At 43.3% G+C, this 144,179-nt stretch overlaps 1 protein-coding gene across 1 annotated transcript; it reads left to right on the forward strand.

Moving 5' to 3' along the window:
• The first annotated feature begins 8,633 nt into the window (after window positions 1–8,633).
• On the forward strand, window positions 8,634–59,748 carry cct7 (chaperonin containing TCP1, subunit 7 (eta)). Its single transcript, XM_072497750.1, has 12 exons — window positions 8,634–8,776; window positions 20,949–21,102; window positions 22,380–22,486; window positions 23,908–24,033; window positions 26,192–26,244; window positions 27,391–27,562; window positions 33,620–33,784; window positions 35,526–35,714; window positions 38,142–38,239; window positions 42,759–42,891; window positions 51,619–51,825; window positions 59,223–59,748. Exons 1-12 carry the CDS (start codon window positions 8,771–8,773, stop codon window positions 59,445–59,447), a joined length of 1,635 nt encoding a protein of 544 aa, XP_072353851.1. The 5' UTR covers window positions 8,634–8,770; the 3' UTR covers window positions 59,448–59,748.
• The last annotated feature ends 84,431 nt before the right edge of the window (window positions 59,749–144,179 follow it).

The raw sequence follows: 144,179 nt of genomic DNA on the forward strand, positions 1-144,179 counted from the left end.
CGATCTCGCGTTTGCCGTGTGTGATGATAGTACCCAAATATATCACCTTTTCTTCCAATATTTGGGCCTTTTTTGGGTTGACTTTACAGCCAATGGAATGTAGTAACTCCAGGAGTTCGGACAGAAGCTCAATGTGCTCTTCCTTTGTGCCTGTCTGCAGTAGTAGATCGTCTACATACTGTACCAGACATTCGGGGCGAGAAAATTTTGCTCGTCCATTTGCCAGCTGTCGATGGAAAATGGAGGGGGAGTTGTGGAAGCCTTGTGGCAGGCATGTCCACGTGTACTGCTGAGCTCGGAAAGTGAAGGCAAATTTATACTGGCACGTCTTTGCCAATGGAATGGACCAGAACACATTACTGACGTCCAAAACCGTGAAATATCGGGCATGGAGTCCCTGTTTGAGCATGGTCTCGGGACTTGTTGCAACGGTGGGGGTTGCTGCGGGGGTGACTTTATTGAGTTCCCGATAATCAATGGTTAAACGCCATGATCCGTCGGGTTTCCTTACTGGCCAAATCGGGGCATTGTTAGTCGAGGCTACCGGTCTTAGGACGCCCTGTTCTAACAAGCTTTCTATGACCTTTAGGATTTCTCCCTCTGCTTCTGGGGGAAATCCGTACTGTTTCTGGGGTCTAGGGTCCGGTCCGGTTATCTGTACGGAGCCGGTCATCCGTCCACAGTCGTGTTTATGGGTTGCAAATGCTGCCCTGTTTTTCTGCAGGACTGCCCTAGCCTGTCGGTCCGTGCTGAGTGTGCTGGGGTTAAACCAAAACTCGCCTACGGCGCTGATTTTGTTCATGTAGTCCCCTATAGTGAGCGTTGCGGGGGCTCTAGCGGATTTCGCCACCTTCCAGACACACTGGTTGACTGGATCGAAGGAGAGGTGGTGTGAGTTCATAAAATCGATCCTTAAAATGTGCTCTGCTGTTGGGGGCAGGTCGACTAACACTACGGGGTGCTTTGTATTAATATTTCCGATCTGGATGGGTACAGGGGTCGTGATATGTCCCTGTTGTGAGTGGCCTGTGAAGCCGCTGAGGGTGATCGTGGCTGTGGTGGGCCACGTGTTCTTACCAAGGGTGGAGGAATTTAAGGTTGTGCGGGACCCTCCTGTGTCCCAGAGAAGCTCGATCGGCTGTCCCCTAACCTTTGCTGCGACTACGGGTCGTCCTGACCTATCCCAAAGGGTATCGCAGACCCAACTGGGGGAGCCTATACACCGTCAGTCCGTTCCGGTCAAGTCTGTCTGATCGGGCTGGGCGTTAACGCTATGTATGGGCTCTGCCTCTTTCTTATTGGGAGTGCCGGTTTGAGGGGCTCTCTGTGGTTTTTTAGGGCCATTGCATTCTCTAGCAAAATGTCCCAAGTGTCCGCAATTGTAGCATTCTTGTGGTTTTGCTGGGGGGCTGCTCTTTCCCTCGTTTACCCAGGCGGGGTTGTGAAGAGTGGTTCTTACTGCCTGCACGTCTGCGGCGGCTTGGTTTTCCTCAGGGGTTCTAGCTGCGGGTTTGCCGTGAGCCGCTTGTTCCCAAACGCGGGACAATCTCTTGACCACCCACTTCTCATTCTGAACCTCCTCCGAGGGGTCATAATTGCTACAGGCATTCTGTCCTGCTTCCGTGGCATGGGAGATAAGGGTGCGGGTCCATTTGGCCATATTGTCTGCGGACAAATGGGCACGGTCTACGTTGCCGAAAACGGCTTCAAAATGAATCCACAAGCGTCCTGCGAACGCTGTGGGGTGTTCAGACTTTTTCTGTCTGCATTTATTCAGACCGTCTACGGGGTCGCCCCGGTTGTACCCGATCGCATCCAGGATCGCGGTGTGCATTTCTGCAAGGGTGCCTCCTCCTACATTCTGTGGGTCAGGAAGGGCTGCTGCGACCGATGGGTCTAAGCTGAGGACCATGAGCTTTACCTGCTCTTTCTCATCCAGGCCGTACCTGGTCGCCTGGTGTTTGACGGTGGCAAAGAAATGGTGTGGGTCTGAAGCGGGGAGGAACGGTGTGATTTTAGCACACGCGTCCCGTAATTGGGTCACTGTGGGGGGGGGGGGGGGTGGAATATAGGAATTCCGCCTCGTCTGCTGTGGCTGTGCGGTGGGTTGTTACAGGGTTCATGGGAGCCTGTATTATCTGTTGTGTGGGGGGTGGGGGTGCTCTCCTCCTTTGGGATTTTCCCTGCGCACATGCTCCCTGAAGATATCTCTGCGCTGTCTCTTGCAATTCTTCCCAATCAGGGCCGTCTTCCTGGTCTAAACTTTCCCCAGAGGTTTCTTGAAATCCCTTTTGGACAGAAAGCAGTGCTTTCAAGTCTGCAACCTGCTTTCGGCACTTAGCATGGTCCAAAGTACTCTGCCTTTGTTCCGTGGTTGTGGCGTGGAGCGCTCTCAAGGCTGCCTTGAGATCACTGCATTGTTTCTGGAGCGTCTCTACCTGGTTTTCTGTTTCTTTCTTTACCAGGACTGCACGCTGCAGGTCCTGATAAGCCTTTTCATATTGTGACTGGAAACTACTCAAGTGCGCCAGACAAGATTGGTGACCCCGTTTGGCGTCAGCCACCTCTTCGTCCTTTGTTGCTAATTTCCCTTTTAACTCCAGGTTCTCTTTCTCAACTTCGCATATATCGATTTTACTCATCCGATGTATGCCTTCTATTTCCTTGCGGAGCGTCCTGACGACCTCCTCTGTGCCTCGCAATTGTGCCATGCAGGACACGATTGCCATCGGCTTGCGCGCTTTTGCTAAGCTTTTCTTATGGATTTCACTCATGTTCTCCCACCAAGTATGCCCTATACTTCCGGGACCTGAGTCGTCATTATTACAGAAACCGCTCCACACGGGCCATCCTTTGCCCTGCAGAAATTTGCGAATTTCCACTTCCCAAATGGGACACTGTCCCACTTTAATGCAGGCGTTGCATTGCCTACATTGCCTGCATGGCCATCTGTCTTATCTGCTCGCTACGTTCAAATTTGGAACAGGGGGCTAAGGTGGTGTAGTAGATGCGGGTACGGCTTGCACTAATTTCCGAAAATACCGACTTCCGACAGTTTTGATGCAACAAAATCTATCAGTTTTACCTTATAACCCTGTTAGTTACGCATGCATACACACACTTCCGAATTGTGAATTATTAACCAGAACCGCTTGAACACTTGTGTTTTTTTGTTTTTGTTTCCGATTGGATTCTATTCAAATTGTTGGGGTTCTCCCGGAGTGGTTTTCCACTTCTATGTCGGGTCCCGGCGGAGTCGCCAATTATGTTGCTCATTTTAGCCTTAGTTTTATTACCTCTGATTATGTCACCTTTGCTCACGAGTCGCCAGGTATCTTTCTGATACCGCCACATGGTTCAAGCTCGAGTTATGATTAATAAGTCAGCACACCACTTAGTAAGATTGAAATCAACGGTCATTTATTATATACAACAAGTAATGCTTACACAATAATCCTACTATCTATATAGAAACCTACCACTACTGACCAATACTTAACTTTAGGAAGGGCCCACCAGGTCAGGGAAATGAATGGCTTATCGAATCGGATCTGGCCCGCGGGATTCAAAAGGGCTGATACAGGTCGATGGCTAGGAGTCTTTATCGGGTAGCGATCGCTGGAGTCAAACTTACTGTTTCTGGTCGATGTTCTTGCGAAGGTCTCGAGCAGGAGAAGAAGGGAGAGAGAGAGAGATCTGAACTTGGCCCCTCACTTTATAGGGGCTTCCCGCCTCTCGGGGCGGCCCTTGACCCTGAGTCCCAAGTGATTGGACTTGTTCCCAATCACTGGGTCCGATATGTCCAATAACGGGGCGATTCCTCGATCGGTGGGTGGTCGCTCACCTGTCTTTGTTTCGGCCACTGCAGGCGCCGACAGGTCTGGCCCGGCATTCAATTGCTAATATGTTGCAATTGTTCCCGGGGATAGCCGATTAAACTGCAGATGTCTGGGTTGATGTGCTGCTAATAGTCTTGAGTATCGATCTGGGCCGACTTCCCCAGAGCCGAATACGCTATTCTGTCTGCAGCTATCCGTTTGTGTCCTGTTGGCTGCTTTTCCCATCAGCCTTTTCGGTTAGCTATTTTAAATCGGGTTTTGGCCAAATTAATAGGGAATCAGCCATTTTAGGTGGCTACAAGATCCCTATTTCCCCAGTGTACAGATGCAATGAAAATAAAAATAGATTATTGTCACAAGTAGGCTTCAAATGAAGTTAATGTGAAAAGCCCATAGTCACCACATTCAGGCGCCTGTTTGGGGAGGCTGGTACAGGAATTGAACAGTGCTGCTGGCCTGCCTGGGTCTGCTTTCAAAGCCAGCGATTTAGCCCAGTGTGCTAAACCAATCCCTATCTCTCCAGTGTACAGATCCCTGTTTCTCCAGTGTACAGATCCCCATTTCCCCAGTGTACAGATCCTATTTCTCCAGTGTACAGATCCTATTTCTCCAGTGTACAGATCCCCATTTCTCCAGTGTACAGATCCCCATTTCTCCAGTGTACAGATCCCTTTTTCTCCAGTGTACAGATCCCTATTTCTCCAGTGTACAGATCCCTATTTCTCCAGTGTACAGATCCCTATTTCTCCAGTGTACAGATCCTATCTCTCCAGGGTACATGTCCATATTTCCCCAGTGTACAGATCCTATTTCTCCAGTGTACAGATCCATTTTTCTCCAGTGTACAGATCCTATCTCTCCAGTGTACAGATCCATATTTCTCCAGTGTACAGATCCCTATTTCCCCAGTGTACAGATCCTATTTCTCCAGTGTACAGATCCCTATTTCTCCAGTGTACAGATCCATATTTCTCCAGTGTACAGATCCCATTTCTCCAGTGTACCGATCCCTATTTCTCCAGTGTACAGATCCCTATTTCCCCAGTGTACAGATCTCTATTTCCCCAGTGTACATATCCCCATTTCCCCAGTGTACAGTTCCCTATTTCTCCAGTGTACATCTCTATTTCCCCAGTGTACATATCCCTATTTCCCCAGTGTACAGATCTCTATTTCCCCAGTGTACATATCCCTATTTCCCCAGTGTACAGATCCTATTTCTCCAGTGTACAGATCCCTATTTCTCCAGTGTACAGATCCCTATTTCTCCAGTGTACAGAGCCCTATTTCCCCAGTGTACAGATCCCTATTTCTCCAGTGTTTAGATCCCCATTTCTCCAGTGTATAGATCCCTATCTCTCCAGTGTACCGATCCCTATTTCTCCAGTGTACAGATCCCTATTTCTCCAGTGTTTAGATCCCCATTTCTCCAGTGTATAGATCCCTATTTCCCCAGTGTACAGATCCCTATTTCCCCAGTGTACATATCCCTATTTCCCCACTGTACAGATCCCCATTTCTCCAGTGTACAGATCCCTATTTCTTCAGTGTACAGATCCCTATTTCTCCAGTGTACAGATCCTATTTCTCCAGTGTACAGATCCCTATTTCCCGTGTCTAGATCCCTATTTCCCCAGTGTACAGATCCCCATTTCCCCAGTATACGCACCCCTATTTCTCCAGTGCACAGATCCCTATTTCCCCAGTGTACAGATCCCTATTTCCCCAGTGTACAGTTCCCTATTTCTCCAGTGTACAGATCCCTATTTCCCCAGTGTACAGTTCCCTATTTCTCCAGTGTACAGTTCCCTATTTCTCCAGTGTACAGATCCCTATTTCTCCAGTGTACAGTTCCCTATTTCTCCAGTGTATAGATCCCTATTTCTCCAGTGTACAGTTCCCTATTTCTCCAGTGTACAGATCCCTATTTCTCCAGTGTACAGTTCCCTATTTCTCCAGTGTACAGATCCCTATTTCTCCAGTGTACAGTTCCCTATGTCCCCAGTGTACAGTTCCCTATTTCTCCAGTGTACAGATCCCTATTTCCCCAGTGTACAGATCCCCATTTCCCCAGTGTACAGATCCCTATTTCTCCAGTGTACAGATCCCCATTTCTCCAGTGTACAGATCCCCATTTCTCCAGTGCACAGATCCCTAATTCTCCAGTGTACAGTTCCCTATTTCTCCAGTGTACAGATCCCTATTTCCCCAGTGTACAGTTCCCTATTACCCCAGTGTATAGATCCCTATTTCCCCAGTGTATAGATCCCTATTTCCCCAGTGTACAGATCCCTATTTCCCCAGTGTACAGTTCCCTATTTCCCCAGTATACAGATCCCCATTTCTCCAGTGTATAGATCCCAATTTCCCCAGTGTATAGATCCCAATTTCCACAGTGTATAGATCCCTATTTCCCAAGTGTACAGATCCCTATTTCCCCAGCGTACAGATCCCTATTTCCCCATTGTACAGATCCCCATTTCTCCAGTGTATAGATCCCTATTTCCCCAGTGTATAGATTCCTATTTACCAAGTATACAGATCCCTATTTCCCAAGTGTACAGATCCCTATTTCCCCAGCGTACAGATCCCTATTTCCCCAGTGTATAGATCCCTATTTCCCCAGTGTACAGATCCCCATTTCCCCAGTGTACAGATCCCCATTTCTCCAGTGCGCAGATCCCCATTTCCCCAGTGTACAGATCCCTATTTCTCCAGTGCGCAGATCCCTATTTCCCCAGTGTATAGATCCCTATTTCCCCAGTGTACAGATCCCTATTTCCCCAGTGTACAGATCCCTATTTCCCCAGTGCGCAGATCCCTATTTCCCCAGTGTACAGATCCCTATTTCTCCAAAGTACATACAGATCCCTATTTCCCCAGTGTACAGATCCTATTTCTCCAGTGCGCAGATCCCTATTTCCCCAGTGTACAGATCCCCATTTCCCCAGTGTATAGATCCCTATTTCTCTAGTGCGCAGATCCCTATTTCCCCAGTGTACAGATCCCCATTTCCCCAGTATACGCACCCCTAGTTCCCCAGCGTATTGATCCCCATTTCCACAGTGTATAGATCCATATTTCTCCAGTGTACAGATCCCTCTTTCCCCAGTGTACAGATCCCCATTTCTCCAGTGTACAGAGCCCTATTTCTCCAGTATATTGATCCCCATTTCCCCAGTGTACAGATCCCTATTTCCCCAGTGTACAGATCCCTATTTCTCCAGTGTACAGATCCCTATTTCTCCAGTGTATTGATCCCCATTTCCACAGTGTATAGATCCATATTTCTCCAGTGTACAGATCCCTATTTCCCCAGTGTACAGATCTCTATTTCTCCAGTGTATAGATCCCTATTTCCCCAGTGTACAGATCCCTATTTCCCGTGTATAGATCCCTATTTCCCCAGTGTCCAGATCCCCATTTCTCCAGTGTACAGATCCCTATTTCTCCAGTGCACAGATCCCTATTTCCCCAGTGTACAGTTCCCTATTTCCCCAGTGTATAGATCCCTATTTCCCCAGTGTACAGATCCCTATTTCCCCAGTGCACAGTTCCCTATTTCCCCAGTGTACAGATCCCCATTTCTCCAGTGTACAGATCCTCATTTCTCCAGTGTACAGATCCCTAATTCCCCAGTGTACAGATCCCTATTTCCCCAGTGTATAGATCCCTAATTCTCCAGCATATTGATCCCTATTTCTCCAGTGAACAGATCCCTAATTCTCCAGTGGCCAGATCCCTATTTCCCAAGTGTATTGATCCCTATTTCTCCAGTGTACAGATCCCTCTTTCCCCAGCATATAGATCCATATTTCTCCAGTGACCATATCCCTATTTCTCCAGCATATAGATCCATATTTCCCCAGTGTACAGATCCCTATTTCTCCAGCATATAGATCCATATTTCTCCAGTGAACAGATCCCTATTTCTCCAGCATATAGATCCATATTTCTCCAGTGTATATATCCCTAATTCTCCAGTGTATATATCCCTATTTCTCCAGTGTACATATAGATCCATATTTCTCCAGTGAACAGATCCCTATTTCCCCAGTGTATAGATCCCTATTTCTCCAGTGTATATGTCCCTAATTCTCCAGTGTATATATCCCTATTTCTCCAGTGTACAGATCCCTATTTCTCCAGCATATAGATCCATATTTCTCCAGTGTATATATCCCTAATTCTCCAGCATATAGATCCATATTTCTCCAGTGTATATATCCCTAATTCTCCAGCATATAGATCCATATTTCTCCAGTGTATATATCCCTAATTCTCCAGCATATAGATCCATATTTCTCCAGTGTATATATCCCTAATTCTCCAGCATATAGATCCATATTTCTCCAGTGTATATATCCCTAATTCTCCAGCATATAGATCCATATTTCTCCAGTGTATATATCCCTAATTCTCCAGCATATAGATCCATATTTCTCCAGTGTATATGTCCCTAATTCTCCAGTGTATATATCCCTATTTCTCCAGTGTACAGATCCCTATTTCTCCAGCATATAGATCCATATTTCTCCAGTGTATATATCCCTAATTCTCCAGCATATAGATCCATATTTCTCCAGTGTATATATCCCTAATTCTCCAGCATATAGATCCATATTTCTCCAGTGTATATATCCCTAATTCTCCAGCATATAGATCCATATTTCTCCAGTGTATATATCCCTAATTCTCCAGCATATAGATCTATATTTCTCCAGTGTATATATCCCTAATTCTCCAGTGGCCAGATCCCTATGTGAAGGTCCCCTGCAGTGTGTGGTCGCCATCTTTGATACTGGCACCAAGGCGTCTGTCGTTCCCCGGGCAGCCGGGGCAGGGCGCCGGGTGACGTCAGGACGTGTTGTGTGCGCGCGCGCGTGGCGGTTGCTGGAAGGTTCGGCCGGAGCCGGGAGAGAAGCGGAGAGATGATGGTGGGTGAAGGCCTGAGGCCGAGCGGGGCAATCAGCTGCCATCCGCCGGCCCGGGGCGGGTTGGTGGGGGAGCTGGGGCGCCGGATGGTCCGCCGGCCTTGCGGGCGGAGCGGGGGAAGGGCCACCTTGGCGCGGGATTTGCCGCTGGCCGGGTGGGGTTGATGGCGCGGGTTGGGCCCGGGCCCGGGGCAGGCGGAGGGGGTTTCGGAGGCTGTGTGGAGGGAGGCTGGGGGGGTAAACGCTGAGGGGGTAAACGCTGGGGGGGGGGGGGTAATTGCTCCGGGGCTGTTTAACCGGCAGGGGATTGACACACCTCACGAGGCGGGGTATAGGGCCTGAGGACAGAGGGACTCTCTGCTGAGTGAGGGGGTCAGGCAGCCTCCTCCATCTGCCTCTGTGCAAACTTCCACAACAACCCAGCAACGTGCTTTGACCATTGGATATTATTGAAACCAGAGCTACGTTGCCGAAGCGTGAGGGTTAATGGGCGTTTCTCTGGTGGGCAATCAGTAGCTAGTGGTGTCCCTCAGGGATCAGTGTTGGGCCCACAACTGTTCACAATTTACAGAGATGATTTGGAGTTGGGGACCAAGGGCAATGTGTCCAAGTTTGCAGACGACACTAAGATAATTCGTAGAATTTACAGTGCAGAAGGAGGCCATTCGGCCCATCGAGTCTGCACCGGCTCCTGGAAAGAGCACCCGACCCAAGGTCCACACCTCCACCCTCTCCCCATAACCCAGTAACCCCACCCAACACCAAGGGCAATTTTGGACACTTAAGGGGCAATTTATCACAGCCAATCCACCTAACCTGCGCATCTTTGGACTGTGGGAGGAAACCGGAGCACCCGGAGGAAGCCCACGCGCACACGGGGAGGATGTGCAGACTCCGCACAGACAGTGACCCAAGCCGGAATCGAACCTGGGACCCTGGAGCTGTGAACCAATTATGCTATCCACAATGCTACCGTGCTAAAGCAAAGTGGTAAAGCAAAAAGTGCAGAGGATGCTGGAAGTCTGCAGAGGGATTTGGATAGGTTAGGTGAATGGGCTAGGGTCTGGCAGATGGAATACAATGTTGGCATATGTGAGGTTATCCATTTTGGTAGGAATAACAGCAAAAGGGATTATTATTTAAATGATAAAATATTAAAACATGCCGCTGTGCAGAGGGACCTGGGCGTGCTAGTGCACGAGTCGCGAAAAGTTGGTTCACAGGCGATTAAGAAGGCAAATGGAGTTTTGTCCTTCATTGCGCGAGGGGTGGAGTTTAAGACTTGGGGAGGTTACGCTGCAATTGTGTAAGGTGTTAGTGAGGCCACACCTGGAGTAGTGTGTTCAGTTTTGGTCTCCTTACCTGAGAAAGGACGTGTTGGCGCTGGACGGGGTGCAGAGGAGATTCACTAGGCTAATCCCAGAGTTGAGGGAGCTGGATTACGTGGAATGGTTGTGTAGACTGGGACTGTGCTCGTTGGAATTTAGAAGGATGAGGGGGAATCTTATAGAAACATAAAATATGAAGGGAACGGATAGGATAGATGCGGGCAGGTTGTTTCCACCGGCGGGAGAAAGCAGAACTAGGGGGCATAGCCTCAAAATAAGGGGAAGTAGATTTAGGACTGAGTTTAGGAGGAACTTCTTCACCCAAGGGGTTGTGAATCTATGGAATTCCTTGCCCAGTGAAGCAGTTGAGGCTCCTTCATTAAATGTTTTTAAGATAAAGATAGATAGTTTTTTGACGAATAAAGGGATTAAGTGTTTGGGCCAGAAAGTGGAGCTGAGTCCACAAAAGATCAGCCATGATCTCATTGAATGGTGGAGCAGGCTCGAGGGGCCGGATGGCCGACTCCTGCTCTATGTTCTTATGAAGCCTTTCGTCTTGCACCCTGCCAGCGATTGTGGGCCGCAACGTGAAATGGGAGCAGGAGCTAGCCATTCGGCCCCACGAGCCTGCTGCCGCGATCCCGTAAGATCGTAGCCCACCTGATTGCGGCATCAACTCCACAATTCTGCCAATCTCCGACAACCTTTGACTCCCTTGTTGGTCAAGAATCTATCCCATCTCAAGGCAGCATGGTGGCTCAGTGGTTAGCACTGCTGTCTCACGGCGCTGAGGTCCCAGGTTCAATCCCGGCCCTGGGTCACTGTCCGTGTGGGGTTTGCACATTCTCCCCGTGTTTGTTTGGGTTTTGCCCCCACAACCCAAAGATGTGCATGGTAGGTGGATTAGCCAAGCGAAATTGCCCCTTAATTGGAAAAAATTAATTGGGTACTCTTAAATTTATATAAAAAAAGAAACTATCACATCTCTGCATTAAAACGTTTAGTGACCCTGCCTCCATCCCTTTCCAAGGAAGAGTGTGTGTACGTACTGAGTACGTTTCCTTGGCCACAGAAAAATAATTTTCTCTGTACTTCGGTGCATGTGACAATAAATCAAATGACGGCGCTCTGTGGGAGAACATGTCTTCTCATCGCCGTCTTAAATGGGAGATCCCTTATCTTTAATCTGTGTCCCCCAGTTCTCGTCTCTCTCCACAACACGTCACCTCTCATTCTTCCAAACTCCAGCGGATACAAGCTGAACCTGTCCAGTCTTTACTCATAAGGCAATCCACCCATTCCAGGTATTAAGTCTAGTAAACCTCTGTGAACTGTTTCCAATGCATTTACATCCTTCCTGAGTGACAATGTAATCCAGACTGATACATCCAGTGTGGGGATTGCTCCATGTCAGGTGTGCTTTCAGATGAGACTTTAGACCAAGGCCCCATCTACTCTCAGGTGAATGTAAATATCCAAAGGCCAGCATTCAAGAAACATCAGGGAGTTTCCCAGTGTCCTGAACAACATTTATCCCTCAAATGCCATCTTTAAAACAGGTTCACAGGCTATTGCATCACCGTTTGTGGGATCTTCCTCTGAGTTGCCTTACTCATGAAAGTGACTACTGTTGGCTGTAAAATGCTTTGTGATCTGGGCGACGTGGTGGCGCAGTGGTTGGCGCTGCTGCCTACGGCACTGAGGACCCGGGTTCGATCCCGGCCCCGGGTCTCTGTCCGTGTGGGGTTTGCACATTCTTCCCGTGTCTGCGTGGGTTTCACCCCCACAGCCCAAAAGGTGTGCAGGGTAGGTGGATTGGCCACTCAAAATTGCCCCTTAATTGGAAAAAAATGATTGGGTACTGTTTCCTCATTCAGGGGATCTGAACTTTGTTGACTAGCATCCCGAATTGCCATTGAGAAGGCAGTGGTGGAGGGCTGCACGGTGGCACAGTGGTTAGCACTGCTGCATCACGGTGCTGAGAATCCAGGTTCGATCCCTGGTCACTGTCCCTATGGAGTTTGCACATCCTCCCCGTTTCTGCATGGGTCTGACCCCCACAACCCATAAAGATGATCAGAGTGGGTGGATCGGCCTCACTAAACAAGCACTTAATTGTAAAAAAAAGAATTGGGCACTCTTAAATTTTTTAAAAAGAGAAGGTGGTGGTGGGCTGCCTTCTTGAACCACTTGTGTTAGAGGTAAAGCCACAGTGCTGGTAGGGAATATTACTTGCCACTTAATCATCTCAGCCTGAATATTGTCCTGGTTTTGCTGCATATGGGCATGGGCTGCTTCACTCTCTCAGGAGTTGTGAATGGTGCTGAAATGGGCAATCATCATCACCGAACATCCCCACTTCTGACCTTATGATGGAAGAAAGGTCATTGATGAAGCAGCTGAAGATGAATCTAGGACACTATAGGAGCATAAAACTACCCTGAGAAACTCCTGCAGCGATGTTGGAATCGTCCAGCTCCAGGGCAACAACTACTTTTTTGCGCCAGATAAGACTCCACCTAGTGGAGCGTTTTTCTCCGATTCCCAATACTTGGGCTGGATTCTCCGATTCTGGGGCTATGTCCCCACGCTGGCGTGGGAACGGTGCCGTTTTACGCCAGATAAACCGGTGCAAAACGGCCACCGATTCCCCGTTTTGCTGGGGGCTAGCAGGACAGCAGCGTAGAGCACCCGGCTCTAGCTGCCGTGACACTCTGGAGAATTGCTGGGTCCATGGCCGGTGGAGAGGCGGTGGCGTAGTGGTATTGCCACTGGACTAGTAAGCCAGACACCCAGAGTAATGCTCTGGGGACCCAAGTTCAAATCCCAACACTGCAGATGGTGAAATTTGAATTCAATCAAAATCTGGAATTAAAAATTTGTCAATGACCATGAAACCATTGTTGATTATCGTAAAACTCCATCTGGTTCACTATTGTCCTTTAGGGAAGGAAATCTGCCATCCTTACCTGGTCTGGCCTACATGTGACTCCAGACCCACAGCAATGTGGTTGACTCTGAACTGCCCCCCTCAAGGGCCATTAGGGATGGGCAATAAATGCTGGCACAGCCGGCGCCGCCCACATCCCATGAACAAAAAAAAAATGTAGTACTCCAGATAGGGTTTGAACAAAATAAAAGCAAATTACTGCGGATGCTGGAATCTGAAACAAAAACAGTAAATGCTGGACAATCTCAGCAGCTCTGACAGCATCTGTGGAGAGAGAAGTGAGCTAACGTTTTGAGTCTGGATGACTCAAAGCTCAGCTCCCTTCTTAAATTAAAAGCGAACGTTCTAATCCCTTTGCCCTTCCACAGTTCCTAGTTTTTCACATTTGTGACTCTTGAATCTAAAATGGATGTGACACTATTTGACGTTCAACTCCCATCTGCTATAGTCTCGATCTGTGGCTTTGCAACTTCCTGTTGCCGTCCACACAATTTCCACACAGTCTCCTATTTGTGCCTTCATCCAAGTCACTGAAATTTATGGTGGAAGCTGAGGCCCCAGTAGATCCTTGTGGAACATCAGTCGTCACATCCTACCACTCAGCATTTATCTTATCCTTGCTCTCTCACAGAATCACAGAAAAATACAGTGCAGAAAAGGCCCTTCGGCCCATCAAGTCTGCACCGTCGCATGAAAGGCACCTGATCTGCCAATCCCAATCCCCTTTGCCAGCACTTGGCCCATAGCCTCGAATGTTAAGACGTGCCAAGTGCTCTCTGCCTTTTGATGCCTGGCCATTTACCAATCCTTGGCACAAAGTTACCAAGCAAACTTATTTTTGTCAATCGCTTGAGTAGAAACTTATAAATGGACAATATCAATAGACGCGTCCTTATCCATTATGTTGGTGACCTCAGCTGGAATAACCATGTAACTCACCCATTGCAAATCAGCACTAACACCAATCAGTTTATACTTGTACAAGTGCCATATTGAAATACCTTTTGCACACAGCAAGATCCCAGAAAGGGGATGACGGACTCTGGTTAATCTGTTTTGATGATGCTGGTTGGGGGAAGAATGATGTGGGTTCGAGGTAGCCCCGTTTCTGAACGATAAAGAACCAAGCCGTGAAATGGATTTGTCTTTTGATTCTGTTTCCAACACCATTACAGGCATAACAAAAACGGTTTACTCATGTTGCCTCCGGATCTTTTGTCAATTACCGTAAATCTGTGATAAAATAGAAACTCTGGGAAAAAATCGGGTCTGGCAGCAGTTGTGGAGCGAGAAACACAGTTAGTAGAACAAGTTTTCATGAAGGGTCATCAACCTGAAACATTAACTCTTCTCTCTCCGCAGATGTCAGACCAGTTGAATATTTTGTGTTTTAATTGTAGATTTCTATTATCTGCGGTATTTTACATTATTTTTTTAAAACCTTAAATTTATTACTGACTGTTCTGCCACTTTATTTATCCATCATGGGATGTGGGTAACATTGGTAAAATTGGCACTTACTGCATATTCCAAATTGCCCATTAAAGTGGTGGCAAACTACCTTCATGCACCATTGCAGTCTATGTTAGTGTAGCTGCTCCGATTTGGCCCAGTGATGCTGAAGGAACAGTCAGGGTAATTAATGTGTGACTTGGAGGGGAATGTAGGAGGTGGTGTCGTCAAGCTAACCATGTCCTTTTAGTCAGTGGTTTGAGAAAGTTTGACAAGTTGCATGTAGGTGGTATAAACTCCAGTTGTGGTGTGCTGGTCTGGAGGGAGTGAATGTTTAAGGCTGCTTTATCCTGGCTGGTGCTATACTTCTCGAGTGTTACACAATTTTCCTTATTTACTTTATAAAAAATATCCATGAACTTTAACATCACTAAGAAATCTTCCCTTAATCTTATCTACTCCAAAGAGATCAACTTCAGCTTCTCCAGCCTCATGTGGGAGAAAGTTGTTCCTTCTCCTTCTTGTTATTCTAATAAATCTCTTCTGCATCCTCTCTAAGGTCTTGACATCGTCCTAATGCAGTGTCCAGAATTGAACACCGTTCTACAGATGAAGCCTAACCAGTGTTTTAAAGTTCAGCACAGCTTCCTTGCTTTTGCATTCTTTTCCTCTAAAGCCCAGGGTCCCACATGTTTTTTTAACAGTCTACTCAACTTGTCCACCCACCTTCAAATATTTATACACATATACCTGCCCTTCTTTATTTCTGTACCCCATTAAAAATTACAACATTTAGTTTACATTGCCCCACCTCAATGCTACCAAAATGCATTGTGTGTCTACCTGTTTTACACGTTTTATCAATGTCTTGAAATCTGCGACGATCCCCCTCATTATTAACTATATTTTTGAGTTTTGTATCACCTGCAAATTTTGAAATCACATTCTGCATCCCCTTCAAGTACCTTGAACCTGAGTAGATGGACTAAATGGTATCCTATGGCCTGAAGTGGGTAACTTCAGGACCATTGCAATGTTTGAGTTCCTCCACTTGTTACAACCTTTTCTTTCTTTCCACTGGGGTCAGGTATAGCACAGCCAGGAAGAGAATGAGTTAATACACAATATTTAAACCAACTACAAGAAGGTACGTTAATGCAGTGCCTTTAAGATAGTGACTCGTTCCAAATTACTGGATAGGGACATGAGAAACACCGTAGACGTCAAGATATAAATCAGTGCAGAAAAGGCCCTTCGGCCCATCAAGTCTGCACCGCTGCATGAAAGACACCTTATCTGCCAATCCTAATCACCTTTGCCAGCACTTGGCCCATAGTCTCCATGTCAAGACTTTTGCTAAAGCTTGATCAGATGTGGGGTTTAAGGAAGATGTTAAGAGGTCAACAGAGGTTGAGATTTAGGGAGGAAATTGGAGATGAGAAAGGATGCAAAATTACTGAAAATAAAGAGTAATGGCAAACGGTTGTTTTTCAGGCAGGGTGGCTATGTTTTCCACAGTTCAATATTCGGGTCATTGCTATTATTAGTCTCTTTAAAAATAAATAAATTTAGAGAACCCAATTATTTTTTTTTCCAATTGAGGGGCAATTTAGCGTGGCCAATCCACCTAATCTGCACCTCTTTGGGTTGTGGGGGTGAAACCCACGCAGACAGGGGGAGAATGTGCAAACTCCACACGGACGGTGACCCAGGGCCGGGATTCGAACCGGGTCCTCAGCGCCGCAGGCAGCAGTGCTAACCACTGTGCCACATGCCGCCCCTTGATGTAGATTAGTAACCTGGATTTAGTATCCAGGGCTTATTTTTAAAGTTTGCAGATGATTTGAAACTTGAAATGTAATCATAGAGGTATTTCCAGTAGAGAAAGAGAATAAAATAACCATGCTGGCTCTCCATAGAGCAATCCAGTCAGTCCCCCCCCCAATCTCCATAGCACTGCAGGTCTATCTTCGTCCAGCAGTCATCCAGTTTACTTTTGGAATCATTGACTGTTTCTGCTTCCACCACCCTCCTGAGCAGTGGTTTCCCGATCATTGCCATTTGCTGCAATAAAAAGTTCTTCCTCACATTCCCCCTGCATCTCTTGACTATAGATCAATTAATGGTGACAACTATTCCTTGTCTACCTCTAAACTTGTCGTAATCCTGTACACCTCTATTAAATCTCCCCTCAAATTCCTTTGCTCCAAGAACAACAACCCCAGCTTCAACTTCACCCAGTAGCTAAGTATGTAAGCAATGAGGAGGCTATGATAGGCTTCGGGGAAACATAGACAGACTGGCGGAATGGGCAAACGCATGGCAGATGAAATGTAATGCTGTGAAGTAGTACATTTTGAGAGGAAAGCTGAGGGGTCATGTGAACCAAATGATAGTTTTACAGTAGGTGTGAACAGATTTGGGGATGTTCATACATAAATCTTGTCCAATATTTTTCCCTCAATAGAGCTTTTATGTACAGAAATTGGCTGCTGCATTTCCCACATGACAAAGGTCTAAAAGTACACACACTTTAAAAGTACTTCATTGGCCTGAAGCCACTTTGGGGCCTCCCTGAGGTCCTGAAAGGTGCTCTGGAAATGGCAAGCTTTTTCTTTCTCTTTGAAAGTCAAGAAGGGCAGCATGGCACAGTGGTTGGCACTGCTGCCTCACACCGCCAGGGACCCGGGTTCAATTCTGGCTTTGGGTGATCGTCTGTGGAGTTTGCACGTTCTCCCCGTGTCTGCGTGGGTTTCCTCCGGGAGCTCCAGTTTCCTCCCGCGGACCAAAGATGTGCAGGTTTGGTTGATTGGCCGTGATAAATTGACCATTAATCAACTAACCAAAAAGGTTAGTTGGGGTTACGGGGGGGGGGGGGGCGGGGGGGGGAGGCTCCTCTAGAGGGTTGGTCCTGACTCGATGGACTGAATGCCCCCCTTCTACTCTGGCAATTCTATGACTTCCAATGCTGTTAATCATACAGTATCTTTGGCTTTATTAGAGGGATACAAAAGCAAGAATTATGATTAGGCCTCAGCTGGAGTATTGTGTCCAGTTCTGAGCATCACACTTTAGGGAGGATTTTAAGGCATGAGAGAGAGAGTGCAGAAAGAATGAATGGAATAATTTTTTCCGGGGACCCGCTTTTACCAACCGGCCGACCTTTACGACCCATGCCTGCCGACCATCATTATTTTTTGCCTTTAATGCAACAGATAAGCCTGCATGGTTCTCACAATCTCACTTGCTTTGTTATTCAATGTTATGTTTCTGCTAAGGACTTCAGCTGGCGATTTAGGTTATCGCTGCATCCTTTGAAAAAAAATCAAGAGTTTTGTTCTCTAACTCCCCATGCTTAGTCTTCAAATGCCTTTGAAGTTTTGAGGGTTCTAAACTTTCATTTGCCAGTACTTCCCTGCATATAACGCACATGGGCTTTGCATCCTGATTTGCATTGACACAATTAAAGCCACACCCCAAGTAAACATCTTTCTCCTGCTATGTTCCCGATTTCAGTTGTTTCTCAATGGGTTGTTTACCAGAGGCCCTGGAGCTCTGTACCAAGCTTATTGATGTCAATGTGTCACTGAAACGACTACACGAAGACATCAATAAGTTCCATCCCGCCATCAGACTCACCATGGACTATCCAAAATCGGTTGCATTCTTGGACACACTCGTCTCCATCAAGGACGGTCACCTCAGCACTTCGCTTTACTGCAAACCCACGGATAACCTCACGATGCTCCACTTCTCCAGCTTCCACCCTAAACACATTAAAGAAGCCATCCCCTATGGACAAGCCCTCCGTATACACAGGATCTGCTCAGACAAGGAGGAGCGCAACAGACATTTACAGACGCTGAAAGATGCCCTCGTACGAACAGATAATGGCGCTCAACTCATCGATCGACAGTTCCAACGCACCACAGCAAAAAAACGCACGGACCTCCTCAAGGCAAACACTGGGGAGAGTATCCTTCGTCGTCCAGTACTTCCCCGGAGCAGAGAAACTACGACATCATCTTCGCAGCCTTCAACATGTCACCGATGAAGATGAACATCTTGCCAAGGTCATCCCCACACCCCCACTACTTGCCTTCAAACAACCTCAAACAAACCATTGTTTGCAGCAAACTACCCAGTCTTCAGAACAGTGACCACGACACCACACAACCCTGTCATGGCAATCTCTGCAAGACGTGCCAGATCATCGACATGGGTACCACCATTGCACGTGAGAACACCACCCACCAGGTACGCGGTACATACTCGTGCAACCCGGCCAACCTCATTGTCTACCTCATACGCTGCAAGAAAGGCTGTCCCGAAGCGTGGTACATTGGCGAGACCATGCAGACGCTGTGACAATGGATGAACAGACATTGCGCGACAATCGCCAGGCAGGAATGTTCCCTTCCAGTCAGGGAACACTTCAGCAGTCAAGGGCATTCAGCCTCTGATCTCCAGGTAAGCGTTCTCCAAGGCGGCCTTCAGGACGCGCAACAACGTAGAACTGCCGAGCAGAAACTTATAGCCAAGTTCTGCACACATGAGTACGGTCTCAACCGGTACCTTGGATTCATGTCACATTACATTCATCCCCCACCATCTGGCCTGGGTTTGTGAAATCCCACCAACTGTCCTGGCTTGAGACAATTCACACCTCTTTAACCTGGGATTAGCCCTCTCTCTGGATCTGTGAAGACTTAATTACCTGCAAATGCTCACATTCTAAGCATTGTTTGGCATCTTTGAATTTGTTTATATATATATATATATGTTTCTGGAACATACCTCTTCATTCACCCGAGGAAGGAGCAGCGCTCCGAAAGCTTGTGATTTGAAACAAACCTGTTGGACTTTAACCTGGCGTTGTAAGACTTCTTACTGATTTTTCCAAGTTTATGACTATTTACTGCTGAAAATTAAACAATTTCAGTTGAACATGCGCACCCTTATATTTACACACAAACTTTGTTTTAAATATATACCCATTTCTTTAGAAATGTAAACTAGTATAGAAAAAAGTCCAATCTTGTTTTTTACTTCAGAAACTATGACTTTAGACAAGATAAAGTAACTTGTCAAGAGTGCTCAATATCTTAATATTTCTTACTGGTTCCACTGCATTGCACTATCTGAACATCCAAGCCACCTCCTTCTCCATTCCCACCAAAAGGACTTGCGTCTTGGTTTCCAGAGAGTGGTGATACAAATTGATGTCACTAGCATTCGGAGCGCTGCTCCTTCCTCAGGTGACAGGATTCACCTGAGGAAGGAGCAGCGCTCCGAAAGCTAGTGACATCGAAACAAACCTGTTGGACTTTAACCTGGTGTTGTAAGACTTCGTACTGTGCTCACCCCAGTCCAACGCCGGCATCTCCACATCATACAAATTGATGGCTGTGTAGGTTTCTTCCAGTGTTGACATATGTCAGCCACATTGACTGGCCACATTTGATCGGTATTCCTGGCTGACAAACCTGGCTTGGCTTCCCTCTCGCTGTCTAGTAACAGTTACTGTCGTCCGATGCATCCACTCTGGTCACAGACTGCTGACCACTTCCCGATCCGTACTTCACCTCATGGGAGTGCAAGCGGACGTTGTGCCGGCCTTTGAACAGCTTGCCCACTGAGCTGCAGGTCACATACTGCCGATCGGTGGTGGGGGATCGAACAGCGCACAAATAGCGAGCGCCAGGATGGAGCTCCAAGCTGGGGACACAACCATTAGCATCTCGCGCCCACCTGGCCACCTGTCAGCCCCTCATCTCCTCCCCCACCCTGCCCGCCCGTGCGGTAACCAGCACGCAGCCCAGCCTCGTGCTGCTCTGCCCCTCCAACACTGCAGCCAATCTGGCCTGCCTGTGGCCGGCATTCTTAAAAAGCCGGCTGCGGCCGCTGGGCACTTCTTGCCGCGATTGAGAACACTGCGACCGATTGCTCCGTGACCCGCCTGGCGTCCACCGACCCCGAGTTTGAAAAACCCTGAAATAAGACAATTAATTTCTGTCACCATATGTTGGCAACTTGTGGACATAAATTTTAAATTATTGAAGGACCAGAGACATAAGAAACTGTTTTACACAGTGGGTTGTCAGGGCAGCATGAAATATGTGTGAAGTAGAATCCAGAATAGTTTTTAAAAACAGGAATGGATCAACATTTCAAACAAAATTTAAAAGAATTGGACAGAAGAATGGGGAAAGGTAGACAGCACTTTTTAAAATCCAGCAGAAGCGCAATGCTCTCCTTCTCTGCTAAACGATTCTATGATTGTAATACAAATTACATGAAATTTACAGTTTACGCTGTTGACTTCTACCCGTCTCAAAATTGGTGACATTTAGTATTCTGCACTTTAATTTTCAAACGGTGACTCATTAAGTCCATGTTATCTAATTATTAATTAATTTAATCTAAATGTGTTTTTCTTTCCCAGTCCACACCGGTTATCCTCCTCAAGGAGGGGACAGACACTTCCCAGGGAACTCCACAGCTGGTCAGTAACATTAATGCCTGCCAGGTTATCGCTGAGGCAGTTCGCACCACGCTGGGGCCACGTGGGATGGACAAGCTCATCGTGGACGACAGAGGTAGGGGTAATGGACACATTTGCCCAATGTTTCTATCTTCTCCATGAATTGGAAGATCAGTCCTAATTTACATGGATGGTGGAACAGACTCGAGAGGCTTAGTGACCTCTTCCGACGTTCCTAAATGTGCGCAACATCAGAATGATTTTGGGATGTGGGCATTGCTGGCTGGGCCAGCATTTATTGTCCATCCCTGAGGGCATTTAAGAGTCAACTAAATTGCTGTGGATCTGGAGTCACGTGTAGGCCAGACGGGTGGATCTCGAGTCACACGTAGGCCAGACGGGTAAGGACAGCAGATAATCTTCTTCCCTGAAAGGACATTAGTGAGCCAGATAGTTTTTTATGACTACCGACAATTAGACTTTTAATTCCAGATTTTTAAAAAAAATCATTCAAATTTCACCATCGGCCGCAATGGGATTCGAATCCAGGTTCTCGAGCATAATCCTGGGCCTCTTGATTGCTAGTCCAGTGACAATACCACTATTCCACTGCCTCCCTACATTATGAATATTATTAAAGGTGTTGAGTTCCTCACTGCTACTGTAGAGTGGCTTGCTTTATTATATTTCATAGTGATGTCTGGGTATTTTCAGGTGGTTGAATTAACTGTGGCATGTTATGCTGTGCCACACAATGTGTGGAATGGTAACTGATTTCAAATAACTGTCCCCACTAGCACCGTGCTAATTTTAATTTTGAAGATTTAAACCTTCATGTAGTAATGTTGTTCATCTTGCCACTGATCTAACTGCTTTCTGACACCCCTTTCTACTGTAACCGTGCTCATGGAAATTGGGTGTTGCAAGTCCATGAGAGTTAATGCTGGACAAGGAGCCATTTCCAAATGAATTCTGCACACAAGTCATCAGATTCAATGAGAAGTGCAACCTGATTCACCCTATCTTCATTATAAAGCAGGGTGCTGATATCAATTGTGCCTCCAGTACTGTCCAGCTAATCAAACAAACCTTTTGCCCTGTCTGGCAGTACGAGACAGTTGGAAGAGTCTCTCGTGCATTAAATGTGATGTTTTTAAGGGCAACACGGTGGCGCAAGTGGTTAGCACAGTTGCCTCACGGCGCCAAGGTCCCAGGTACGATCCCGGCTCTGGGTCACTGTCTGTGTGGTTTGCACATTTTCCCCGTGTTTGCGTGGGTTTCGCCCCCACAACCCAAAAGATGTGCAGTGTAGGTGGATTAGCCACGCAAAATTGCCCCCAAATTGGATACTCTAAAATTTAACATTTTTTAAAAAGTGTTTTTATTTTGTAGGGAAAGCGACTGTCTCAAATGATGGAGCCACCATCTTGAAGCTTCTCGATGTTGTTCACCCAGCCGCAAAAACCCTTGTGGACATCGCAAAATCACAAGATGCTGAGGTAAAATGAAAGAGTGCATTTTGATTTCCTCTCTCCCAAAAAAGATCCAAGTACTACCCCTGGTCAGACACATTCCTCTCACACCCTAGAAATGTGAATCACTGTCCTTTCGCACTCTGGAACAGTGGGTCACACACTGTCCATTCACACTCTGGGACAGTGGGTCACACACTGTCCTCTCACACTCTGGGACACTGGGCCACACACTGTCCTTTCACACTCTGGGACAGTGGGTCACACACTGTCCTTTCACACTCTGGGACAGTGGGTCACACACTGCCCTTTCACACTCTGGGACAGTGGGTCACACACTGACCTTTCACACTCTGGGACAGTGGGTCACACACTGTCCTTTCACACTCTGGGACAGTGGGTCACACACTGTCCTTTCACACTGGAACAGTGGGTCACGTACTGTCCTTTCACACTCTGGAACAGTGGGTCACGTACTGTCCTTTCACACTCTGGGACAGTGGGTCACACACTGTCCTTTCACACTGGGACAGTGGGTCACACACTGTCCTTTCACACTCTGGGACAGTGGGGCACACACTGTCCTTTCAAACTCTGGGACAGTGGGTCACACACTGTCCTTTCACACTCTGGGATAGTGGGTCACACACTCCTTTCACACTCTGGAACAGTGGGTCACACACTGTCCTTTCACACTCTGGGACAGTGGGTCACACGCTGTCCTTTCACACTCTGGGACAGTGGGTCACACACTGTCCTTTCACACTCTGGGACAGTGGGTCATGTACTGTCCTTTCACACTCTGGAACAGTGGGTCACACACTGTCCTTTCACACTCTGGGACAGTGGGTCACACACTGCCCTTTCACACTCTGGGACAGTGGGTCACACACTGTCCTTTCACACTCTGGGACAGTGGGTCACACACTGTCCTTTCACACTCTGGGACAGTGGGTCACACCCTGTCCTTTCACACTCTGGGACAGTGGGTCACACACTGTCCTTTCACACTCTGGGACAGTGGGTCACACACTGTCCTTTCACACTCTGGGACAGTGGGTCACACACTGTCCTTTCACACTCTGGGACAGTGGGTCACACACTGTCCTTTCACACTCTGGGACAGTGGGTCACACACTGTCCTTTCACACTCTGGAACAGTGGGCCACACACTGTCCTTTCACACTCTGGGACAGTGGGTCACACACTGTCCTTTCACACTCTGGGACAGTGGGCCACACACTGTCCTTTCACACTCTGGGACAGTGGGTCACACACTGTCCTTTCACACTCTGGAACAGTGGGTCACACACTGTCCTTTCACACTCTGGGAGTGGTGAGATGGTAGGTCAGACACTCCCTTTTAAATAAACTTGTGTGTTTATTTGTTGTAAGGTTTCGATAAACATAATGTTTAATGTATTGACTTTTCTTGTGTGTCTTTCCAGGTGGGTGATGGAACCACTTCTGTCACCCTACTTGCTGCAGAATTCCTCCGACAGATCAAATCGTACGTGGAAGAGGGACTTCATCCCCAGATTATCATCCGATCCTTCCGTAGGGCCACACAGCTGGTAATAATGGGGTTTATTTTATTTTACAATGAGCTGGCTTGTGATTTGAATGATGCCTCTGGATTTTCATTCCCTCTGGGGGGAAAAAATTGAGAAGCTGGGAATTGAGAATTCTCTCATGTCACAGTCAAAGCTATTTTTTCATTTATTTTTATGGTTTCCTGAAAAGTAAACCCAGTAGGCATTCATTTTGTTGATTTATGATCCTTTTGTCTCTCTTTATTCTGACCCATTGGGTTGATATTTTGTGACATATGAACTAGCCAGTGAGCAGTATTCCCCCAGATATACAGTTTGAACCAGCCTTAGCATATAATTGGTGGTATGTTCTGAATATCTCCATTGTGTCTTTACGAGTTGGATGATTTGATAACTGTGCATTCTGCACTCTGCCACAGATGACATCCGGTCTGACTGAGACTGATAACTGATCCTTCCGAGCTCTCGAGCTCCCTGCAGCCTTTGACACGGTTGACCTCTTCTCTTGTCCAGTCCAGTGGGCTGTCCCTGTCTGCTTTCACTCCAAAAAATATATCAGGTTGCACATATACGTCTGCAGCATCCAGCTCTGCATCACCCCCGTGTCTTTCAACTCTTCCACTGCCTATATTGGTGGACTGTTTCTTCAACATTTAGCTCTTGCATGGATAGGATACCTTTGTGCTTATGTTACTCTATCTAAGTAACCCAGAGGCCTGGATTACTAATCCAGTGACATGAGTTCAGATCCCAGCCATGGCAGTTTGCAAATCGAAGTCATGTTCTGGAATAAAAAATTGCTATCAGTAATGGTGACCATGGAATTATTGGATCATTGTAATAAATCCACCTCGTTCACTAGTGTCCTTGAGGGAAGGAAATCGGCCAGCCTTTACATGCTGCGGCCTGAATGTGATTCGAGTCACCCACCAGTGTTTACTCTTAGCTACCATGTGAAATGATCCAGTACTTGGGCAGCTCGCCATCACCCAGTGATGGGCAATAAATACAGCCAGCAATGTCAACATTCTGTGACTGAATTGAAAAAGTGGAATTTATTCCAATACACATTGGGGAAGGGATCTAAAATCATTGTCTGCAGCCCCCAATACAAACTTTGATTACTTGTCACTGCTTCCACCATAGCCTCTGTTTCAGGTCGAACCCAACTGTTTTCAACATTGACATCCAGTTTGACACACAACCAGGATCCCAGTTCTGATCCCCAAGATTACCGAGTTCGACCTTTGTAACATGGTCCATCTCTACCAGTGTCTTAGCCCATCTGGCAAAATCTCAGCCATGCCTTTGTGAGTTGCTCCAAGGTTCTCTTGGCCAACCTTCTATTTTCCGCCTTCTGCAAATTTCAGCATGTCCAAAACCCTGCTGTTTTAACTTGCGGCAAGGACCGCTCGCCCATGATTATTGACTTGTATTGGCTTCTGGTCCAGTAACATCAAGTTTAAAATGTTTATCCCTCACTGTTTCTTCCAACTCTTGTCTCTTATGCACTTTCCGTTCTCGACTTCCGTTGCTCCATAATTGGTGGTCTTGTTTTCAGCTGCTTAGGTCCGAAGCTCTGGAATTCCATCCGTATATCTCGCTCTCTCGCCACCTCACCTTTAAGACCTTCCTTAAAACTTCATTTTTCCACTGAGATTTCTCTTTTTCTCTTGAGCGTCCCAGTGTCTCTTGCTGAATTTGTATCTGATTACACTCTGGAATGTTTTACTACTTCAACTTGGATTTATATAAGCACCTTTATTTTTGTGCTTTCTAGGTTTAATTTAAAAAAAAAAAAAAATTTAGAGTACACAATTAATTTTTTCCAATTAAGGGGCAATTTAGCGCGGCCAATCCACCTAGCCTGCACATCTTTGGGTTGTGGGGGCGAAACCCACGCAAACACGGGGAGAATGTGCAAATTGCACACAGACAGTGACCCAGAGCCGGGAGTTTCTCGATGTATTGATGATAGTATTGAAGGAGATTGACCTTTTGTTGGTCTATTCACTGCCACAAATATTTTCTCCATTTCCCGTATGTTATCAACACACAGTAACCAAAAGGTTGATTGACTCTGCTGACATCATTGGATATAACCTAGTGTGTAATGGAGTGTATGGATTGAAAGAGTTCTTATTTTGTATCTGATTCTGATTTTTCATCTCTGGTATAGGCCTTGGAAAGAATCAAAGCCATTGCTGTAACTGTGAAGAAAGACAACAAGGAGTAAGTATAAAATCTACTGTAAGCTCACTGAATCACGCCGCGACCTGGATTAAACATTCTGTAAGGACTTAAGGATCCTGTACAGGACGACACGGTGACACAGTGGTTAGCACTGCTGCCTCACTGTGCCAGGGACACGGGACCGATCCCCCACCTTGGGTGACTGTCTGCGTGCAGCTTGCACTTTCTCCCTGTGTCTGCCTGGGTTTCTCCTGGGAGCTCCGGTTTCCTCCCAAAGTCCAAAGATATACAGGTTAGGTGGATTAGCCATGCTAAATTGCCCCTTGAGTGGGGTTGCGGAGGAGTGGCTGAGGTAGAGTGCTCTTTCAGAGGGTCGGTGCAGATGTGACGGGCCGAATGGCTTCCTCCTGCACTGTCCGTCCTCCCAGTTTCTGACTCCATTGCATATGTTCTGGCAAAGCCACCTTCCATCCCAGTCCTTCTCAGTCAAGGATTCCCTGTCACTGTTGTTGTGACAGGATCCTCAACCTCATCCATCTCATTTTGTGCACTTTTGCTATCACCCTTTTCCTTCCCTTCTAGATCATGTTAGGGGTCACCTTGTCCTCATCTTCCACCCCACAACGTTCAAGGGATTATCCTCTCTCATTTCCGTCACCTCCAGCATGATGCCTCCACCCCCATTTTTGCATTCTGAAGGGAATGTTCCGTCCATGACATCATGACCTACTCCTCAGTTGCTCCCTTCCCACAGTACTTCCCAAGTGCAAGTGCAGGAGATGCCACTGCCTTGAACTGCTGCATCAGTAAAGGTGCTTCCACATTGGTGTTAGGTAGGGATTCTAGGATTTTAACCAAGTGCCTTTGTACGCTTCAAGTCAGGATGGTATATGGCTTTGAGGTAATTATGTTCCTGTGCATCCTCTGGCCTTGTCCTCCTTGAATGGGGAGATCATGGATCTGGGAGGTGCTGTTAAAGAAGTTTTAGAGCATTGGTGCATTGCATCCGGAAGATAGCACACACTGCAGCTGCAGCACACTAGTGGTGAAGACTGTGTAAGTTCTGCCACTCAAATGAACTTCTTTGTAATTCCATTAACAGATTGGATGCAGATGTAGGACAAACTTATCTAGTAGTTTTAATGCTGATCCTTTCAATATGCATGGTTTCACCCAACTTTGCAGAGAACAGAGAGAGCTTTTTGAGAAATGCGCCGCTACTGCTCTCAGCTCCAAGCTGATTGCTCTTCAGAAAGGTTTCTTCTCCAAGATGGTGGTGGATGCAGTTATGATGCTGGATGACCTCCTCCCACTGAAAATGATTGGGATAAAGAAAGTTCAAGGTGGTGGTCTGGAGGTTGGTGTTTAACAACATTAATCCTATCTGGTTTCTTCTGTATGCATCAAATTCTTTGTCTTGCTGGAAGAACAGTTTACACAGGCCCCCAAGAGCTGAGTGAATCTTTTAGAAAAATCTGTTCTTTTGATTTGGAAATATCTAGCTTGCTTTTGTATGCTGAAGTTCAGTAAAGCTGCCGATCCCATATACTTTATTAACAGCTTTATCAACTTGACAAGGCACCATCAAAGATTTCTGTACATGAATCCCCTGGTTTATTTGTTGCACCATATTTAAAATTCTGTTTATCGTGTCTCATCGCTGTTTCACATGGCACATCTCTGCAGTATGTTTCAATCAGCACGTCCATTTCACCAGTCTGCTGATGTCTCCAACTATCTTCCTTACTTTGTCTGTGTCCAAGCTTTGTGTCATCTACAACCATGCCCTGTATAACCATGTACAGGTAATTCAAAAAGAACAGTAGGCTTATTACCAATCTCTGGGAATACCAAGGTATACCTCCTTCCAGCCTGACACCACTCTCTTTAATCGTCATTGTCGCTCTAATCGCATGAGCTTCCCGTCTATTATGTGGTACTTTGTCAAACGCCTGTAAAATGGTTACAGCAAAGAAAGTGTCTGTTCTGGTTCTCTGAAAGAGCAAACCCTGTCTTCTCCCCATAGCCCTGCACATTTTCCCTTTTCGGATCATGGTCTAATTTCCTTTTGAAAGCCTCGATTGAACCTGCCTCCACCACACTCCGGTAGTGCATTCCAGACCGGAACCACTCGCTGTGTAAAAAACTTTTCCTCATGTCGCCATTGTTTCATTTGTCTATTGTGTTAGATCTGTGTCCTCCTGTTCTCAATCCTTCCACCAATGAAACAGTTTCTCTTTTTCTCTACTCTGTCCAGATCTCTCAGGATTTTGAACACTTCAATCAAATCTCCCCTCAACCTTCTCTTCTCAAAGGAGAACAATCCCAACCTCTCTGATCTATCTGCATCTCTCAAGTTCCTCATCCCTGGAACCATTCTCAATCTTTTCTGCACTCCCTCAAATGCCTTCACTTATTTCCTAAAGTGTGACGCTCAGAATTGGACACTATGTTCCAGTTGACGCCGCCAGTATTTTATACAGATTTAAAATAATCTCTGCTTTTGTACTCCAAGGCCCTATTGATGAAACCCTGGGTGCCAATTGCTTTATTAACTGCTCTGTCCACCTGTCCTGCCACCTCCAATGATATATGCACATATACAGCCAGGTCCTTCTGCTCCTGCACCTCGTGTTTTATGTTATACTGTCTCTCCATGTTCTTCCTCACAAATGTAATCACTTCTGCGTTAAATCTGTCACTTGTCCACTAATTCCACCAACCTGTTTATGCCGTTTTGAAGTTCTACACTATCTTCCTCATGGTTCACAGTACTTCGAAGTTTTGGATCATCGGGGCAGCACAGTGGAGCAGTCATTGGCACTGCTGCCTCACGGTGCCGAAAATCCCAGGTTCGATCCTGGCTCTGGGTCACTCTCCGTGTGGTGTTTTTGCACATTCTCCCCATGTTTGCGTGGGTTGCACCCCCACAGCCCAAAGATGTGCAGGATAAGTGGATTGGCCACGCTAAATTGCCCCTTAATTGGAATAAATGAATTGGTCACTCTAAATTTATTTTTAAAAAAGTTTTGGATCATCCACAAATTTTGAATTTGTGCCCTGCACGCCTAGGTCTGGGCATTAATATATATTGGGAAGAGCAGGGGTCCTAAATTTACAGTACCCAATTATTATTTTTTTCCAATTACGGGGCAATTTAGTGTGGCCAATCCACCTATCCTGCACATCTTTGGGTTGTGGGGGTCTAACCTATGCAGACACGGGGAGAATGTGCAAACTCCGCACAGACAGTGACTGGATCGAACCCGGGTCCTCAGTGCCATAGGCAGCAGTGCTAACCACTGCCGCCGTGTCGGCCAGGGGTCCTAATACTGATCTTAGGGTCATAGATGTTTACAGCATGGAAACTGGCCCTTCGGCACAGCTTGTCCATGCCACCCAGTTTCTATCACTAAACTAGTCCCACTTGCCTGTATTTGGCCCATATACCTCTATACCTACCCTGCCCATGTAACTGTCTAACTGTTTTTTATAGGACAAAGCTGTACCTGCCTCTACCACTGCCTCTGGCAGTTCATTCTAGATGCTCAGCACCCTGTGTGAAGAAATTTTCCCTCTGGTCTCTTTGGTATCTCTCTTCTCTCACTGTAAATCTATGCCCTCTAGTTCTAGACTCCTCTACCTTTAGAACACAGAACATTACAGAGCAGTACAGGCCCTTCGGCCCTCAATGTTGCGCGACCTGTGAAACCACTCTAAAGCCCATCTACACTATTCCCTTATCGTCCATATGTATATCCAATGACCATTTGAATACCCTTAGTGTTGGCGAGTCCATTACTGTTGCAGGCAGGGCATTCCACGTTCTTACTACTCTCTGAGTAAAGAACCTACCTCTGACATCTGTCTTATATCTATCTCCCCTCAGTTTAAAGGTATGTCCCCTCGTGCTACACATCACCATCCGAGGAAGAAGGCTCTCACTGTCCACCCTATCCAATTCTCTGATCATCTTGTATGCCTCAATTAAGTCACCTCTTAACCTTCTTCTCTCTAACAAAAACAGCCTCAAGTCCCTCAGCCTTTCCTCATAAGATCTTCACTCCATACCAGGCAACATTCTGGTAAATCTCCTCTGTACCCTTTCCAATGCTTCCACATCCTTCCTATAATGCGGCGACCAGAATTGCACGCAATACTCCAAATGTGACCGCACCAGAGTTTTGTACAGCTGCAACATGACCTCATGGCTCCGAAACTCAATCCCTCTACCAATAAAAGCTAACACACCGTACGCCTTCTTAACAGCGCCCTCTCAACCTGGGTGGCAACTTTCAGGGATCTATGTACATGGACACCGAGATCTCTCTGCTCATCCATACTGCCAAGAATCTTACCATTAGCCCAGTACTCAGTCTTCCTGTTATTTCTTCCAAAATGAATCACCTCTCACTTTTCTGCATTGAACTCCATTTGCCACCTCTCAGCCCAGCGCTGCAGCTTATCTATGTCCGTCTGTAACTTGTAACATCCGTCTGCACTGTCCACAACTCCACCGACTTTAGTGTCATCTGCAAATTTACTCACCCATCCTTCTACGCCCTCCTCCAGGTCATTTATAAAAATGACAAACAGCAGTGGCCCCAACACAGATCCTTGTGGTACACCACTAGTAACTGGACTCCAGTCTGATCATTTCCCATCAACCACCACCCTTTGTCTTCTTCCAGCTAGCCAATTTCTGATCCAATCTGCTAAATCACCCTGAATCCCATACCTCCGTATTTTCTGCAGTAGCCTACCGTGGGGAACCTTATCAAACACTTTACTGAAATCCATATACACCCCATCAACTGCTTTACCCTCATCCACCTGTTTGGTCACCTTCTCAAAGAACTCAATAAGGTTTGTGAGGCACGATCTACCCTTCACAAAACTGTGTTGACTATCTCTAATCAAATAGTTATTGGGAAAAGATGTTGACTATCTTCCTTATCTATGCTCCTCATTATTTTATAAACCTCTATACATCACCCCTAAGCCTCCTACGCTCCAGGGAAAAAAGTCCCAGCCTCTCCTTATAACTCAGACCATCAAGTCCTGGCAGCATCCTCATAAATCTCCTCTGCACTCTTTCCAGTTTAACAATATCCTTCCTATAATAGGGTGACCAGAACTGAACACAGTATGCCATGTGTGATCTTATCAATGCCTTGTACAACTTCAGCAAAGGGGTCCCAACTCCTGTATTCAATATTCTGACCAATAAAACCTAGCATGCTGAATGCCTTCTTCATCACCCTGACCACCTGCGACTCCACCTTGAAAGAGCTATGGACCTGTACCCCTAGATCTCTTTGTTCTTAAACTCCATCTGCCATTCATCGGCCCAATTGGTCAAGATCCTGTTGCAGTCTTATATAACCTTCTTTAATATCCACTATGCCACCAATCTTGGTGTCATCTGCAAACTTACTACCATGCTTCCTGCATTCTCTTCTAAATCATATATATATGTAAAACATAACTGGACCCAACACCGATCCCTGAGGCACACCAGGATAATTATGTTGAATAGTTAATAATTATATTAAATACTTAACTGAGCAACTACATTATGAATGAAAAAGAACCATTCACCACTACTTTGTTTCTTGTTACTCAGTCAATTCTGTATCCATGTTGCTGCTATGCTTTTATTCCATGGGCAATAACTTTGCTCACAAGTCTGTTATGTGGCACTGTATCAAACGCCCTTTGGAAGTCCATGCACACCACACAACAGCATTCTCATTAACTCGCTCAGTTGCTCTTCAAAAAGGCTCCAGCAAGTTTGTTAAACATGGCTTTCCCTATACAAATCTGCTGGCTTTCATGAATAAACCCACATTGGCCCAAGTGACTATTCATTACGACCCAAATTACCATTTTTAAAAGCTTCACTGACAATCCACATTTGCCCAAGTGACTATTCATTTTGACATAAATTATCACTTTTAAAAGCTTCGCTGACACTGAGGTTAAACTGAGAGACCTGTAGTTGCTGGGCTTATCTTTGCATCCTTTTTTGAATAAGGGTGTAAAGTTAGCAAATCTCCAGTCCTCTGCCACCACCCCGAGCCCAGGAAAACTGGAAAATTGTGGCTCCTGCACCTGAAATTTTCACTCGCTAGCTGCCAGTATCCTTGGATACATCTCATCCAGTCAGAGTCAGAGTGCTTTATCAACTTTTAAGTACAGATAGCTTTCCGAATACCTTCTTACCAATTTTAAACCCTTCACATTTCTGAACTGCCTTCTCTTTCACCATGGCCTGGGTAGCATCTTCTTCCTTGGTAAAGACAGGTGCAAAGTATTAACTTAATGCTGCAGCTATGTCCTCGGCCTCCATGCGTAAACCTCTCTTTTGGTCCCTGAGCAGCCCTTACGAACATTTTACTATTTATATGTCTATAGAAGACTTTGAGATTCTCTTATATTTAACTGCCAAATTCTTTTGAAAGTCCCTGTGTCTAATGTCAGATGTGCAACTTTCAACAACCCTTTCTGGTCATTTATTTAAATTAAATTAATTCTTTTTTTTGTTAGAGTATCCAATTCATTTTTCCAATTAAGGGGCAATTTAGCATGGTCAATTCACCTCCCCTGCACATCTTTTGGGTTGTGGGGGTGAGACCCACGCAGGCACGGTTATTTAAATTTTCTTCCCTTCTCTCTGCACTCCCCATGAATATGAACCCTGTCTTCACCAACCCACTCACTGCCATGATCCTGTCCTTCCCCCTCCACCAATCCACACACTGCCAGAGACTGTGCTCCTTCCTTCTCCACCAATCCACACACTACCAGAGACTGTGCCCATTCCCCTCCACCAATCCCCACACTGCCACCAACCCTCCCTTTCTCTCTTCCCCAACCCACAGGCTGCAAGAGATTACACTCTTTCCCCCCCCCCCCCCCCCCCCCAAACCCACAGACTGCGGAGACCCTGCCCCTTCTGTCTTCACCAATATGCACACTGCCAGAGACCCTACACTTCCCCAACCCACACACTGTCAGAGATCCTGCCCATTCTCTCTTCCCCCCCCACCCCCATTTCCTACAAGCTGAAGCTTGTTACAGTTAAGGCCCATAGAAAATGGAAGCAGGAAGGGATCTTCGAGCCTGTTCCGCCATTCATTATGATCATGGCTGATCATCAAGCTTCATACCCTGATCCCGCCTTACCCTATATCCCTTGATCCCTTTAGTCCCAAGAGCTATAGCTAATTCCTTCTTGCCCCAACCCTTTTTTGACTGGCCCGATTATTCGGAGGGAGACGTCAAGTCAATTCTCACCAACTATCATCATTGTATTGTTCTGTGCATTTCTATAGTGTGTATCTCAAACGAGTTTGTGGGGAATGTTATCAGAGATATCTGCTTTCTTATACATGTTCGGTGTTGAACACAGGAATCTCAGCTGATAGCTGGTGTCGCCTTCAAGAAAACCTTCTCCTACGCTGGGTTTGAAATGCAGCCCAAGAAGTATGATAAACCTAAAATTGCACTGCTGAATGTGGAGTTGGAGCTCAAAGCCGAGAAGGATAATGCAGAAGTTCGGGTGAACAATGTTGAGGTCAGTATTCTTGAGGATAGAACAGTTTGCGAACAGGTGCCGGAGTGTGGCGACTGGGGATTTTCACCGTAACTTCATTGCAGTGTTAATATAAGCCTGCTTGAGAAACTAATAAAGATTATTATTATGAATGCCACTGGGCTGGCATGAGTTTTAATTCTATTGCAGCTTGTGCAGAGTGGGTGGAGAGTCCTGGCCGGGTTTGCCGCTCATGTGTGCCGTTTAGTGGTTCCTGTATGGCGCATGTGATGAATAACCTGAAACCTTCTTAGAGTCACTGGCTGGAGAGTCAGTGCAGAATTAATACCTGATTTCAATATTGGAGAGCGATTAGTACCTACAACACCATCAAGCAAAGAGAACATGAGAACTCGGAGCAGTCCCTCGTGCCTGCTCCACCATTCAATACAACCATGGCTGAGCTCATCTTGGCTTCATTTCCACCTTCTTGCCCGCTCCCCATAACCCTTTGTCCCGCTACTAATTAAAAACCTATCTATCCCCTCAAATTTGTTTCGTGTTCCGATGCACTCTGGGGTAGCGAGTCCCACAGATTCCCGATTCTTTGAGAGAAGTAATTCCTCCTCATTTCTGTTTTAAATCTGCCACCCCATAAATTATGGCCTCCCGTTCTGGAAAGTTCAGCAAGGGGAAACATCTGCTCTGCATCTACCCTGTCAATCCCCTTTAGCATCTTATATATCTCAAGTACATCTCTCATTCTAAACTCTACTGAGTATGGGCATAAACTGCTCAATCTCTCTTCATAAGACAGTGAAGGCTCTTTGTTAAAAGGAAAGGATTGAAATTGCTGGATGTGGAATATCTGGAGCTCATATCCTTCAGTAGAGGGTGAGGTTTGTCACATACATCTAAATATTTCTATATAGTCAAAGCCCATATCGATTTGAGTAATCTCTCGAACCCTGAAATATATGGGAGAATACAATGTTATATTCTGTATCTGTATAATTAAATTGATAGGATACTGGTTTGTCTCAGGGGTTTGACTCTTCATCCTGAGAAGCTGGATTTGCATCGAGGCTGGGCTAATGGAGTGAAAGTCTCCCTTCCCTGCTAACTGTGTAGTCCTCTGTGGCATGGCCTTAGACAGTCATATTCGCAGTCGTGGATGCAGGTCCACACCACACAACAGCCCCTTATTCACCATTAATTGACTATCTTTCAGAGAGGCATAGGTTGTCTAGTGTGAGAATTGCCACATTTTTCAGTAGGGAGTGCTTGATGCCAAGTCTGAAAGAGAAGAGTATTCTATTCACAAGCCCTATCCTTATTCCTTCAACACCAAATTCTGTGCTTGTTAGAAGTTACACCTTTGTGCTATTCTAGTAGTATCCAGTGTATGAACCCAGCGAAGCTGGGACTAAATTATAATTCCCAAGAGGCTTAAATTGGATTTGAGCTGGTTAGATTGTGTTTGCTGATGGGTTGAGAATGATTTCTCCATCATGGACCAGGGATCAAGTGACCTTGTGTCTTAGCTTTAACTGGATATGGACTGGGTAATAAAGGACCAGTGTGCTAATTGATTTTCTTTCGATGTGACATCGAAACAAACCTGTTGGACTTTAACCTGGTGTTGTAAGACTTCGTACTGTGCTCACCCCAGTCCAACGCCGGCATCTCCACATCATGATTTTCTTTCAACACTGTTGTACAGACTGATTACACTATTTATATACCCTCACCATTAAATACTCTTAATTCCTTTTGTTTCTAGGACTATCAGGCCATTGTTGATGCAGAGTGGAATATCCTTTATGATAAGCTTGAAAAAATTCACCAGTCCGGGGCCAAGGTTGTGCTGTCCAAGCTTCCTATTGGGGATGTGGCGACACAATATTTTGCAGACAGGGATATGTTCTGTGCTGGCAGAGTCCCAGAGGAGGATCTCAAGCGAACTATGATGGTCAGTGAATTTACGGAGTCTAATGCAAAATGTTTGAATGGAAATGTGCTATCAGAAGTGCTTACTAATTGTGTTTCCACTGCAGATCTGGGATGGGAAATGTTACTCTCACTGATGGTCAAGCTGATTGGCAGACTCGTGGCCAGCCCTCACTAATATAATAGTACCAGCCCATGCTGAGTGAATCCACTCTCACTAATATAATAGTACCAGTCTGTCACTAACAGATAGTGCTCACTGTTGTGCTAGCTTAGTGAAAATGTGCAGGAGATCTTGAAACCACTGTACTGATCCAATCTCCTTTCAGCAAAAAGTTAATTATAGGAAAAAGAATGGGTGGGGAATTGTTGAATTTAAGTTATATGGCGCAAGATATACAGTACAGTGTTGTCTTCCTAAATTCTCCTCTTATTTTTTGTTGAGTGGCTAATGGCTGACCCTTGCTGCATAAATGGACACCAGCAGCCTTTCAATTAACCCCTGTGAATCTGGACACACATACCAATTGGCTGTTTGACCATAGGGAGCATCATAGCCAAACCTAAACTGCAGCCACATTGTTTAGCTGGTGTCAATAAAGCAATCCAGGAAAGGTTGTGGCAGTTTGCCTCTCTAGTGTTAACAAGTGACAGTTGTTACGGACAGGAGCAAGGTTAATTTAAACAGCACTGATTTCTACTCTCGCCACCCATTGTAAACAGAAAGATGTTTTGATTTGCTTCCCCCTTTATGAGCGGTGATGTATTTCCCAAAGCCTCAGTTTTAGTGTTATCCGACTTTCTATTAATAACCCCACAGCAAACTCATGTTAGGATGAACTCAAAGGGTTAGTTTATTTGCACACACTCAAATGTGGAAAGTAACTCACGTCCTGATTCCCCAAAGCCTATCCATCATCTACAAGGCACCAGTCAGGAGTGTGATGGAATACTCCTCACTTGCCTGAATGAGTGCAGCTCCAACAACACTCGAGTAGCTCGACAGCATCCAGGACAATGCAGCCCGCTTTGGAATTCCTGGAACTCCCTGTGGGTGTACCTACATCACATGGACTACAGCGCTTCAAGAAGGTAGAAGGTCCACCTCGGGCATTAGGGATGAGCAAGAACTATTGTTTCACATATGTCCAGAATCACAGCAGTTGACAGGCTGGAAACTTGATGTGTAATTCGCTTTTCTAGTCGAGTTGACTTCCATGTTTGTGATAGGCACATGGAAATGAATCAGTCTTGTAGATGATCGTACAGAAACTTTGTAGTTGGAGCCAGGTAGTCAATCAGGGCAGAGCCCCTTTCTTTGTTGCTGCTCACAAATGACGAAAAATGTTTTTTTAAATATAAATTTAGAGTACCCAATTCATTTTTTCCAATTAAGGGGCAATTTAGCGTGGCCAACACCTACCCTGCACATCTTTAGGTTGTGGGAGTGAGACCCATGCAGACACTGGGAGAATGTGCAAACTCCAAACGGACAGTGACGCAGAGCCGGGATCAAACCTGGGACCTCGGCTCCGTGAGGCAGCAGTGCTAACCACTGTGCCACCGTGCTGCCCCAACACAAATGATAAAATGGCAGACTGGGTTTGCAGTATGGCAAGGCAATATAATTGGTTCCACCAGCTAGAGGTTCGTGCAACCTGCCTCCCACCTCTTCACAATGGCTTTGACAAAGGTCTGAGTTCCGGTGGTGGCTAAATGTTCCAAATAGCTGCTGGTCAGCTACCCTGGGGCAGGAAATGCAGTGGCATTTGTATAGTCCTATTTTATTTCACATTATAATAACATACATGTTGACATCAAGGTAAGATTAAATCGGTCAGAATCCAGGAGGTATGAAGGTTGTATATGGATGTGTATTAAGGCTGGATGTTTGTTTAATTCTTTCGTTGGATATGGGCATCGCTTGCCTGGCAAGTATTCGTTGCCCATTGCTAATTGCCTTTGGATTGAGTGGCTTGCTCGGCCATTTCAGAGAGTATCCACATTGCTGTGGGTCTGGAGTCACATGGAGGACAGACCAGGGAAGGACGGCAGATTTCCTTCCCTAAATAGTGAACCAGATGGCCTTTTATAACAATGGATTATAGTTTTGTGGTAACCATTAATGAGACTAGTTTTCAGTTCCTGACTTTTTATTAATTTCCCGTACCAGCCTCCCTGAACAGGCGCCGGAATGTGGCGACTAGGGGCTTTTCACAGTAACTTCATTGAAGCCTACTTGTGACAATAAGCGATTATTATTATTATTTACTTTAAATTTCACCAGCTGCCATGGTGGGATTTGAGCCCACGTCCTGAGAACATTAGTCTGGGCCTTTAGATTCCTAATCCAATGATATTATCCCTACACTACTGTCTCCCACAGATGTTAATTGAACAGGTATGGGTGTTAGTTCTTTGCGATCATTTCTATGTTTTTGTCTTTCAGGCCTGTGGTGGTTCCATTCAGACTAGTGTTAATGCCTTGACGGCCGATGTGTTGGGACTATGTGCAGTTTTTGAGGAGGCCCAGGTTGGAAGTGAAAGGTATAACTGATACTAGGTGCTCTGTCTACCAGTTTTATAGACCGGAATCTGCTCTTGTTGATATTTGCATCACTTAGCCAGTTTAACATGTATTAGAATATGATCAATAGTATTTCTATATTCTGGTGTTAATGTACAGACCCAACAAAGAATATAACCGAAGCCGGTAACAGGTAGGCATCGATAGCATGTGTTGCATGTAACGTACATCAGTTATTCACTGAGGTGAATAAAAGCACTGATGGTTAATTGCTGGATGAAGTGGGTCATAGAGTCATACAGTACAGAAGAGTCCCTTCGGCCCGTCAAGTCTGCATTGACAAAACAACACTAACCCTACGTTCCAGCACTGGGCCCACAGCCTTGGATGTTATGACACTTCAAGTACTCATCCAAGTACTTTTTAAAGGTTGTGAGGTTTCCTGCCTCTAATACCATCCCAGGCAGTGCATTCCAGATTCTCAACACCCTTTTCCTCAAATTCCCCTCTAAACCTCCTGCCTTTCACTTTAAAATTATGCCACCTCAGTATTGATCCTTCAACTAGGGGAACAGCTACTACCTATCCACCCGGTCCATGCCCCTCATAATCTTATACACCTCAATCAGATCTTCCCTCCGCTTTCTCTGCTCTAAAGAAACCAACTCGAGTTTATCCAGCCTCTCTTCATAAAATCATAGAATTTACAGTGGAGAAGGAGACCATTCAGCCATCGGGTCTGCACCGGTCCTTGGAAAGAGCACCCTACCTAAGCCCACACCTCCACCACATTCACATAGCCCAGTAACCCCCACCTAACCTTTTGGACACTAAGGGGCAATTTATCATGGCCAATCCACCTAACCTGCATATCTTTGGAGTGAGTGTGGGAGGAAACCGGAACACCCGGAGGAAACCCACGCAGACACGGGGAGAACGTGCAAACTCCACACAGACAGTGACCCAAGCCGGCAATCGAACCTGGAACCCTGGAGCTGTGAGGCAGCAGGGCCGCGATTTAACAAAAGGAACAGAGTCCATTATGGGCTGGAATCAAAGGGCTGTTCCCGGCGCTATCAAATTGAGACGCCCCACCAAGGCCGCACGTAGCTGCATATCCTGCACTGAGGACTTCCGACTAGCAAGGCTCCTCAGTGCAGGAAGAGATTGGGGGAGGGCCTCGAATCCCTGCGCACCCCATCTCATACTGGCAGGGCAACCCCAGGCCTGATCCCCAACTTGGGCAAAATGCCAGCTTGGAACATGGGAACATAGGAATGAGGAACAGAAGTAGGCAATTCTGACCATCGAGCCTGCTCCGCCATTCAATCAGATCATGGCTGATCTCTTTTCTGGTCTCAAATCCACCTCCCCACCTGTTGCCCATATCTCTAACCCGTTTTTAAAATCAGAAATATATCTATCTCATTCTTGAAGCCATTTAATGACTCGGACTCCACCACAATATGGGGCAGCAAGTTCCACCAGTTCACCACCCTCTGCGAGACGTAGTTCCTCCTCATCTCAGTTCCCGGATGAGGTACCCAGGTGGCACTGCCAAGGTGCCAGTCTGGCAGTGACAAAGTACCCAGGTGACACCAGCAATGCCAGGGTGCCACCCTGTCGGAGGCCGGCCACCGGTGGACCTCTGATCGTCTGGGAGACCCCCCCCCAATTGCCATTCCGCCTGGTCCCCATTTGTGTGGACCAGTGCTGAACAGCACCCAACTGTAGTCTCCTCAGCCATGCCGATAGATGCCAGCTTTTAGTCACTCGTGCACAAGGACACACGGGTCACTTTGGACATTCACACTTACAATCTCTCATCATGTATGAAATACTCTGCCTTTCTGGTTTTTTTCTACGAAACTGAATAACTTCACACTTATTCCCATTATATTCCTCCTTTCGTGTTCTTGCCCATTCACTTAGCCTGACCAAGTCTTTGCATCCTCCTCACAACTTAGTTTTGGGGAAGAAAACAAGGATAGGATAAATCATAACTGCAGATCTAGAATCCCTACAGTGCAGAAGGCGGCCATTCGGCCCAATGAGTCTGTACCGACTCTCCGAAAGAGCACCCTGCCTAGACTCTCCCCCGTAAACCCGTAACCCCACCTGACCATTGAGCACTGAGGGACAATTTACCATGGCCAATCCACCTAACCTGCACATTTTGGAATTTCTATGTACATAGAACATAGAATTGCTACAGTGCAGAAAGAGGTCCTTCAGCCCATCGAGTCTGCACCAACCCTCTGAAAGAACATCTTACCCTTTTAAAAAAAAAAAATGAATTTAGAGTACCCAATTCATTTTCCAATTAAGGGGCAATTTAGCATGACCAATCCACCTATTCTGCACATTTTTGGGTTGTGGGGGTGAGACCCACACAGACACGGGGAGAATATGCAAACTCCACCCGGCAGTGACCCGGGGCCGGGATTGAACCTGGGTCCTCGGCGCCATGAAGCAGCAGTGCTAACCACTGCACCACCGTGCCGCCTTAAATAACACCGTACCTTGGTCCACTCCCCCACCCTATCCCTGTAACCCCAACTAACCTGCATATCTTTGGACTGAGAGGAAATCGGAGGAACCTCTCACAGATTCGGGGAGAACGTGCAAACTCTACAGATACAGTCACTCGAGGCTGGAATTTAACCCGGGTCCCTGAATCTGTGAGGCAGCAGTGCTAACCGCTGAGCCACCGTGCTGCCCATATCTGGGTGGCTGGCATAATCTTAGAAATATGGGGAGCTAATTTATTTAGGAGGGTAGGTTTGAGTACTGAATTGAGGTAGCATTCGAAAACAGTTATGGACAGGGTACTATTTACACTCCGGCAATATGAAAAATGGGATGGTCTGAGAGTCCTTACAGGATTGTGACAATGGAGGAATGCCTATTGCAGTGTGTTAAACAGTTAGCCGCTTGGGCTGGAGATAGTATCCATTCTATACAGGTGGGGTGAGGGTTTCTTCATGTTAAACAGTGAGGGCTCCTAACTTAACGTGATTCAGGAACATAGGGCGTAGGCTGTTCGGCCTTTTTAACCTGCTCTTCCATTTGATATTCTGTATGGTCTCAGCCTGGATTTCAGTAAATATGGGTTAACAGCACAGAGCCATGCTGTAATTTGAGTATTCTTTCACCAGCATGAGCATTCCTCACTTTCACAGCTGCAGCCTTCATATTCAGAAAGATGGTTTTGAAACTTTCAGCCAGTGACTGTTATCTTTATTGTCACAAGTAGGCTTACATTAACACTGCAATGAAGTTACTGTGAAAATCCCCTAGTCGCCACATTCCAGCACCTGTTCGGGTACACAGAGGGAGAATTCAGAATGTCCAAATTATTTAACAGCTCGTCTTTTGGAAGTTGTGGGAGGAAACCGGAGCACCCGGAGGAAACCCACGCAGACACGGGGAGAACGTGCAGACTCCACACAGACAGTGACCCATGCCGGGAATCGAACCTGGGACCCTGGAGCTGTGAAGCAACAGTGCTACCCACTGTGCTACTATGTTGCCCTTTCCAAGAACAATACAGCACAGGAACAGGCCCTTCGGTACTCCAAGCCTCTACTGGTCATGATAACAACCTTTGCCAAAACCCTCAGCACTTCCTTGTGCCGTCTCCCTCTATACCCATCCTATCCATGTGATTGTCAAGATGCCTTTTGAATGCCGTTAATGTATCTACTTCCACAACCTCCCTAGGCAACGTGTTCCAGGCACTCGCCACCCTCTGCGTAAAAAAACTGACTCTCACATCTCTAAACTTTGCCCCACGGACCTTAAACCTATGCCCCCGATGACTGACCCCTCCACCCTGGGAAAGAGTGCCTGCCCATCCACTTTATCCATGCCAATCATAATCTTGTAGACCTATCGGGTCACCCCTCAACCTCCGTCTTTCTAATGAAAACAGTCCGAGTCTATTCAGCCTCTCCACATAGCTAACACCCTCCAGACCAGGACCAGACTTGACCTCCCTCATACAAAACCTTGCTGTCTCTCGCTAATAAGACCATTCACTTCCAAATGTGCATAGATAGATCCTATCTCAGAGAATCTTCAACAATTTCACTATTACTGATGTCAAGCTCACTGGCCTATAATTACCCGGATTATCCTTGCAACCATCTTAAATAACGGTACAACATTGGCTATCCTCCAATCCTCCGGGATCTCACGTGTGGCCAACGAGGACACAGAGATTTCTGTCAGAGGCACAGCGATTTCATCTCTTGCCTCCCTCAGTAATCTGGGATAGATGCCACCTGGCCCTGGGGATTTGTCTACCTTAATGCTCTTTAACACACCTAACATTTCCTCACTTGTAATAACGACCTGTTCTAAAGTGTTTACACATCCCTCTGGTACACCACCAATCAACGTGTCCCTCTTGTGAATACCGATGCAAAATACTCATTAAGGACCTCAACTACTTCCTCTGGTTCTACACGTGTTCATTGTTCATGTTCATTGAGTCGGCAACAGAATTGTGACCTTTTCTTTTCCCCCGCTCTCCAGATACAACTTCTTCACTGGGTGCCCCAAAGCCAAGACCTGTACGATCATTCTCCGAGGAGGTTCAGAGCAGTTTATGGAAGAGACTGAGCGTTCCCTTCATGATGCAATAATGATCGTTCGACGGGCTATCAAGGTGAGGAAATAAGCAATTGTGAGGGTGTGGGGGTTGAGCCACTGAGCCCTCCTGAATTCGGTCTTGAGTACTGTGAGTAAGTCCAGAGATTTCGGGCAGGTTAAATAAAGCAGCAAATTCACAGCAGACAAATTAACATACCAAATTGTTCGGCAATAATTGCAAAATATTGCTGGAAATCTGAAATAATCACAGGTCGGCGCAACATCGAGGGCCGAAGGGCCTGTACTGTGCTGTAATGTTCTATGTAGAACAGAAAATGCTGGATAAACTCAGCAGATCTGGCAGCATCTGTGGAGAGAGAAAAACACAATGTTTCGAGTCCATTTGATCCTTCTCCAGAACTGAAGAGGGATAAAAATCTTATTAATTATATACTGGGAGCATGTGGGGGGTGCGGGGGGCAAAATGGAAAGTCAGTGATAGGCTGGAACTACGGGGCGATTGGCCTGTGGATGTAAGAACAGTTCTATTAATACATTCTGCTATCCTACCGTTGCCATTATTAACACTTCAGTCTCTAATGGCACCATTAACAGCCATTTTGACTTACGACTATCACTTCTTCCCATTCCCCGCTCCAGTTAATCACATTTCTATCCCTCTTCACCCCTGTAGAAGGGTCAGTAGAGTTGAAAAGTTGTTTCTCTCTCTCGTTCTCTCTCTCTCCACAGACCTACTGAATTTATCCAGTATTTTCTGTTTTTCCTTAAGACTGGTGATACATCGGGGCCAGCTCTAACACCCATGACAATGCCAGTGACTGACTGAATCCAGGACAATGTCTCCAGAGCATGTGCACATTGTGTCAGGGGCATATTCACCTGTGTAGAGTCTAGATTTCTATAAAAACGCTGAGCAAAAAACTTATTTGGTGTGTGCCCATGTGAGAACATTCCAGACTGAGAGTGCAGTGAAGGTTGGCAAGTTGAGTTGAATTTTTAATTAAGCTCAGTTCTCTGTGCAAGCTTGCTGCCTCCTTTCTTGAATGTGCCTTTCTTTTACATGCTCAAATCCAGTCATCATAGAATTTACAGTGCAGAAGGAGGCCATTCGGCCCATCGAGTCTGCGCCAGCTCTTGGAAAGAGCACCCTACCCAAGGTCAACACCTACACCCTATCCCCATAACCCAGTAACCCCACCCAACACTAAGGGCAATTTTGGACTCTAAGGGCAATTTATCATGGCCAATCCACCTACCCTGCACATCTTTGGACTGTGAGAGGAAACCGGAGCACCCGGAGGAAACCCACGCACACACGGGGAGGACGTGCAGACTCCGCACAGACAGTGACCCAAGCCGGAATCGAAACTGGGACCCTGGAGCTGTGAAGTAATTGTGCTATCCACAATGCTACCGTGCTGCCCATCAGTCATAGAACGATGCCAAACCAAGGAAGGCCATTCAGCCCATCGTTCTGATCCAGCTTTTTGGGAAAGAAATCTAGTTAGTCCCATTGCCCTTTTCTTTACTGTGTAGCGCTGCGCTCGGTGAGATGCCTCCATTTGTATACTGTATAGTGCTGCAATTGTTTTTCCTGTCAAGAATTTACCCTAGTCCCATTAGAAATCATACAGTGGTTCCAAAGTAGAACGAGACCATTGACCTGAAGTGTCCATGTTAGCCTCTGAAAGAGCTATTCAGCGAGTCCCACTCCCTACAATTTTTTTTCTCTTCAGTCTCTTTTTCAAATTCCCTTTGGAAGCCCCAAATGTATCTGTTTTCACCACATTGTCGGGCAGTAGGCTCGCCACATTGTCAGGCAGTAGGCTCGCCACATTGTCAGGCAGTAGGCTCGCCACATTGTCAGGCAGTAGGCTCGCCACATTGTCAGGCAGTAGGCTCGCCACATTGTCGGGCAGTAGGCTCGCCACATTGTCAGGCAGTAGGCTCGCCACATTGTCGGGCAGTAGGCTCGCCACATTGTCAGGCAGTAGGCTCGCCACATTGTCGGGCAGTAGGCTCGCCACATTGTCAGGCAGTAGGCTCGCCACATTGTCAGGCAGGAGGCTCGCCACATTGTCAGGCAGCAGGCTCGCCACATTGTCGGGCAGTAGGCTCGCCACATTGTCAGGCAGTAGGCTCGCCACATTGTCAGGCAGTAGGCTCGCCACATTGTCAGGCAGGAGGCTCGCCACATTGTCAGGCAGTAGGCTTGCCACATTGACAGGCAGTAGGCTCGCCACATTGTCAGGCAGGAGGCTCGCCACATTGTCAGGCAGTAGGCTCGCCACATTGTCAGGCAGGAGGCTCGCCACATTGTCAGGCAGTAGGCTCGCCACATTGTCAGGCAGTAGGCTCGCCACATTGTCAGGCAGTAGGCTTGCCACATTGACAGGCAGTAGGCTCGCCACATTGTCAGGCAGGAGGCTCGCCACATTGTCAGGCAGTAGGCTCGCCACATTGACAGGCAGTAGGCTCGCCACATTGTCAGGCAGGAGGCTCGCCACATTGTCAGGCAGTAGGCTCGCCACATTGACAGGCAGTAGGCTCGCCACATTGTCAGGCAGGAGGCTCGCCACATTGACAGGCAGTAGGCTCGCCACATTGTCAGGCAGGAGGCTCGCCACATTGTCAGGCAGTAGGCTCGCCACATTGACAGGCAGTAGGCTCGCCACATTGACAGGCGGTAGGCTTGCCACATTGACAGGCAGTAGGCTCGCCACATTGTCAGGCAGGAGGCTCGCCACATTGTCAGGCAGTAGGCTCGCCACATTGTCAGGCAGTAGGCTCGCCACATTGTCAGGCAGTAGGCTTGCCACATTGACAGGCAGTAGGCTCGCCACATTGTCAGGCAGGAGGCTCGCCACATTGTCAGGCAGTAGGCTCGCCACATTGACAGGCAGTAGGCTCGCCACATTGTCAGGCAGTAGGCTCGCCACATTGTCAGGCAGGAGGCTCGCCATATTGTCAGGCAGTAGGCTCGCCACATTGTCAGGCAGTAGGCTCGCCACATTGTCGGGCAGTAGGCTCGCCACATTGTCAGGCAGTAGGCTCGCCACATTGTCAGGCAGTAGGCTCGCCACATTGTCGGGCAGTAGGCTCGCCACTGTCAGGCAGTAGGCTCGCCACATTGTCGGGCAGTAGGCTCGCCACATTGTCGGGCAGTAGGCTCGCCACATTGTCAGGCAGGAGGCTCGCCACATTGTCAGGCAGTAGGCTCGCCACATTGTCAGGCAGGAGGCTCGCCACATTGTCGGGCAGGAGGCTCGCCACATTGTCGGGCAGTAGGCTCGCCACATTGTCGGGCAGTAGGCTCGCCACATTGTCAGGCAGTAGGCTCGCCACATTGTCAGACAGGAGGCTCGCCACATTGTCGGGCAGTAGGCTCGCCACATTGTCAGGCAGTAGGCTCGCCACATTGTCAGGCAGTAGGCTCGCCACATTGTCAGGCAGTAGGCTCACCACATTGTCAGGCAGTAGGCTCGCCACATTGTCAGGCAGTAGGCTCGCCACATTGTCGGGCAGTAGGCTCGCCACATTGTCGGGCAGTAGGCTCGCCACATTGTCAGGCAGGAGGCTCGCCACATTGTCGGGCAGTAGGCTCGCCACATTGTCAGGCAGTAGGCTCGCCACATTGTCAGGCAGTAGGCTTGCCACATTGTCAGGCAGTAGGCTCGCCACATTGTCGGGCAGGAGGCTCGCCACATTGTCGGGCAGTAGGCTCGCCACATTGTCGGGCAGTAGGCTCGCCACATTGTCGGGCAGTAGGCTCGCCACATTGTCGGGCAGTAGGCACGCCACATTGTCGGGCAGTAGGCTCGCCACATTGTCGGGCAGTAGGCTCGCCACATTGTCGGGCAGTAGGCTCGCCACATTGTCGGGCAGTAGGCTCGCCACATTGTCGGGCAGTAGGCTCGCCACATTGTCGGGCAGTAGGCTCGCCACATTGTCAGGCAGGAGGCTCGCCACATTGTCAGGCAGTAGGCTCGCCACATTGTCAGGCAGTAGGCTCGCCACATTGTCGGGCAGTAGGCTCGCCACATTGTCGGGCAGTAGGCTCGCCACATTGTCAGGCAGTAGGCTCGCCACATTGTCAGGCAGTAGGTTCGCCACATTGTCAGGCAGTAGGCTCGCCACATTGTCGGGCAGTAGGCTCGCCACATTGTCAGGCAGTAGGCTTGCCACATTGTCAGGCAGTAGGCTCGCCACATTGTCAGGCAGGAGGCTCTCCACATTATCGGGCAGTAGGCTCGCCACATTGTCAGGCAGTAGGCTTGCCACATTGTCAGGCAATAGGCTCGCCACATTGTCAGGCAGTAGGCTCGCCACATTGTCAGGCAGTAGGCTCGCCACAATGTCGGGCAGGAGGCTCTCCACATTGTCAGGCAGTAGGCTCGCCACATTGTCAGGCAGTAGGCTCGCCACATTGTCAGGCAGTAGGCTCGCCACATTGTCGGGCAGTAGGCTCGCCACAATGTCGGGCAGTAGGCTCGCCACAATGTCGGGCAGGAGGCTCTCCACATTGTCAGGCAGTAGGCTCGCCACATTGTCGGGCAGGAGGCTCTCCACATTGTCGGGCAGTAGGCTCGCCACATTGTCGGGCAGTAGGCTCGCCACATTGTCGGGCAGGAGGCTCTCCACATTGTCGGGCAGTAGGCTCGCCACATTGTCGGGCAGTAGGCTCGCCACATTGTCGGGCAGGAGGCTCGCCACATTGTCGGGCAGTAGGCTCGCCACATTGTCGGGCAGTAGGCTCGCCACATTGTCAGGCAGTAGGCGGAATGTTCCAAATGCTAATCGCTCGCTTTGTCAGAAGTATTTATGAACATATGGAAGAGGAGCAGGAGTAGGCCATTCGGCCTCTTGAGCATGCTCTACCATTTGATAATATCGTGGCTAATTCAGCCATGATAATAGATGGGAGATAGTAACCTCACATCTACAACCCACCCACCGCCAATAACCTATCACCCGCTTGCTTACCAAGAATCTATCCAGCTCCGCCATTAAAATTTTCAGACTGGTTCCACCGCCTTTTCAGGAAGAGAGTGCCAAAGACTCGAGACCTGCTGAGAGAAATTTCTTTGCCTCGTCTACATGTTAAATGGCCAACCCCTTGTTTTTCTAACCAGTGACCCCTCATAGATTCTCCCACAAGAGGAAACATCTGCTCCACATCCAACTGGTCGATGTCCCTCAAGATTTTATATGTTTCAATCAAGCCTCTTAACACTTCTAAACTCCAATGGATACAAGCCTAGCCTTTCCAACCTTGCCTCATAAAACAGTCCACCTATTTCAGGTATTAGTCTGGTTGATAAATCCTCTCTGATTTGCTTCTATTGCCTCTACATCCTTCCTTAAATAAGGAGACCAAGGCCCTGCCCCTTGGCGGGCCTGCCACGCCCCCGACCATTTGGGTGCTCCAGTGACCTTCTAGCAACTCTCTTCTCTTGTGCCCCCCCCAATTACATCTGCTCTCAGTTGATGGAAACCAGTAGTGATTCCTGATGGCCTCACACTTCGGAGGCGGTGAATCTCCGAAGCTGGGAAACTCCGGCTAAAACCCGGGAATGCATATTTAAATGAGTTTAAATACTCATTTGGCACTGAACCAGATTGCGTCCACTGCCGCAGGCCGAGAACATTGCCTTCCGTTTGGCTCTCGGCGTAAACCCCGTTTAGGGGCGCTCCCACAATTCTCTGGTCTCACTAGTGCTCTATAACTGAAGCATAACCTCCCTACGTTTGTTTTCTATTCCCCTCGCAATAAATGATGGCATCCTATTCGCTTTCCTAATTATTTGCTGTACCTACGTGCTAGCCTTTTGTGAATCATGTACTAGGACACCCAGATCCCTCTGCATCACAGAACTCTGCAATCTCTCACCATTTAGAGAATAAGCTTCTCTTTTATTCTTCGAATCAAAATGGACAATTTCACATTTTCGCACATTATACTTTACTTGCTAGATTTTTGCCCACTCACTTAACCTATCTATGTCCATTTGTAGCCTCCTTATGTCCTTCACAACTTACTTTCCTACCTATCTTTGTGTCATCATCAAATTTAGCAACCATCCCATCCATCACTTATCCAAGTCAAGTCATTTATATAAATAGGAATCAGTTCAAGTCCAAGCACTGATCTCTGTGGCACACCAATCGTTGCATCTTGCCAACATCAAAAAGACCCATTTATGCCTACTCTCTGCTTCCTGTTAGCCAGCCAACCTTCTATCCATGCCAGTATGTCACCCCCCTATAACATGAGCTTTTATTTTCGGCATTAACCTCTGATGTTTGTCTTCCCAAATGCCTTCTGGAAATCAAATGACAGTGCATCCACCGGTTACCCTTTATCCACAGCACATGTTACTTCCTCAAAGGATAACCAGCAGGTTGTCTTTTCACGAAACCATGTTGACTCTGCTCTATTACAGTGAACCTATCCAAGTGCTCTGCTATAGCTTCTTTAACAATAACTTCTAACCTTTTACTGTTGACAGATGTTAAGCTAACTGGCCTGTAGTTTATCTGCTTTCTGTCTCCTTTATTGAATATGGAGTTTGCTGTCTTCCAATCTAATAGACCTTATGGGACCTTATTTCTTCATATCCCATTTTGCAATCACCGTAAGTCAGTGTCTTCGAGTCGTCACTTCCCCAACCCTTCCCCAACCCTTCCTTTCTCCAACTACTCTGTCTCGATCTCTCATGGTTTTGAACAATTCTATCAGATCTCTTCATCTTCTGTAAGCAGATTGGCAGCACGGTAGCACAGCGATTAGCACTGTTGCTTCACAGCATCAGGTCCCAGGTTCGATTCCTGGCTTGGGTCACTATCTGTGCGGAGTCTGCACGTTCTCCCTGTGTCTTCGTGGGTTTCTTCCGGGTGCTCCAGTTTCCTCCCACAAGACCCGAAAGACGTGCTGTTAGGTGAATTGGACATTCTGAATTCTCCCTCTGTACCCGACCATGCGCTGGACTGTGGCGACTAGGGGCTTTTCACAGTAACTTCATTACAGTTAATGTGAGCCTGCTTGTGATAATAATAAAGATTATTATTATAATTTATGTGAGCTTAATTAAGGAAGGACATATTTGCCTTACACTGGAGCAGCAAAAGTTCACTAATAATTCCCGTGATGAGAGGATTTTCTGTGAGAAAGTTGAGGGAGAATGGACCTAAACGTCCTGCAGTTAAAATAATGAGAGGTGATCTCATTGGAGTGTATACTATTCTTAGAGGAATTGACAGGGTTGATGCTGAGAATCTCCCTGGCTGGAGAGTGTCAGAATCTGGAAGTAGGGCTCACAGTCTCTGGATGATGGGTCACATGTTTAGGACTGAGGTGAGAAGACATTGCTGCACTCCAAGGATTGTGAAGTTTTGAGATTTTCAAACCGAAACACCTGGGAAGTGGGAATCTCCTGTCTGAGTATATTCAAGGCTGAGATCGATTAGAGTTCTGGGACTCAGTGATTCAAGGGACAAAGGGATAGGACGGAAAGTGGAGTTGATTCGGAATATCAGCCATGATCTCATTGAATGGCGGAGCAGCCTTGAGAGGCTGACCTATCAAAAAACTGATTCATGACTTCACTAATTCTTAACGGCAGCACGGTGGCTCAGTGGTTAGCACTGCTGCCTCACGGCGCCGAGGTCCCAGGTTCGATCCTGGCTCTAGGTCACTGCCCGTGTGGAGTTTGCACATTCAGGTTAGGTTGATTGGCCATGCTAAATTAATTGAGTACTCTAAATTTAATAAAATGACTTCACTAATTCTAGACTTGACCTTTATGGGCGTGAGCTTGATTTTGATAGATTTTAATAAATTAACATGTACTTACCAGCCTTGATGCTGTAACGTCTGCCCACACCTTATCCCACCACCCGGACGGCATGATGTGCCTGCGCAAATTGCGACTGAGTCGTGGTAACCACGCTAGGGGTGCAGAGTTAAGTATGGAGGAGCCAGGAGCGAACGTTCTGGGGAGCCACATGGGTGGGGTGGTGATGTTGTTCACAGTCTTGTTCAATGCGGCGAGTAAAGTCGACTATGAAGCCTGTGAGTATCACACCGGTTTTCTCATCTGAGCCAACACTACTAGGGTGGCACGGTAGCACAGTGGTTAGCACAGTTGCTTCACAGCTCCAGGGTCCCAGGTTCGATTCCTGACATGGGTTACTGTGTGTGCGGAGTCTGCACGTTCTCCCCCTGTCTCTGGGTTTCCTCCGGGTGCTCCAGTTTCCTCACACAGTCCAAAGATGTGCAGGTTAGGTAGATTGGCTGTGCTAAATTTCCCTTAATGTCCAAAAAGGTTAGGTTGGGTTACTGGGATAGGTGTGGGGTGCTCTTTCCAAGGGTCGGCGCAGACCGATGGGTCGAATGGCCTCCTTCTGCACTCTAAATTCTATGCCTATATTTTTGGTAAGATTCAGTCCATTCTTTTTGCGATAATTGATAGTTTCATGATCACCCATCACTGAGACTAGCTTTAAATTCCAGATTTTATTTATTGAATTCAAGTACCACTTGTGCTTTGGTGGAATTATTTGAACCCAAGTCCCCAGAGCCTTAGCCTGACACTCTGGGTTAGTCTGGTGTATGTTCATCTTGCGAATCCCCATGCTGCGGTGTGGGCCCATCTTGTTGCATTATTCTGTTGGCATATCTTGCTTGTCATTGTGGTCGTGTGAGTCTCGGCAGTCAAGAAAAGTATTTAGCCTGGCGCTGGGATAGTCGGGTGTTTGATCTGTAATTCCTTTGTATTTGCAGAATGACTCTGTTGTTGCTGGTGGAGGTGCTATTGAGATGGAAATCTCCAAATACCTGCGAGATTATTCCAGAACCATTCCTGGCAAACAGCAGCTGCTGATTGGGGCGTATGCCAAGGCCCTGGAGATAATCCCACGACAGCTATGTGACAATGCTGGCTTTGACGCCACGAACATCCTCAACAAGCTGCGTGCCAAACATGCTCAGGTAAGGACAAGCTCTCTGGCCACCTCCCCCACAGTGCTGTTACTCCAGCACAGTCTGTCACTGAATCTTCTCGAGTTTCATTACATGTGCCTCTCACAGATTCTTGCCATTTCCCGTTGATTGGTTGTTGCCGATCTCAAACATTTCCTTTCCCCCCGGAATCTCTCAATCTTTACTATGCAATAGGCGGCCATTCAGCCTATTGAGTCTGCACTGGCTCTCTGAAAGAGCACTCTACTTAATCCCACCCCCACCTTACTCCTGTAGCCTTGCACAGTCCTTCTTTTCATCAAACCTGCCTCCCCGATCCACAGAACATAGAACATAGAAAAACATACCTCTTCATTCACCTGAGGAAGGAGCAGTGCTCCGAAAGCTAGTGTTTGAAACAAACCTGTTGGACTTTAACCTGGTGTTGTAAGACTTCTTACTATAGAAAGATACAGCACAGAACAGGCCCTTCGGCCCACGATGTTGTGCCGAACCTTTGTCCTAGATTAATCATAGATTATCATAGAATTTACAGTGCAGAAGGAGGCCATTCAGCCCATCGAGTCTGCACCGGCTCTTGGAAAGAGCACCCTACCCAAGGTCAACATCTCCACCCTATCCCCATAACCCAGTAACCCCACCCGACACCAAGGGCAATTTATCATGGCCAATCCACCTAACCTGCACATCTTTGGACTGTGGGAGGAAACCGGCGCCTGTTCGGGGAGGCCGGTATGGGGATTGAACCTGTGCTGCTGGCCTTGTTCTGCATTACAAGCCAGCTGTTTAGCCCACTGTGCTAAACCACCCCTTCTTTAGAAAGGAGAAAGGATTATCATTTAAAGATGAAAACAAAATGTGGCCATTTCCTCCAGAGAGCCAGTGGGAATTTAATTAGCTGAATCAATTCCTTCTTTACAGCCTCTCTGCGTCTTAGACCTGCGTCTCCTTCACCCTCTTTCTCCCACCCTGGGAGAGTACTTATACATTTGGGTGATAGACTATAAGGTCACGAAGGAGTCCACACCAAGTAGTTCAAAGAAACCTAATTTATTTACAATAACTATTATAAACATCATAGAATTTACAGTGCAGAAGGAGGCCATTCGGCCCATCGAGTCTGCACCGGCTCTTGGAAAGAGCACCCTACTCCAGGTCAACACCTCCACCCTATCCCCATAACCCAGTAACCCCACCCAACACTAAGGGCAATTTTGGACACTAAGGGCAATTTATCATGGCCAATCCACCTAACCTGCACATCTTTGGACTGTGGGAGGAAACCGGAGCACCCGGGGGAAACCCACACACACACTTAGGAAGTTCTTTCCAGATTCTAACCAACATCTGGATGAAAAGAAAATTCCTCACATTACTTCTACGCCTTGAAGTTAAAATCACCAAAAATTCTCCTCCTACACCAAAAAGGGTCGAGAAATTCTGTGTGGTGCACAGGGATTCCCTTGTGTCCCTGACTCCGAGACAGACTTAGGTGGGTGCTATTTGGATCAAACTAATTTTTCAAGTTAATCACTGGCATAACCCATATCTTCCATTAAGATTTCATTTACCTATCACTCAATAGCTCTACTCACGGGTCAGGCTTTTTAAGTAGAATAAGTAAACTTTATAATAACAATTCTTTCAAGTTATCAACTTAAATTAAGTTTATTTTCAAAATTAAAAGATTAAAACTATTTTTAAAAAAGGATATAACCGATCTTTTTCTTTCGATGCTTCGGACCAGTAGTAAGACCTTCAGGTCCTCCTTGTCAATCATTATTCTTTTAATCTTGGGTCTTCCGATGTTTTTTCTGGGCTGGTTTTTCTTCTTTCTTTCTCCTGCTCTTTATTTATTTCTTCATGACCTTGTTCTTTGTAGCCGCTGGCACTTTGTTCGCTTTGCGGAGCCGTTCGCCCAGCCTCCGCACGCCATTGGCTTTTTTCTTCTGCTCCGGTCGTCGGCTGCCTTCCTCTCTGGCTGCCTTTCTCCAACTCAACCCCTTTCAACTGCTCTTAACTGCTGTTATTTTTAAAAATAACGGCCCCTGCGAGCGCCAGCGCGCGCCTGCCACTCGCGCTGCCAACCGCTGCTTTTCTTCAAATAGCAACGGCCACCGTGAGTCCCAGCGCACGTCCTTTTCCAACCAAAACATTTTCAAACAACAAAGACTCCCATTGGGATCGACTCCACACACACCTGCAGATAAAAATAGTGGCCAACCATCTTTTTCTCCCCCGCAACATGGTCAAAGACTTGACATGATTTTTTTATTGAACGGCAGGCAGATGAGCTTCAAGGCACTGACTGGTGACATCCCGTTCCTCTATAGACACCAGCACAAGTTGGTCATCCGCTCCCTTCGCCCAACATTGGTTCCCCAAACAAAAACCCCAAGTCCTCCCAGGACAACACTCACGGCCCAAATGCCACATTTTTCCATTTTTCATTACAGCCTTTGGTCATTACTCTGAATCTATGCCCTCTAGTTTTTGGTGTCCTTTGAGTGGGAACAGTTTCTCACTATTTACCCTGTCCATGACCCTCAGGATCTTGAATACCTCCATCAAGTCTCCTTGCAGCTTTTGTATCTTCAGGGAAAATAGACCCAATCTCTCTTTCGATCCTCATTGCTATAGTTATTTATCCCTGGAATCATTCTTGTGAATCTCCTGTGTACTCTCTCCAATGCTTTCATAACCTTCCCCAAGCAAAGTGCCCAGAATTGGACACACTACTCCAGGTGAAGCCTAACTAGTATCTTCCACAAGTTCAATATGACCGTCTTACTCCTGTACTCAGTGCATTCAGTAATAAAGCTTATCTCGGACCAGAATGAATATTGAACCTTAACAAGCTGAACCATTTGAGATGGAGGAGCTCAACCGAGGCTGGAAGAAAGTGGGGTTCTGCATTGCTGGCCCCGGGGTTAGGGTGGGGAGAGGTAAACTGGGGTGCAGGACTCTGGGTCAAAAGCGTGGCAAGTTCAGGTGGGACTCTGTGTGATTGGGAGAGGGGAGCAGGACAACAGTGCTCTGGGCTGTAGGTGGGGCTCGGTGTGTGATGGGGAACGGGTCTGGGCTGGAGTTGGGGTTCTGTGTGTGATGGGGATCGGGTCTGGGCTGGAACTGGGGTTGTGTGTGTGATGGGGAACGGGGTCTGGGCTGGAGTTGGGGCTCTGTGTGATGGGGATCAGGTCTGGGCTGGAGTTGGGGCTGTGTGTGATGGGGATCGGGTCTGGGCTGGAGTTGGGGCTGTGTGTGATGGGGGTCGGGTCTGGGCTGGAGTTGGGGCTGTGTGTGATGGGGAACAGGTCTGGGCTGCAGTTGGGGTTCTGTGTGTGATGGGGATCAGGTCTGGGCTGGAGTTGGGGCTGTGTGTGATGGGGATCGGATTTGGGCTGGAGTTGGGGCTGTGTGTGATGGGGGTCGGGTCTGGGCTGGAGTTGGGACTGTGTGTGATGGGGAACAGGTCTGGGCTGGAGTTGGGGTTCTGTGTGTGATGGGGATCAAGGGACCGGGTCTGGGATGGAGTTGAGGCTGTGTGTGTGATGGGGAACAGGTCTGGGCTGGAGTTGGGGCTCTGTGCGATGGGGAACGGGGGAAGAGGTCTGGGCTGGAGTTGGGGCTGTGTGTGTGAGGGGGATCGGGTCTGGGCTGGAGTTGGGGCTGTGTGTGTGATGGGGAATGGGTCTGGGCTGGAGTTGGGGTTCTGTGTGTGATGGGGTTCGGGCCTGGGCTGGAGCTGGGGCTGTGTGTGAGATGGGGAATGGGTCTGGGCTGGAGTTGGGGCTCTGTGTGATGGGATCAGGTCTGGGCTGGAGTTGGGGCCCTGTGTGATGGGGGTCGGGTCTGGGCTGGAGTTGGGCCTGTGTGTGACGGGGAACAGGTCTGGGCTGGAGTTGGGGTTCTGTGTGTGTGATGGGGAACGGGTCTGGGCTGGAGTTGGGGCTGTGTGTGTGATGGGGAACAGGGGACCGGGTCTGGGCTGGAGTTGGGGCTGTGTGTGAGATGGGGAACGGGTCTGGGCTGGAGTTGGGGCTGTGTGTGTCATGGGGAACGGGTCTGGGCTGGAGTTGGGGCGGTGTGTGATGGGGAACGGGTCTGGGCTGGAGTTGGGGCTCTATGCGATGGGGAACGGGGGAAGGGGTCTGGGCTGGAGTTGGGGCTGTGTGTGTGATGGGGAACGGGTCTGGGCTGGAGTTGGGACTGTGTGTGATGGGGAACAGGTCTGGGCTGGAGTTGGGGTTCTGTGTGTGATGGGGATAAAGGGACCGTGTCTGGCTGGAGCTGGGGCTCTGTGTGTGAGGGGGATCGGGTCTGGGCTGGAGCTGGGACTGTGTGTGATAGGGAACAGGTCTGGGCTGGAGTTGGGGTTCTGTGTGTGATGGGGATCAAGGGACCGTGTCTGGCTGGAGCTGGGGCTCTGTGTGTGAGGGGGATCGGGTCTGGGCTGGAGCTGGGGCTCTGTGTGTGATGGGGGGCTGGAGCTGGGGCTCTGTGTGTGATGGGGAACAGGGGTCTGGGCTGGGTTTGGGGCTGTGTGTGTCATGGGAAACGGGTCTGGGCTGGAGTTGGGGTTCTGTGTGTGATGGGGAACAGGGGTCTGGGCTGGATTTGGGGCTGTGTGTGTCATGGGAAACGGGTCTGGGCTGGAGTTGGAGTTCTGTGTGTGATGGGGAACAGGGGTCTGGGCTGCAGTTGGGGTTCTGTGTGTGATGGGGAACAGGGGTCTGGGCTGCAGTTGGGGTTCTGTGTGTAATGGGGAACGGGGGTCTGGGCTGGAGTTGGGGCTCTGTGTGTGTGATGGGGAACAGGGGTCTGGGCTGGAGTTGGGGCTGTGTGTGATGGGGATCGGGTCTGGGTTGCAGTTGGGGATCTGTGTGTGATGGGGAACGGGCCTAGGCTGGAGATGGGGCTCTGAGTGTGATGGGGAACAGGTCTGGGCTGGAGTTGGGGCTCTGTGATGGGCAACGGGTCTGGGTTGGAGTTGGGGCTGTGTGTGTGATGGGGAACAGGGGTCTGGGCTGCAGTTGGGGTTCTGTGTGTAATGGGGAACGGGAGTCTGGGCTGGAGTTGGGGCTGTGTGTGTGATGGGGAACGGGTCTGGGCTGGAGTTGGGGCTCTGTGTGATGGGGATCGGGTCTGGGTTGCAGTTGGGGATCTGTGTGTGATGGGGAATGGGCCTAGGCTGGAGGTGGGGCTCTGAGTGTGATGGGGAACGGGTCTGGGCTGGAGTTGGGGCTCTGTGTGATGGGGATCGGGTCTGGGTTGCAGTTGGGGATCTGTGTGTGATGGGGAACGGGTCTGGGCTGGGGTTGGGGCTGTGTGAGATGGGGATCGGGTCTGGGTTGCAGTTGGGGATCTGTGTGTGATGGGGAATGGGCCTAGGCTGGAGATGGGGCTCTGAGTGTGATGGGGAACGGGTCTGGGCTGGAGTTGGGGCTCTGTGTGATGGGGAGCAGGTCTGGGCTGGAGTTGGGGCTCTGTGTGATGGGGAACGGGACTGGGCTGGAGTTGGGACTGTGTGTGATGGGGAACGGGTCTGGGCTGGAGTTGGGGCTCTGTGTGATGGGGAACGGGTCTGGGCTGGAGTTGGGGCTCTGTGTGATGGGGAACGGGGCTGGGCTGGAGTTGGGGCTGTGTGTGAGATGGGGAACGGGACTGGGCTGGAGTTGGGGCTCTGTGTGTGATGGGGAATGGGGGAACGGGTCTGGGATGGAGCTGGGGCTCTGTGTGTAATGGGGAACGGGGGTCTGGGCTGGAGTTGGGGCTGTGTGTGTGATGGGGAACGGGGGTCTGGGCTGGAGTTGGGGCTGTGTGTGTGATGGGGAACGGGTCTGGGGTGGAGCTGGGGCTCTGTGTGATGGGGAACGGGTCTGGGTTGGAGTTGGGGCTCTGTGTGATGGGGAACGGGTCTGGGCTGGAGTTGGGGCTCTGTGATGGGGAACGGGTCTGGACTGGGGTTGGGGCTCTGTGATGGGGAACGGGTCTGGGCTGGAGTTGGGGCTCTGTGATGGGGAACGGGTCTGGACTGGGGTTGGGGCTCTGTGATGGGGAACGGGTCTGGGGTGGAGCTGGGGCTCTGATGGGGAACGGGTCTGGGCTGGAGTTGGGGCTCTGATGGGGAACGGGGGAACGGGTCTGGGGTGGAGCTGGGGCTCTGTGATGGGGAACGGGGGAACGGGTCTGGGGTGGAGCCGGGGCTCTGTGATGGGGAACGGGTCTGGGGTGGAGCTGGGGCTCTGTGATGGGGAACGGGTCTGGGGTGGAGCTGGGGCTCTGTGATGGGGAACGGGTCTGGGGTGGAGCTGGGGCTGTGTGTGTGATGGGGAACGGGTCTGGGCTGGAGTTGGGGCTGTGTGTGTGATGGGGAACGGGGGAACGGGTCTGGGGTGGAGCTGGGGCTCTGTGATGGGGAACGGGTCTGGGGTGGAGCTGGGGCTCTGTGATGGGGAACGGGGGAACGGGTCTGGGGTGGAGCTGGGGCTCTGTGATGGGGAACTGGTCTGGGGTGGAGCTGGGGCTCTGTGATGGGGAACTGGTCTGGGGTGGAGCTGGGGCTGTGTGTGTGATGGGGAACGGGTCTGGGCTGGCGTTGGGGCTCTGTGTGTGATGGGGATCGGGCCTGGGTTGGAGTTGGGGCTCTGTGATGGGGAACGGGTCTGGGCTGGGGTTTGGGCTCTGTGATGGGGAACGCGTCTGGGGTGGAGCTGGGGCTCTGATGGGGAACGGGCCTGGGCTGGAGTTGGGGCTCTGTGATGGGGAACGGGGGAACGGGTCTGGGGTGGAGCTGGGGCTCTGTGATGGGAAACGGGGGAACGGGTCTGGGGTGGAGCTGGGGCCCTGTGATGGGAAACGGGGGAACGGGTCTGGGGTGGAGCTGGGGCTCTGTGATGGGGAAGGGGTCTGGGGTGGAGCTGGGGCTCTGTGATGGGGAATGGGTCTGGGGTGGAGCTGGGGCTGTGTGTGTGATGGGGAATGGGTCTGGGCTGGAACTGGGGCTGTGTGTGATGGGGAATGGGTCTGGGCTGGAGTTGGGGCTCTGTGTGATTGGAGAGAGGAGCGGGGGAACTAAGCTTGTGGCTGGAGGTGGGCCTCTGTGTATCATGGGGAGAGGGGAACAGGGGTCTGGGCTGGAGGTGGAGCTCTGTGAGATGGGGAGCAGGGGATACTGAGCTCCTGGCTGGAGTAGGCCCTGTGCATGATGGGGAGAGGGGAACAGGGGTCTATGCTGGAGGTGGGGCTCTGTGAGATGGGGAGCAGGGGATACTGAGCTCCTGGCTGGAGTAGGCCCTGTGCATGATGGGGAGAGGGGAACAGGGGTCTATGCTGGAGGTGGGGCTCTGTGCGTAACAGAGATGATGTTTTAATGGGCGCTGTTCTGATCTCTCCTGTTTTTACAGGGCGGAATGTGGTATGGAGTTGATGTGAATAATGAAGACATTGCAGATAATTTTGAAGCCTGTGTCTGGGAGCCTGCCATAGTACGGATCAATGCCCTCACCGCTGCCTCAGAAGCTGCCTGCCTGATTCTGTCCGTCGATGAGACCATCAAGAACCCCCGCTCCACTGTGGATTCATCTGCCGTGCCAAAGGGTCGAGGCAGAGGCAGACCCCATGCCCACTGAGGCAGCCTGGCGAGTGGTTGCTGCTTGGTCTGACCTGGCACCAGTCTCTTAACTTTCCAGCTGTAGTGCAGAGTAACTTCCCTTGAAGCTGCAGAGTGCAGGCAGCACCATTAGTCTGTTCTAACAACTTGTGTGTGTCTCTGGGCTTGTACACTCTCTGCAAGCAGCTTCCTCACATTGTTAACTCCAGGTTCAGACCATAGAAACAGCATTGTTCAGCTTTATTTATTATTTTCATCATTTTTATTGTTGGATAAAAATGTGTGTGAAAAATAAAGTTCCAGTTAATGGGCAGCAGTGAGTTATTTTGTCCCTTTCGTGTGGTGAGGTTCTTGTTTTCTAAATGTCGAAGACGTTTACAGCAACAGACCATTTGCCCCAATCCCACTCATCCTATCACCTTTTCCTCTCTCTCCCTTTCTCCCTCATGTACTCAACAGCTTCTCCTGGGTGGAGAGGGGACATAATCTCAGGATAAGGGGGGTCATAGAAAATAGGGGCAGGAGTAGGCCATTCGGCCCTTCAAACCTGTTGTGCCATTGAATATGATCATAGCTAATCCTCTACATTACTGCCACACTCCCGCATTCTCCCCATAATCCCTTGATGCCTTTGAACCAGTTAAGACCAAGATAAATATTTTCATTGATATGGTTGTGAATCTTAGAGAGGCTTTGGATGATCAGTCATTGAGTATGTTCTGGAGCACCCGGAGGAAACCCACTCAGGCACAGGGAGAACGTTCAGACTCTGCACAGATAGTAACCCAAGCTGGGAATCTAACCTGGAATCCTGTGGCACTGTGAAGCAACAGCACTAACCACTGCTACTCAATTGAGTATGTTCAAGACAGTGATAGATAATTTTTTGGATACTAAGCAATATGGCGATTAGGTGGGAAATTGGAGTCAAAGGCGTGTCAAAACGTCAACTCTTGTTTCTCCTCCACAGATGCTGCCAGGCCTGCTGAGTTTATCCAGCATTTTCTGTTTTCCAGCCTCCACGATATTCTGCTTTTCTTATCTGACCTTATTGAATGCTGGAGCAGGCTCGAAGGGCTGTATGGCCTACTGCTGGTCTTAAATGCACCTGTGTTATTTGCCTCACTCACTCCCTTGTGATATCAAGTTCCACATTCTCAAAAGAATGGCAAGGGTACTGACTCAGTATATGGTTCCACAGAAGAAGCTGTTCACAGTTCTGTGATTTTGATCCTTTTCTATTCCACTACAAAGAGCCTTGACATTGCACACTCTGTAGATAGATTGTGAATGGGCAAAAACTAGCAAATGGTTTTCAATATAGGCAAATGTGAGGTCATCCACTTTGGACCAAAAAAAGATTAAACCGGGTATTTTCCAAGATGGTGGAAAGCTAGAAACCAGAGCTCCAAAGAGACTGTAGGGTGCAGGTACACAGATCATTAAAATGTCATGGTCGGCTGGAGGAGATGGTCACTAGGACTGATGGAATATTGGCATTTACATCAAGAGGACTAAGATGGAGGCTGGTAGAAGTCATACTTCAGTGGGTTGTCTTATGAGGAAAGGTTGAACAGGCTGGGCTTGTATCCGCTGGTGTTTAGAAGAATAAGAGGAGACTTGATTGAAACATGTCGGATCCTGAGGTGTATTGACAGGGTGGATGTGGAGAGGATGTTTCCTCTTGTGGGAGAATCTAGAACTTGAAAAATAAGGGGTCGCCCAATCAGCAGCAGATATGAGGCGAAATATTTTCTCAGGGTTGTGGAGCTCCTGAACAGGTGGCGGAAGCAGAGTCTGAATATTTTTGATGTAGAGAGAGATCAAAGCAAAATACTGCAGATGCTGGAAATCTGAAATAGAAACAGAAAATATTGGATAAACTCAGCAAGTCTGGCAGGATCTGTGGAGGGAGAAGCAGTTAACGTTTCCAGCCTGTATGACTTTAGAGCTGCAGAGAGGGAGAAATGTGTTGGATTATGTACTGTACGAGAGGGGATAGAGCAGAATAGAAGGTCAGCGGTAGGTGTGAGCTCGAAGAGATTGGACAAAAATATGTGGGACACAAGACAGAGTAATTTATGGCAGTGTGGAGGACTATGGAAGGTCTGATTATGGCATTAAGGTAAGATAGCAGAATGTGTTAATAGAATAAAGGTCAGATGGATTGATTGCCGATGAGCATGGTGTTGAAAGGTTTTTGGGGTGTGTGGGAATGTGGAATTGAGGTTACAAACAGATCAACCATGATCTCATTGAATGATGGAGCAGGCTGGAGTGGCCTACTAATTAGATGTTTGTAAATGCTGTACAAATCCCTGGTCGGACCACACCTGGAAGATTGGGAGCATTTCTGGGCATCACATCTTAGGGAGGATACACTGGCCTTAGAGATAGCACAGTGTGGATTTAGCAGGGTGATTCCACAAGGGTTTAATTATGAAGCTTCACTAGGATTGTATTGATACAATCTAAGATTGCATTCCCTGGAATTTGAATGGACAAAGGACGATTGAAGAGCATGTCAAGATATCAAGAGGAGCAGATAACCTAACGTTGTGCTAGCTGGGGAGTCTGGAGCTAGACCTTCCAGGAGTAAAAGTGAAATTAGGAAATAGGTAGATGTTTGGAGCTCTTTTGCAAACAGGAATTGGTGCAAGATCAATTATTCATTTTAAATCTTGAGATGAATTGATTTTTGTTACTCATAGATTGTGGTGGACATGGGACAAAAGCAGGGTTATTTTAAAATTCATTTGTGGGATGCAGGGGGCACTGGTTAGGTCATTTATAGCGCAACCCTAATTGCCCTTGAGAAAGTGTATGGAGTTTGGTTGCAGATTAGTCACTGAATAACACAACAGGTTCGAGGAGCAGAATAGCCTACTGTTTGTACAGTCTTACATATGATACATAGAAGATAGGAGCAGGGGGAGGCCTTTTGGCCCTTCGAGCCTGCTCCACCATTCGTCATGATCATGGCTGATCATCCAACGCAATAGCCTAATCCTGCTTTCTCCCCATAGCCTTTGACACCATTCTCCCCAAGTACTATATTCAGCCGCCCCTTGAATATATTCAATGTTTTCATTGTATTTGAGTGTGCATTGCTGCAGTTTAACGAGAGAACCCTGACAGTGAAGCTCCCCACCTTTAAACTGGTTACATGCAGTTTTCACTACCGTATGGCACTGACAATGTTTTAAGTGGGATCAACAATGGACCCATCGAGCCACCTGCAAACTGGGTACCCACAAGCCGCTATGGGTTGGCAGCTGCAGAAATCTACTGCCGTAAAGGAATGTGAATTTGCCACATCCCTCAAGCCAGGAGACTAAACTGGTTCAGTGTGTGTACTAGAAGCATCTTCAGACATGTAAAATATGGTGTGATTATAATATTTATTGTTACAAGTAGGCTTACATTAACACTGCAGAGAAGTTACTGTGAAATGCCCCTAGTCGCCACATTCCGGCACCTATTCGGGCACACAGAGGGAGAATTCAGAATGTTCAATTTACCTAACTGCACGTCTTTCGGGACTTGTGGGAGGAAACCGGACCACCTGGAGGAAACCCACGCAGACACGGGGAGAACGTGCAGACTCCGCACAGCCAGTGACCCAAGCCGGGAATCGAACCTGGGACCCTGGAGCTGTGAAGCAACTGTACTAACCACTGCTCCCATGCCCACCACAGTTCCTTTTGCGTGGACAAATTTGGGTAATTGCCACATTGTCAAATAGATTATAGTGAAGCTGAAAGCACAGGTGCCATCTGTGTGCTTACTGTCCATATAAATGGCACGGAGTGGACCAGAGCAAAGTTACTGTGAAAAATCTCCTTGTCGCCACATTCCGATGCCTGTTCGGGTACACCGAGGGAGTAACTCAGACCATTCACATTCCATTGAAAATGGCAGTGAACAGGAGGTAGCTCCATGAACATCCAACTTCGGTTGAACTTGCAAGAAGCAAAGGCAAACTTTGGGCGAAAGTACAGAGTGAATGATCTTTCGTCAACATTCGCCACAACCGTCTCCCAGGGGCTGGTTTAGCTCACTGGGCTAAATTGCTGGCCAGCAGCATGGTTCAATTCCCGTAACAGCCTCCCCGAACTGGCGCTGGAATGTGGCGACTAGGGGCTTTTCACAGTAACTTCATCGAAGCCTACTCGTGACAAGCGATTTTCATTTCATCAGATTCATTATCCAGCCCTGTTGGTAAACCCCATGCAACAGGAAAGGGTTTTATTCATTCGCACGTTGTGGGTGTCACTGGCAAAGCCAGCATTTATTGTCGATCCCTAACTACCTCCGAGATGGTGTTGATGAGATCCTTTCTTGAACACAACTGAGTGACTTGCTAGGGTAAATCGGAGGGCAGTAAAAAGCAAAACACATTGCTGTGGATCTGGAGTCACGTGTAGGCCAGACCAGGTAAGGACGGCAGATATTCTTCCCTGAAAGACATGAGTGAACAAGATGGGTTTTTAATGGCAATCCCGTTGTTTCCTGGTCACCATGACTGATATTGTTTCCATATGTACATACTACCATATTAACTGAATTTAAATTCCCTAGCTGCTATGTTGGAGTTAAACTCATGTCTCTGCATTATTAGCCCAATTGCATAACCACTGAGTTACGTTACCCTGTGTGGTTCCTAACAGTCCTGCTGTAATGCTGAATATTTGGAGCTCTGGTCCAGCTATTGTAGTCTAGCTATGATACTGGAATCTATCGGACCATGTGGTACCCAAATATTACCCAACAGGAACGATAAATGAAAGTTGCCATAGTCCCTGAGGAGCAGGGGCTGCTTCCTCCTCGAGAGAGAAAGCTGATTTAACGTGAGGGTCACCACATCTCGGGCCAGGGGTGAGGTTGAGCAGACAGGGCCTTCATGGAATAGCTCAGCCAGTACAGGAATTGGACCGGCACTCTACATCACAAACCAGCCGTCCAGACAACTGAGCTAAACCCCCTCCCACCAAGGAATGAAAAATATACCCTGGCCAAATACTGCTTTATCCATCAGGCAGCTATGGAAACATTGAACTTGATTATGTCAACACGAAGTCCCAGCAAGAATAGAGTCAAATGGAACTCCCTCCAGTGGCTGGGCTCATAACTGACACACATGGAAATGGCTGTGGTTGTCACGGTCCGAGAATATTAATAGAGGAGGTCCTCGGTGGGGGGGGGGGGGGGGGGAGGGGGGGGATGCATTCTCGACCCTACCAGCTTCAACTCGTCCATTAAAACGTAATTAGCACATTGAGCATGTTTCATTAATCTACAATCAGAAGCAAAGGAGACACTTCAGTGCATTGCTTATAAGGGTATATTTGTGACAGGATGTATGTGAGAGAGATGGGCTGTGGTGGACTACAAAATAACCACAAGAGGCTCAGGTACAGGTCAAGATCATTTATTCAAGCTTCATGCATGGGGGAGGAGCACTGAATCAGCATCTATCTCAAATACAGCATTCTGGAGGGAGGGCACTCTCTGAGGGACCCCTGAAACAGTCCTCTGCCAAGTCACAGATCACCACTATATTTATACACTGGTAACTGCATACCCAGAACATTGTTTAATTTCCAATCTTGTCTACATATAGGTTATCATTAAACCTTTCACCAGAAGCAGGGGTTTCTCCTGGCTCGAGACTATGGGCGGGATTCTCTGTTTCTGAGACTAAGGGCTGAATACTCCAATTCTGTGGCTATGTTCGCAGGATCCGTCTGGTCTGCGCAAACATTCGGTGCTGTACCTGCACCGATCCTACGCCCAGTGGTAGGCTAGCAGCCGCGCCGCGTAAAGCCTGCCTTTACCTGCAGACACGCCCGCAGAATGGCCGGGTCCGTGGCCGGGCATGCGCACTGTGGTGGCCATGCCGTACAACATGTGCTGGCCGCGCACGGACACGGCCTGCCAAAGCTGCCCCCCTGTAACCTCCCCTCGCCAGCCCTGGACCACACCCCACCAATCCTCACCGAAGCTGCCCCTACCAGCAGAACGCCCCCCCCCCCCCCACTGTGGGGCCGCTGGACACAGTCCGCAGCCGCCACGCGCCCCACGCCCTTGGGGACTCGGCCCATCGAGGGCGGAGCATCGGGGAAGGCCTCAAGTGACGTCCTGAGGCCGCCCGGACGGCGTGCGACGCACTCCTCGAGGATGCCACTTTCGAGGAGGCGGGGCATCAGAAAAACGGCACCGCCCCTGATTCCAGCGTAAAAACGCATTCTCCGGCCGATCGGCGAACGTGATGTCGGCGAGCGGAGATTCCAGCCCGAAGTGTTGACGCCAACACAGAATTCGTGGACTTTCAGGTCAGAATCGCTGTCGTCGCACCTACACCAATTCCGCTACTATTAAGCGGCTAGCACCGGTGCTGCGTGGAACATAATCAATTCTATTGAAAACGGTATTCGGCGGGTCCGTGGTTCACACTCGGGAGACTGCCAAGCTGCGGCCGCTCCACTCCCCACACACACTATCCCAGCTAAGAAGATGGCACTGGTTCCGCTGGAGCTCGCCCATACAGCTGATGGAGCGTCCAAGGCCAGAGGGCACCCAGGAGGGGGGGACACCTATACGACCCGTGGCACTAAGTTCGAAGTGGGCCGTTAGCCGTGTGCGCAACTGCATGGCTGCCTTGCCGGCTGCGGCAATGGTGTTCCGTTCCCGTCCACTTCGCAGCCCAGCTCCTGGCCACCCTCCGCTACTCCCTCCGGCACTGACAGAAGACCCCCGACCAGCGGTGTAACTGTCAGCAAACTATGGCGATGTTGGACACTTTCCGGACCCTTCTCCCCCTCAGCAGCCACGAGGCCGGTTTCACGATCTTCAAAAGCACAAGTGAACCGCGCCGTCGGGAGCTCGGCCCATCGGGTGCGGAGAATCGCGGCGGCCCCGGAGAATGCCGGACTCACGCAGCACCGACCGGCGACTCCGAGCCGGTGTGTCCCGCGGGTCTTGGCAGGGTCGGACCCGCTAATGATATGCAAACGGTGTTCACTGTACGTGGGTTCCGAAACACATTGATTTCACTGTCGAGGTGCTGGAGCATTGTGATTTGGCGTCAAATTGGCATGTGCCACGATTTCGGCATCCAAAACAATTCTCCGCCCAATTGCCTTTCCTGATTTCAGCGTCAGCGAATGGAGAATCCTCTTCCCCTATGGTCCCAGATGCTCAATCTGCTCCAACTCAATGGCAGTAAACAACAAGGCCTTGCTGGAGAGTCCTGCTGACCTCTGAACCTTCAGGTGTGTAAGTTTCACTGGGCCATAAACACCGGACTAACTTGTGCTCTTACCCTAACCTCTGACATCGGTGGTGGGGAAAGTGCTGGAGTCAATTATTAAGGATGGAATAACTGGGCTATCGGAAAGCGGGGACTGGAACGGTCCAGGTCAGCAAGGATTCACGGAAGGGAAATCATGCTTGACATATCTTCAGGAATTTTTTGAGGATGTGACCAGTAGAGTGGACAAGGGTGAACCAGTGGATGTTGTATATCTGGACTTTCAAAAGGCTTTTGACAAGGTCCCATCAAGAGATTAGTGAGCAAAATTAAAGCTCATGGTATTGGGGGTAATGTATTGATGTGGATAGAGATCTGGTTGGCAGACAGGAAGCAGAGAGTGGGAATAAATGGGTCCTTTTCAGAGTGGCAGGCAGTGACGAGTGGGGTACCGCAGGGTTCAGTGCTGGGACCCCAGCTGTTCACAATATACATTCATGATTTGGACGAAGGAATTGAGTGCAATATCTCCAAATTTGCCGACGGCACTAAGCTGGGTGGCAGTGTGTGCTGTGAGGAAGATGCAAAGAGCGGCACGGTATCACAGTAGTTAGCACTGTTGCTTCACAGTGCCAGGGTCCCAGGTTCGATTCCCGGCTTGGGTCACTGTCTGTGCAGAGTCTGCACGTTCCCCCCCGTGTCTGCGTGGGTTTCCTCCGGGTGCTCCGGTTTCCTCCCACAAGTCCCGAAAGAAGTGCATATTAGGTAATTTGGACATTCTGAATTCTCTCTCTGTGTGTCCGAACAGGCGCTGGAATGTGGCGACTAGGGGATTTTCACCGTAACTTCATTGCAGTGTTAATGTAAGCCATCTTGTGACATATATTAAGAGGCTGCAGGCTGACTTGGACGGGCTGGTTGAGTGGGCAGATACTTGGCAAATGCGATATAATGTTGGTAAATGTGAAGATATCCACTTTTGTGGCAAAAACAGGAAGGCAGATTGTTATCTGAATGGTGGCAGTTTAGAAAGAGAGGAAGTGCAACGAGACCTGGGTGTCATGGTGGAACATAGAACATCGAACATTATAGCGCAGTACAGGCCCTTCGGCCCTCGATGTTGCGCCGACCTGTGAAACCACTCTAAAGCCCATCTACACTATTCCCTTATCGTCCATATGTCTATCCAATGACCATTTGAATGTCCTTAGTGTTGGCGAGTCCACTACTGCTGCAGACAGGGCATTCCACACCCTTACTACTCTCTTGAGTAAAGAACCTACCGATGGCATCTGTCCGATATCTATCTCCCCTCAATTTAAAGGTATGTCCCCTCGTGCTAGACATCACCATCCGAGGAAAAAGGCTCTCACTGTCCACCCTATCTAATCCTCTGATCATCTTGTGTGCCTCAATTAAGTCAGCTCTTAACCTTCTCTCTAACGAAAACAGCCTCAAGTCCCTCAGCCTTTCCTCATAAGATCTTCGCTCCATGCCAGGCAACATTCTGGTAAATCTCCTCTGCACCCTTTCCAATGCTTCCACATCCTTCCTATAATGCGGCGACCAGAATTGTACGCCATACTCCAAATGCGGCCGCACCAGAGTTTTGTACAGCTGCAACATGACCTCATGGCTCCGAAACTCAATCCCTCTACCAATAAAAGCTAACACACCGTACGACTTCTTAACAACCCTCTCAACCTGGGTGGCAACTTTCAGGGATCTATGTACATGGACACCGAGATCTCTGCTCATCCACACTGCCAAGAATCTTACCATTAGCCCAGTACTCTGTCTTCCTGTTATTCCTTCCAAAATGAATCACCTCACACTTTTCTGCATTAAACTCCATTTGCCACCTCTCAGCCCAGCGCTGCAGCTTATCTATGTCCCTCTGTAACTTGTGACATCCTTCCGCACTGTCCACAACTCCACCGACTTTAGTGTCATCTGCAAATTTACTCACCCATCCTTCTACGCCCTCCTCCAGGTCATTTATAAAAATGACAAACAGCAGTGGCCCCAAAACAGATCCTTGTGGTACACCACTAGTAACTGGACTCCAGTCTGAACATTTCCCATCAACCACCACCCTTTGTCTACTTCCAGCTAGCCAATTTCTGATCCAAACTGCTAAATCACCCTGAATCCCATGCCTCCGTATTTTCTGCAGTAGCCTACCGTGGGGAACCTTATCAAACGCTTTACTGAAATCCATATACACCACATCAACTGCTTTACCTTCATCCACCTGTTTGGTCACCTTCTTAAAGAACTCAATAGGGTTTGTGAGGCACGACCTACCCTTCACAAAACTGTGTTGACTATCTCTAATCAAATTATTCCTTTCCAGATGATTATACATCCTCTCTCTTATAAACCTTTCCAAGACTTTTCCCACAACAGAAGTAAGGCTCACTGGTCTATAGTTACCTGGGTTGTATCTACTTCCCTTCTTGAACAAGGGGACAACATTTGCTATCCTCCAGTCTTCTGGCACTTTTCCTGTAGACAAAGATGACTTAAAGATCAAAGCCAAAGGCTCAGCAATCTCCTCCCTAGCTTCCCAGAGAATCCTAGGATAAATCCCATCCTATGGGGACTTATCTATTTTCACACTTTCCAGAATTGCTAACACCTCCTCCTTCTGAACCACAAGCCCTTCTAGTCTAGTAGCCTGAATCTCAGTATTCTCCTCGACAACATTGTCTTTTTCCTGTGTGAATACTGATGAAAAATATTAATTTAGCGCCTCTCCTATCTCCTCAGACTCCAAGCACAACTTCCCACTACTGTCCTTGACTGGCCCTACTCTTACCCTAGTCATTCATTTATTCCTGACATATCTATAGAATGCTTTAGGGTTATCCTTGATCCTACCTGCCAAAGACTTCTCATGTCCCCTCCTGGCTCTTCTTAGCTCTCTCTTTAGGTCCTTCCTAGCCAACTTGTAACTCTTGAGCGCCCTAACTGAACCTTCATGTCTCATCTTTAAATAAGCCTCCTTCTTCCTCTTGACAAGTGTTTCGACTGTTTTAGTAAACCATGGTTCTCTTGCTCGACCACTTCCTCCCTGCCTGACAGGTACATACTTATCAAGGACACGCAGTAGATGTTCCTTGAACAAGCTCCACATTTCCATTGTGCCCATCCCCTGCAGTTTTCCTCTCCATCCGATGCATCCTAAGTCTTGCCTCATCGCATCATAATTGCCTTTCCCCCAGATATAACTCTTGCCCTGCGGTATATACCTATCCCTTTCCATCACTAAAGTAAACGTAATCGAATTGTGGTCACTATCACCAAAGTGCTCACTTACCTCCAAATCTAACACCTGTCCTGGTTCATTACCCAGTACAAAATCCAATATGGCCTCGCCTCTCGTTGGCCTATCTACATACTGTGCCAGGAAACCCTCCTGCACACATTGGACAAAAATGGACCCATCTAAAGTACTCGAACTATAGCATTTCCAGTCAATATTTGGAAAGTTAAAGTTCCCCATAACACCTACCCTGTTGCTTTCGCTTCTATCCAGAATCATCTTTGCAATCCTTTCCTCTACATTTCTGGAACTTTTCGGAGGCCTATAGAAAACCCCTAACAGGGTGACCTCATCTTTCCTGTTTCTAACCTCAGCCCATACTACCTCAGTAGACGAGTCCTCATCAAACGTCCTTTCTGCCACCGTAATACTGTCCTTGACTAACAATGCCAACCCTCCCCCTCTTTTACCACCTTCCCTGAGCTTACTGAAATATCTAAACCCCGGCACCTGCAACAACCATTCCTGTCCCTGCTCTATCCATGTCTCCGAAATGGCCACAACATCAAAGTTCCAGGTACCAACCCATGCCGCACGTTCACCCACCTTATTCCGGATGCCCCTGGCATTGAGGAAGACACACTTCAAACCACCTTCCTGCCTGCCGGTATACTCCTGCAACTTTGAAACCTTACTCATGACCTCACTACTCTCAACCTCCTGTATACTGGAGGTACAATTCAGATTCCCAAGCCCCTGCTGAACTAGTTTAAACCCTCCCGAAGAGCATTTGCAAATTTCCCACCCCAGGATATTGGTACCCCTCTGGTCCAGGTGTAGACCATCCCATTTGTAGAGGTCCCACCGACCCCAGAATGAGCCCCAATTATCCAGAAATCTGAAACCCTCCCTCCTGCACCATCCCTGTAGCCACGTGTTCAACTCCTCTCTCTCCCTATTCCTCGCCTCGCTATCACGTGGCACGGGTAACAATCCAGAGATAATAACTCTGTTTGTCCTAGATCTAAGTTTCCACCCTAGCTCCCTGAATTCCTGCCGTACATCCCTATCCCTTTTCCTACCCATGTCATTGGTACCTATGTGGACCACGGCTTGGGGCTGCTTGTCCTCCCCCTTAAAGATCCCGAAAATATGATCCGAGACATCACGCACCGTGGCACCTGGGAGGCAACACACCAACCGCCAGTCTCTCCCGTTCCCACAGAATCTCCTATCTATCCCCCTATCTATGGAGTCTCCAATGACTAATGCTCCACCCCTCTCCCCCCTTCCCTCCTGAGCAACAGGGACAGACTCTGTGCCAGAGACCTGTACCCCATGGCTTACCCCTGGTAGAACGTCACCCCCAACGGTATCCAAAGTAGTACTGCCCTCTGCTGGATGCATGTCTTCACTTGATCAGCTCGGGTCTTTTGCTCAGACACACCTTCAAGTTAGGGTGAGCACAACGGACGTATGCAGATTTCCCCCACAACAGCCAATCAGCAGCTCCACTCTACTGCCCTCTGCTGGATGCTTGTCTTCACTTGAACAGCTAGGGTCTTTTGCTCAGACACACCTTCAAGTTAGGGGGAGCACAAAGGACGTATGTAAATTTCCCCCGCAACAGCTAATCAGCAGCTCCGCTCTACTGCCCTCTGCTGGATGCTTGTCTTCGCTTGAACAGCTAGGGTCTTTTGCTCAGATACATCTTCAAGTTAGGGCGAGCGCAACGGATGAGTGCAAATTTTCCCCGCAACAGCCAATCAGCAGCTCTGCTCTACTGCCCTCTGCTGGATGTTTGTCTTCACTTGAACAGCTAGGGCCTTTTGCTCAGACCCACCTTCAAGTTAGGGTGAGCACAACGGACATATGCAAATTTCCCCCGCAACAGCCAATCAGCAGCTGCGCTCGACTGCCCTCTGCTGGACCTTGGCTTCACTTGAACAGCTAGGATCTTTTGCTCAGACACACCTTCAAGTTACGGTGAGCACACTGGACGTTTGCAAATTTCCCCCGCAACAGCCAATCAGCAGCGCCGCTCTACTGCCATCTGCTGGATGCTTGTCTTCACTTGAATAGCTCGCATCTTTTGCTTAGGCACAACATCAAGTTAGGGTGAGCACAACGGACGTATTCACATTTCCCCCCCGCAACAGCCAATCAGCAGCTCTGCTCTACTGCCCTCTGCTGGATGCTTGTCTTCACTTGAACAGCTAGGGTCTTTTGCTCAGGCACAACTTCAAGTTAGGGTGAGCACACCGGACGTATGCAAATTTCCCCCGCAACAGCCAATCAGCAGATCCACCATACTGCCCTCTGCTGGATGCTTGACTTCACTTGAACATCTAGGGTCTTCTCCTGAGGTACAACTTCAAGTTAGGGTGAGCACAACGGACGTAGGCAAATGTCCCCCGCAACAGCCAATCAGCACCTCCGCTCTACTGCCCTCTGCTGGATGCTTATCTTCACTTGAACAGCTAGGGTCTTCTCCTCAGGTACAACTTCAAGTTAGGGTGAGCACACCGTACGTTTGCAAATTTCCCCCGCAACAGCCAATCAGCAGATCCACCATACTGCCCTCTGCTGGATGCTTGACTTCACTTGAACAGCTAGGATCTTTTACTCAGACACACCTTCAAGTTACGGTGAGCACAACGGATGTGTGCAAATTTCCCCCGCAACAGCCAATCAGCAGCTCTGCTCTACTGCCATCTGCTGGATGCTTGTCTTCACTTGAATAGCTCGCGTCTTTTGCTCAGGCACAACATCAAGTTAGGGTGAGCACAATGGACGTATTCATATTTCCCCCCCGCAACAGCCAATCAGCAGCTCTGCTCTACTGCCCTCTGCTGGATGCTTGTCTTCACTTGAACAGCTAGGGTCTTTTGCTCAGGCACAACTTCAAGTTAGTGTGAGCACACCGGACATATGCAAATTTCCCCCGCAACTTCCAATCAGCAGATCCACCATACTGCCCTCTGCTGGATGCTTGACTTCACTTGAACAGCTAGGGTCTTCTCCTCAGGTACAACTTCAAGTTAGGGTGAGCACAACGGACGTATGCAAATTTCCCCCGCAACAGCCAATCAGCAGCTCCGCTCTACTGCCCTCTGCTGGATGCTTGTCTTCACTTGAACAGCTAGGGTCTTCTCCTCAGGTACAACTTCAAGTTAGGGTGAGCACACTGGACGTTTGCAAATTTCCCCCACAACAGCCAATCAGCAGATCCACCATACTGCCCTCTGCTGGATGCTTGACTTCACTTGAACAGCTAGGATCTTTTGCTCAGACACACCTTCAAGTTACGGTGAGCACAACGGACGTGTGCAAATTTCCCCCGCAACAGCCAATCAGCAGCGCCGCTCTACTGCCATCTGCTGGATGCTTGTCTTCACTTGAATAGCTCGCGTCTTTTGCTCAGGCACAACATCAAGTTAGGGTGAGCACAACGGACGTATTCACATTTCCCCCCCCGCAACAGCCAATCAGCAGCTCTGCTCTACTGCCCTCTGCTGGATGCTTGTCTTCACTTGAACAGCTGGGGTCTTTTGCTCAGGCACAACTTCAAGTTAGGGTGAGCACACCGGACATATGCAAATTTCCCCCGCAACAGCCAATCAGCAGATCCACCATACTGCCCTCTGCTGGATGCTTGACTTCACTTGAACAGCTAGGGTCTTCTCCTCAGGTACAACTTCAAGTTAGGGTGAGCACAACGGACGTATGCAAATGTCCCCCGCAACAGCCAATCAGCAGCTCCGCTCTACTGCCCTCTGCTGGATGCTTGTCATCACTTGAACAGCTAGGGTCTCTTGCTCAGGTACAGCTTCAATGTAGGGTGAGCACAACGGATGTATGCAAATTTCCCTCGCAATTGCCAATCAGCAGCTCCACTCTACTGCCCTCTGCTGGATGGCTTGTGGAATTCGCTAGTACAGAAAGCTGCTGGGGCCGGTTTGTTGGATATATTCAAGAGGGAGCTGGACATGGCCCTTGTGGTTAAACGGATCCAGGGGTATGGAGAGAAAGCGGGAGTGGGATACTGAATTTGTATGATCAACCGTGATCATATTGAATGGCAGTGCAGGTTCGAGGGGCTGAATGGCCTCCTCCTGCACCTATTTTCTATGTTTCTACTAAATCTATTTGTGGATGTGTGCGCGACACGGTATAACTGTGATATAATTCTTTTGTATCGTTATTTAGGAAGTATCTTTGTTCATTTTGAGTGCTGAATAAGGGAAGACCGTGATTAACAGTCTTAAGGTGGAGATGACTACCCAAAGTGTCCCTGTGCTTGTCATCATTATTTCAATCTGAATCTTGGTGACCAGATCATTATTAAAATGTAACTGATAAAGTATCTCCATGCATGTCCTCTCTAACTTGAATTGAACTGATTTACTATTTACAGAGTAGGCCACTAGATGGCTCCCTTGAAACACCAGCTGGAAAGGGAAGAAGCTCACTCAGTTTTGAGATTTATTCAAATAAAGGTGTCGTTCTTGACAACATTTGTCTCCTTCGTCCTCTGTCCTTTCAGGGGTCCTAGGCTCAGTAGAGGGCAGTGGCATTCAGCCCCTCAACAACAACAACTTGCATTTCTGTTGTGCCTTTAATAGAGTAAAATGTTTTTACGGCCACATCCCTTGAATTAAATGTTTTTAAACTGTTTTTGAAAACCATCTTGTATCGATTTCAGGAATTCATCTTTCACAGCGTTAGTGTGGATTGAATTCCCCCGTAATTACTGTATGTAATTGTTACATGGCATGTCACGTGGCAAGGTAGCACAGTGGTTAGCACTGTTGTTCCACAACGCCAGGGTCCCGGGTTCGATTCCCGGCTTGGGTCACTGTCTCTGCGGAGTCTGCACGTTCTCCCCGTGTCTGTGTGGGTTTCCTCCGGGTGCTCCGGTTTCCTCCCACAAGTCCCGAAAGACGTGCTATTAGGTGAATTGGGCATTCTGAATTCTCCCTCTGAGTACCCGAACAGGCGCCGGAATGTGGCGACGAGGGAATATTCACCGTAACTTCATTGCTGTGTTAATGTAAGCCCACTTGTGACAATAAAGATTATTATTATTATCATGCACCTCCAATGTTCTGAGTTCTGCCATGTCCTACATTACCACCACTACTTGGTGGCCTAAAAATAACCCTGCCTTGCTGCCCCTGCTGTTTGTCAGCTCCACCCAAACAGATCTTACATCTTGACCTTCTATCTAAAATCCTCTCTCGCATCCTTTATTAACAGCACTGCCCCACCTCCTCTTCCTGTTTGTCTATCCTTTCTAAATGTTTAATTCCCTTGAACATTCAGTTTTCAGCCTTGGTCACCCTGCAACCACGATTTCCGTAATGACGATTAGATCCTCCCTGTTTACTTCTACTTGTGCCATTAATTCATCGACCTTGTTGCGAACTCTGGGTACATTCAGATAGCGTGCGTTTCATTTTGTCTTTGTAACATTTTTCTGTTTCCCGATCCCATTTGCTTTCACTGCTTTCTGCTTTCACTAACCGATCCCTCTGGATCCCATCCACCTCCAAACTAATTTCAACCCATCCCAACTGCAAGCGAGGATATTGGTCATGGGCCTATTAAGGTGCAACCTGCCTTGTACTGGTTTCACCCGCCCAGAACCGGTCCCAACACCTCAGAAATCCAAAGCCCTCCCTTTTGCACCATCTCTCCAACCACTTGTCCGTTTTTTCTATCTCCCTATTTCTGTACTCGCCACCTTGCGGCACTGGGAATAATCCTGAGATTATTGCCTTTGAAGTCCTACTTTTTAATCTCTTTCCTCTCTGAAATCTGCTTTCAGAACCTCATATTCTACCTATGTCGTCGGTACCAATGGGGACGACAATCTTTGGCTATACATCCTCCCCATAAGAATGTCCTGGAGCTGCTCTGTGACACACTTTACCCTGGCACCAGAGAAGCAACTTACCATCCTGGAGTTAGGTCCATGGCCACAGAAACGGCCGCTCCCTTATCTACTGAATCTCCTGGAGTTGGGGACCAAGGGCAATGTGTCCACGTTTGCAGACGACACTAAGATGAGTGGTAAAGCAAAAAGTGCAGAGGATACTGGAAGTATGCAGAGGGATTTGGACAGGCTAAGTGAATGGGCTAGGGTCTGGCAATGTTGACAAATGTGAGGTTATCCATTTTGGTAGGAATAACAGCAAAAGGGATTATTATTTAAATGATAAAATATTAAAACATGCTGCTGTGCAGAGAGACCTGGGTGTGTTAGTGCATGAGTCGCAAAAAGTTGGTTTACCGGTGCAACAGGTGATTAAGAAGGCGAATGGAATTTTGTCCTTCATTGCTAGAGGGATGGAGTTTAAGACTAGGGAGGTTATGCTGCAATTGTATAAGGTGTTAGCGAGGCCACACCTGGAGTATTGTGTTCAGTTTTGGTCTCCTTACTTGAGAAAGGACGTACTGGCACTGGAGGGTGTGCAGAGGAGATTCACTAGGTTAATCCCAGATCTGAAGGGGTTGGATTATGAGGAGAGGTTGAGTAGACTGGGACTGTACTCGTTGGAATTTAGAAGGATGAGGGGGGGATCTTATAGAAACATATAAGATTATGAAGGGAATAGATAGGATAGATGCGGGCAGGCTGTTTCCACTGACGTTGAAAGCAGAACTAGGGGGCATAGCCTCAAAATAAGGGGAAGTAGATTTAGGACTGAGTTTAGGAGGAGCTCCTTCACCCAAAGGGTTGTGAATCTATGGAATTCCCTGCCCAGTGAAGCAGTTGAGGCTCCTTCATTAAATGTTTTTAAGATAAAGATAGATAGTTTTTTGAAGAATAAAGGGATTAAGGGTTATGGTGTTCGGGCCGGAAAGTGGAGCTGAGACCACAAAAGATCAGCCATGATCTCATTGAATGGCGGAGCAGGCTCGAGGGGCCAGATGGCCTACTCCTGCTCCTAGTTCTTATGTTCTTATTGATTTTCCACCTTCCCCGATGCAGCTGGGCCATGTGAGGTGCCACAGGCTTGGCTCAGTCTATCAGCTGGAGGTACAATATCCCAAATCACTGTGTTATGTATGTAATAGTTATTCTAAATGAACCCTAGGTTTCTTTGAAGGAGTGTGGACTCCTTCCTCGCTTTATAAAACTGGTGACGAGGGTCAAACTAGATAGTTATCAACGCTGTTACACTATCGGATAAGCCACCTCCTGGTCGCTGTTGGATAAAGGTTGGATTTCTCTTTTCATTATGCCTCTGTTCGGATGGCTAGACGTATTTGACACCAGCTTGGAAGACTGGAGTCAGTATGCGGAGCAAATGCTCCACTTTTCAGGACCAACATTATCACGGAGAATGACCGCCAGTCATTTTGTTGACTGCCTGTGGTGCACATACGTTCGGAATGATGCGAAGCCTTCCACACCCAGCAAGGCCCGACATGTAAACCTTCAACCAGCTGGCAACGCTAGAGGGCAACACTTTAACCCAACTCCATCTGTTAGTGTGCAGCGGTATCGTTTTAACACCGCGGAGAGGACCCTGGGTGAGTTCAGCACTGAGTATTCGTCACAGTTGCTAAAGATTGCAGAGTTTTGCGAATATGGCACTGCCCTGTGGGAAATGTTGCGAGACTGTTTGGTATGCGGTGTTAACAATGCCGCCACCCAAAATAAACTATCGGCTTTGGATTCTCAGGCTGTGGGAACCGCTCCAGGTTAACACTTTAATTCCCACTGACCTGAGCCTTACCATGGAAGAGGCACTTCAGGTCTGTTTAGTTGCTTGGTGGTTGTCAGCTTCAGCAGACAGACCATCAGCTTGTCTCAGTTAAACAGAGTATCAGGGCAGCAGCTTTCGTGAAACCTCAGAGAGATCTGGTAACCTTCCTGGGAGAGGAATCCCCAAAACCCCTTTGCAGCTCTTGATATCAGAGAGACAGCCACTCTTCCTGGGAGGGACATTTAACAGAGTTCTGCTCAGCTCAAATCAAACTGAAACCTACACAGAGTCACACAGCAAGGAGCATTCCGCATCGAAAATCTGCCACGTCCCGGGATTTCAATGGAGCCGATTGGCTGCTGGCCAAGTCCATGAAAATGTAACATCACTGAACCATGCCAAACAGCACATTGGACAGAGGGGTGTTCTTGAACAATGCCAAATAGCACACTGGACAGAGGGGTGTTCTTGAACAATGCCAAATAGCACATTGGACAGAGGGGTGTTCTTGGACCAGTCCAAATAGCACATTGGACAGAGGGGTGTTCTTGGACCGGTCCAAATAGCACATTGGACAGAGGGGTGTTCTTGAACAATGCCAAATAGCACATTGGACAGAGGGGTGTTCTTGAACAATGCCAAATAGCACATTGGACAGAGGGGTGTTCTTGAACAATGCCAAATAGCACATTGGACAGAGGGGTGTTCTTGAACAATGCCAAATAGCACATTGGACAGAGGGGTGTTCTTGGACCAGTCCAAACAGCACATTGGACAGAGGGGTGTTCTTGGACCAGTCCAAACAGCACATTGGACAGAGGGGTGTTCTTGGACCAGTCCAAACAACACATTGGACAGAAGGGTGCTTTTGGACCAGTCCAAATAGCACATTGGACAGAGGGGTGTTCTTGGACCAGTCCAAACAGCACATTGGACAGAGGGGTGTTCTTGGACCAGTCCAAATAGCACATTGGACAGAGGGGTGTTCTTTGCCCAGTCCAAACAGCACATTGGACAGAGGGGTGTTCTTGGACCAGTCCAAACAGCACATTGGACAGAATGGTGTTGTTGGACCAGTCCAAATAGCACATTGGACAGAGGGGTGTTCTTGGACCGGTCCAAATAGCACATTGGACAGAGGGGTGTTCTTGGACCAGTCCAAATCGCACATTGGACAGAGGGGTGTTCTTGGACCAGTCCAAACAGCACATTGGACAGAGGGGTGTTCTTGGACCAGTCCAAACAGCACATTGGACAGAAGGGTGTTTTTGGACCAGTCCAAATAGCACATTGGACAGAGGGGTGTTCTTGGACCGGTCCAAATAGCACATTGGACAGAGGGGTGTTCTTGGACCGGTCCAAATAGCATATTATACTGGGTTGCTCTGGTTGAAAATAAAGGTTGCTGTACTGTCGAAGCCAGCAGAACAGAAAAAGGAATTACACCAGGAAAGCAAGGCTCAAACAGGGAAAGCAAGGTTTAACCATGAGGATGCTTCCACTGGTCCTGGGAGCGACCGAACAAGAGCGCCCGGGGAACCTTGAGGCTGTACTGAAGCATTTCTCTGAGTCTGGTATCCGCTTGTGGAGGGCGGAATGTCTTCAATGCTAGGGAGGTGGTCAACCTCGGTTACCGGGTGGACCGCAAAGGTTTCCATACCGCTGCAGTCAAGGGGCGGGCCATTCAGCAGGCCCCCACCCCGAAGGACGCTTCAGAGCTTTGTGCATTTTTAGGACGTGTTGAGTATTGCAGCAAGTTCACCCTGAACCTCGGGACCACGTTGGCCCCATTTCACCTTCTTTTGGGGAAGAGTCAAGAGTGGGTGCGGAAGGAACCTCAGGAAACGGCTGTTCTGCAGGTTAAGAGACAGTTATTGTTCCGGGCTACTGACCCACCAAACCCTTACTTGTCACATGTGACGCAATGCCATGTGGTGTTGGGGCCGTCCTGTCACATCAGTTAGAGAATGGCAGGGAACGGCCGATTGCTTTCGCCTCTGGCTGTGGCAGAACCAAAATATGCACAGATCGGAAAGGAGGTGGTGGTCCGCGCCGTGAAAACATTTCACCAGCATGTTTACGGCACCATTTTACTATTCTTACGGACCATCGGCCTTCACTTGGACTTTTTAAGGAGGATAAGGTGGTCCCGCTCATTGCCTTCAGCGCTGGGCCCTACTCTTGGCCGCTGACAAATATTCTTTTGAGCATTGGCCGGGGTCTCAGATAGCGTACAACGGCACACCAGTGTCACACTGCGTTGTCAGTCATCAGGGTGTCTTTAATCGAACTGTCAGGGTGGAGTGTGGAGGACGGTACACTGCTATGGGGTGCACGCGTCATCATTCCTGGCAAAGGCCATGAGTTGCAGTTGGAAGGACGTCCACAATGGACATTCTGGGCACCTCTTATTTTCAATAAGAGAGAAATAGACACAATAAGAGAGAGAAATAGACACAATAAGAGAGAGAAATAGACACAATAAGAGAGAGAAATAGACACAATAAGAGACAGAAAAATAGGCACAGTAAGAGAGAGAAATATACACAATAAGAGAGAGAAATGGACACAATAAGAGAGAGAGAAATAGGCACAGTAAGAGAGAAATAGTCACAATAAGAGAGAGAAATAGACACAATAAGAGAGAGAGAAATAGACACAATAAGAGAAAAATAGACAGAATAAGAGAGAGAAAGAGACACAAGAGGGAGAAATAGACACAATGAGAGAGAAATAGACACAATAAGAGAGAGAAATAGGCACAATAAAAGAGAAATAGGCACAATGAGAGAAATAGACACAATAAGAGAGAGAAATATACACAATAAGAGAGAGAAATAGACACAATAAGAGAGAGAGAAATAGGCACAGTAAAAGAGAAATAGACATAATAAGAGAGTGAAATAGACACAATAAGAGAGAGAGAAATAGGCACAATAAGAGAGAGAGAAATAGACCCAATAAGAGAGAAATAAACACAATAAGAGAGAGAGAGAAATAGACACACTAAGAGAGAAATAGACACAATAAGAGAGAGAGAAATAGGCACAATAAGAGAGAAATAGACCCAATAAGAGAGAAATAAACACAATAAGAGAGAGAGAAATAGACACAATAAGAGAGAGAGAAATAGACACAATAAGAGAGAGAAATAGACACAATGAGATAGAAATAGACACAATAAGAGAGAGAGAAATAGGCACAATAAGAGAGAGAAATGGACACAATGAGAGAGAGAAACCGACACAATAAGAGAGAAATAGACACAATAATAGAGAGAAATAGACCCATTAAGAGAGAAATAGACACAATAAGAGAGATATAGACACAATAAGAGAGAAATAAACACAATAAGAGAGAGAAATAGACACAATGAGATAGAAATAGACACAATAAGAGAGAGAGAAATAGGCACAATAAGAGAGATATAGACACAATAAGAGAGAAATAAACACAATAAGAGAGAGAAATAGACACAATGAGATAGAAATAGACACAATAAGAGAGAGAGAAATAGGCACAATAAAAGAGAAATAGACACAATAAGAGAGAGAAATGGACACAATGAGAGAGAGAAACCGACACAATAAGAGAGAAATAGACACAATAAGAGAGAGAAATAGACACAATAAGAGAGAGAAATAGACACAATAAGAGAGAGAAATAGACACAATGAGAGAGAAATAGACACAATAAGAGAGGGAAATAGACACAATGAGAGAGAAATAGACACAATAAGAGAGAGAAATAGACACAATGAGAGAGAAATAGACACAATAATAGAGAGAAATAGACCCATTAAGAGAGAAATAGACACAATAAGAGAGATATAGACACAATAAGAGAGAAATAAACACAATAAGAGAGAGAGAGAAATAGACACACTAAGAAAGAAATAGACACAATAAGAGAGAGAAATGGACACAATGAGAGAGAGAAACAGACACAATAAGAGAGAAATAGACACAATAAGAGAGAGAAATAGACACAATAAGAGACAGAAACAGACACAATAAGAGAGAGAAATGGACACAATGAGAGAGAGAAATAGGCACAATGAGAGAGAGGGAAATAGACTCAATGTGAGAGAGAGAGAAATAGATGCAATAATAGAGAGAGGGAAATAGACTCAATAAGGGAGAGCCAGAAAGAGACACAATAAGAGAGAGAAATAGACACAATAAGAGAGAGAAATAGGCACAGTAAGAGAGAGAAATAGACACAATAAGAGAGAGAAATAGACACAATAAGAGAGAGAGAAATAGACACAATAAGAGAGAGAGAAATAGGCACAGTAAAAGAGAAATAGACACAATAAGAGAGTGAAATAGACACAATAAGAGAGAGAGAGAAATAGGCACAATAAGAGAAAGAGAAATAGACCCAATAAGAGAGAAATAAACACAATAAGAGAGAGAGAGAAATAGACACACTAAGAGAGAAATAGACACAATAAGAGAGAGAGAAATAGGCACAATAAGAGAGAAATAGACCCAATAAGAGAGAAATAAACACAATAAGAGAGAGAAATATACACAATAAGAGAGAGAAATAGACACAATAAGAGAGAGAGAAATAGGCACAGTAAAAGAGAAATAGACACAATAAGAGAGTGAAATAGACACAATAAGAGAGAGAGAGAAATAGGCACAATAAGAGAGAGAGAAATAGACCCAATAAGAGAGAAATAAACACTATAAGAGTGAGAGAGAAATAGACACACTAAGAGAGAAATAGACACAATAAGAGAGAGAGAAATAGGCACAATAAGAGAGAAATAGACCCAATAAGAGAGAAATAAACACAATAAGAGAGAGAGAAATAGACACAATAAGAGAGAGAGAAATAGACACAATAAGAGAGAGAAATAGACACAATGAGATAGAAATAGACACAATAAGAGAGAGAGAAATAGGCACAATAAAAGAGAAATAGACACAATAAGAGAGAGAAATGGACACAATGAGAGAGAGAAACCGACACAATAAGAGAGAAATAGACACAATAAGAGAGAGAAATAGACACAATGAGAGAGAAATAGACACAATAATAGAGAGAAATAGACCCATTAAGAGAGAAATAGACACAATAAGAGAGATATAGACACAATAAGAGAGAAATAAACACAATAAGAGAGAGAGAGAAATAGACACACTAAGAAAGAAATAGACACAACAAGAGAGAGAAATGGACACAATGAGAGAGAGAAACAGACACAATAAGAGAGAAATAGACACAATAAGAGAGAGAAATAGACACAATAAGAGACAGAAACAGACACAATAAGAGAGAGAAATGGACACAATGAGAGAGAGAAATAGGCACAATGAGAGAGAGGGAAATAGACTCAATGTGAGAGAGAGAGAAATAGATGCAATAATAGAGAGAGGGAAATAGACTCAATAAGGGAGAGCCAGAAAGAGACACAATAAGAGAGAGAAATAGACACAATAAGAGAGAGAAATAGGCACAGTAAGAGAGAGAAATAGACACAATAAGAGAGAGAAATAGACACAATAAGAGAGAGAGAAATATACACAATAAGAGAGAGAGAGAAATAGACACAAGACAGAAACAAACACAATAAGAGCGAGAGAGAAATACACACTAGGAGAAATAGACAGAATAAGAGAGAAATAGACACAATAAGAGAGAAATAGACACAATAAGAGAGAGAGAGATAGACACAATAAGAGAGAAATAAACACAATAAGAGAGAGTGAGAAATACACACTAAGAGAGAAATAGACAGAATAAGAGAGAAATAGACACAATAAGAGAGAGAGAGATAGACACAATAAGAGAGAAATAAACACAATAAGAGAGAGTGAGAAATACACACTAAGAGAGAAATAGACAGAATAAGAGAGAAATAGACACAATAAGAGAGAGAGAGAAATAGACACAATAAGAGAGAGAGAGATAGACACAATAAGAGAGAAATAAACACAATAAGAGAGAGTGAGAAATACACACTAAGAGAGAAATAGACACAATAAGAGAGAGAGAGAAATAGACACAATAAGAGAGAGAGATAGACACAATAAGAGAGAAATAAACACAGTAAGAGAGAGTGAGAAATACACGCTAAGAGAGAAATAGACACAATAAGCTGCCAGATCCAGCTTTCTACCTGCTCCACATTGAGTCTCCGGTGTGAAGCCTGCCTGTGGCCGAGAGGGCGATGTGGCCACACCACGAAGAGCACAGACTAAGGGAAGATATGGAACTCGGATACACACAGTACCAATCCCGCCACACTGGGAAAGTCCTGATTCAGAGCAATTCAGAAAGAAAATTAACTTCTATAATTGAAGTAATGCATCTATCTATCTATTTATTTCTATCTATTTCTATCCATTTATGTCTATCCAACTATTACATCTATCTATTTATATCTTTATCTATCTATCTATTTATTTCTCTCTATCTATATCTATCTATGTCTATCCAATTATTTCAATCTATTTATTTCTATTCAACTATTTTTTCTATATCTATTTTATAATTATCTATTTACATCTATTTCTATCTATCTTTATCTATCTTTATTTATATTTCTTTCTATCTATCTTTATCTATCTATCTTTATCTATTTTTCCCATTTCACTTTGTACATTCCCATCACACTTTGTACATTCCCATTTCAATTTGGACATTCCATTCACACTTTGTACATTCACATCACAGTTTGTAAATTCCCATTTCACTTTGTACATTCCCATCACTCTTTGTACATTCCCATCAGACTTTGTACATTCCCATTTCACTTTGTACATTCCCATCACACTTTGTACATTCCATTACACTTTGTACATTCCCTTTTCACTTTGTACGTTCCCATTTCACTTTGTACATTCCCATCAGACTTTGTATATTCCCATTTCACTTAGCACTTTCCCATTTCACTTTGTACATTCCCATTTCACTTTGTACATTCCCATCACACTTTGTACATTCCATTACACTTTGTACATTCCCATTTCACTTTGTACATTCCCATTTCACTTTGTACATTCCCATCACACTTTGTATATTCCCATTTCACTTAGCACTTTCCCATCTCACTTTGTACATTCCCATTTCAGTTTGTACATTCCCATTTCACTTTGCACATTCCCATCACACGTTGTACATTCCCATTTCAGTTTGTAAATTCCCATTTCACTTTACATATTCCCATCACACGTTGTACATTCCCATTTCACTTTGTACATTCCATTCACACTTTGTACATTCACATCACAGTTTGTATATTCCCATTTCACTTTGTACATTCCCATCACTCTTTGTACATTCCCATTTCACTTTGTACATTCCCATCACACTTTGTACATTCCCATCACTCTTTGTACTTTCCCATTTCACTTTGTACATTCCCATCACACTTTGTACATTCCCATTTCACATTGTACATTCCCATCTCACTTTGTACATTCCCATCACACTTTGTACATTCCCATTCCACTTTGTACATTCCCATTTCACTTTGTACATTCCCATCACACTTTGTATGTTCCCATTTCACTTAGCACTTTCCCATCTCACTTTGTACATTCCCATTTCAGTTTGTACATTCCCATTTCACTTTGCACATTCCCATCACACATTGTACATTCCCATTTCATTTTGTACATTCCCATTTCACTTTGTACATTCCCATCACACTTTGCACTTTCCCATTTCACTTTGCACATTCCCATCACACTTTGTACATTCCCATTTCACTTTGTACATTCCCATCACACTTTGCACTTTCCCATTTCACTTTGTACATTCCCATCACACTTTGTACATTCCCATTTCACTTTGGACATTCCATTCACACTTTGTACATTTACATCACAGTTTGTATATTCCCATTTCACTTTGTACATTCCCATCACTCTTTGTACATTCCCATCACACTTTGTACATTCCCATTTCACTTTGTACATTCCCATCACACTTTCCATTTTCACATTTCACTTTGGACATTCCCATCATACTTTGTACATTCCCATTTCACTTTGTACATTCCCATCACACTTTGTACATTCCATTACACTTTGTACATTCCCATTTCACTTTGTACATTCCCATTTCACTTAGCACTTTCCCATTTCACTTTGTACATTCCCATTTCAGTTTGTAAATTCCCATTTCACTTTACCCATTCCCATCACACTTTGTACATTCCCATTTCACTTTGGACATTCCCATCACACTTTGCACTTTCCCATTTCACTTTGTACATTCCCATCACACTTTGTACATTCCCATTTCACTTTGGACATTCCATTCACACTTTGTACTTTCACATCACAGTTTGTATATTCCCATTTCACTTTGTACATTCCCATCACTCTTTGTACATTCCCATTTCACTTTGTACATTCCCATCACACTTTGTACATTCCCATCACTCTTTGTACTTTCCCATTTCACTTTGTACATTCCCATCAGACTTTGTACATTCCCATTTCACTTTGTACATTCCCATCACACTTTGTACATTCCATTACACTTTGTACATTCCCATTTCACTTTGTACGTTCCCATTTCACTTTGTACATTCCCATCAGACTTTGTACATTCCCATTTCACTTAGCACTTTCCCATTTCACTTTGTACATTCCCAATTCACTTTGTACATTCCCATCACACTTTGTACATTCCATTACACTTTGTACATTCCCATTTCACTTTGTACATTCCCATTTCACTTTGTACATTCCCATCAGACTTTGTATATTCCCATTTCACTTAGCACTTTCCCATTTCACTTTGTACATTCCCATTTCACTTTGTACATTCCCATTTCACTTTACATATTTCCATCACACGTTGTACATTCCCATTTCACTTTGTACATTCCCATTTCACTTTGTCCATTCCTATCACACTTTGTACATTCCCATCACACTTTGCACATTCCCATTTCACTTTGCACATTCCCATCACACTTTGTACATTCCCATTTCACTTTGTACATTCCCATCACACTTTGCACTTTCCCATTTCACTTTGTACATTCCCATCACACTTTGTACATTCCCATTTCACTTTGGACATTCCATTCACACTTTGTACATTCACATCACAGTTTGTATATTCCCATTTCACTTTGTACATTCCTATCACTCTTTGTACATTCCCATTTCACTTTGTACATTCCCATCACACTTTGTACATTTCCATCACTCTTTGTACTTTCCCATTTCACTTTGTACATTCCCATCACACTTTGTACATTCCCATTTCACTTTGTACATTCCCATCACACTTTGTACATTCCCATCACACTTTGCACTTTCACATTTCACTTTGTACATTCCCATCACACTTTGTACATTCCCATTTCACTTTGCACTTTCCCATTTCACTTTGCACTTTCCCATCACACTTTACACGTTCCCATTTCACTTTGTACATTCCATTCACACTTTGTACATTCCCATTTCACTTTGCACATTCCCATCACACTTTGCACATTCCCATTTCACTTTGCACATTCCCATCACACTTTGTACATTCCCATTTCACTTTGTACATTCCCATCACACTTTGCACTTTCCCATTTCACTTTGTACATTCCCATCACACTTTGTACATTCCCATTTCACTTTGGACATTCCATTCACACTTTGTACATTCACATCACAGTTTGTATATTCCCATTTCACTTTGTACATTCCTATCACTCTTTGTACATTCCCATTTCACTTTGTACATTCCCATCACACTTTGTACATTCCCATCACTCTTTGTACTTTCCCATTTCACTTTGTACATTCCCATCACACTTTGTACATTCCCATTTCACTTTGTACATTCCCATCACACTTTGTACATTCCCATCACACTTTGCACTTTCACATTTCACTTTGTACATTCCCATCACACTTTGTACATTCCCATTTCACTTTGTACATTCCCATCACACTTTGTACATTCCCATTTCACTTTGCACATTCCCATCACATTTTGCACATTCCCATTTCACTTTGTACATTCCCATTTCACTTTGTACATTCCAATCACACTTTGTACATTCCCATTTCACTTTGCACTTTTCCATCACTCTTTGCACTTTCCCATTTCACTTTGTACATTCCCATCACACTTTGTACATTCCCATTTCACTTTGCACTTTCCCATTTCACTTTGTACATTCCGTTCACACTTTGTACATTCCCATTTCAATTTGCACATTCCCATCACACTTTGCACATTCCCATTTCACTTTGTACATTCCCATTTCACTCTGTACATTCTCATCACACTTTGTACATTCCCATTTCACTTTGGACATTCCATTCACACTTTGTACTTTCACATCACAGTTTGTATATTCCCATTTCACTTAGCACTTTCCCATCACACTTTGTACATTCCCATTTCACTTTGTATATTCCCATCTCACTTTCCATTTTCACATTTCACTTTGGACATTCCCATTTCAGTTTGTACATTCCCATCACACTTTGTACATTCCCATTTCACTTTGTACATTCTCATCACACTTTGTACATTCCATTACGCTTTGTACATTCCCATTTCACTTTGTACATTCCCTTTTCACTTTGTACATTCCCAAAACACTTCGTATATTCCCATTTCACTTAGCACTTTCCCATTTCACTTTGTACATTCCCATTTCAGTTTGTAAATTCCCATTTCACTTTACACATTCCCATCACACGTTGTACATTCCCATTTCACTTTGTACATTCCCATTTCACTTTGTACATCCCTATCACACTTTGTACATTCCCATCACACTTTGCACTTTCCCATTTCACTTTGCACATTCACATCACACTTTGTACATTCCCATTTCACTTTGTACATTCCCATCACACTTTGCACTTTCCCATTTCACTTTGTACATTCCCATCACACTTTGTACATTCCCATTTCACTTTGGACATTCCATTCACACTTTGTACATTCACATCACAGTTTGTATATTCCCATTTCACGTTGTACATTCCCATCACTCTTTGTACATTCCCATTACACTTTGTACATTCCCATCACACTTTTTAAATTCCCATCACTCTTTGTACTTTCCCATTTCACTTTGTACATTCCCATCACACTTTGTACATTCCCATTTCACTTTGTACATTCCCATCTCAATTTGTACATTCCTATCACACATTGTATATTCCCATTTCACTTAGCACTTTCCCATCTCAGTTTGTACATTCCCATTCCAGTTTGTACATTCCCATTTCACTTTGCACATTCCCATCACACCTTGTACATTCCCATTTCACTTTGTACATTCCCATTTCACTTTGTACATTCCCATCACACTTTGTACATTCCCATTTCACTTTGCACTTTTCCATCACTATTTGCACTTTCCCATTTCACTTTGCACATTCCCATCACACTTTGTACATTCCCTTTTCACTTTGTACATTCCCATCACACTTTGCACTTTCCCATTTCACTATGTACATTCCCATCACACTTTGTACATTCCCATTTCACTTTGGACATTCCATTCACACTTTGTACATTCACATCACTGTTTGTATATTCCCATTTCACTTTGTACATTCCCATCAGACTTTGGACATTCCTGTCACACTTTGTACATTCCCATCACACTTTGCACTTTCCCATTTCACTTTGTACATTCCCATTTCACTTTGTACATTCCAATCACACTTTGTACATTCCATTACACTTTATACATTCCCATTTTCACTTTGTACATTCCCATCACACTTTGTACATTCACATCACACTTTGTACATTCCATTACACTTTGTACATTCCCATTTCACTTTGTACATTCCCATCACACTTTGTACATTCCATTACACTTTGTATATTCCCATTTCACTTTGTACATTCCCATTTCACTTTGTACATTCCCATCAGACTTTGTATATTCCCATTTCACTTAGCACTTTCCCATTTCACTTTGTACATACCCATTTCAGTTTGTAAATTCCCATTTCTCTTTACACATTTCCATCACACGTTGTACATTCCCATTTCACTTTGTACATTCCCATTTCACTTTGTACATTCCTATCACACTTTGTACATTCCCATCACACTTTGCACTTTCCCATTTCACTTTGCACATTCCCATCACACTTTGTACATTCCCATCTCACTTTGTACATTCCCATCACACTTTGTACATTCCCATCACTCTTTGTACTTTCCCATTTCACTTTGTACATTCCCAACACACGTTGCACTTTCCCATTTCACTTTGTACTTTCCCATTTCACTTTGTACATTCCCATCACACTTTGTACATTCCCATCACACTTTGTACATTCCCATCACACTTTGTACATTCCCATTTCACTTTGTACATTCCCAACACACTTTGTACATTCCCATCACTCTTTGCACTTTCACATTTCACTTTGTACATTCCCATCACACTTTGTACATTCCCATCACACTTTGTATATTCCCATTTCACTTTGTACATTCCCATCACACTTTGTACATTCCCATCATACTTTGTACATTCCCATTTCACTTTGCACTTCCCCAACACACTTTGCACGTTCCCATTTCACTTTGTACATTCCATTCACACTTTATACATTCCCATTTCACTTTGCACATTCCCATCACACTTTGCACATTCCCATTTCACTTTGTACATTCCCATTTCACTTTGTACATTCCCATCACACTTTGCACTTTCCCAATTCACTTTGCACATTCCCATCACACTTTGTACATTCCCATTTCACTTTGTACATTCTCATCACACTTTGCACTTTCCCATTTCACTTTGTACATTCCCATCACACTTTGTACATTCCCATTTCACTTTGGACATTCCATTCACACTTTGTACATTCCCATCTCAATTTGTACATTCCTATCACACATTGTATATTCCCATTTCACTTAGCACTTTCCCATCTCAGTTTGTACATTCCCATTCCAGTTTGTACATTCCCATTTCACTTTGCACATTCCCATCACACGTTGTACATTCCCATTTCACTTTGTACATTCCCATTTCACTTTGTACATTCCTATCACACTTTGAACATTCCCATCACACTTTGCACTTTCCCATTTCACTTTGCACATTCCCATCACACTTTGTACATTCCCTTTTCACTTTGTACATTCCCATCACACTTTGCACTTTCCCACTTCACTATGTACATTCCCATCACACTTTGTACATTCCCATTTCACTTTGGACATTCCATTCACACTTTGTACATTCACATCACTGTTTGTATATTCCCATTTCACTTTGTACATTCCCATCACTCTTTGTACATTCCCATCACACTTTGTACATTCCCATTTCACTTTGTACATTCCAATCACACTTTGTACATTCCATTACACTTTATACATTCCCATTTTCACTTTGTACATTCCCATCACACTTTGTACATTCACATCACACTTTGTACATTCCATTACGCTTTGTACATTCCCATTTCACTTTGTACATTCCCATCACACTTTGTACATTCCATTACACTTTGTATATTCCCATTTCACTTTGTACATTCCCATTTCACTTTGTACATTCCCATCAGACTTTGTATATTCCCATTTCACTTAGCACTTTCCCATTTCACTTTGTACATTCCCATTTCAGTTTGTAAATTCCCATTTCACTTTACACATTCCCATCACACGTTGTACATTCCCATTTCACTTTGTACATTCCCATTTCACTTTGTACATTCCTATCACACTTTGTACATTCCCATCACACTTTGTACTTTCCCATTTCACTTTGCACATTCCCATCACACTTTGTACATTCCCATCTCACTTTGTACATTCCCATCACACTTTGTACATTCCCATCACTCTTTGTACTTTCCCATTTCACTTTGTACATTCCCAACACACGTTGCACTTTCCCATTTCACTTTGTACTTTCCCATCACACTTTGTACATTCCCATCACACTTTGTACATTCCCATCTCACTTTGTACATTCCCATCACACTTTGTACATTCCCATCACACTTTGTACATTCCCATTTCACTTTGTACATTCCCATCACACTTTGTACATTCCCATCACTCTTTGCACTTTCACATTTCACTTTGTACATTCCCATCACACTTTGTACATTCCCATCACACTTTGTATATTCCCATTTCACTTTGTACATTCCCATCACACTTTGTACATTCCCATCATACTTTGTACATTCCCATTTCACTTTGCACTTCCCCAACACACTTTGCACGTTCCCATTTCACTTTGTACATTCCATTCACACTTTATACATTCCCATTTCACTTTGCACATTCCCATCACACTTTGCACATTCCCATTTCACTTTGTACATTCCCATTTCACTTTGTACATTCCCATCACACTTTGCACTTTCCCATTTCACTTTGCACATTCCCATCACACTTTGTACATTCCCATTTCACTTTGTACATTCTCATCACACTTTGCACTTTCCCATTTCACTTTGTACATTCCCATCACACTTTGTACATTCCCATTTCACTTTGGACATTCCATTCACACTTTGTACATTCACATCACAGTTTGTATATTCCCATTTCACTTTGTACATTCCCATCACTCTTTGTACATTCCCATCACACTTTGTACATTCCCATTTCACTTTGTACATTCCCACCACACTTTGTACATTCCATTACACTTTGTACATTCCCATTTCACTTTGTACGTTCCCATTTCACTTTGTACATTCCCAGCAGACTTTGTATATTCCCATTTCACTTAGCACTTTCCCATTTCACTTTGTACATTCCCATTTCACTTTGTACATTCCCATCACACTTTGTACATTCCATTACACTTTGTACATTCCCATTTCACTTTGTACATTCCCATCACACTTTGTACATTCCCATCACACTTTGTACATTCCCATTTAACTTTGTACGTTCCCATTTCACATTGTACATTCCCATCAGACTTTATATATTCCCATTTCACTTAGCACTTTCCCATTTCACTTTGTACATTCCCATTTCACTTTGTACATTCCCATCACACTTTGTACATTCCATTACACTTTGTACATTCCCATTTCACTTCGTACATTCCCATCACACTTTGTACATTCCCATTTCACTTTGTACATTCCATTACACTTTGTATATTCCCATTTCACTTTGTACATTCCCATTTCACTTTGTACATTCCCATCAGACTTTGTATATTCCCATTTCACTTAGCACTTTCCCATTTCACTTTGTACATTCCCATTTCAGTTTGTAAATTCCCATTTCACTTTACACATTCCCATCACACATTGTACATTCCCATTTCACTTTGTACATTCCCATTTCACTTTGTACATTCCTATCACACTTTGTACATTCCCATCACACTTTGCACTTTCCCATTTCACTTTGCACATTCCCATCACACTTTGTACATTCCCATTTCACTTTGTACATTCCCATCACACTTTGCACTTTCCCATTTCACTTTGTACATTCCCATCACACTTTGTACATTCCCATTTCACTTTGGACATTTCATTCACACTTTGTACATTCACATCACAGTTTGTATATTCCCATTTGACTTTGTACATTCCCATCACTCTTTGTACATTCCCATTTCACTTTGTACATTCCCATCACACTTTGTACATTCCCATCACTCTTTGTACTTTCCCATTTCACTTTGTACATTCCCATCACACTTTGTACATTCCCATTTCACATTGTACATTCCCATCTCTCTTTGTACATTCCCATCACACTTTGTACATTCCCATTTCACTTTGTACATTCCCATTTCACTTTGTACATTCCAATCACACTTTGTACATTCCATTACACTTTATACATTCCCATTTTCACTTTGTACATTCCCATTTCACTTTGTACGTTCCCATTTCACTTTGTACATTCCCATCAGACTTTGGACATTCCTGTCACACTTTGTACATTCCCATCACACTTTGCACTTTCCCATTTCACTTTGTACATTCCCATTTCACTTTGTACATTCCAATCACACTTTGTACATTCCATTACACTTTATACATTCCCATTTTCACTTTGTACATTCCCATCACACTTTGTACATTCACATCACACTTTGTACATTCCATTACACTTTGTACATTCCCATTTCACTTTGTACATTCCCATCACACTTTGTACATTCCATTACACTTTGTATATTCCCATTTCACTTTGTACATTCCCATTTCACTTTGTACATTCCCATCAGACTTTGTATATTCCCATTTCACTTAGCACTTTCCCATTTCACTTTGTACATACCCATTTCAGTTTGTAAATTCCCATTTCACTTTACACATTCCCATCACACGTTGTACATTCCCATTTCACTTTGTACATTCCCATTTCACTTTGTACATTCCTATCACACTTTGTACATTCCCATCACACATTGCACTTTCCCATTTCACTTTGCACATTCCCATCACACTTTGTACATTCCCATCTCACTTTGTACATTCCCATCACACTTTGTACATTCCCATCACTCTTTGTACTTTCCCATTTCACTTTGTACATTCCCAACACACGTTGCACTTTCCCATTTCACTTTGTACTTTCCCATTTCACTTTGTACATTCCCATCACACTTTGTACATTCCCATCACACTTTGTACATTCCCATCACACTTTGTACATTCCCATTTCACTTTGTAAATTCCCATCACACTTTGTACATTCCCATCACTCTTTGCACTTTCACATTTCACTTTGTACATTCCCATCACACTTTGTACATTCCCATCACACTTTGTATATTCCCATTTCACTTTGTACATTCCCATCACACTTTGTACATTCCCATCATACTTTGTACATTCCCATTTCACTTTGCACTTCCCCAACACACTTTGCACGTTCCCATTTCACTTTGTACATTCCATTCACACTTTATACATTCCCATTTCACTTTGCACATTCCCATCACACTTTGCACATTCCCATTTCACTTTATACATTCCCATTTCACTTTGTACATTCCCATCACACTTTGCACTTTCCCATTTCACTTTGCACATTCCCATCACACTTTGTACATTCCCATTTCACTTTGTACATTCTCATCACACTTTGCACTTTCCCATTTCACTTTGTACATTCCCATCACACTTTGTACATTCCCATTTCACTTTGGACATTCCATTCACACTTTGTACATTCCCATCTCAATTTGTACATTCCTATCACACATTGTATATTCCCATTTCACTTAGCACTTTCCCATCTCAGTTTGTACATTCCCATTCCAGTTTGTACATTCCCATTTCACTTTGCACATTCCCATCACACGTTGTACATTCCCATTTCACTTTGTACATTCCCATTTCACTTTGTACATTCCTATCACACTTTGTACATTCCCATCACACTTTGCACTTTCCCATTTCACTTTGCACATTCCCATCACACTTTGTACATTCCCTTTTCACTTTGTACATTCCCATCACACTTTGCACTTTCCCATTTCACTATGTACATTCCCATCACACTTTGTACATTCCCATTTCACTTTGGACATTCCATTCACACTTTGTACATTCACATCACTGTTTGTATATTCCCATTTCACTTTGTACATTCCCATCACTCTTTGTACATTCCCATCACACTTTGTACATTCCCATTTCACTTTGTACATTCCCATCACAATTTGTACATTCCATTACACTTTGTACATTCCCATTTCACTTTGTACGTTCCCATTTCACTTTGTACATTCCCATCAGACTTTGTATATTCTCATTTCACTTAGCACTTTCCCATTTCACTTTGTACATTCCCATTTCACTTTGTACATTCCCATCACACTTTGTACATTCCATTACACTTTGTACATTCCCATTTCACTTTGTACATTCCCATCACACTTTGTACATTCCCATTTCACTTTGTACGTTCCCATTTCACTTTGTACATTCCCATCAGACTTTGGACATTCCTGTCACACTTTGTACATTCCCATCACACTTTGCACTTTCCCATTTCACTTTGTACATTCCCATTTCACTTTGTACATTCCAATCACACTTTGCACATTCCATTACACTTTATACATTCCCATTTTCACTTTGTACATTCCCATCACACTTTGTACATTCACATCACACTTTGTACATTCCATTACACTTTGTACATTCCCATTTCACTTTGTACATTCCCATCACACTTTGTACATTCCATTACACTTTGTATATTCCCATTTCACTTTGTACATTCCCATTTCACTTTGGACATTCCCATCAGACTTTGTATATTCCCATTTCACTTAGCACTTTCCCATTTCACTTTGTACATTCCCATTTCAGTTTGTAAATTCCCATTTCACTTTACACATTCCAATCACACGTTGTACATTCCCATTTCACTTTGTACATTCCCATTTCACTTTGCACATTCCTATCACACTTTGTACATTCCCATCACACTTTGCACTTTCCCATTTCACTTTGCACATTCCCATCACACTTTGTACATTCCCATCTCACTTTGTACATTCCCATCACACTTTGTACATTCCCATCACTCTTTGTACTTTCCCATTTCACTTTGTACATTCCCAACACACGTTGCACTTTCCCATTTCACTTTGTACATTCCCATTTCACTTTGTACATTCCTATCACACTTTGTACATTCCCATCACACTTTGCACTTTCCCATTTCACTTTGCACATTCCCATCACACTTTGTACATTCCCTTTTCACTTTGTACATTCCCATCACACTTTGCACTTTCCCATTTCACTATGTACATTCCCATCACACTTTGTACATTCCCATTTCACTTTGGACATTCCATTCACACTTTGTACATTCACATCACTGTTTGTATATTCCCATTTCACTTTGTACATTCCCATCACTCTTTGTACATTCCCATCACACTTTGTACATTCCCATTTCACTTTGTACATTCCCATCACAATTTGTACATTCCATTACACTTTGTACATTCCCATTTCACTTTGTACGTTCCCATTTCACTTTGTACATTCCCATCAGACTTTGTATATTCTCATTTCACTTAGCACTTTCCCATTTCACTTTGTACATTCCCATTTCACTTTGTACATTCCCATCACACTTTGTACATTCCATTACACTTTGTACATTCCCATTTCACTTTGTACATTCCCATCACACTTTGTACATTCCCATTTCACTTTGTACGTTCCCATTTCACTTTGTACATTCCCATCAGACTTTGGACATTCCTGTCACACTTTGTACATTCCCATCACACTTTGCACTTTCCCATTTCACTTTGTACATTCCCATTTCACTTTGTACATTCCAATCACACTTTGCACATTCCATTACACTTTATACATTCCCATTTTCACTTTGTACATTCCCATCACACTTTGTACATTCACATCACACTTTGTACATTCCATTACACTTTGTACATTCCCATTTCACTTTGTACATTCCCATCACACTTTGTACATTCCATTACACTTTGTATATTCCCATTTCACTTTGTACATTCCCATTTCACTTTGGACATTCCCATCAGACTTTGTATATTCCCATTTCACTTAGCACTTTCCCATTTCACTTTGTACATTCCCATTTCAGTTTGTAAATTCCCATTTCACTTTACACATTCCAATCACACGTTGTACATTCCCATTTCACTTTGTACATTCCCATTTCACTTTGCACATTCCTATCACACTTTGTACATTCCCATCACACTTTGCACTTTCCCATTTCACTTTGCACATTCCCATCACACTTTGTACATTCCCATCTCACTTTGTACATTCCCATCACACTTTGTACATTCCCATCACTCTTTGTACTTTCCCATTTCACTTTGTACATTCCCAACACACGTTGCACTTTCCCATTTCACTTTGTACATTCCCATTTCACTTTGTACATTCCTATCACACTTTGTACATTCCCATCACACTTTGCACTTTCCCATTTCACTTTGCACATTCCCATCACACTTTGTACATTCCCTTTTCACTTTGTACATTCCCATCACACTTTGCACTTTCCCATTTCACTATGTACATTCCCATCACACTTTGTACATTCCCATTTCACTTTGGACATTCCATTCACACTTTGTACATTCACATCACTGTTTGTATATTCCCATTTCACTTTGTACATTCCCATCACTCTTTGTACATTCCCATCACACTTTGTACATTCCCATTTCACTTTGTACATTCCCATCACACTTTGTACATTCCATTACACTTTGTACATTCCCATTTCACTTTGTACGTTCCCATTTCACTTTGTACATTCCCATCAGACTTTGTATATTCTCATTTCACTTAGCACTTTCCCATTTCACTTTGTACATTCCCATTTCACTTTGTACATTCCCATCACACTTTGTACATTCCATTACACTTTGTACATTCCCATTTCACTTTGTACATTCCCATCACACTTTGTACATTCCCATTTCACTTTGTACGTTCCCATTTCACTTTGTACATTCCCATCAGACTTTGGACATTCCTGTCACACTTTGTACATTCCCATCACACTTTGCACTTTCCCATTTCACTTTGTACATTCCCATTTCACTTTGAACATTCCAATCACACTTTGTACATTCCATTACACTTTATACATTCCCATTTTCACTTTGTACATTCCCATCACACTTTGTACATTCACATCACACTTTGTACATTCCATTACACTTTGTACATTCCCATTTCACTTTGTACATTCCCATCACACTTTGTACATTCCCATCAGACTTTGTATATTCCCATTTCACTTAGCACTTTCCCATTTCACTTTGTACATTCCCATTTCAGTTTGTAAATTCCCATTTCACTTTACACATTCCCATCACACGTTGTACATTCCCATTTCACTTTGTACATTCCCATTTCACTTTGTACATTCCTATCACACTTTGTACATTCCCATCACACTTTGCACTTTCCCATTTCACTTTGCACATTCCCATCACACTTTGTACATTCCCATCTCACTTTGTACATTCCCATCACACTTTGTACATTCCCATCACTCTTTGTACTTTCCCATTTCACTTTGTACATTCCCAACACACGTTGCACTTTCCCATTTCACTTTGTACTTTCCCATCACACTTTGTACATTCCCATCACACTTTGTACATTCCCATTTCACTTTGTACATTCCCATCACACTTTGGACATTCCCATCACTCTTTGCACTTTCACATTTCACTTTGTACATTCCCATCACACTTTGTACATTCCCATCACACTTTGTATATTCCCATTTCACTTTGTACATTCCCATCACACTTTGTACATTCCCATCATACTTTGTACATTCCCATTTCACTTTGCACTTCCCCAACACACTTTGCACGTTCCCATTTCACTTTGTACATTCCATTCACACTTTATACATTCCCATTTCACTTTGCACATTCCCATCACACTTTGCACATTCCCATTTCACTTTGTACATTCCCATCACACTTTGCACTTTCCCATTTCACTTTGCACATTCCCATCACACTTTGTACATTCCCATTTCACTTTGTACATTCTCATCACACTTTGCACTTTCCCATTTCACTTTGTACATTCCCATCACATTTTGTACATTCCCATTTCACTTTGGACATTCCATTCACACTTTGTACATTCACATCACAGTTTGTATATTCCCATTTCACTTTGTACATTCCCATCACTCTTTGTACATTCCCATCACACTTTGTACATTCCCATTTCACTTTGTATATTCCCACCACACTTTGTTCATTCCATTACACTTTGTACATTCCCATTTCACTTTGTACGTTCCCATTTCACTTTGTACATTCCCATCAGACTTTGTATATTCCCGTTTCACTTAGCACTTTCCCATTTCACTTTGTACATTCCCATTTCACTTTGTACATTCCCATCACACTTTGTACATTCCATTACACTTTGTACATTCCCATTTCACTTTGTACATTCCCATCACACTTTGTACATTCCCATCACACTTTGTACATTCCCATTTCACTTTGTACGTTCCCATTTCACATTGTACATTCCCATCAGACTTTATATATTCCCATTTCACTTAGCACTTTCCCATTTCACTTTGTAATTCCCATTTCACTTTGTACATTCCCACCACACTTTGTACATTCCATTACACTTTGTACATTCCCATTTCACTTCGTACATTCCCATCACACTTTGTACATTCCCATTTCACTTTGTACATTCCATTACACTTTGTATATTCCCATTTCACTTTGTACATTCCCATTTCACTTTGTACATTCCCATCAGACTTTGTATATTCCCATTTCACTTAGCACTTTCCCATTTCACTTTGTACATTCCCATTTCAGTTTGTAAATTCCCATTTCACTTTACACATTCCCATCACACATTGTACATTCCCATTTCACTTTGTACATTCCCATTTCACTTTGTACATTCCTATCACACTTTGTACATTCCCATCACACTTTGCACTTTCCCATTTCACTTTGCACATTCCCATCACACTTTGTACATTCCCATTTCACTTTGTACATTCCCATCACACTTTGCACTTTCCCATTTCACTTTGTACATTCCCATCACACTTTGTACATTCCCATTTCACTTTGGACATTCCATTCACACTTTGTACATTCACATCACAGTTTGTATATTCCCATTTGACTTTGTACATTCCCATCACTCTTTGTACATTCCCATTTCACTTTGTACATTCCCATCACACTTTGTACATTCCCATCACTCTTTGTACTTTTCCATTTCACTTTGTACATTCCCATCACACTTTGTACATTCCCATTTCACTTTGTACATTCCCATCTCCCTTTGTACATTCCCATCACACTTTGTACATTCCCATCACTCTTTGTACTTTCCCATTTCACTTTGTACATTCCCATCACACGTTGCACTTTCCCATTTCACTTTGTACTTTCCCATTTCACTTTGTACATTCCCATCACACTTTGTACATTCCCATTTCACTTTGTACATTCCCATCTCACTTTGTACATTCCCATCACACTTTGTACATTCCCATTTCACTTTATACATTCCAGTCACACTTTGTACATTCCCATCACACTTTGTACATTCCCATTTCACATTGTACATTCCCATCACACTTTGTACATTCCCATCACACTTTGCACTTTCACATTTCACTTTGTACATTCCCATCACACTTTGGACATTCCCATCACACTTTGTACATTCCCATTTCACTTTGCACTTTTCCATCACTCCTTGCACTTTCCCATTTCACTTTGTACATTCCCATCACACTTTGTACATTCCCATTTCACTTTGCACTTTCCCATCACACTTTGCACTTTCCCATTTCACTTTGTACATCCCATTCACACTTTGTACATTCCCATTTCACTTTGCACATTCCCATCACACTTTGCACATTCCCATTTCACTTTGTACATTCCCATTTCACTCGGTACATTCCCATCACACTTTGTACATTCCCCTTTCACTTTGAACTTTACAATCACACTTTGTATATTCCCATTTCACTTAACACTTTCCCATCTCACTTTGTACATTCCCATTTCAGTTTGTACATTCCCATTTCACTTTGCACATTCCCATCACACGTTGTACATTCCCATTTCACTTTGTACATTCCCATTTCACTTTGTACATTCCTATCACACTTTGTACATTCCCATCACACTTTGCACTTTCCCATTTCACTTTGCACATTCCCATCACACTTTGTACATTCCCATCTCACTTTGTACATTCCCATCACACTTTGTACATTACCATCACACTTTGTACATTCCCATCACTCTTTGTACTTTCCCATTTCACTTTGTACATTCCCAACACACGTTGCACTTTCCCATTTCACTTTGTACTTTCCCATTTCACTTTGTACATTCCCATCACACTTTGTACATTCCCATCACACTTTGTACATTCCCATCTCACTTTGTACATTCCCATCACACTTTGTACATTCCCATTTCACTTTGTACATTCCCATCACACTTTGGACATTCCCATCACTCTTTGCACTTTCACATTTCACTTTGTACATTCCCATCACACTTTGTACATTCCCATCACACTTTGTATATTCCCATTTCACTTTGTACATTCCCATCACACTTTGTACATTCCCATCATACTTTGTACATTCCCATTTCACTTTGCACTTCCCCAACACACTTTGCACGTTCCCATTTCACTTTGTACATTCCATTCACACTTTATACATTCCCATTTCACTTTGCACATTCCCATCACACTTTGCACATTCCCATTTCACTTTATACATTCCCATTTCACTTTGTACATTCCCATCACACTTTGCACTTTCCCATTTCACTTTGCACATTCCCATCACACTTTGTACATTCCCATTTCACTTTGTACATTCTCATCACACTTTGCACTTTCCCATTTCACTTTGTACATTCCCATCACACTTTGTACATTCCCATTTCACTTTGGACATTCCATTCACACTTTGTACATTCCCATCTCAATTTGTACATTCCTATCACACATTGTATATTCCCATTTCACTTAGCACTTTCCCATCTCAGTTTGTACATTCCCATTCCAGTTTGTACATTCCCATTTCACTTTGCACATTCCCATCACACGTTGTACATTCCCATTTCACTTTGTACATTCCCATTTCACTTTGTACATTCCTATCACACTTTGTACATTCCCATCACACTTTGCACTTTCCCATTTCACTTTGCACATTCCCATCACACTTTGTACATTCCCTTTTCACTTTGTACATTCCCATCACACTTTGCACTTTCCCATTTCACTATGTACATTCCCATCACACTTTGTACATTCCCATTTCACTTTGGACATTCCATTCACACTTTGTACATTCACATCACTGTTTGTATATTCCCATTTCACTTTGTACATTCCCATCACTCTTTGTACATTCCCATCACACTTTGTACATTCCCATTTCACTTTGTACATTCCCATCACACTTTGTACATTCCCATCACACTTTGTACATTCCCATCACTCTTTGCACTTTCACATTTCACTTTGTACATTCCCATCACACTTTGTACATTCCCATCACACTTTGTATATTCCCATTTCACTTTGAACATTCCCATCACACTTTGTACATTCCCATCATACTTTGTACATTCCCATTTCACTTTGCACTTTCCCAACACACTTTGCACGTTCCCATTTCACTTTGTACATTCCATTCACACTTTATACATTCCCATTTCACTTTGCACATTCCCATCACACTTTGCACATTCCCATTTCACTTTATACATTCCCATTTCACTTTGTACATTCCCATCACACTTTGCACTTTCCCATTTCACTTTGCACATTCCCATCACACTTTGTACATTCCCATTTCACTTTGTACATTCTCATCACACTTTGCACTTTCCCATTTCACTTTGTACATTCCCATCACACTTTGTACATTCCCATTTCACTTTGGACATTCCATTCACACTTTGTACATTCCCATCTCAATTTGTACATTCCTATCACACATTGTATATTCCCATTTCACTTAGCACTTTCCCATCTCAGTTTGTACATTCCCATTCCAGTTTGTACATTCCCATTTCACTTTGCACATTCCCATCACACGTTGTACATTCCCATTTCACTTTGTACATTCCCATTTCACTTTGTACATTCCTATCACACTTTGTACATTCCCATCACACTTTGCACTTTCCCATTTCACTTTGCACATTCCCATCACACTTTGTACATTCCCTTTTCACTTTGTACATTCCCATCACACTTTGCACTTTCCCATTTCACTATGTACATTCCCATCACACTTTGTACATTCCCATTTCACTTTGGACATTCCATTCACACTTTGTACATTCACATCACTGTTTGTATATTCCCATTTCACTTTGTACATTCCCATCACTCTTTGTACATTCCCATCACACTTTGTACATTCCCATTTCACTTTGTACATTCCCATCACAATTTGTACATTCCATTACACTTTGTACATTCCCATTTCACTTTGTACGTTCCCATTTCACTTTGTACATTCCCATCAGACTTTGTATATTCTCATTTCACTTAGCACTTTCCCATTTCACTTTGTACATTCCCATTTCACTTTGTACATTCCCATCACACTTTGTACATTCCATTACACTTTGTACATTCCCATTTCACTTTGTACATTCCCATCACACTTTGTACATTCCCATTTCACTTTGTACGTTCCCATTTCACTTTGTACATTCCCATCAGACTTTGGACATTCCTGTCACACTTTGTACATTCCCATCACACTTTGCACTTTCCCATTTCACTTTGTACATTCCCATTTCACTTTGTGCATTCCAATCACACTTTGTACATTCCATTACACTTTATACATTCCCATTTTCACTTTGTACATTCCCATCACACTTTGTACATTCACATCACACTTTGTACATTCCATTACACTTTGTACATTCCCATTTCACTTTGTACATTCCCATCACACTTTGTACATTCCATTACACTTTGTATATTCCCATTTCACTTTGTACATTCCCATTTCACTTTGGACATTCCCATCAGACTTTGTATATTCCCATTTCACTTAGCACTTTCCCATTTCACTTTGTACATTCCCATTTCAGTTTGTAAATTCCCATTTCACTTTACACATTCCCATCACACGTTGTACATTCCCATTTCACTTTGTACATTCCCATTTCACTTTGTACATTCCTATCACACTTTGTACATTCCCATCACACTTTGCACTTTCCCATTTCACTTTGCACATTCCCATCACACTTTGTACATTCCCATCTCACTTTGTACATTCCCATCACACTTTGTACATTCCCATCACTCTTTGTACTTTCCCATTTCACTTTGTACATTCCCAACACACGTTGCACTTTCCCATTTCACTTTGTACATTCCCATTTCACTTTGTACATTCCTATCACACTTTGTACATTCCCATCACACTTTGCACTTTCCCATTTCACTTTGCACATTCCCATCACACTTTGTACATTCCCTTTTCACTTTGTACATTCCCATCACACTTTGTACATTCCCATTTCACTTTGGACATTCCATTCACACTTTGTACATTCACATCACTGTTTGTATATTCCCATTTCACTTTGTACATTCCCATCACTCTTTGTACATTCCCATCACACTTTGTACATTCCCATTTCACTTTGTACATTCCCATCACACTTTGTACATTCCATTACACTTTGTACATTCCCATTTCACTTTGTACGTTCCCATTTCACTTTGTACATTCCCATCAGACTTTGTATATTCTCATTTCACTTAGCACTTTCCCATTTCACTTTGTACATTCCCATTTCACTTTGTACATTCCCATCACACTTTGTACATTCCATTACACTTTGTACATTCCCATTTCACTTTGTACATTCCCATCACACTTTGTACATTCCCATTTCACTTTGTACGTTCCCATTTCACTTTGTACATTCCCATCAGACTTTGGACATTCCTGTCACACTTTGTACATTCCCATCACACTTTGCACTTTCCCATTTCACTTTGCACATTCCCATTTCACTTTGTACATTCCAATCACACTTTGTACATTCCATTACACTTTATACATTCCCATTTTCACTTTGTACATTCCCATCACACTTTGTACATTCACATCACACTTTGTACATTCCATTACACTTTGTACATTCCCATTTCACTTTGTACATTCCCATCACACTTTGTACATTCCCATCAGACTTTGTATATTCCCATTTCACTTAGCACTTTCCCATTTCACTTTGTACATTCCCATTTCAGTTTGTAAATTCCCATTTCACTTTACACATTCCCATCACACGTTGTACATTCCCATTTCACTTTGTACATTCCCATTTCACTTTGTACATTCCTATCACACTTTGTACATTCCCATCACACTTTGCACTTTCCCATTTCACTTTGCACATTCCCATCACACTTTGTACATTCCCATCTCACTTTGTACATTCCCATCACACTTTGTACATTCCCATCACTCTTTGTACTTTCCCATTTCACTTTGTACATTCCCAACACACGTTGCACTTTCCCATTTCACTTTGTACTTTCCCATCACACTTTGTACATTCCCATCACACTTTGTACATTCCCATCTCACTTTGTACATTCCCATCACACTTTGTACATTCCCATCACACTTTGTACATTCCCATTTCACTTCGTACATTCCCATCACACTTTGGACATTCCCATCACTCTTTGCACTTTCACATTTCACTTTGTACATTCCCATCACACTTTGTACATTCCCATCACACTTTGTATATTCCCATTTCACTTTGTACATTCCCATCACACTTTGTACATTCCCATCATACTTTGTACATTCCCATTTCACTTTGCACTTCCCCAACACACTTTGCACGTTCCCATTTCACTTTGTACATTCCATTCACACTTTATACATTCCCATTTCACTTTGCACATTCCCATCACACTTTGCACATTCCCATTTCACTTTGTACATTCCCATCACACTTTGCACTTTCCCATTTCACTTTGCACATTCCCATCACACTTTGTACATTCCCATTTCACTTTGTACATTCTCATCACACTTTGCACTTTCCCATTTCACTTTGTACATTCCCATCACATTTTGTACATTCCCATTTCACTTTGGACATTCCATTCACACTTTGTACATTCACATCACAGTTTGTATATTCCCATTTCACTTTGTACATTCCCATCACTCTTTGTACATTCCCATCACACTTTGTACATTCCCATTTCACTTTGTACATTCCCACCACACTTTGTACATTCCATTACACTTTGTACATTCCCATTTCACTTTGTACGTTCCCATTTCACTTTGTACATTCCCATCAGACTTTGTATATTCCCATTGCACTTAGCACTTTCCCATTTCACTTTGTACATTCCCATTTCACTTTGTACATTCCCATCACACTTTGTACATTCCATTACACTTTGTACATTCCCATTTCACTATGTACATTCCCATCACACTTTGTACATTCCATTACACTTTGTATATTCCCATTTCACTTTGTACATTCCCATTTCACTTTGGACATTCCCATCAGACTTTGTATATTCCCATTTCACTTAGCACTTTCCCATTTCACTTTGTACATTCCCATTTCAGTTTGTAAATTCCCATTTCACTTTACACATTCCCATCACACGTTGTACATTCCCATTTCACTTTGTACATTCCCATTTCACTTTGTACATTCCTATCACACTTTGTACATTCCCATCACACTTTGCACTTTCCCATTTCACTTTGCACATTCCCATCACACTTTGTACATTCCCATCTCACTTTGTACATTCCCATCACACTTTGTACATTCCCATCACTCTTTGTACTTTCCCATTTCACTTTGTACATTCCCAACACACGTTGCACTTTCCCATTTCACTTTGTACATTCCCATTTCACTTTGTACATTCCTATCACACTTTGTACATTCCCATCACACTTTGCACTTTCCCATTTCACTTTGCACATTCCCATCACACTTTGTACATTCCCTTTTCACTTTGTACATTCCCATCACACTTTGTACATTCCCATTTCACTTTGGACATTCCATTCACACTTTGTACATTCACATCACTGTTTGTATATTCCCATTTCACTTTGTACATTCCCATCACTCTTTGTACATTCCCATCACACTTTGTACATTCCCATTTCACTTTGTACATTCTCATCACACTTTGTACATTCCATTACACTTTGTACATTCCCATTTCACTTTGTACGTTCCCATTTCACTTTGTACATTCCCATCAGACTTTGTATATTCTCATTTCACTTAGCACTTTCCCATTTCACTTTGTACATTCCCATTTCACTTTGTACATTCCCATCACACTTTGTACATTCCATTACACTTTGTACATTCCCATTTCACTTTGTACATTCCCATCACACTTTGTACATTCCCATTTCACTTTGTACGTTCCCATTTCACTTTGTACATTCCCATCAGACTTTGGACATTCCTGTCACACTTTGTACATTCCCATCACACTTTGTACTTTCCCATTTCACTTTGTACATTCCCATTTCACTTTGTACATTCCAATCACACTTTGTACATTCCATTACACTTTGTACATTCCCATTTCACTTTGTACATTCCCATCACACTTTGTACATTCCCATCAGACTTTGTATATTCCCATTTCACTTAGCACTTTCCCATTTCACTTTGTACATTCCCATTTCAGTTTGTAAATTCCCATTTCACTTTACACATTCCCATCACACGTTGTACATTCCCATTTCACTTTGTACATTCCCATTTCACTTTGTACATTCCTATCACACTTTGTACATTCCCATCACACTTTGCACTTTCCCATTTCACTTTGCACATTCCCATCACACTTTGTACATTCCCATCTCACTTTGTACATTCCCATCACACTTTGTACATTCCCATCACTCTTTGTACTTTCCCATTTCACTTTGTACATTCCCAACACACGTTGCACTTTCCCATTTCACTTTGTACTTTCCCATCACACTTTGTACATTCCCATCACACTTTGTACATTCCCATCTCACTTTGTACATTCCCATCACACTTTGTACATTCCCATCACACTTTGTACATTCCCATTTCACTTTGTACATTCCCATCACACTTTGGACATTCCCATCACTCTTTGCACTTTCACATTTCACTTTGTACATTCCCATCACACTTTGTACATTCCCATCACACTTTGTATATTCCCATTTCACTTTGTACATTCCCATCACACTTTGTACATTCCCATCATACTTTGTACATTCCCATTTCACTTTGCACTTCCCCAACACACTTTGCACGTTCCCATTTCACTTTGTACATTCCATTCACACTTTATACATTCCCATTTCACTTTGCACATTCCCATCACACTTTGCACATTCCCATTTCACTTTGTACATTCCCATCACACTTTGCACTTTCCCATTTCACTTTGCACATTCCCATCACACTTTGTACATTCCCATTTCACTTTGTACATTCTCATCACACTTTGCACTTTCCCATTTCACTTTGTACATTCCCATCACATTTTGTACATTCCCATTTCACTTTGGACATTCCATTCACACTTTGTACATTCACATCACAGTTTGTATATTCCCATTTCACTTTGTACATTCCCATCACTCTTTGTACATTCCCATCACACTTTGTACATTCCCATTTCACTTTGTACATTCCCACCACACTTTGTACATTCCATTACACTTTGTACATTCCCATTTCACTTTGTACGTTCCCATTTCACTTTGTACATTCCCATCAGACTTTGTATATTCCCATTTCACTTAGCACTTTCCCATTTCACTTTGTACATTCCCATTTCAATTTGTACATTCCCATCACACTTTGTACATTCCATTACACTTTGTACATTCCCATTTCACTTTGTACATTCCCATCACACTTTGTACATTCCCATCACACTTTGTACATTCCCATTTCACTTTGTACGTTCCCATTTCACATTGTACATTCCCATCAGACTTTATATATTCCCATTTCACTTAGCACTTTCCCATTTCACTTTGTAATTCCCATTTCACTTTGTACATTCCCACCACACTTTGTACATTCCATTACACTTTGTACATTCCCATTTCACTTCGTACATTCCCATCACACTTTGTACATTCCCATTTCACTTTGTACATTCCATTACACTTTGTATATTCCCATTTCACTTTGTACATTCCCATTTCAGTTTGTACATTCCCATCAGACTTTGTATATTCCCATTTCACTTAGCACTTTCCCATTTCACTTTGTACATTCCCATTTCAGTTTGTAAATTCCCATTTCACTTTACACATTCCCATCACACATTGTACATTCCCATTTCACTTTGTACATTCCCATTTCACTTTGTACATTCCTATCACACTTTGTACATTCCCATCACACTTTGCACTTTCCCATTTCACTTTGCACATTCCCATCACACTTTGTACATTCCCATTTCACTTTGTACATTCCCATCACACTTTGCACTTTCCCATTTCACTTTGTACATTCCCATCACACTTTGTACATTCCCATTTCACTTTGGACATTCCATTCACACTTTGTACATTCACATCACAGTTTGTATATTCCCATTTGACTTTGTACATTCCCATCACTCTTTGTACATTCCCATTTCACTTTGTACATTCCCATCACACTTTGTACATTCCCATCACTCTTTGTACTTTTCCATTTCACTTTGTACATTCCCATCACACTGTGTACATTCCCATTTCACTTTGTACATTCCCATCTCCATTTGTACATTCCCATCACACTTTGTACATTCCCATTTCACTTTGGACATTCCATTCACACTTTGTACATTCACATCACTGTTTGTATATTCCCATTTCACTTTGTACATTCCCATCACTCTTTGTACATTCCCATCACACTTTGTACATTCCCATTTCACTTTGTACATTCCCATCACACTTTGTACATTCCATTACACTTTGTACATTCCCATTTCACTTTGTACGTTCCCATTTCACTTTGTACATTCCCATCAGACTTTGTATATTCTCATTTCACTTAGCACTTTCCCATTTCACTTTGTACATTCCCATTTCACTTTGTACATTCCCATCACACTTTGTACATTCCATTACACTTTGTACATTCCCATTTCACTTTGTACATTTCCATCACACTTTGTACATTCCCATTTCACTTTGTACGTTCCCATTTCACTTTGTACATTCCCATCAGACTTTGGACATTCCTGTCACACTTTGTACATTCCCATCACACTTTGCACTTTCCCATTTCACTTTGTACATTCCCATTTCACTTTGTACATTCCAATCACACTTTGTACATTCCATTACACTTTATACATTCCCATTTTCACTTTGTACATTCCCATCACACTTTGTACATTCACATCACACTTTGTACATTCCATTACACTTTGTACATTCCCATTTCACTTTGTACATTCCCATCACACTTTGTACATTCCCATCAGACTTTGTATATTCCCATTTCACTTCGCACTTTCCCATTTCACTTTGTACATTCCCATTTCAGTTTGTAAATTCCCATTTCACTTTACACATTCCCATCACACGTTGTACATTCCCATTTCACTTTGTACATTCCCATTTCACTTTGTACATTCCTATCACACTTTGTACATTCCCATCACACTTTGCACTTTCCCATTTCACTTTGCACATTCCCATCACACTTTGTACATTCCCATCTCACTTTGTACATTCCCATCACACTTTGTACATTCCCATCACTCTTTGTACTTTCCCATTTCACTTTGTACATTCCCAACACACGTTGCACTTTCCCATTTCACTTTGTACTTTCCCATCACACTTTGTACATTCCCATCACACTTTGTACATTCCCATCACACTTTGTACATTCCCATCACACTTTGTACATTCCCATTTCACTTTGTACATTCCCATCACACTTTGGACATTCCCATCACTCTTTGCACTTTCACATTTCACTTTGTACATTCCCATCACACTTTGTACATTCCCATCACACTTTGTATATTCCCATTTCACTTTGTACATTCCCATCACACTTTGTACATTCCCATCATACTTTGTACATTCCCATTTCACTTTGCACTTCCCCAACACACTTTGCACGTTCCCATTTCACTTTGTACATTCCATTCACACTTTATACATTCCCATTTCACTTTGCACATTCCCATCACACTTTTCACATTCCCATTTCACTTTGTACATTCCCATCACACTTTGCACTTTCCCATTTCACTTTGCACATTCCCATCACACTTTGTACATTCCCATTTCACTTTGTACATTCTCATCACACTTTGCACTTTCCCATTTCACTTTGTACATTCCCATCACATTTTGTACATTCCCATTTCACTTTGGACATTCCATTCACACTTTGTACATTCACATCACAGTTTGTATATTCCCATTTCACTTTGTACATTCCCATCACTCTTTGTACATTCCCATCACACTTTGTACATTCCCATTTCACTTTGTACATTCCACCACACTTTGTACATTCCATTACACTTTGTACATTCCCATTTCACTTTGTACGTTCCCATTTCACTTTGTACATTCCCATCAGACTTTGTATATTCCCATTTCACTTAGCACTTTCCCATTTCACTTTGTACATTCCCATTTCACTTTGTACATTCCCATCACACTTTGTACATTCCATTACACTTTGTACATTCCCATTTCACTTTGTACATTCCCATCACACTTTGTACATTCCCATCACACTTTGTACATTCCCATTTCACTTTGTACGTTCCCATTTCACATTGTACATTCCCATCAGACTTTATATATTCCCATTTCACTTAGCACTTTCCCATTTCACTTTGTAATTCCCATTTCACTTTGTACATTCCCACCACACTTTGTACATTCCATTACACTTTGTACATTCCCATTTCACTTAGTACATTCCCATCACACTTTGTACATTCCCATTTCACTTTGTACATTCCATTACACTTTGTATATTCCCATTTCACTTTGTACATTCCCATTTCACTTTGTACATTCCCATCAGACTTTGTATATTCCCATTTCACTTAGCACTTTCCCATTTCACTTTGTACATTCCCATTTCAGTTTGTAAATTCCCATTTCACTTTACACATTCCCATCACACATTGTACATTCCCATTTCACTTTGTACATTCCCATTTCACTTTGTACATTCCTATCACACTTTGTACATTCCCATCACACTTTGCACTTTCCCATTTCACTTTGCACATTCCCATCACACTTTGTACATTCCCATTTCACTTTGTACATTCCCATCACACTTTGCACTTTCCCATTTCACTTTGTACATTCCCATCACACTTTGTACATTCCCATTTCACTTTGGACATTCCATTCACACTTTGTACATTCACATCACAGTTTGTATATTCCCATTTGACTTTGTACATTCCCATCACTCTTTGTACATTCCCATTTCACTTTGTACATTCCCATCACACTTTGTACATTCCCATCACTTTTTGTACTTTTCCATTTCACTTTGTACATTCCCATCACACTTTGTACATTCCCATTTCACTTTGTACATTCCCATCTCCCTTTGTACATTCCCATCACACTTTGTACATTCCCATCACTCTTTGTACTTTCCCATTTCACTTTGTACATTCCCATCACACGTTGCACTTTCCCATTTCACTTTGTACTTTCCCATTTCACTTTGTACATTCCCATCACACTTTGTACATTCCCATCACACTTTGTACATTCCCATTTCACTTTGTACATTCCCATCTCACTTTGTACATTCCCATCACACTTTGTACATTCCCATTTCACTTTATACATTCCAGTCACACTTTGTACATTCCCATCACACTTTGTACATTCCCATTTCACATTGTACATTCCCATCACTCTTTGTACTTTCCCATTTCACTTTGTACATTCCCAACACACGTTGCACTTTCCCATTTCACTTTGTACTTTCCCATCACACTTTGTACATTCCCATCACACTTTGTACATTCCCATCTCACTTTGTACATTCCCATCACACTTTGTACATTCCCATCACACTTTGTACATTCCCATTTCACTTTGTACATTCCCATCACACTTTGGACATTCCCATCACTCTTTGCACTTTCACATTTCACTTTGTACATTCCCATCACACTTTGTACATTCCCATCACACTTTGTATATTCCCATTTCACTTTGTACATTCCCATCACACTTTGTACATTCCCATCATACTTTGTACATTCCCATTTCACTTTGCACTTCCCCAACACACTTTGCACGTTCCCATTTCACTTTGTACATTCCATTCACACTTTATACATTCCCATTTCACTTTGCACATTCCCATCACACTTTGCACATTCCCATTTCACTTTGTACATTCCCATCACACTTTGCACTTTCCCATTTCACTTTGCACATTCCCATCACACTTTGTACATTCCCATTTCACTTTGTACATTCTCATCACACTTTGCACTTTCCCATTTCACTTTGTACATTCCCATCACATTTTGTACATTCCCATTTCACTTTGGACATTCCATTCACACTTTGTACATTCACATCACAGTTTGTATATTCCCATTTCACTTTGTACATTCCCATCACTCTTTGTACATTCCCATCACACTTTGTACATTCCCATTTCACTTTGTACATTCCCACCACACTTTGTACATTCCATTACACTTTGTACATTCCCATTTCACTTTGTACGTTCCCATTTCACTTTGTACATTCCCATCAGACTTTGTATATTCCCATTTCACTTAGCACTTTCCCATTTCACTTTGTACATTCCCATTTCACTTTGTACATTCCCATCACACTTTGTACATTCCATTACACTTTGTACATTCCCATTTCACTTTGTACATTCCCATCACACTTTGTACATTCCCATCACACTTTGTACATTCCCATTTCACTTTGTACGTTCCCATTTCACATTGTACATTCCCATCAGACTTTATATATTCCCATTTCACTTAGCACTTTCCCATTTCACTTTGTAATTCCCATTTCACTTTGTACATTCCCACCACACTTTGTACATTCCATTACACTTTGTACATTCCCATTTCACTTAGTACATTCCCATCACACTTTGTACATTCCCATTTCACTTTGTACATTCCATTACACTTTGTATATTCCCATTTCACTTTGTACATTCCCATTTCACTTTGTACATTCCCATCAGACTTTGTATATTCCCATTTCACTTAGCACTTTCCCATTTCACTTTGTACATTCCCATTTCAGTTTGTAAATTCCCATTTCACTTTACACATTCCCATCACACATTGTACATTCCCATTTCACTTTGTACATTCCCATTTCACTTTGTACATTCCTATCACACTTTGTACATTCCCATCACACTTTGCACTTTCCCATTTCACTTTGCACATTCCCATCACACTTTGTACATTCCCATTTCACTTTGTACATTCCCATCACACTTTGCACTTTCCCATTTCACTTTGTACATTCCCATCACACTTTGTACATTCCCATTTCACTTTGGACATTCCATTCACACTTTGTACATTCACATCACAGTTTGTATATTCCCATTTGACTTTGTACATTCCCATCACTCTTTGTACATTCCCATTTCACTTTGTACATTCCCATCACACTTTGTACATTCCCATCACTTTTTGTACTTTTCCATTTCACTTTGTACATTCCCATCACACTTTGTACATTCCCATTTCACTTTGTACATTCCCATCTCCCTTTGTACATTCCCATCACACTTTGTACATTCCCATCACTCTTTGTACTTTCCCATTTCACTTTGTACATTCCCATCACACGTTGCACTTTCCCATTTCACTTTGTACTTTCCCATTTCACTTTGTACATTCCCATCACACTTTGTACATTCCCATCACACTTTGTACATTCCCATTTCACTTTGTACATTCCCATCTCACTTTGTACATTCCCATCACACTTTGTACATTCCCATTTCACTTTATACATTCCAGTCACACTTTGTACATTCCCATCACACTTTGTACATTCCCATTTCACATTGTACATTCCCATCACACTTTGTACATTCCCATCACACTTTGCACTTTCACATTTCACTTTGTACATTCCCATCACACTTTGGACATTCCCATCACACTTTGTACATTCCCATTTCACTTTGCACTTTTCCATCACTCCTTGCACTTTCCCATTTCACTTTGTACATTCCCATCACACTTTGTACATTCCCATTTCACTTTGCACTTTCCCATCACACTTTGCACTTTCCCATTTCACTTTGTACATCCCATTCACACTTTGTACATTCCCATTTCACTTTGCACATTCCCATCACACTTTGCACATTCCCATTTCACTTTGTACATTCCCATTTCACTCGGTACATTCCCATCACACTTTGTACATTCCCCTTTCACTTTGAACTTTACAATCACACTTTGTATATTCCCATTTCACTTAACACTTTCCCATCTCACTTTGTACATTCCCATTTCAGTTTGTACATTCCCATTTCACTTTGCACATTCCCATCACACGTTGTACATTCCCATTTCACTTTGTACATTCCCATTTCACTTTGTACATTCCTATCACACTTTGTACATTCCCATCACACTTTGCACTTTCCCATTTCACTTTGCACATTCCCATCACACTTTGTACATTCCCATTTCACTTTGTACATTCCCATCACACTTTGCACTTTCCCATTTCACTTTGTACATTCCCATCACACTTTATACATTCCCATTTAACTTTGGACATTCCATTCACACTTTGTACATTCACATCACAGTTTGTATATTCCCATTTCACTTTGTACATTCCCATCACTCTTTGTACATTCCCAACACACTTTGTACATTCCCATTTCACTTTGTACATTCCCATCACACTTTCCATTTTCACATTTCACTTTGGACATTCCCATTTCACTTTGTACATTCCCATCACACTTTGTACATTCCCATTTCACTTTGTACATTCCCATCACACTTTGTACATTCCATTACACTTTGTACATTCCCATTTCACTTTGTAAATTCCCATCTCTCTTTGTACATTCCCATCACACTTTGTACATTCCCATTTCACTTTGTACATTCCCATCTCACTTTCCATTTTCACATTTCACTTTGGACATTCCCATTTCAGTTTGTACATTCCCATCACACTTTGTACATTCCCATTTCACTTTGTACATTCTCATCACACTTTGTACATTCCATTACGCTTTGTACATTCCCATTTCACTTTGTACATTCCCATTTCACTTTGTACATTCCCATCACACTTTGTACATTCCATTATGCTTTGTACATTCCCATTTCACTTTGTACATTCCCCTTTTCACTTTGTACATTCCCATCACACTTTGTATATTCCCATTTCACTTAGCACTTTCCCATTTCACTTTGTACATTCCCATTTCAGTTTGTAAATTCCCATTTCACTTTACACATTCCCATCACACGTTGTACATTCCCATTTCACTTTGTACATTCCCATCACACTTTGCACTTTCCCATTTCACTTTGTACATTCCCATTTCACTTTGTACATTCCAATCACACTTTGTACATTCCATTACACTTTATACATTCCCATTTTCACTTTGTACATTCCCATCACACTTTGTACATTCACATCACACTTTGTACATTCCATTACACTTTGTACATTCCCATTTCACTTTGTACATTCCCATCACACTTTGTACATTCCCATCAGACTTTGTATATTCCCATTTCACTTCGCACTTTCCCATTTCACTTTGTACATTCCCATTTCAGTTTGTAAATTCCCATTTCACTTTACACATTCCCATCACACGTTGTACATTCCCATTTCACTTTGTACATTCCCATTTCACTTTGTACATTCCTATCACACTTTGTACATTCCCATCACACTTTGCACTTTCCCATTTCACTTTGCACATTCCCATCACACTTTGTACATTCCCATCTCACTTTGTACATTCCCATCACACTTTGTACATTCCCATCACTCTTTGTACTTTCCCATTTCACTTTGTACATTCCCAACACACGTTGCACTTTCCCATTTCACTTTGTACTTTCCCATCACACTTTGTACATTCCCATCACACTTTGTACATTCCCATCTCACTTTGTACATTCCCATCACACTTTGTACATTCCCATCACACTTTGTACATTCCCATTTCACTTTGTACATTCCCATCACACTTTGGACATTCCCATCACTCTTTGCACTTTCACATTTCACTTTGTACATTCCCATCACACTTTGTACATTCCCATCACACTTTGTATATTCCCATTTCACTTTGTACATTCCCATCACACTTTGTACATTCCCATCATACTTTGTACATTCCCATTTCACTTTGCACTTCCCCAACACACTTTGCACGTTCCCATTTCACTTTGTACATTCCATTCACACTTTATACATTCCCATTTCACTTTGCACATTCCCATCACACTTTGCACATTCCCATTTCACTTTGTACATTCCCATCACACTTTGCACTTTCCCATTTCACTTTGCACATTCCCATCACACTTTGTACATTCCCATTTCACTTTGTACATTCTCATCACACTTTGCACTTTCCCATTTCACTTTGTACATTCCCATCACATTTTGTACATTCCCATTTCACTTTGGACATTCCATTCACACTTTGTACATTCACATCACAGTTTGTATATTCCCATTTCACTTTGTACATTCCCATCACTCTTTGTACATTCCCATCACACTTTGTACATTCCCATTTCACTTTGTACATTCCACCACACTTTGTACATTCCATTACACTTTGTACATTCCCATTTCACTTTGTACGTTCCCATTTCACTTTGTACATTCCCATCAGACTTTGTATATTCCCATTTCACTTAGCACTTTCCCATTTCACTTTGTACATTCCCATTTCACTTTGTACATTCCCATCACACTTTGTACATTCCATTACACTTTGTACATTCCCATTTCACTTTGTACATTCCCATCACACTTTGTACATTCCCATCACACTTTGTACATTCCCATTTCACTTTGTACGTTCCCATTTCACATTGTACATTCCCATCAGACTTTATATATTCCCATTTCACTTAGCACTTTCCCATTTCACTTTGTAATTCCCATTTCACTTTGTACATTCCCACCACACTTTGTACATTCCATTACACTTTGTACATTCCCATTTCACTTAGTACATTCCCATCACACTTTGTACATTCCCATTTCACTTTGTACATTCCATTACACTTTGTATATTCCCATTTCACTTTGTACATTCCCATTTCACTTTGTACATTCCCATCAGACTTTGTATATTCCCATTTCACTTAGCACTTTCCCATTTCACTTTGTACATTCCCATTTCAGTTTGTAAATTCCCATTTCACTTTACACATTCCCATCACACATTGTACATTCCCATTTCACTTTGTACATTCCCATTTCACTTTGTACATTCCTATCACACTTTGTACATTCCCATCACACTTTGCACTTTCCCATTTCACTTTGCACATTCCCATCACACTTTGTACATTCCCATTTCACTTTGTACATTCCCATCACACTTTGCACTTTCCCATTTCACTTTGTACATTCCCATCACACTTTGTACATTCCCATTTCACTTTGGACATTCCATTCACACTTTGTACATTCACATCACAGTTTGTATATTCCCATTTGACTTTGTACATTCCCATCACTCTTTGTACATTCCCATTTCACTTTGTACATTCCCATCACACTTTGTACATTCCCATCACTTTTTGTACTTTTCCATTTCACTTTGTACATTCCCATCACACTTTGTACATTCCCATTTCACTTTGTACATTCCCATCTCCCTTTGTACATTCCCATCACACTTTGTACATTCCCATCACTCTTTGTACTTTCCCATTTCACTTTGTACATTCCCATCACACGTTGCACTTTCCCATTTCACTTTGTACTTTCCCATTTCACTTTGTACATTCCCATCACACTTTGTACATTCCCATCACACTTTGTACATTCCCATTTCACTTTGTACATTCCCATCTCACTTTGTACATTCCCATCACACTTTGTACATTCCCATTTCACTTTATACATTCCAGTCACACTTTGTACATTCCCATCACACTTTGTACATTCCCATTTCACATTGTACATTCCCATCACTCTTTGTACTTTCCCATTTCACTTTGTACATTCCCAACACACGTTGCACTTTCCCATTTCACTTTGTACTTTCCCATCACACTTTGTACATTCCCATCACACTTTGTACATTCCCATCTCACTTTGTACATTCCCATCACACTTTGTACATTCCCATCACACTTTGTACATTCCCATTTCACTTTGTACATTCCCATCACACTTTGGACATTCCCATCACTCTTTGCACTTTCACATTTCACTTTGTACATTCCCATCACACTTTGTACATTCCCATCACACTTTGTATATTCCCATTTCACTTTGTACATTCCCATCACACTTTGTACATTCCCATCATACTTTGTACATTCCCATTTCACTTTGCACTTCCCCAACACACTTTGCACGTTCCCATTTCACTTTGTACATTCCATTCACACTTTATACATTCCCATTTCACTTTGCACATTCCCATCACACTTTGCACATTCCCATTTCACTTTGTACATTCCCATCACACTTTGCACTTTCCCATTTCACTTTGCACATTCCCATCACACTTTGTACATTCCCATTTCACTTTGTACATTCTCATCACACTTTGCACTTTCCCATTTCACTTTGTACATTCCCATCACATTTTGTACATTCCCATTTCACTTTGGACATTCCATTCACACTTTGTACATTCACATCACAGTTTGTATATTCCCATTTCACTTTGTACATTCCCATCACTCTTTGTACATTCCCATCACACTTTGTACATTCCCATTTCACTTTGTACATTCCCACCACACTTTGTACATTCCATTACACTTTGTACATTCCCATTTCACTTTGTACGTTCCCATTTCACTTTGTACATTCCCATCAGACTTTGTATATTCCCATTTCACTTAGCACTTTCCCATTTCACTTTGTACATTCCCATTTCACTTTGTACATTCCCATCACACTTTGTACATTCCATTACACTTTGTACATTCCCATTTCACTTTGTACATTCCCATCACACTTTGTACATTCCCATCACACTTTGTACATTCCCATTTCACTTTGTACGTTCCCATTTCACATTGTACATTCCCATCAGACTTTATATATTCCCATTTCACTTAGCACTTTCCCATTTCACTTTGTAATTCCCATTTCACTTTGTACATTCCCACCACACTTTGTACATTCCATTACACTTTGTACATTCCCATTTCACTTAGTACATTCCCATCACACTTTGTACATTCCCATTTCACTTTGTACATTCCATTACACTTTGTATATTCCCATTTCACTTTGTACATTCCCATTTCACTTTGTACATTCCCATCAGACTTTGTATATTCCCATTTCACTTAGCACTTTCCCATTTCACTTTGTACATTCCCATTTCAGTTTGTAAATTCCCATTTCACTTTACACATTCCCATCACACATTGTACATTCCCATTTCACTTTGTACATTCCCATTTCACTTTGTACATTCCTATCACACTTTGTACATTCCCATCACACTTTGCACTTTCCCATTTCACTTTGCACATTCCCATCACACTTTGTACATTCCCATTTCACTTTGTACATTCCCATCACACTTTGCACTTTCCCATTTCACTTTGTACATTCCCATCACACTTTGTACATTCCCATTTCACTTTGGACATTCCATTCACACTTTGTACATTCACATCACAGTTTGTATATTCCCATTTGACTTTGTACATTCCCATCACTCTTTGTACATTCCCATTTCACTTTGTACATTCCCATCACACTTTGTACATTCCCATCACTTTTTGTACTTTTCCATTTCACTTTGTACATTCCCATCACACTTTGTACATTCCCATTTCACTTTGTACATTCCCATCTCCCTTTGTACATTCCCATCACACTTTGTACATTCCCATCACTCTTTGTACTTTCCCATTTCACTTTGTACATTCCCATCACACGTTGCACTTTCCCATTTCACTTTGTACTTTCCCATTTCACTTTGTACATTCCCATCACACTTTGTACATTCCCATCACACTTTGTACATTCCCATTTCACTTTGTACATTCCCATCTCACTTTGTACATTCCCATCACACTTTGTACATTCCCATTTCACTTTATACATTCCAGTCACACTTTGTACATTCCCATCACACTTTGTACATTCCCATTTCACATTGTACATTCCCATCACACTTTGTACATTCCCATCACACTTTGCACTTTCACATTTCACTTTGTACATTCCCATCACACTTTGGACATTCCCATCACACTTTGTACATTCCCATTTCACTTTGCACTTTTCCATCACTCCTTGCACTTTCCCATTTCACTTTGTACATTCCCATCACACTTTGTACATTCCCATTTCACTTTGCACTTTCCCATCACACTTTGCACTTTCCCATTTCACTTTGTACATCCCATTCACACTTTGTACATTCCCATTTCACTTTGCACATTCCCATCACACTTTGCACATTCCCATTTCACTTTGTACATTCCCATTTCACTCGGTACATTCCCATCACACTTTGTACATTCCCCTTTCACTTTGAACTTTACAATCACACTTTGTATATTCCCATTTCACTTAACACTTTCCCATCTCACTTTGTACATTCCCATTTCAGTTTGTACATTCCCATTTCACTTTGCACATTCCCATCACACGTTGTACATTCCCATTTCACTTTGTACATTCCCATTTCACTTTGTACATTCCTATCACACTTTGTACATTCCCATCACACTTTGCACTTTCCCATTTCACTTTGCACATTCCCATCACACTTTGTACATTCCCATTTCACTTTGTACATTCCCATCACACTTTGCACTTTCCCATTTCACTTTGTACATTCCCATCACACTTTATACATTCCCATTTAACTTTGGACATTCCATTCACACTTTGTACATTCACATCACAGTTTGTATATTCCCATTTCACTTTGTACATTCCCATCACTCTTTGTACATTCCCAACACACTTTGTACATTCCCATTTCACTTTGTACATTCCCATCACACTTTCCATTTTCACATTTCACTTTGGACATTCCCATTTCACTTTGTACATTCCCATCACACTTTGTACATTCCCATTTCACTTTGTACATTCCCATCACACTTTGTACATTCCATTACACTTTGTACATTCCCATTTCACTTTGTAAATTCCCATCTCTCTTTGTACATTCCCATCACACTTTGTACATTCCCATTTCACTTTGTACATTCCCATCTCACTTTCCATTTTCACATTTCACTTTGGACATTCCCATTTCAGTTTGTACATTCCCATCACACTTTGTACATTCCCATTTCACTTTGTACATTCTCATCACACTTTGTACATTCCATTACGCTTTGTACATTCCCATTTCACTTTGTACATTCCCATTTCACTTTGTACATTCCCATCACACTTTGTACATTCCATTATGCTTTGTACATTCCCATTTCACTTTGTACATTCCCCTTTTCACTTTGTACATTCCCATCACACTTTGTATATTCCCATTTCACTTAGCACTTTCCCATTTCACTTTGTACATTCCCATTTCAGTTTGTAAATTCCCATTTCACTTTACACATTCCCATCACACGTTGTACATTCCCATTTCACTTTGTACATTCCCATCACACAATGCACTTTCCCATTTCACTTTGTACATTCCCATCACACTTTGTACATTCCCATTTCACTTTGGACATTCCATTCACACTTTGTACATTCCCATCACACTTTGTACATTCCCATCACTCTTTGTACTTTCCCATTTCACTTTGTACATGCCCATCACACGTTGCACTTTCCCATTTCACTTTGTACTTTCCCATTTCACTTTGTACATTCCCATCACACTTTGTACATTCCCATCACACTTTGTACATTCCCATTTCACTTTGTACATTCCCATCTCACTTTGTACATTCCCATCACACTTTGTACATTCCCATTTCCCTTTATACATTCCAGTCACACTTTGTACATTCCCATCACACTTTGTACATTCCCATTTCACATTGTACATTCCCATCACACTTTGTACATTCCCATCACACTTTGCACTTTCACATTTCACTTTGTACATTCCCATCACACTTTGGACATTCCCGTCACACTTTGTACATTCCCATTTCACTTTGCACTTTTCCATCACTCCTTGCACTTTCCCATTTCACTTTGTACATTCCCATCACACTTTGTACATTCCCATTTCACTTTGCACTTTCCCATCACACTTTGCACTTTCCCATTTCACTTTGTACATCCCATTCACACTTTGTACATTCCCATTTCACTTTGCACATTCCCATCACACTTTGCACATTCCCATTTCACTTTGTACATTCCCATTTCACTCGGTACATTCCCATCACACTTTGTACATTCCCCTTTCACTTTGAACTTTACAATCACACTTTGTATATTCCCATTTCACTTAACACTTTCCCATCTCACTTTGTACATTCCCATTTCAGTTTGTACATTCCCATTTCACTTTGCACATTCCCATCACACGTTGTACATTCCCATTTCACTTTGTACATTCCCATTTCACTTTGTACATTCCTATCACACTTTGTACATTCCCATCACACTTTGCACTTTCCCATTTCACTTTGCACATTCCCATCACACTTTGTACATTCCCATTTCACTTTGTACATTCCCATCACACTTTGCACTTTCCCATTTCACTTTGTACATTCCCATCACACTTTGTACATTCCCATTTCACTTTGTAAATTCCCATCTCTCTTTGTACATTCCCATCACACTTTGTACATTCCCATTTCACTTTGTACATTCCCATCTCACTTTCCATTTTCACATTTCACTTTGGACATTCCCATTTCAGTTTGTACATTCCCATCACACTTTGTACATTCCCATTTCACTTTGTACATTCTCATCACACTTTGTACATTCCATTACGCTTTGTACATTCCCACTTCACTTTGTACATTCCCATTTCACTTTGTACATTCCCATCATACTTTGTACATTCCATTACGTTTTGTACATTCCCATTTCACTTTGTACATTCCCCTTTTCACTTTGTACATTCCCATCACACTTTGTATATTCCCATTTCACTTCGCACTTTCCCATTTCACTTTGTACATTCCCATTTCAGTTTGTAAATTCCCATTTCACTTTACACATTCCCATCACACGTTGTACATTCCCATTTCACTTTGTACATTCCCATTTAACTTTGTACATCCCTATCACACTTTGTACATTCCCATCACACTTTGCACTTTCCCATTTCACTTTGCACATTCCCATCACACTTTGTACATTCCCATTTCACTTTGTACATTCCCATCACACTTTGCACTTTCCCATTTCACTTTGTACATTCCCATCACACTTTGTACATTCCCATTTCACTTTGGACATTCCATTCACACTTTGTACATTCACATCACAGTTTGTATATTCCCATTTCACGTTGTACATTCCCAGCACTCTTTGTACATTCCCATTTCACTTTGTACATTCCCATCACACTTTTTAAATTCCCATCACTCTTTGTACTTTCCCATATCACTATGTACATTCCCATCACACTTTATAGATTCCCATTTCACTTTGTACATTCCCATCTCACTTTGTACATTCCTATCACACATTGTATATTCCCATTTCACTTAGCACTTTCCCATCTCAGTTTGTACATTCCCATTTCAGTTTGTACATTCCCATTTCACTTTGCACATTCCCATCACACGTTGTACATTCCCATTTCACTTTGTACATTCCCATTTCACTTTGTACATTCCTATCACACTTTGTACATTCCCATCACACTTTGCACTTTCCCATTTCACTTTGCACATTCCCATCACACTTTGTACATTCCCATTTCACTTTGTACATTCCCATCACACTTTGCACTTTCCCATTTCACTATGTACATTCCCATCACACTTTGTACATTCCCATTTCACTTTGGACATTCCATTCACACTTTGTACATTCACATCACAGTTTGTATATTCCCATTTCACTTTGTACATTCCCATCACTCTTTGTACATTCCCATCACACTTTGTACATTCCCATTTCACTTTGTACATTCCCATCACACTTTGTACATTCCATTACACTTTGTACATTCCCATTTCACTTTGTACGTTCCCATTTCACTTTGTACATTCCCATCAGACTTTGTATATTCTCATTTCACTTAGCACTTTCCCATTTCACTTTGTACATTCCCATTTCACTTTGTACATTCCCATCACACTTTGTACATTCCATTACACTTTGTACATTCCCATTTCACTTTGTACATTCCCATCACACTTTGTACATTCCCATTTCACTTTGTACGTTCCCATTTCACTTTGTACATTCCCATCAGACTTTGGACATTCCTGTCACACTTTGTACATTCCCATCACACTTTGCACTTTCCCATTTCACTTTGTACATTCCCATTTCACTTTGTACATTCCAATCACACTTTGTACATTCCATTACACTTTATACATTCCCATTTTCACTTTGTACATTCCCATCACACTTTGTACATTCACATCACACTTTGTACATTCCATTACACTTTGTACATTCCCATTTCACTTTGTACATTCCCATCACACTTTGTACATTCCATTACACTTTGTATATTCCCATTTCACTTTGTACATTCCCATTCCACTTTGTACATTCCCATCAGACTTTGTATATTCCCATTTCACTTAGCACTTTCCCATTTCACTTTGTACATTCCCATATCAGTTTGTAAATTCCCATTTCACTTTACACATTCCCATCACACGTTGTACATTCCCATTTCACTTTGTACATTTCCATTTCACTTTGTACATTCCTATCACACTTTGTACATTCCCATCACACTTTGCACTTTCCCATTTCACTTTGCACATTCCCATCACACTTTGTACATTCCCATTTCACCTTGGACATTCCATTCACACTTTGTACATTCACATCACAGTTTGTATATTCACATTTCACTTTGTACATTCCCATCACACTTTGTACGTTCCCATTTCACTTTGTACATTCCCATCTCACTTTGTACATTCCCATCACACTTTGTACATTCCCATCACTCTTTGTACTTTCCCATTTCACTTTGTACATTCCCAACACACGTTGCGCTTTCCCATTTCACTTTGTACTTTCCCATTTCACTTTGTACATTCCCATCACACTTTGTACATTCCCATCACACTTTGTACATTCCCATCTCACTTTGTACATTCCCATCACACTTTGTACATTCCCATTTCACTTTGTACATTCCCATCACACTTTGTACATTCCCATTTCACTTTGTACATTCCCATCACACTTTGTACATTCCCATCACACTTTGCACTTTCACATTTCACTTTGTACATTCCCATCACACTTTGTACATTCCCATCACACTTTGTACATTCCCATTTCACTTTGTACATTCCCATCACACTTTGTACATTCCCATCACACTTTGCACTTTCACATTTCACTTTGTACATTCCCATCACACTTTGTACATTCCCATCACACTTTGTATATTCCCATTTCACTTTGTACATTCCCATCACACTTTGTACATTCCCATTTCACTTTGTACATTCCCATCACACTTTGCACTTCCCCATTTCACTTTGTACATTCCCATCACACTTTGTACATTCCCATTTCACTTTGGACATTCCATTCACACTTTGTACATTCACATCACAGTTTGTATATTCCCATTTCACTTTGTACATTCCCATCACTCTTTGTACATTCCCATCACACTTTGTACATTCCCATTTCACTTTGTACATTCCCATCACACTTTCCATTTTCACATTTCACTTTGGACATTCCCATTTCACTTTGTACATTCCCATCACACTTTGTACATTCCCATTTCACTTTGTACATTCCCATCACACTTTGTACGTTCTATTACACTTTGTACATTCCCATTTCACTTTCTACATTCCCATTTCACTTTGTACATTCCCATCACACTTTGTATATTCCCATTTCACTTAGCACTTTCCCATTTCACTTTGTACATTCCCATTTCAGTTTGTAAATTCCCATTTCACTTTACACATTCCCATCACACGTTGTACATTCCCATTTCACTTTGTACATCCCTATCACACTTTGTACTTTCCCATCACACTTTGCACTTTCCCATTTCACTTTGCACATTCCCATCACACTTTGTACATTCCCATTTCACTTTGTACATTCCCATCACACTTTGCACTTTCCCATTTCACTTTGTACATTCCCATCACACTTTGTACATTCCCATTACACTTTGGACATTCCATTCACACTTTGTACATTCACATCACAGTTTGAATATTCCCATTTCACGTTGTACATTCCCATCACACTTTGTACATTCCCATTTCACTTTGTACATTCCCATCACACTTTGTACATTCCCATCACTCTTTGTACTTTCCCATTTCACTTTGTGCATTCCCATTTCACTTTGTACATTCCCATCTCACTTTGTACATTCCCATCACACTTTGTATATTCCCTTTTCACTTAGCACTTTCCCATCTCACTTTGTACATTCCCATTTCAGTTTGTACATTCCCATTTCACTTTGCACATTCCCATCACACGTTGTACATTCCCATTTCACTTTGTACATTCCTATCACACTTTGTACATTCCCATCACAGTTTGCACTTTCCCATTTCACTTTGCACATTCCCATCACACTTTGTACATTCCCATTTCACTTTGTACATTCTCATCACACTTTGCACTTTCCCATTTCACTTTGTACATTCCCATCACACTTTGTACATTCCCATTTCACTTTGGACAGTCCATTCACACTTTGTACATTCACATCACTGTTTGTATATTCCCATTTCACTTTGTACATTCCCATCACTCTTTGTACATTACATTACACTTTGTACATTCCCATTTCACTTCGTACATTCCCATCACACTTTGTACATTCCCATTTCACTTTGTACATTCCCATCACACTTTGTACATTCCCATCACACTTTGTACATTCCCATTTCACTTTGTACGTTCCCATTCCACATTGTACATTCCCATCAGACTTTATATATTCCCATTTCACTTAGCACTTTCCCATTTCACTTTGTACATTCCCATTTCACTTTGTACATTCCCATCACACTTTGTACATTCCCATCACACTTTGCACTTTCCCATTTCACTATGTACATTCCCATCACACTTTGTACATTCCCATTTCACTTTGGACATTCCATTCACACTTTGTACATTCACATCACAGTTTGTATATTCCCATTTCACTTTGTACATTCCCATCACTCTTTGTACATTCCCATCACACTTTGTACATTCCCATTTCACTTTGTACATTCCCATCACACTTTGTACATTCCATTACACTTTGTACATTCCCATTTCACTTTGTGCGTTCCCATTTCACTTTGTACATTCCCATCAGACTTTGTATATTCTCATTTCACTTAGCACTTTCCCATTTCACTTTGTACATTCCCATTTCACTTTGTACATTCCCATCACACTTTGTACATTCCATTACACTTTGTACATTCCCATTTCACTTTGTACATTCCCATCACACTTTGTACATTCCCATTTCACTTTGTACGTTCCCATTTCACTTTGTACGTTCCCATCAGACTTTGGACATTCCTGTCACACTTTGTACATTCCCATCACACTTTGCACTTTCCCATTTCACTTTGTACATTCCCTTTTCACTTTGTACATTCCAATCACACTTTGTACATTCCATTACACTTTATACATACCCATTTTCACTTTGTACATTCCCATCACTCTTTGTACATTCCCATCACACTTTGTACATTCCCATTTCACTTTGTACATTCCCATCACACTTTCCATTTTCACATTTCACTTTGGACATTCCCATTTCACTTTGTACATTCCCATCACACTTTGTACATTCCCATTTCACTTTGTACATTCCCATCACACTTTGTACGTTCTATTACACTTTGTACATTCCCATTTCACTTTCTACATTCCCATTTCACTTTGTACATTCCCATCACACTTTGTATATTCCCATTTCACTTAGCACTTTCCCATTTCACTTTGTACATTCCCATTTCAGTTTGTAAATTCCCATTTCACTTTACACATTCCCATCACACGTTGTACATTCCCATTTCACTTTGTACATCCCTATCACACTTTGTACTTTCCCATCACACTTTGCACTTTCCCATTTCACTTTGCACATTCCCATCACACTTTGTACATTCCCATTTCACTTTGTACATTCCCATCACACTTTGCACTTTCCCATTTCACTTTGTACATTCCCATCACACTTTGTACATTCCCATTTCACTTTGGACATTCCATTCACACTTTGTACATTCACATCACAGTTTGAATATTCCCATTTCACGTTGTACATTCCCATCACACTTTGTACATTCCCATTTCACTTTGTACATTCCCATCACACTTTGTACATTCCCATCACTCTTTGTACTTTCCCATTTCACTTTGTACATTCCCATTTCACTTTGTACATTCCCATCTCACTTTGTACATTCCCATCACACTTTGTATATTCCCTTTTCACTTAGCACTTTCCCATCTCACTTTGTACATTCCCATTTCAGTTTGTACATTCCCATTTCACTTTGCACATTCGCATCACACGTTGTACATTCCCATTTCACTTTGTACATTCCTATCACACTTTGTACATTCCCATCACAGTTTGCACTTTCCCATTTCACTTTGCACATTCCCATCACACTTTGTACATTCCCATTTCACACTTTGTACATTCACATCACAGTTTGTATATTCCCATTTCACTTTGTACATTCCCATCACTCTTTGTACATTCCATTACACTTTGTACATTCCCATTTCACTTCGTACATTCCCATCACACTTTGTACATTCCCATTTCACTTTGTACATTCTCATCACACTTTGTACATTCCATTACGCTTTGTACATTCCCATTTCACTTTGTACATTCCCATTTCACTTTGTACATTCCCATCACACTTTGTACATTCCATTACGCTTTGTACATTCCCATTTCACTTTGTACATTCCCCTTTTCACTTTGTACATTCCCATCACACTTTGTATTTTCCCATTTCACTTAGCACCTTCCCATTTCACTTTGTACATTCCCATTTCAGTTTGTAAATTCCCATTTCACTTTACACATTCCCATCACACGTTGTACATTCCCATTTCACTTTGTACATTCCCATCACACAATGCACTTTCCCATTTCACTTTGTACATTCCCATCACACTTTGTACATTCCCATTTCACTTTGGACATTCCATTCACACTTTGTACATTCCCATCACACTTTGTACATTCCCATCACTCTTTGTACTTTCCCATTTCACTTTGTACATGCCCATCACACGTTGCACTTTCCCATTTCACTTTGTACTTTCCCATTTCACTTTGTACATTCCCATCACACTTTGTACATTCCCATCACACTTTGTACATTCCCATTTCACTTTGTACATTCCCATCTCACTTTGTACATTCCCATCACACTTTGTACATTCCCATTTCACTTTATACATTCCAGTCACACTTTGTACATTCCCATCACACTTTGTACATTCCCATTTCACATTGTACATTCCCATCACACTTTGTACATTCCCATCACACTTTGCACTTTCACATTTCACTTTGTACATTCCCATCACACTTTGGACATTCCCGTCACACTTTGTACATTCCCATTTCACTTTGCACTTTTCCATCACTCCTTGCACTTTCCCATTTCACTTTGTACATTCCCATCACACTTTGTACATTCCCATTTCACTTTGCACTTTCCCATCACACTTTGCACTTTCCCATTTCACTTTGTACATCCCATTCACACTTTGTACATTCCCATTTCACTTTGCACATTCCCATCACACTTTGCACATTCCCATTTCACTTTGTACATTCCCATTTCACTCGGTACATTCCCATCACACTTTGTACATTCCCCTTTCACTTTGAACATTACAATCACACTTTGTACATTCCCATCACACTTTGCACTTTCCCATTTCACTTTGCACATTCCCATCACACTTTGTACATTCCCATTTCACTTTGTACATTCCCATCACACTTTGCACTTTCCCATTTCACTTTGTACATTCCCATCACACTTTGTACATTCCCATTTCACTTTGTAAATTACCATCTCTCTTTGTACATTCCCATCACACTTTGTACATTCCCATTTCACTTTGTACATTCCCATCTCACTTTCCATTTTCACATTTCACTTTGGACATTCCCATTTCAGTTTGTACATTCCCATCACACTTTGTACATTCCCATTTCACTTTGTACATTCTCATCACACTTTGTACATTCCATTACGCTTTGTACATTCCCACTTCACTTTGTACATTCCCATTTCACTTTGTACATTCCCATCATACTTTGTACATTCCATTACGTTTTGTACATTCCCATTTCACTTTGTACATTCCCCTTTTCACTTTGTACATTCCCATCACACTTTGTATATTCCCATTTCACTTAGCACTTTCCCATTTCACTTTGTACATTCCCATTTCAGTTTGTAAATTCCCATTTCACTTTACACATTCCCATCACACGTTGTACATTCCCATTTCACTTTGTACATTCCCATTTAACTTTGTACATCCCTATCACACTTTGTACATTCCCATCACACTTTGCACTTTCCCATTTCACTTTGCACATTCCCATCACACTTTGTACATTCCCATTTCACTTTGTACATTCCCATCACACTTTGCACTTTCCCATTTCACTTTGTACATTCCCATCACACTTTGTACATTCCCATTTCACTTTGGACATTCCATTCACACTTTGTACATTCACATCACAGTTTGTATATTCCCATTTCACGTTGTACATTCCCAGCACTCTTTGTACATTCCCATTTCACTTTATACATTCCCATCACACTTTTTAAATTCCCATCACTCTTTGTACTTTCCCATATCACTTTGTACATTCCCATCACACTTTATAGATTCCCATTTCACTTTGTACATTCCCATCTCACTTTGTACATTCCTATCACACATTGTATATTCCCATTTCACTTAGCACTTTCCCATCTCAGTTTGTACATTCCCATTTCAGTTTGTACATTCCCATTTCACTTTGCACATTCCCATCACACGTTGTACATTCCCATTTCACTTTGTACATTCCCATTTCACTTTGTACATTCCTATCACACTTTGTACATTCCCATCACACTTTGCACTTTCCCATTTCACTTTGCACATTCCCATCACACTTTGTACATTCCCATTTCACTTTGTACATTCCCATCACACTTTGCACTTTCCCATTTCACTATGTACATTCCCATCACACTTTGTACATTCCCATTTCACTTTGGACATTCCATTCACACTTTGTACATTCACATCACAGTTTGTATATTCCCATTTCACTTTGTACATTCCCATCACTCTTTGTACATTCCCATCACACTTTGTACATTCCCATTTCACTTTGTACATTCCCATCACACTTTGTACATTCCATTACACTTTGTACATTCCCATTTCACTTTGTACGTTCCCATTTCACTTTGTACATTCCCATCAGACTTTGTATATTCTCATTTCACTTAGCACTTTCCCATTTCACTTTGTACATTCCCATTTCACTTTGTACATTCCCATCACACTTTGTACATTCCATTACACTTTGTACATTCCCATTTCACTTTGTACATTCCCATCACACTTTGTACATTCCCATTTCACTTTGTACGTTCCCATTTCACTTTGTACATTCCCATCAGACTTTGGACATTCCTGTCACACTTTGTACATTCCCATCACACTTTGCACTTTCCCATTTCACTTTGTACATTCCCATTTCACTTTGTACATTCCAATCACACTTTGTACATTCCATTACACTTTATACATTCCCATTTTCACTTTGTACATTCCCATCACACTTTGTACATTCACATCACACTTTGTACATTCCATTACACTTTGTACATTCCCATTTCACTTTGTACATTCCCATCACACTTTGTACATTCCATTACACTTTGTATATTCCCATTTCACTTTGTACATTCCCATTCCACTTTGTACATTCCCATCAGACTTTGTATATTCCCATTTCACTTAGCACTTTCCCATTTCACTTTGTACATTCCCATATCAGTTTGTAAATTCCCATTTCACTTTACACATTCCCATCACACGTTGTACATTCCCATTTCACTTTGTACATTTCCATTTCACTTTGTACATTCCTATCACACTTTGTACATTCCCATCACACTTTGCACTTTCCCATTTCACTTTGCACATTCCCATCACACTTTGTACATTCCCATTTCACCTTGGACATTCCATTCACACTTTGTACATTCACATCACAGTTTGTATATTCACATTTCACTTTGTACATTCCCATCACACTTTGTACGTTCCCATCACTCTTTGTACTTTCCCATTTCACTTTGTACATTCCCAACACACGTTGCGCTTTCCCATTTCACTTTGTACTTTCCCATTTCACTTTGTACATTCCCATCACACTTTGTAAATTCCCATCACACTTTGTACATTCCCATCTCACTTTGTACATTCCCATCACACTTTGTACATTCCCATTTCACTTTGTACATTCCCATCACACTTTGTACATTCCCATTTCACTTTGTACATTCCCATCACACTTTGTACATTCCCATCACACTTTGCACTTTCACATTTCACTTTGCACATTCCCATCACACTTTGTACATTCCCATCACACTTTGTACATTCCCATTTCACTTTGTACATTCCCATCACACTTTGTACATTCCCATCACACTTTGCACTTTCACATTTCACTTTGTACATTCCCATCACACTTTGTACATTCCCATCACACTTTGTATATTCCCATTTCACTTTGTACATTCCCATCACACTTTGTACATTCCCATTTCACTTTGTACATTCCCATCACACTTTGCACTTCCCCATTTCACTTTGTACATTCCCATCACACTTTGTACATTCCCATTTCACTTTGGACATTCCATTCACACTTTGTACATTCACATCACAGTTTGTATATTCCCATTTCACTTTGTACATTCCCATCACTCTTTGTACATTCCCATCACACTTTGTACATTCCCATTTCACTTTGTACATTCCCATCACACTTTCCATTTTCACATTTCACTTTGGACATTCCCATTTCACTTTGTACATTCCCATCACACTTTGTACATTCCCATTTCACTTTGTACATTCCCATCACACTTTGTACGTTCTATTACACTTTGTACATTCCCATTTCACTTTCTACATTCCCATTTCACTTTGTACATTCCCATCACACTTTGTATATTCCCATTTCACTTAGCACTTTCCCATTTCACTTTGTACATTCCCATTTCAGTTTGTAAATTCCCATTTCACTTTACACATTCCCATCACACGTTGTACATTCCCATTTCACTTTGTACATCCCTATCACACTTTGTACTTTCCCATCACACTTTGCACTTTCCCATTTCACTTTGCACATTCCCATCACACTTTGTACATTCCCATTTCACTTTGTACATTCCCATCACACTTTGCACTTTCCCATTTCACTTTGTACATTCCCATCACACTTTGTACATTCCCATTTCACTTTGGACATTCCATTCACACTTTGTACATTCACATCACAGTTTGAATATTCCCATTTCACGTTGTACATTCCCATCACACTTTGTACATTCCCATTTCACTTTGTACATTCCCATCACACTTTGTACATTCCCATCACTCTTTGTACTTTCCCATTTCACTTTGTACATTCCCATTTCACTTTGTACATTCCCATCTCACTTTGTACATTCCCATCACACTTTGTATATTCCCTTTTCACTTAGCACTTTCCCATCTCACTTTGTACATTCCCATTTCAGTTTGTACATTCCCATTTCACTTTGCACATTCCCATCACACGTTGTACATTCCCATTTCACTTTGTACATTCCTATCACACTTTGTACATTCCCATCACAGTTTGCACTTTCCCATTTCACTTTGCACATTCCCATCACACTTTGTACATTCCCATTTCACTTTGTACATTCTCATCACACTTTGCACTTTCCCATTTCACTTTGTACATTCCCATCACACTTTGTACATTCCCATTTCACTTTGGACAGTCCATTCACACTTTGTACATTCACATCACAGTTTGTATATTCCCATTTCACTTTGTACATTCCCATCACTCTTTGTACATTACATTACACTTTGTACATTCCCATTTCACTTCGTACATTCCCATCACACTTTGTACATTCCCATTTCACTTTGTACATTCCCATCACACTTTGTACATTCCCATCACACTTTGTACATTCCCATTTCACTTTGTACGTTCCCATTCCACATTGTACATTCCCATCAGACTTTATATATTCCCATTTCACTTAGCACTTTCCCATTTCACTTTGTACATTCCCATTTCACTTTGTACATTCCCATCACACTTTGTACATTCCCATCACACTTTGCACTTTCCCATTTCACTATGTACATTCCCATCACACTTTGTACATTCCCATTTCACTTTGGACATTCCATTCACACTTTGTACATTCACATCACAGTTTGTATATTCCCATTTCACTTTGTACATTCCCATCACTCTTTGTACATTCCCATCACACTTTGTACATTCCCATTTCACTTTGTACATTCCCATCACACTTTGTACATTCCATTACACTTTGTACATTCCCATTTCACTTTGTGCGTTCCCATTTCACTTTGTACATTCCCATCAGACTTTGTATATTCTCATTTCACTTAGCACTTTCCCATTTCACTTTGTACATTCCCATTTCACTTTGTACATTCCCATCACACTTTGTACATTCCATTACACTTTGTACATTCCCATTTCACTTTGTACATTCCCATCACACTTTGTACATTCCCATTTCACTTTGTACGTTCCCATTTCACTTTGTACGTTCCCATCAGACTTTGGACATTCCTGTCACACTTTGTACATTCCCATCACACTTTGCACTTTCCCATTTCACTTTGTACATTCCCATTTCACTTTGTACATTCCAATCACACTTTGTACATTCCATTACACTTTATACATACCCATTTTCACTTTGTACATTCCCATCACTCTTTGTACATTCCCATCACACTTTGTACATTCCCATTTCACTTTGTACATTCCCATCACACTTTCCATTTTCACATTTCACTTTGGACATTCCCATTTCACTTTGTACATTCCCATCACACTTTGTACATTCCCATTTCACTTTGTACATTCCCATCACACTTTGTACGTTCTATTACACTTTGTACATTCCCATTTCACTTTCTACATTCCCATTTCACTTTGTACATTCCCATCACACTTTGTATATTCCCATTTCACTTAGCACTTTCCCATTTCACTTTGTACATTCCCATTTCAGTTTGTAAATTCCCATTTCACTTTACACATTCCCATCACACGTTGTACATTCCCATTTCACTTTGTACATCCCTATCACACTTTGTACTTTCCCATCACACTTTGCACTTTCCCATTTCACTTTGCACATTCCCATCACACTTTGTACATTCCCATTTCACTTTGTACATTCCCATCACACTTTGCACTTTCCCATTTCGCTTTGTACATTCCCATCACACTTTGTACATTCCCATTTCACTTTGGACATTCCATTCACACTTTGTACATTCACATCACAGTTTGAATATTCCCATTTCACGTTGTACATTCCCATCACACTTTGTACATTCCCATTTCACTTTGTACATTCCCATCACACTTTGTACATTCCCATCACTCTTTGTACTTTCCCATTTCACTTTGTACATTCCCATTTCACTTTGTACATTCCCATCTCACTTTGTACATTCCCATCACACTTTGTATATTCCCTTTTCACTTAGCACTTTCCCATCTCACTTTGTACATTCCCATTTCAGTTTGTACATTCCCATTTCACTTTGCACATTCCCATCACACGTTGTACATTCCCATTTCACTTTGTACATTCCTATCACACTTTGTACATTCCCATCACAGTTTGCACTTTCCCATTTCACTTTGCACATTCCCATCACACTTTGTACATTCCCATTTCACACTTTGTACATTCACATCACAGTTTGTATATTCCCATTTCACTTTGTACATTCCCATCACTCTTTGTACATTCCATTACACTTTGTACATTCCCATTTCACTTCGTACATTCCCATCACACTTTGTACATTCCCATTTCACTTTGTACATTCCCATCACACTTTGTACATTCCCATCACACTTTGTACATTCCCATTTCACTTTGTACGTTCCCATTCCACATTGTACATTCCCATCAGACTTTATATATTCCCATTTCACTTAGCACTTTCCCATTTCACTTTGTACATTCCCATTTCACTGTGTACATTCCCATCACACTTTGTACATTCCCATCACACTTTGCACTTTCCCATTTCACTTTGCACATTCCCATCACACTTTGTACATTCCCATTTCACTTTGTACATTCCCATCACACTTTGCACTTTCCCATTTCACTATGTACATTCCCATCACACTTTGTACATTCCCATTTCACTTTGGACATTCCATTCACACTTTGTACATTCACATCACAGTTTGTATATTCCCATTTCACTTTGTACATTCCCATCACTCTTTGTACATTCCCATCACACTTTGTACATTCCCATTTCACTTTGTACATTCCCATCACACTTTGTACATTCCATTACACTTTGTACATTCCCATTTCACTTTGTGCGTTCCCATTTCACTTTGTACATTCCCATCAGACTTTGTATATTCTCATTTCACTTAGCACTTTCCCATTTCACTTTGTACATTCCCATTTCACTTTGTTCATTCCCATCACACTTTGTACATTCCATTACACTTTGTACATTCCCATTTCACTTTGTACATTCCCATCACACTTTGTACATTCCCATTTCACTTTGTACATTCCCATCAGACTTTGGACATTCCTGTCACACTTTGTACATTCCCATCACACTTTGCACTTTCCCATTTCACTTTGTACATTCCCATTTCACTTTGTACATTCCAATCACACTTTGTACATTCCATTACACTTTATACATTCCCATTTTCACTTTGTACATTCCCATCACACTTTGTACATTCACATCACACTTTGTACATTCCATTACACTTTGTACATTCCCATTTCACTTTGTACATTCCCATCACACTTTGTACATTCCATTACACTTTGTATATTCCCATTTCACTTTGTACATTCCCATTCCACTTTGTACATTCCCATCAGACTTTGTATATTCCCATTTCACTTAGCACTTTCTCATTTCACTTTGTACATTCCCATATCAGTTTGTAAATTCCCATTTCACTTTTCACATTCCAATCACACGTTGTACATTCCCATTTCACTTTGTACATTTCCATTTCACTTTGTACATTCCTATCACACTTTGTACATTCCCATTTCACTTTGGACATTCCATTCACACTTTGTACATTCACATCACAGTTTGTATATTCCCATTTCACTTTGTACATTCCCATCACTCTTTGTACATTCCCATCACACTTTGTACATTCCCATTTCACTTTGTACATTCCCACCACACTTTGTACATTCCATTACACTTTGTACATTCCCATTTCACTTTGTACGTTCCCATTTCACTTTGTACATTCCCATCAGACTTTGTATATTCCCATTTCACTTAGCACTTTCCCATTTCACTTTGTACATTCCCATTTCACTTTGTACATTCCCATCACACTTTGTACATTCCATTACACTTTGTACATTCCCATTTCACTTTGTACATTCCCATCACACTTTGTACATTCCCATCACACTTTGTACATTCCCATTTCACTTTGTACGTTCCCATTCCACATTGTACATTCCCATCAGACTTTATATATTCCCATTTCACTTAGCACTTTCCCATTTCACTTTGTACATTCCCATTTCACTTTGTACATTCCCATCACACTTTGTACATTCTATTACACTTTGTACATTCCCATTTCACTTTGTACATTCCCATCACACTTTGTACATTCCCATTTCACTTTGTACATTCCATTACACCTTGTATATTCCCGTTTCACTTTGTACATTCCCATTTCACTTTGTACATTCCCATCAGACTTTGTATATTCCCATTTCACTTAGCACTTTCCCATTTCACTTTGTACATTCCCATTTCAGTTTGTAAATTCCCATTTCACTTTACACATTCCCATCACACATTGTACATTCCCATTTCACTTTGTACATTCCCATTTCACTTTGTACATTCCCATTTCACTTTGTACATTCCAATCACACTTTGTACATTCCATTACACTTTATACATTCCCATTTTCACTTTGTACATTCCCATCACACTTTGTACATTCACATCACACTTTGTACATTCCATTACACTTTGTACATTCCCATTTCACTTTGTACATTCCCATCACACTTTGTACATTCCATTACACTTTGTATATTCCCATTTCACTTTGTACATTCCCATTCCACTTTGTACATTCCCATCAGACTTTGTATATTCCTATTTCACTTAGCACTTTCCCATTTCAATTTGTACATTCCCATATCAGTTTGTAAATTCCCATTTCACTTTACACATTCCCATCACACGTTGTACATTCCCATTTCACTTTGTACATTTCCATTTCACTTTGTACATTCCTATCACACTTTGTACATTCCCATCACACTTTGCACTTTCCCATTTCACTTTGCACATTCCCATCACACTTTGTACATTCCCATTTCACCTTGGACATTCCATTCACACTTTGTACATTCACATCACAGTTTGTATATTCCCATTTCACTTTGTACATTCCCATCACACTTTGTACATTCCCATTTCACTTTGTACATTCCCATCTCACTTTGTACATTCCCATCACACTTTGTACATTCCCATCACTCTTTGTACTTTCCCATTTCACTTTGTACATTCCCAACACACGTTGCACTTTCCCATTTCACTTTGTACTTTCCCATTTCACTTTGTACATTCCCATCACACTTTGTACATTCCCATCACACTTTGTACATTCCCATCTCACTTTGTACATTCCCATCACACTTTGTACATTCCCATTTCACTTTGTACATTCCCATCGCACTTTGTACATTCCCATTTCACTTTGTACATTCCCATCACACTTTGTACTTTCCCATCACACTTTGCACTTTCACATTTCACTTTGTACATTCCCATCACACTTTGTACATTCCCATCACACTTTGTATATTCCCATTTCACTTTGTACATTCCCATCACACTTTGTACATTCCCATTTCACTTTGTACATTCCCATCACACTTTGCACTTCCCCATTTCACTTTGTACATTCCCATCACACTTTGTACATTCCCATTTCACTTTGGACATTCCATTCACACTTTGTACATTCACATCACAGTTTGTATATTCCCATTTCACTTTGTACATTCCCATCACTCTTTGTACATTCCCATCACACTTTGTACATTCCCATTTCACTTTGTACATTCCCATCACACTTTCCATTTTCACATTTCACTTTGGACATTCCGATTTCACTTTGTACATTCCCATCACACTTTGTACATTCCCATTTCACTTTGTACATTCCCATCACACTTTGTACGTTCTATTTCACTTTGTACATTCCCATTTCACTTTCTACATTCCCATTTCACTTTGTACATTCCCATCACACTTTGTACATTCCCATTTCACTGAGCACTTTCCCATTTCACTTTGTACATTCCCATTTCAGTTTGTAAATTCCCATTTCACTTTACACATTCCCATCACACGTTGTACATTCCCATTTCACTTTGTACATCCCTATCACACTTTGTACTTTCCCATCACACTTTGCACTTTCCCATTTCACTTTGCACATTCCCATCACACTTTGTACATTCCCATTTCACTTTGTACATTCCCATCACACTTTGCACTTTCCCATTTCACTTTGTACATTCCCATCACACTTTGTACATTCCCATTTCACTTTGGACATTCCATTCACACTTTGTACATTCACATCACAGTTTGAATATTCCCAATTCACGTTGTACATTCCCATCACACTTTGTACATTCCCATTTCACTTTGTACATTCCCATCACACTTTGTACATTCCCATCACTCTTTGTACTTTCCCATTTCACTTTGTACATTCCCATTTCACTTTGTACATTCCCATCTCACTTTGTACATTCCCATCACACTTTGTATATTCCCTTTTCACTTAGCACTTTCCCATCTCACTTTGTACATTCCCATTTCAGTTTGTACATTCCCATTTCACTTTGCACATTCCCATCACATGTTGTACATTCCCATTTCACTTTGTACATTCCTATCACACTTTGTACATTCCCATCACAGTTTGCACTTTCCCATTTCACTTTGCACATTCCCATCACACTTTGTACATTCCCATTTCACTTTGTACATTCTCATCACACTTTGCACTTTCCCATTTCACTTTGTACATTCCCATCACACTTTGTACATTCCCATTTCACTTTGGACAGTCCATTCACACTTTGTACATTCACATCACAGTGTGTATATTCCCATTTCACTTTGTACATTCCCATCACTCTTTGTACATTCCATTACACTTTGTACATTCCCATTTCACTTCGTACATTCCCATCACACTTTGTACATTCCCATTTCACTTTGTACATTCCCATCACACTTTGAACATTCCCATCACACTTTGTACATTCCCATTTCACTTTGTACGTTCCCATTCCACATTGTACATTCCCATCAGACTTTATATATTCCCATTTCACTTAGCACTTTCCCATTTCACTTTTTACATTCCCATTTCACTTTGTACATTCCCATCACACTTTGTACATTCCCATCACACTTTGCACTTTCCCATTTCACTTTGCACATTCCCATCACACTTTGTACATTCCCATTTCACTTTGTACATTCCCATCACACTTTGCACTTTCCCATTTCACTATGTACATTCCCATCACACTTTGTACATTCCCATTTAACTTTGGACATTCCATTCACACTTTGTACATTCACATCACAGTTTGTATATTCCCATTTCACTTTGTACATTCCCATCACTCTTTGTACATTCCCATCACACTTTGTACATTCCCATTTCACTTTGTACATTCCCATTACACTTTGTACATTCCATTACACTTTGTACATTCCCATTTCACTTTGTGCGTTCCCATTTCACTTTGTACATTCCCATCAGACTTTGTATATTCTCATTTCACTTAGCACTTTCCCATTTCACTTTGTACATTCCCATTTCACTTTGTACATTCCCATCACACTTTGTACATTCCATTACACTTTGTACATTCCCATTTCACTTAGTACATTCCCATCACACTTTGTACATTCCCATCAGACTTTGGACATTCCTGTCACACTTTGTACATTCCCATCACACTTTGCACTTTCCCATTTCACTTTTTACATTCCCATTTCACTTTGTACATTCCAATCACACTTTGTACATTCCATTACACTTTATACATTCCCATTTTCACTTTGTACATTCCCATCACACTTGGTACATTCACATCACACTTTGTACATTCCATTACACTTTGTACATTCCCATTTCACTTTGTACATTCCCATCACACTTTGTACATTCCATTACACTTTGTATATTCCCATTTCACTTTGTACATTCCCATTCCACTTTGTACATTCCCATCAGACTTTGTATATTCCCATTTCACTTAGCACTTTCCCATTTCACTTTGTACATTCCCATATCAGTTTGTAAATTCCCATTTCACTTTACACATTCCCATCACACGTTGTACATTCCCATTTCACTTTGTACATTTCCATTTCACTTTGTACATTCCTATCACACTTTGTACATTCCCATTTCACTTTGGACATTCCATTCACACTTTGTACATTCACATCACAGTTTGTATATTCCCATTTCACTTTGTACATTCCCATCACTCTTTGTACATTCCCATTACACTTTGTACATTCCCATTTCACTTTGTACATTCCCACCACACTTTGTACATTCCATTACACTTTGTACATTCCCATTTCACTTTGTACGTTCCCATTTCACTTTGTACATTCCCATCAGACTTTGTATATTCCCATTTCACTTAGCACTTTCCCATTTCACTTTGTACATTCCCATTTCACTTTGTACATTCCCATCACACTTTGTACATTCCATTACACTTTGTACATTCCCATTTCACTTTGTACATTCCCATCACACTTTGTACATTCCCATCACACTTTGTACATTCCCATTTCACTTTGTATGTTCCCATTCCACATTGTACATTCCCATCAGACTTTATATATTCCCATTTCACTTAGCACTTTACCATTTCACTTTGTACATTCCCATTTCACTTTGTACATTCCCATCACACTTTGTACATTCCATTACACTTTGTACATTCCCATTTCACTTCGTACATTCCCATCACACTTTGTACATTCCCATTTCACTTTGTACATTCCATTACACCTTGTATATTCCCGTTTCACTTTGTACATTCCCATTTCACTTTGTACATTCCCATCAGACTTTGTACATTCCCATTTCACTTTGTACATTCCATTACACCTTGTATATTCCCATTTCACTTA

This window comes from Scyliorhinus torazame, chromosome 3, assembly GCF_047496885.1.
Source record: "Scyliorhinus torazame isolate Kashiwa2021f chromosome 3, sScyTor2.1, whole genome shotgun sequence".
Lineage (NCBI taxonomy): Eukaryota > Metazoa > Chordata > Chondrichthyes > Carcharhiniformes > Scyliorhinidae > Scyliorhinus > Scyliorhinus torazame.

Bases quoted from the DNA above. Each gene is read 5' to 3' on its own strand.
- cct7 (XM_072497750.1), top strand. The intron at 21,103-22,379 runs GTAGGGGTAATG...TTTATTTTGTAG, and splicing joins GCTCATCGTGGACGACAGAG to GGAAAGCGACTGTCTCAAAT. The intron at 35,715-38,141 runs GTCAGTGAATTT...TTTGTCTTTCAG, and splicing joins ATCTCAAGCGAACTATGATG to GCCTGTGGTGGTTCCATTCA.